The sequence below is a fragment of the Idiotropiscis lumnitzeri genome, chromosome 17 (assembly GCF_059441095.1).
Source record: "Idiotropiscis lumnitzeri isolate Australia: NSW breed Sydney's pygmy pipehorse chromosome 17, RoL_Ilum_1.0, whole genome shotgun sequence".
NCBI lineage: Eukaryota > Metazoa > Chordata > Actinopteri > Syngnathiformes > Syngnathidae > Idiotropiscis > Idiotropiscis lumnitzeri.
This window is the reverse complement of record NC_142407.1, coordinates 12,052,482-12,195,812: the sequence shown is the minus strand read 5'-3', so window position 1 is coordinate 12,195,812 and position 143,331 is coordinate 12,052,482. Positions and strand designations below refer to the sequence as shown.

Below are 143,331 nucleotides of genomic sequence, written 5' to 3'. Positions count from 1 at the left end.
TATAATGAGAAGACTTGACAAACGAGATGTGTTAAAATCAGTTGGTGTGCGTCTGCATGGAACGGTGCCAATCAGATTTGGAGTAACTGCAAAAAAATAAAATAAGATAAATAGAAAATATTAAGATTTTTTTTTTTTGTCAATTATCACTGATTCAACTGCGTCTTCATAAATTTGACACAATCCAACATGTTTTTTTTTTTTTTAAATGATGTTTTCATTTCTTGCTTTTCGACTTGAACAAATCCCAACATCGGTTTAATTAAATTCCAGTAGACAAAAACCACGAAGAAGAGTGCAGCATCATCAAAATATCTCCACTTAATTAAGCGGTCTTATTTGAAAATATTTTCACCCAAATGCATTTCCAAGACGGCAGTTATGAGTTTATATAAGGTCTGAATTTAGAACAGAACATTTCTCATCTTTGTCTGAATAATGAAGGAATTTTCACGGAAGCATGGATCTCATTAGTCAAAAACCAAAGCATTTTGCATACAATTCAAGTTGTTTTCGTTCTCGTCTGGCCTTTGAATTTTGTAATAATCAGGTTACAAAAAAGCTGCAAAAATATATGGAATCAAACGTTGCGCTAATGTGATACGAGGACAACTGGAACTAATGAGTTTTTTTTTCATTTTTTTTTTTCCCTCTCTCCTTTGTACTGAATTCTCATAATTTCATGCTGCTCTTTTGCAGCTCCATCCAAGTTTACTTTAATTGGAAATTAGTGTTAATTTCGATGGTGTGGAAGTATCCTAATGTGCATCATGTCACCAGTGGCTGGAACATGATGTGGATTAACAGAAACCATCACTGCAATTTGCTGCCGCCGTCTCCAAAATGTCATAGCTTGTAATGTTCACGGACAGAGGAGACGCTCTCATTAACACTTAACCCCAACACGGGCGTACTGTAATCGACTACTCTTTACACATTTTGCATGGAGCACCAAATTCACTGACCCACATTTCTGGAATAATCATTAACGGGGGCGGGGGCGGGGATAGGGGTGAGAAAAAACAAAACAAAAAAAAAAAACACCGGTTTTGTTGATGCCATAATCTGACACAGTAACGAAGCATTTTGGCAGGGAAAAAGATTCACGTGCCTGAGAGTGAACATAGAACCATTTTGTATTCATGCCACGGCCATCCTCAACATAAGTGTTGCACTTAAGAGATTCTGGATTGACTGCATTGCAGAGGGTCCTGAAAGAAAAGGTCCACTTTTCTGAGAAATAATTTTGTTGGTGTGCAAGGGAAGATGCTAGACAACTCATTCATTACTGGCCGAGTAAAAAAAAAAAAATAAACAAAATTGGATCTTTGACGTCTTTAGCCGTCATTGGTAAAATATGAATATTGACATTAAGAATTTCATCGTAATCATGTATGTTTTATTAAACATGACGTGATCAAATCTTCATGCATGTTGCCGTTGACTTCACTGCTTCCGCCATTTTGTTTTGATCCGCTACTTTCGCGTCGAAACAAGATCCCCTGTAACACTTGAAGTCGTGTAAATTTATGCTGAGAGAGACGGTATTAAAAGTATCGTTTTATGGTTTTTGGAATCAATATCGGGCTATGAAAAGGAAAATCCATTCAAATTGCTGTATCGTTTTTTTTTTTTTTTTTTTGCTTTTTTAAACCCAAGCCTAATTCACAGCAAAGCTGCCGGATAACTCGATGAAATGAAGTCAGTTTTGTCCTCGCATTCCAGCACTTGGCACATGTCGTAACATCGAAAGGCATTTGGCCTTTTCACATGTCACACCGTGGTCATCAGAAACGATAATTATGGCTGCATCAACGCCTTGAAACACGCACCCTTGTTATTCAGTTCCGACTCGGCCATTTTAGTCAAATTGGCGTTTTTGTACGCAGCGTTTTTATTCCGTTTGGTCTTTTGGTTTCATTCTAATCGGAATGCTGTAACTTTATGCAGAATTGAAAAATGTAAATTAGTGATTATTTTGCATGCCACTAAAGGCGCCTGTGTAGCATTAGTGCGACCGGTGCCACCATCTTTGTCATATTGTATCCACAAGAGATAAAATCCTTTAAGAATAAACAAATATCTTGGTTATTGAATGCCTCTCATTTCATGTTCTTGTGCTTTTCAGTTCGGTTCACATGGAAGAGGCTTCTGTGATGCAGGGAGCCCAGGGAATGCTGGTCCAGAACTGGCCCACTGTTTCCAGTGCTGCAGGTGAGCGAGATTTAAGGTTGATGCAAAAAGAATGTTGCAAATTTCATCTATTTTTTGCTCAAAATGATTATGCAACTTGCTCCGTGATGGATTTTTCTTTCATGCTTTCTGATTATGGAGGTGTTTTATTTATTGTGCAGTGGTGGATGTCAAATACACATATCAACAACTGCTCCATGGAGATTTGAGGACACAGATGTTTTTATTTTTTTTTATTTTATTTTTTTTAATCCAAATAGGAAATGATTTGCGCTGTGTGGGTGGTTAAGTTGAACATCTGCGGCAACACAAGCAATGTAAATAGTGCTGACCTCAAACGTGACCTCCGCTTCATTATTTACACACACTGGCTAATGACTAAGAAACAGCTTTGGTTGGCTCAAAAGAGCATTTTTGAGGCTATTTTTCATTTTTTTGGGGGGTACGCTGTGATCTGTTTCTCTCCCTCCTTCGGCCTATTACACATTGATTTTCTGTCTGACATTCAGAATTAGAGCATGGCTACAGATTCTAAAGTGAGACATTTCATCACAGTCACACGCTTGGTGAGTCTGTGGTGAAATATAGCTTGCTGGAGCTCACGAAAGCCATATTTATGTGTTAAAAAAAAAAATGCTGCATTTCTGTGTTTGTTAAATGGAAATCTGCTTCTGTTGCCCAAGCAAATTCGTAACTAATGTCTTGAAGAGTGCACAGTTTGCATATCAGGAGTGCATTGTTGCATGAGGAGACTATTTTGTTAGTGGTGGTTCAGTGCGGAGGCATATTCATGCACCGGCTTGCAGGTTGATCCTTTTTAATATGCATCAAAAGGCAACATTTTTTTTTTTTTTTTTTTTGGGGAGAAAAAGTCTGCAGCAAATTGTTATCGTGATGAATTTGTCCAACATGGTGTGATGAATTTTAATTGCAGCCTCCTAAAAACCGTGTTTTTGTAACTGGCCCAGTGGCCCAAAAGAGGAGACATTTGTCTAATGCCACGAAGGCGATGACAAAAGCTATTATCAGTAATATGAGACTGCAGTGAAGGAAAAAAACAAAAAAACAAAACAGACCTCTTAATATTGGAAGTAATTTCGGAGCGGACGAGAGCTAAGGAGAGGTACAAAAGAGAGGTGGAGGGGTGGTGGGGTGCTGGTGGGTCGGGAAAATGAGAAAGGTTAAGAGGATTGGCAAGTTCCCGCAGTAGTGTTGTTGCTAGGGAACACCATGTGACTTGTTGCCTAGCAACACTGTCTAACGGAGAGATTGCTGCAGCAGCCGCACCCTCCATCAGCAGGGAGTGGGTGAAGGCTGTTCCTATGGCAACCAGCCATACCTCTGAATGGAAGAATGAGAGACCAAAAAGGAGGAGGATGGCGCGGTGACAAGGTGGGCTAGAAGGAAAATTGGAGGAAATGCACAATATACATCTGGCCTTACATTAGATGAACTCAATTTTTATCACGTTCATCAAGAATAAGGTTTCTTGTGGTCAGAAATGTTATGCATTTAAATGTAGGACATGAGGTTCTGCTACAAGGCTTGTATCTGCCACTCATCAACATCAGGTGTCATGGCAACCACCTCAAGGACTCATACAGCATAATCCATTTTTGATGTACACGTTTCTGTGAAATATCGGGCAAGCGTGAACAGTGGCAGAATTCAAATTGTAGCTTTTCACATTCTAAGCAACACGCTGAGCAATATCTAATATATTTATACCTGCGCTCGGATTGTGGCAAGATTTGTGACAGCCACCCGTGGAAGAAGCACGGGGACGTTTCAAGACGCTTGGACGACATTCACTCGATTGAACTCAGCCCACTGGACATTTCGCCTCAGTTGGTCAAAGCATTAGAATAGAAATTGCTGCAGCAGACACGTCAGAGAGAAAATTGCTGATGTAGCCGAAGGAACGGAAGAAGGACAGTGTTGGGCGCTTCTACGAGTAAAATCTTACACAGCAGCACGTAAGAAAGGGGGTTATGACGTCAAAATCTGGAATATGTTAAGTCTCGGAAGGTAAGATAGAAGATGATGTTTGTGTATGAGTGTATATTTGTAGCGTTTAAAAAGTTTGGTGCTCCGAGGCTATTTCAGGCAAACGTTGAACAAGATCTACGAGGTTTCAAATGCTGGCGCTTCTTCCGTGGATTAATAGCCGGATTAAATGCATACCGTCAAATGTCATAATCCTCAAAAACGGAACAGCATTACGGAATTACGAGATTTACTCGACTAATGGTGAGATAAAATCATCTAATCTGGCACTGATGTATCATTAACAAGCTCATTTACATTGAGTAATTAACTGACTTGCTCATTTTTTATTTTTTTTTTAGGGCACATTGTGGAAAATAAATACAAATACGCAAACTGGAATTTTCGCTCTTTTCAATATTCATCATTTTTATTTTCATTTTTATGAAAAGTTTTCCTGGTACTCACAATTCTACTTTATTATTAGAAATTAAAATTAAAATCAAATCTAATTGACTTGTGTTGTTCAAATGTCCCCAGTCGAAACGTTTCTGTTACTGACATTCGTATTTCCTCGGGAATATCAACAAAACACGTTTGCGTGAATAGTGAGTTGCGCTGTTGAAAATTGCTGTCCACTATCGTTAGGATGCTTTTTTTTTAACAATGTTTTGACTGGTCAACAATGCCAAGTTGTCTTCTGTTGGCCGCTGGTACAAGTGCATGCATGAAATTGACTTGATGAACTCGTTAAAAATACGGACCGAGATTTGTAGCAGACCATGTGTAACAGCGTACATCCCAGCGGGGGGGGGGGGGGGGGGAGTAGTAGTTGAAACCATTTCAGCATTCCAGTAATGTCATAAATAGCCTACAAAGAAAAATCAAAAAGAATCTTTTGGCAAGGGTCTGTTTGATCTAAATAAAATCCTGCCGGAAAGTAGGTCAGAGCAGAGAGAGAACTGGTGTGGGCCTGAGAGCACCGTGTCTGCAATGACGCCCCCCCCCCCCCCCCACGTAACCCCGCCCCCATCTTCCTTACTGCTTTGCTTCTCGCTGTCTACATCTCGCTGGATCTCATTTCACATTCCCTTTCCGTTTTCATTTTGTGATTCGGTGACCTTTTAACCTCACAGACTCTCTTTTGCCATTGTTAATGTAAAAGCTCGGACTGATCATCCCAATTCTATGAAATTGGGATGAACAAACACGGGGGGCAGATGCTCCGTACCAAGAAAACGACAGTATTTTAAAATAATCCGAATTTACAATTTTTGGACGGTGAATGCTATTCATCTTGCTAACCAGTTGTTATCTTTTATTTATGAATATTGGATTACATTACATATTGAAGTACAGAGAAGGCTGCATTGCATATAAATATCCATAATTGTATTTTTGGAACAGCAGTAGCGACTTCATTTTATTTTATTTTATTTTATTTATTTATTTATTTATTTTTAATGTATTTATTTTTTGATGATTGCATTGAAAATTGATACCTCCGGTTTAAATATGTTTGCAAAATGTTTGCGTGTTTTTTAAAAAAAAATGTGTTTCTGCTCTTACTGTGATTAGACCCGAAAGATTACACGGTTATGGATAAAATTAAACCACCAAAAACATCAGAAAAGTCTCACTCCTGTTCATGCTATGTTGCGTCTTGGTCGATCTACAGAAAGTCTATAACAGCGTGTTGGTGATGTGTGCTGTTGGCGGTACAGAGGTGGAGGTGGGCATGCATCAGGGATTAGCTCTGAGCCCCCTTCGCTTTTTGCGATATTTCCGGCTGGACTGACAGATGAGGTTAGAGTGGATTCCCCGTGGACGGGGATGTTAGCAGATGACATTGTGGTCTGCAGCAAAAGCAGGGGACAGGCGGAGGCATGCACTGGAAAGGAGATCAATGACGATTGGCTGACGATTCTAGATACCAGCCAATCATCCAAATCATTTTTTTGGGGGGTTATATCACTCTAAATTGCAGCATGCAATGATTATCATTTTGAACATTCATCTGATTCTACATGTGATTTTTATAGATGGTGAGGGTGGCGGAGAGCTCTCCCCTCCAGTAGGCGCTGGTGTCAACAGCAACAGCTGGCACTTCCGATACGGAGCCGGACAAAGCTACTGCCCGCCGCAGGGCCTCAAGCCCGGCGAGATTCCTCCCGAAGCCTTCATCATCCCCGGATCCCCTGCCATCATTTCTATCCGCCATGACCCCGGCCCTGTTGACGATAAAGGGGACTTCATAAGCTTTGGCAAGAAGGAGGAAGCCAAGAAGAAGAAAAAGAAGAAGAAGGATAAGAAAGATAAAAAGGAGAAAGGGAAGGATGATGGAGGGGATGATTAAAGAGAAGCTATTAAGATGCCATCCTGGGGCCAAAAAGCCAAATCGATACAAACGAAGGAGTCTCTTTGCAGCATATGCGTTACACTACATGCTATCCTCACATTGTACGGTTGCCAATCGCTTATTTGGCCAAGTTTGCGCAAAGCAAACCTGCTCAAATAATGCTACTCTCTTCTGTGGCTCATTTGGCCGCCAACTTTGATCAGTATAAGATAATTCTCTTCAAATGTACATGCAGAAGGCTTTTTTTTTTTTGGGAGGGAGGGGGGGGGGACTGGTATAGCCTGTGAATTTCATGACCTCCCAAGTTTGTATAATAAAAAATCAAAATGGAATTTAAAAAAAAAAAAAAATGTAATTTGTATCTGACTGTTGTCAGCAAAGGATGCCCGTGCTGGCACCTCGGAAATAATCAACCCCACATTCTTCTTACTGTCTCATCTAGATTGGTATTAAGTGAAAGCCAAAATGATTTTTTTTTTTTCCCGTCAGTATTAAGTAGATATCGTAGAAATTCAGCAAATGTCGTCTTTTCTACGAAACCCCTCCCCCCCCCAAAAAAAAACTAATGAAAACATTAAAAGGAAATAACTGATACGCAGACAGTGAAATTATTTCCATAAAGGAACGAGGTGGCCGAGCCGAACAAGAACATCGACAAAATGACGCAGCAATCTGTTTCGTTAGCCGAGGTTAAAGAAGTTGCAGCAAGCCTGTTGGCAATTTTTTTTAAATTTACTACATTTAATTGTACAATTGTATATTTATGAAGAAACGTTCTCAGCCGGTGTTAGCATTACAATGTGAATTCAAAATAGCCAATCAGGAAATCAGAATTAGTTTGCTCCGTGGTTCAAGTCAGTGGAAGAAAATTTGATTTATTAATTCCATTAAATTCACGTTCAGTTTATCATTATTATTCAAGGGGTTCTTTAATATGAGTAATGTTCAGCCAGTAAAAAAAAAATAAAAAAATTAAGATAATTTGGGGCAAACTAAACATTAACTGAGGCAAAAATACAAAAAAAACAAAAATAATTAATGATAGCCAGGATGTTCATTCTGTATTGAATGGAACTCGACGAGAAGTTTCCCCACGAGTTACTCGAAGTGAAATATTTTGCAAACTTTCAAATCCAGTCCAATGTAAATGAAAATCCCATCCTTTCATTTTGGTGAGTGACTTGCTATCATTTGCAGCAGCTTTTTTGTTCGCTTGACTATTTGGTTGTTGCCTCTTGTATTCTTGTGACGCAGTGTAACATGTGCCGCTGATGCCAACCGCCACCTGACCTTTGCCCTCTTTTCACGGAATACGGCACAACTCCAATGGGGTCGCCTTAACCCAGTCGTGCGCCGTCATACTCAATCCAAAATCAGCATAATTATCGTCAACTCGGACTCCCCGACACAAACCGAGCTAAACTGTTTTTTTTTTTTTCTTCTTCTCAGTGCTGCATATAGAAACTGCAAAAAAATATTCAATATGCACCCTTGAAGCTCCAAGTCTGAGGGTCGATGGCATTCTTAATGATGAGAGTATATTCTTAAAGGCTGTAAAGCAGGAACATTGCTTGTTCGAGCCTCTTCTTCTGTCTTTGAATGTTACGTAGATGTTCTTCAAGCTCATCACCACCGCTTCGACTGCTTCAGTGCTTGTAGGACGTGCTTGCCCGCTGCTTGTTTCCTCCCTCCCTCCTCCTCGTCCCGTCGACCCGAATCGACATGGTCGGGAATAACATCTGTAGAGTCATTCCCCTTAAATGGACTGTGCAGTCGTGTCATGTTGTTGCATATTCATAAACAGAGGACACTGTGTTCCCAAATGTCAAACATTCACATATTTCCCTTATGGCGTCATCGGAGGAAGTTGTGTTGAAGATGTGTGTCTAATCCATTGCAATGCGTTACTGGAACATCTGAAAAGTTGCAAGTTGGAAGGTGCCGTAATGTTTACCATTCGCATCAACATCAAAAAGCAAAAAAAAAAATTTACAATTGCGCAATTACTGCAAATAAGCAGTAGTTTTTTTTTTATTAGCTGTTTTGCTAGTGTATAAAACATGTATAAAAAAAAAACTTTATTTTGCCCTTACTTGAGGAATCTTGGCCTGGCATGGGAGAAAAAGTGCAGTTTGAGCTGAAGGCAATGCAACTGGAAGTGTGTCATCTCCGTTACTTTTTGGGAACCATCCTATTTCCAGTCACTGTCAGCACTCCAAACCAACCATGCTCACGTTTTCCTCCCCCCCTCCTCGCCCTCGCCGGTCCGTCAGGTGTACTTCCGTGCTGTCAGATCACCAAGTGTTTGCATGTTATAAGCAAAGGAAACAGATATTATAAAAAATATTATATATGCCTATACTTTTTTTCACTGGGAAATGTGTATTGGAAACCACAAAGCTGAATACACATCCATGCACACACACAACACGAAACTGCAATTTGTGGCAAAACCTAAAAGTATCACTTTTTATTTTTTGGGGGGGAATCCTGTAAAAATAGCATTGGATCGTCTTTATATTCATGACGCGATTGTGTTACGCTATGAAATATTTATTTTATTTTATTTATTTTTTTTTTTTGCACATGGCTTTCATTGGTAAGAAAACTGACCCCTAAACTTGTGTTAACCTTTGAACTGATCAAACAAACACTGTTGTGAACTCATGTGCACACCCTCCATAACTATTCCTTGCTTAATGAAAAATAAAAAAAAAGGTTGAAAAAGTGGACCAAAAAAAAATAAAAAAAATCCAAAATAGATAAAATGTCGAAAAAAAAAAAAAAAAAATCAAGTTGATGTATTCTCTGCTCGTGTATAGTGAATATTTGTCAGTCACTGGGCGTGACAGTGGGTGGCACATGCTAGTCGACTGTGACAGTGCAGATCTGTTCCTCAACTTATTTTGTACACCTGCTTATTGTTAAGGTGATAATAGTGGTTCTAATGAGTTCATCAACCTGGTAATGTGTTTTGTTAAAAAAGTCACAAATAAAGTTTTTCTTAAATATCTCAAATTTTGCTTCGACTTGGTGCTTCCCTCACTTATTTATTGTGCATTCAACATAACCAATAGTTAATGAAAAATAAACTACGTTCAGTTTCATTCATTCATTTTCTGAACCGCTTACCCTCATGAGGGCCTATCTCAACTATTGTGTCTGCTTCACAAAAATTCAAAAGCAATTCAGATAATGGATGACTATGCTGTCAACGGGGTTTTTTTTAGCTTCAATAACACGACTTCAAAAAAGGACATGGAAGCATTCCATCGTAAAGAGAACCAAATTATTTTACTAATGTATAAACAATGTGTTTGAAATTCTTTCAGGTTTTTTTTTTGGAATGATCTATTCCAGCACAGTTTTTACAATTTATCACAGTGACATTTGGTGTCATAATCTGTTTTGTTGATTTCGTTGTTTTGACTTTAGTTCCTGCGTAGTCTGTCGTCATGCTTATCGTGTCCACCTGCGCTCGTCGTCCCATTCACGAGAGCTAACCAATCAGCTCCCTCCAACACTTTGTGTCTTGTCCAGGTGCTCCTCGATGTCTCGTTAATTGGTGTGTATTTAGTTCTCTGTTTGCTTGCTGTTCTTCTTGCTCCATGTCAGTTGTCAATGTCTCCTGTCAAGTGTCTGTCCTCAGCGTGTTTAAGTCGTGGTCATAGTTAAATTGCAACTTTCTTAGTTTTGGATTTCCCTGCATTAATTTGGATCCTCCTCCACGCAAAACCTGACATTTACACAAGACATTAAAAAAAAATGGTGGCTGTTTCCTTTTCTACAAATGTGTTTAAAATACTGTGTCCAGAAAATATCACCTCCCAGCCCTTCTAACAATAATCCAAACAATCAACTTTAAAAAGCATGGCTTTCAAATAAATGATCAGCGTGTGCATGCTGGTGGCTATTCAAGGACGCTCCTGCTCACATGGGAGGCTAATCCTCTCCTCCATTTGAACAATGGAGTTTCATGTTAATTACTGTCTGTGAGGGGGCGTCTACTCACGAGCGTGTTGTGGGCGCCATCTGTATGCAGACTTAAGAACATTCCCACACCTCATATTAGTGCTTTTTTTCTCTCTCTCTATCTACTCCTCGAGTCCATCTCTCCGACAATGCTGACATCTACTGGTAATAACAATTGCATTACTGTCTATTATTCGTACTTGACTCTTAGACATGCTGTTATTCCCGCTTTACTGAATTAATATCATATATATGGAAAAATACATATTTATCCTGACCGTGGTACAAAAAGTGCCCATTATATTTGTTGACAACAGCAAAAAGTGAAATTTCACCAGTGGTGGGCGGTCAAAAGGCCTTCTCTGCTGGCCTAACATAATCAAGAAATCACGATCATATTCTTCATATTGATATCATATTATATTCGAGTGTTGTATTTTTAAGTGAGAGTTTTTATCCAATCAAAATCCAGCTAGCTCGTGTTGCCAGGCAGATTTCACAATTCCAGGAGCACGCACAAGATACCGGTCCTCGAGGACCAGAATTGCCCACATCTGCACTAGACTTAGACGAGACTAGAGTTTGACTATTAAAACTGAATCTTACTCGGACTATCGCTGTCTTTTAAGATCTGTTCGTCAATCATTATATCATTTTATTTTGCAAAAATCGATATAGAAAAGAGAGAAACAATCAAACAAAAATTGAGCATATCCCGTACTCCTCTAATGGAGAACAAGCTATTAGGATGATTAATTGCGACCCACGTAAACAATTACAGACAGTAAACCTTTACAGCACACAGTGGTACCCGTGAAATTATGCCAGGCTAAGCATTTTCAGTGGTACAATTTTAGTGGAGGTGTTCATCTTGGGGCTAAGGAACAATCTTCCATGTACCAAGGAAGCTTTATTGTTCCCCACATCTGTAGTGATGGAATATGAGCGAGCTCTAATGACGACAACACACAAAAGCATCATATAAAACCTTGTTCGGTCTATTTTAACCATTTTAATGACGGGAGAAATAACCCCTAACAATGATTAGCTAACGGTTACTTTGTGACAAAAAACAATCGTATCGAAATGGAATGCCGTCTTGTTCGGAACATGACACCTTTTCACAATGTTCCACCGTTCTCAGTTTTTTTTTTGCAAAATGCTAATAAATAAGATTAAATTGTGATTTAAATAAAAAAATAAATAAATAAAATACAGAAACCAAACCCTAACTGCTTGTTCTGACGAAATCCTTCTCAGCTGCCTTTATTAAAATGAACAAAATATTATACATATATATATATATTTTTTTTTTATTTTATTTTATTTTATTTTTTTTTATTATTTTTATTTTTTTCCAGATTAATTGGGGTTTTTTTATCACAGTTTTTGGGGGGATTTGTGTTCTTATTTATATCTCGTTCTTGTGAAGGCATTTCCCTTTTTTTTTTTTTATAAATGGTCATTTAAACACGGTCCCTATCCCACTGATGCAAGTCACTTCCCTCCCCCTTCTCTCTCTCTCTCTCTCTCTCTCCCTCCCTCTCTCTCTCCGAAATCTCCACCCAGCTGTAGATCAGGATGGTGCGAGGTGAGCGGACTGTGATGAAAATAATCGAGAGGAAAGAGAGACGAAGACGCAAAGCCTCCGGAGACCAAGAGTGTGTTGGAGGGCAGCATACAGTCGCATCAAGACCATGACGTGAGCAAAATCAAGTACCAGTATAAAGTCAGGGTAGATGGCTTGGTCTGATCAATTTCATGTTGAGTCGGTCAGAATTGGATTGTTTGAAAACAGGATCCACGTCGCAGGAGCGGATAAATGTGAACTCCTCTGAGTAAGAATTGTTTTAAAGCTTTTAAGCTGCTTGCTGCACATCTGAGGGACTCTGGAGGACCGCGACGAGAAAGTGCAAACTTTGGACGTCAATCAGGTATGATGTTATACAGTCTTAAGAAAAGGATGCTGTTTTGCATGGAGTTGAGTTTATGACTGTGCAACGAGCTGGTGAGAACCTTTCTTTAGTTATTCGATGACAACACATACATGTCACTTGACTGAGTTCAAGTAACGGCCGCCCAAATTAATAGTCCCTCGGGATAACGACGACGTGTTGTTTCTGCAGTTTTGACATGTCTGGATGGCAGTCAGTGACGAGGATGAAGCGGAGGGTGAGGGTGAGAGGAGCCTTGTCAGGATGTATTTATGTTCAAGTTATGACGCGTGGATCAACTCTTGCAAGCGCACGTTGTGTTTACACGTTATATTTCGCAGACAAATCCCTGCTTGTTTGCAAACAGTTGCCCTCTTCGTGGCAACTGTTGTTTTCTAGTCAGCCCGTGGTTCTCAAAGGTTCTGGAATTATTGTTTTGGTCATAATAATCTGATTTTCTCAGTTAAGTTAATTAAGGTTTAGTCATACTTGCAAATTATTTTGAAACGAAAAACATGACGCTATGACTCGCGGACCCTCCGTTCCCCTTGAGAAATATCTGCCATGATGACGATAGGTGACATGAAATGCATCGAAAAAAATCTCCGTGAAAGGTTCCTCTTAAATTCTCACTGATTCTATACAATCGACATCACTGTGGGCCACTTTCCAAAAATCAACTGAATGCTGCATGCAAGCGGCCAAGCATGAAGGCGAGCGAGTTCTCCATAAGGGCTACGTGAGTGCCAGTAGTTTATTTTGCCAATAAATTATTCCGTTTGGAGTCAGACACAAAATGGAGATCTATGCATTAGTCTGCAATGCTAATATAGCTTTAAACTAGTTTCTTCAGTCACTGTTTCACTGGATTAATTTGTTCCATTATTCATTATATCGAAATCGGGAATAGGATGAGTCCTTTTTATGGCCAATCTACTTTAACGGGCCCCGGAGGGATAATTTTTCTGGGCTACATTGTACGAAAATTACAGCTAATGATAAGTCAGGTGGTCGGGATCAGAATTGTTCTACCCCAAGAAATGTTTTGTTCCCGGAGAAAATCAAATGTTATTGCTTTTAATTGTTATAGCTTTTCATTGCAAGGGTACAAATAATCGGTTACGTTTTAATGGATAAAATGTGGAAAAAAAAAAAAAAAAGATAGTTGCTGGGCATGAAATTGCCTACTCGGTAGTTCTTAATCTTGGAGCCACATTAATACATATTGCTCAGAAGCAGCTATTGAAAATTATGTCCGTTAAAATTGATTTCAGAGCACCTTTTTAAAAATAAAAGTGCAATTTATTCCATCTGGGAACTGTGCATGTCACAAGGTAACTCAATGTGCTTCACAAAATGTAATCAGAAAAATAATCACAGAAAAGTAAAGAAATAATCAAAAAAAAAATAAGCGTACTAAAATGACTAAAAGCGCAAGATATTGGGAAAAGCATTATTTTTAACTTGGATTTATTTTTTTTTTTTTAATAGCATTTATACTCGAGACTGACTTCTCTCATTCCATATGCGTGCTGCATAACAGTTAAATGCTGCTCCACCATTTTTTCTTTGAACTGTGAGCTTTCCCAATTGACCCAAATTTGCAGTTCTCTGAACCTTTCTGCTTTTTTTTAATACAATCAGAACATAATCAATTCAGTGACTTATAGACTATAGCGGATTGTTTTTTTTGTTTTTTTTTTCTTTTTTAATTGCACCAAGATTTAACGAGCTGTGTGCACAGTGTAGAGCTTTTTCTTTTGTGTTTGTGTGCTGCTCCACAAAAAAAAAGAAAAAAGGCCATTTATTTCCAAATGTCAAAGTCAATTAAATTCATTGTCGAATGTTCCGTTCATTTGTACAACTCTACCCTAAAGTTTCGCCGTCCTCGGATAACTTTGTTAACAACAGTTCTTCGGCTTTTGCGCAATCCTTCACAGGCAACTAAGCGTCTTCCTCTTGTACTTGCAGATGTATTCGGTGGCACAGAAACGACCCCTTGAATCGTGAAACGTTGGAAGCAATCAGCCGGAGGATGGGGAGACGAGCGGCTGACCTGACCACTCCCGTACCAGTTCTGGGCGTTCCAGCTTTGGTTGGAGCGCGTAGCTGGAGGACGACAGGAGACGAGTCAAGCGGCGGAGCGCCGCTGCAAAAGTGGGGTCTTCAAAGCAGCAGCGTTGGCGTGCAAACATCCCCGGGGATAAGGAGAACACCTTCCGAGCGGTGCGCTCAGCTCATGTATAAACTCCACACGCAATCCGATCATGGCGCCCGCACGCCCAACAGCTACTTCACCAAAGAGATACTTCTCCTAACGAACAGCGAAAGGGAAAACGGTGCAAAAAGTAAAAAGGAAGTGACTTTTCAAGAACTGGTAGGGGAAACCTTGGGGGATGTAACGTGCGGTCAGGATCGTAGTTACTGCCCTCCGAGAACAATCCAAGCCACCCCACATTCTGTAACCAAAGTGGGCCCGCCAACAAAACCGACTTCCCGCTACGCTAACGGTAGTGTGGTTGATTCCGAGGCCATGGGCGGCATCAGCATCGATAACGGCGAATCCACCCCAACTCATCGGGGACAGCAAAAAAGAATGCAAGCCAATTCCACCCAATCTAGGAATCGGTTGCTGTTTTCCGCTCCCAAACATCTCAGCGGATCACAAAAAATATGCAACCTGTGTGGTGGCAGACGAGTTGAGATTTTAAGCAAGAAAATTCTGACCACTCCCGCTGGCCAACTATTTCACGAAGATCTTCAGTTGGCCCGGAATGAGACCGATAGCCAACGGAGCAACCATCAACCCCCTGAGAATTCCCTTCACGGAGAAAAAGAGACAAGCCCTCAACAAGAATCTCATCCTCAAGAAGCGCCAAGACACGGAATAACACGACACCCCGCATGCCCAGTCCATTCAATTAAAGGACAGATTTTCACGCATGGACTTTCCGTCGCCTCGGCCGATTCTCAGAGCATCCTCCCGAATGCAATCGCCACGGAAACGAAAAAGGATGATAGTTCGGACACTTTCACAAACAATCAACTCCCCCAAACAGGAAGTCGTCCATCGACTCCTCTTATGGCCACAGCGACTCAATCCAACCGTCCGCACACACACACTCTCGCTAAATCCCAAAAGGTGTGTGTGTCCGTGCACGCTACACAGGAAAACACTCCATCTCATTTGTACGCAACATCCACAGGGAACACATCGGTGACCGTCCCTAATACCGTCCAAACTCTTAATCATACGCTCATGTCCACAAAAAGCATACTTAGTGACAATGTGTTCGGCCACCATGAAACCACGCGTCAGAATTCGCCACATGCGGCGCGACAAATAAAAACCAAAGATGATTCGCAAGTTGCACCGTCATACCCCGTCAGATTATCCCACCGCCCGAAATCGAGCTCGTACGGCAGCGTGCCGAATCCGACAGCGTTGGATGCATCTCGCGCAACCCTTGATTCTAAATTGGGGATGTCAGCTCCCATCACCACAACGACTAATTATGCTTTGTACAGAAACGCGGCCCTGAGGAGCTCTTCAAATATTCACCCTTCATCTCCTTTAAAAGCAAACCGGAGCAACGCCAGCGTGTCATCTAATTCCTCGCTCAAAACAAACAGCGTGCCTCACGAAAACGACAAATCAATGAATCATATTCCATTTCCCTGTGATAACGAGCCTCGGCAAACCCAAACAACTGACATCACATCGGAACTGGCTCCTGTACTTGCTGCTCCAAAAAACGGATCAAAAACGGCAAACGAATCCAAAAGCAGTCACGTGTCAAATATCATACAAAACGTTCCAAAGGGACGCAACAATTTAATCAATCTTAATCGTGGATTACAAATTGATAAAAAGTTATCGACGAATGACGTCATCAATGATGTACCGTGGAATGATTCAAAGCAACAATCGGCTCGATTACAGGACGCGACCCCTCAACAAAGCTTCTGCCCAATTAAGTCAAACAATTCTTGTGTGCGAGGTTGCGTGAGCGCCAAACAACAAACGGGTGAACATTCACAAGCAAGCGCAGTAATAGAACACGAGGGACAGTGTGTTGCATGGCCAACAGGAATAACAGCCCGGCAGATGGATTCAAACGCAGAAGAGTTTGCCTCGGGCATATCAGCCATGCATGCAAACAGTAAGACCGACTCAAACGCAGATAAACAGACGCATCCGAATGATCCCGCAGCCTCGGTCACAGCGACAGCAAAACGGGAGGCCATTATCTCAACACCGGCAAACCGAAATGTACGTTATGATCTCAAGCGCATACAGAAACTCGAGTCAAACCAATCAGCGATTCAACAATCTCTCCAAGGCCCAACGTGGTCTTTAATTGCGCCAGCGCTGTGCTGCAGTGAGGGAGAACTTTGCTCGCATTGCAATTCCGCATCCCTCCGACGCCTCAGGTCCAGTGAGGCTGAGGCAATCGTCAGCCGGGATTCCAAAGTTGCCCCAAAGCAGGACGCGCCGGACCTCATCCTGGCCCATTCCCATGCGAGTGAAGCAGACCCGTTTCTGCCGTCTTCCCCTCTGTGCTGTAAATCAGCAACCATACAGCATCGGCTTCAAAGTGTGGAGGCCAGTCTGGCGGCCAACAAAGACCGAATCACGACTCTGCTCAACATCATCCATGACCTGGAGGCGAGCCACACTCCTGCCTCTGGGTAAGGGTGTGTGTGTGTGTGTGTGTGTTGGCAAGGAAAGTAATTTGCATGGTTTATTTCTGTTCCACTGGAAAATGAACAAAGCATTCATCACTGACTGAGAATCAAACAAAATATTGATTTTACATATAAAAAAAAAAAAAAAGATTCAAATCTGCCTTGTTACAAATTAACGCAATCCACTCTAGACAGGTACTCTCAGTCTTACAAAGATTTTTGAGAATGTCCTACAGTGCTGCTCCCGTCTAATGAGTCATCATTCGCACTGGCCTGAATTCTAAAGAGGCGCTTTATTCAAATGCCCGAAAACAGATTTCTCCACTTAAAAATGAAATAAGAACATCTTGTGACTAAGGGAACGTTTGTTGACAACGTTAAAACACATTCATATATATATATATATATATATATATATATATATATATATATATATATATATTAAAAAAAATTACATTCTTTCATTCTCAAGCACAGGAAAGAATTTAAAAAGTACCTTTCTGAAATGACTAAAATCGTGAAATTGAGTTTAAAAATGTTTATAAGCACTTTATTAAAGGAAATGAGGAAAGAAATCCGTTTTTAACCAGGATTTAAAGACATTTATACTTGGGGCTGATTTCCATTCTGTTGGCAATTTATTCCATTTGGGTGCAGCATCACAGATAAATGGTGCTTCACCATGTTTGCTTTGAAACCTGAGCTCCTCTAATTGACCCGAGTTTGCCGACTTCATTCGTACTGTTTAACAAAAATATGAAACAATACCTGACAAGGAAATGACATTCACCCATAAAAAAAACAAAACACAGCAATGATTTCATTTTCGAATATTGCTTGTTCTCTTCTGTATCATTCTCATGACGTTTCTTACAAATTCAGTTCTGTCATGTTTCTTAATTTCTTAATGAGGACAAAACAAAGCTCCAAATCAGGCTTCCAGCAATGTGTCAATCATTCTCATCCTACATGATTTGTTCTGACTGTCTGAGGTCCTGTTTTAAATCACAGTTGTTTTTTTTGCATCTGGCAAAATGTGTGTTTCACGATTCATATGGCACAAATTGTTTCTAAAGTTGTCCTACATCAATCGTCTCATGTCTTTTACAGTCGTCAATGCTACAAAACAGGACAGGACCTCAAAAACTGTTCCACCTGCCAAAAGACGGCTTGTATTGTTTACAGGTTGGTGATCCTTTTTGGACTTTTAACTGACTGCGGTTGCTCTTGAATGCAACAAATTCGATTATTGTAATTACACCCTCAAAAGAGAACATTGCGTCAGGTCATTAGAATCCCCTGAGCCAGCCCTTCTGTTTGTGGAAAGGAAGTTAAGAAAATTCTTCTGATCTCTTTAAAGAGAAAAAAAAAATGCTTTGCACTTTATAAAGCAAAGGCTGAGACACCTTTATGTTGATGATGATGAAGATGAAGAGGCCGTCTATTTCTTTTGATCTACCCCGATCTTAAAATGAAGATGTTGGCTGTTGAATTGGTTTTAGCTTGTCCTTCAACCCGGAATTTGCAATTTACTTTTGTTAAAACTAGTACACGATATATATGATTTGTGACGATTTTGTGTTTGTCCATCCAGCGTGGAGTACGACTTCAGACAGCAGGAAAAGTGCTTCTCGGAAAGTCTTAATCTCCACTCCACAAGGAGAAAAGAGGCGAACCATATTTTCGCGCTGAACTTCAGTCTGCTCCGAAAAGTCGTGAAGAATGTGAAGAAGTCAAAGAAGAGAAGCAAAAAGCTCTACAAAGTTCTGTTTAAGTGGCTGCCCAGGAAAATGCAGCAGGTGTAGAACCTGAAACACAAAGACTTTGGTGATGGACATGAGACTTGTTGAACGTTCATCTTATTCACGGCGAACTGACGAGTGAAATAATCTTTTTAAACCTCTATTATGTCCAAGTTTGTCCCTGAATTTGTTTCTGACCTTTATAACTTTCTTTAAGATACAAAGAGTACGTTTTTCTTCAAAGCACATAATAATAAGTTATGTAATAGTTACATCATTTCATAATTATGGTCATGAGTGTGAACTGAAAGCAAGATGAGGTGCAAAGGTGGATATGTGGTATGTAGTATGAAAAATCCTTTTAATAAAGGGCTTGGATGAAAATATATGGTTGAATAATAACTGCTTTCATTCATCCATTTTTATTTCTTTTTTTAAATTATTCTATTTCTTTTTTCTATGATAGCTCTTAAAATCTGCATATATGCTTTAATTCTAACTATTAATAAAAGCATTTTCGTTGCAAAACAAACCTACACCGTAGCTTTAATACTCGTTGCGCACAATGGGCAAGGAGAGCGCTACTGCCAACTAGTGGAGTGGAGGTGCAATTACACTTTATTGTTGTACGGTGGGGAAAAAAAGCATGTTCCGCAGAGTCACACGTGCCCCTTTCCGTATCGCAACACAACCCTCCAGCTGGTCCTCCCCACTATTTGAGGAGCACTGATGTAACCCCTAAATATACTTGGAAAAATCTATCAGAACAGGTTTATTCTCTTCATCATAATGACGGTTCAAGTGAAGATTAGCTGACAAAAAGATGCAAGTGGCATTGAAGAAGGGAGTCGTGGCACTCAGCACCTACTAATACTGTTTGTAGTTTTCCCAACTACCGAGCAGCTCCCAAAAAAGAAACATTTATTTATTCTGATCACCATGAGCTTCTTCTAGTTTTTGTTTTGTGGAAGTTCCAAATATGACAACAATAAAAAAAAAATGTTGAAACTCTTTTTGTAATGTGCATGTCAGCATTGTTTGCTTTTTTTTTTTTTTTTTTTTTTTTTTTTTAAGGAGGTTTACCCTCTTACTCTATTTATGGGAACGCTGCTGCCGGTTTGATTCACGGACGCGACTAATGAGTCATTTTGACGTAGAGACTCACTGGCAGTGTTCCCTGGGGACGACCAAGGATGGAGGAAGGCAAAGAAGGGCAGTCGGGGTTTACTGTCACTCCTCCTCCCGGGGTCAAGCGTCCTCTTGGGGTGGGAGGGGGCGGGGGCCTTTGGAGGAGCAGTAATCCACTTGAGATGTGAGAGAGCAGCTTCTCTGGGAAGGAAAAGTGATATGACAGGCCACAAAAGAAGAGACACAATGGTGAAATTTCCAGACAGAGGAAGTCCTCGCTGTGGGCCTTTTTGGTAGAATTTAAATAATGCAATCAATATTAATTCATTAATTATATTATGGCCGGTCGAGTTTGTGTTGTTGCATCATTCAGTCGTTTGTAATAATTGGGTTATAGTAGCAAAATATTAAATTTATTGTATTGAATATGGTCATTATGCATAGATTTGTTTTTATTATTGTTTACTTTTAAGACATCAATGAAAATTCAACATTGATCTTTGTCTTAGATTTTCATTTGAGCGCAGTCATTTTATTAAAATTGATCAGTTTCATACCTTAATTAGAGAGAAAGTGAACGAGAGACTGAGAGAGAGAGGGAGATGCAGTGTGCATCCCAGTTAAAACATCACAAAAAAGTTCATTTCATTTTCAGTAGCTCATTACCTAAAAAAAACTATAAAATAATAATAATAATAAATATGTTTTAAATCAAAATATTGATATTCATCAAGTTTTCCCACATATTGTAATGCACTGAGATGGTTTTCATCAAAATCAACACATTTTAAAATCAGCACTTAACTTCCATCCCTTTTTTTCACTCTTCTCATTCACTTTTGTTTGTTTGCAAAGTTAAAGGCGCAATTGCTGATAATAGACCGCTTAGATGCTGAAGTGCAGCCAAAACATCAAGCAAGCCAGGCCAGCATCCTTGAAAGGCTGAGAATTAGCTTGTTAGTCACAAACATCACCTCAGGCACACTCACGTCTCTCTCGACGGCGTGTAAGAGGATGACTGACAGTCAACACAGCTTGGAGGCTCCTTTAATTACTGTTGTTGGCTGAGAATCAGCTCGAGTTTGCAACAACATTAATAATCATGATAAGCAACTTTAATGAAGTGTCACACACAGCAGCGTACTATACACACAAAAGAGATTTGAAATATATATGTTATGTAAAGTACTTTAATTTCAACTAATCCCAATATTTTGCCAGTCCCGCATTAATATAAATTGGACTGAGGATCTCTTGTAAGGTTTGCATTCCCGCATTGCATTGTTGGTAAATGTCCTCATTGGCGTCACAGGTGAAATGAGGCTATTGCATTTTTTTTTTGTTTGTTTGAGCTGCATTCATATATTCATGTATTGTCCCTCGTGAAAAATAAGAAAAGTCAACACATGTTGTCACACTTGGCTGAGACGTTTTCTGTTCCGCCTGACCAAGTTGGGAATGTGTTTGAGAGTTGATTCCTTTGCTTTATTTATTTATTAATTTATTTATTTAGTTTAATTTAATTTAATTTAATTTAATTTAATTTTATTTTTTTAAGTTTTCAGAAAAAATATCAAACTAAATTTTTATTATTGTATTAGGTTGGTTGTATTATTTATTTTCTTTCCTATTTTTGTTGTTCTTGTTCAAGAAGTGTATTTCGTTTATACATTGGTCTGTTGCATTTGATTGTAAAAATGCTATTTTTGTAAGATGTGCAAACGTTAAATAAATCTATTTTCTTTAAAAAAAGTACCTTTGACACTGCAGATGCCTGATAAACCCTCTCAGTTCTCACTCGTGTCCAGCAGGTGGCGTAGTCACTTGAGACGCAATGGTGTAAAACTTGGAAACAACAATAATAATTCGACATAATTGTGGGAATCATCACTTAACTCGGACAATAAGAAATATGATGTTTGGACATGATGTCTCTTTATTAAAGCATTGAAATATATTCTCTGCTAAATATGTTCATTTCATGGCTTCCGTTTGGAGAGAAGATCAACATCGCAAGCAAAACACATTTCAATCATCCATTATTCATTATTATTATACAGCTTAGTCAAGCTATAACTTGAGATGAATGTGTACAAAGCGAGTGTTGTTATGTCACGTGACAAAACTCCGGCGGTGGAGGAGGACTTCATCCTCCATGAGGACACACTGCAGGTTTGTCAAAATATTGTTTACTTCCAGTGTGCAAACAACAACAACTAAATACTAAAAAACTGAACATTCAGTGTAACAAAAAAATAATTATACATAAAGAATGACCCGTCAAAGTTACCGAAAATATAATATTCAGAAAAGGACTTTTTTTCCAAGTTGAAACAATAGTGACTGATTAATCCCAAATCATGAATAAGTAGACCGGAGATGGGCGGGAGGTTGACTGCTATTCTAGTCAACAAGCCTGAGAAAAAAATAAATAAATATGTAGCGGGGTGAGGGTCAGAAACAGAAGAAAAGTGAAGGGGAAAGCGAGCGAGAGAAAAAGCTCAAAAACTGCATTTGGCTGCCGTTTGACAGCATTTCTGATCTGGGAGGAAGTTTTCAGAATAATGTGAGGTGAGTCATCCCTTTTTTGTGGATTTGGATGAGGAAAACAATAATATGTGATATGTTTTTAAGAGAAAACAAATCATGTGTGTTGGGGAAGGGAAACATTTAAAACATGTAGGATGGAAGCCCTCGAGGACCGGAATTTGACACCTGTTTGTTAAAAGAAACCAATCTAGTTATTAAGATTCATGTTTTGGTTCATTTTTGCACAAAAAAAAAAAAAAAAAAAAAAAGAAAGAAAAATCTGATTGCTTCCCTGAGTCGTAGAAAATGAATGAATGAATGAATGAATGAATGAATGAATGAAAATTGCACGGGATTTTCCTTGGTCCAGGCCCAACCCCTTTACAAGTAAGGAGGTGTATTCATGCGCGTGTATTTGCATGCACAAAAAAAAAAAAAAAATGTAAATGAAGTTTACGTGCAATCAATCGCTCCCCTCTTGTTGCCTTTGGTTGCATGTGCGTTGATTGTAAAAGTTGTTGTTTTTGTCCTTCATCAGGGACTTGTTGGCCTCAAAGAATCCCAGCAGGGAAAAGAAAAAAAAATGCCACTGGCTGGGAAGATTTTTCCATTCTGTGACCTATGAACTTGACACACAAGCGCAAGCGACTCCAAGACTTGAGCGTCGTTTGACTGACTCAGCGGATTGAGAGCATTATGATTTTGACGGCGCTTCATTGGCTTGTTCTGGTGTCATTCATCATCCTAACCGTCGGTGGGAACGTGCTGGTGTGTTTGGCCGTGGGCCTCAGCCGCCGACTGTGGCGCATCGCCAACTGCTTTGTGGTGTCACTGGCGGTGACGGATCTCCTGATGGGCCTGCTGGTGCTGCCCTTTTCGGCCACGCTGGAGTTACGCAGTGGCAAGTGGCCCCTGGGGGGCACCATGTGTAACGTCTACGTCTCATTGGATGTCATGCTGTGTGCCGCCTCCATCCTGAGCTTGTTGGCCATCAGCGTGGACCGATACCTCGCCATCAGCGCGCCCCTCAGTTACCCGTTGAGAATCACGCCTCCGAGGGTGACCTTGGCCATCGTCGCCATCTGGGCCTCGTCGCTGGCTGTGTCGTTTGTGCCCATCCACCTCGGCTGGAACACGGCGGACTACAGGGTGCAGCACTCGGACTGGCACGTGGGGCAAGACCACAAGGAGGGACGCTATTGCCAGTTTGAGTGGAATAACAATTACATCATTTTGTACGTTTTGTGCTCATTTTACCTTCCTCTGATGATTATGTGCGCGATGTACCTTTGCATATTCAGAGTAGCACGTCAACAGGTGAGTATTTAGACTCGGAGTCGTTAATATCCAAGTTACATTCATGATTTAATGCTGGAATGTCTCGTTGAAAAAAATCAACTATAATAATAATTGTAGCTATCAGTCACAAATACAAAATGATATTCGAATCTGAATCTAAACGTAACGTCATTTGCATTGCTTTCCCAGGTGCAACGAATCCGCGCCGCCACGCCGTCTTTCGCCCGCATGGCCTCAACGGCAGCCGTCGTCAAAGAGCACAAAGCCACCATCACACTGGCCGCCGTTCTGGGCGCCTTCGTCATCTGCTGGTTCCCCTACTTCACCTTTTTCACCCGAACGGGAATCAAGGAACAGATGAACCCGCCGACGACGCTTCACTCTGTACTCCTGTGGCTGGGCTACTTTAACTCGGCCCTGAATCCCATCTTGTATCCTGCTTTGAACAGGGACTTTCGAAAGGCCTACGCGCAACTACTTTTCTGCCGGGGATCGTCACGCAGAAAAATGCAAGTGCGCAAAAGATCAATCCTCTCGAATGGACAAAGGCGTAGCCAAGTCTGACCCTAATCCATTCAATTCATTTTAAAATGATGGCGACACGAGCAGGTCAAAGTTTGCGACTTTGATCTCTTCTCTCCTCAACTCTGCCAGTGAAGGTGAATGAGTGACCAAACGAGTTGTTTTTTTACATGTGGTATTCCACTTCCTCCATTTGAGAGAGAGAGAGTATGAATGATTGAAGGGATTAACTGCAGATTTGAAATATAGTTAAAGATTTTATTATTTCTTCACCACCACAGTAAGTAACTGAATCCGCATAGAATCAGATCTCAGACATCTCTAATTGTATCTGATTACATTTTAACATAATTGCAGCGCATACTACAAAATATAACATTTCTGATACAGAATAAAGTAGAATTTATTAGTTAGTCATTTGAAAATCTCAAACGCAGATTGCACCTACACATCATCAGTTTATGGATGGTTTGTGATTATTTCCCTCGAGCGGAGACAAATAAACCAAAGAAGTACAAACATTTTATTTGTGTCCACTAGAGGGCAGTAACAGACGCTGAGTAAGATAGTGCGCCATTCGTCCCATCCATCCACAATTGAATGCTTTTGCAAAACAAACTCTTTTCAACACAACTCAGAACCAAATTTCAAAACGAGATTCTTTTTATTATTATTTTGTTCACGTTATCAATGTTAAATGGCAAACATTTACTTGCACAGTCAAAATAAATCCTGTTTTTTTCATGTTAAAAAAAATATTCAATATGAATGTTACATTTAAAAATAAATCTTTTCACCTTTTTTAGTTTGTGTCTATGCAGCGCAAATGGTAAGCTAGTGTTGAAATACATTCACACATTATGCAACCATTTACAGTCGGTGTGTTTGTGTAGGTGGTGAGGGAGAGAAAAAAAATCTTAATTTCTCTACAGCTATTTTTGTTGCAAATGGAGAGTGTAAATAATTTGTGGAGCATTTGTCAAGAATAATACAAATTCCTCCATTGACGACTATAATGGAGACTGAATGTAGCCAGCAACATTAACATTAAATACAAGCGGTTATTTAATTAATCATATTTATGAGAAGAGTAACACTATGCATGCTATTCCATTTATCCATAAATGGATTTTTTTTCTACAGCAGCTGTCTTGACACTATGCTTGAACTCAATAAAGTCGACTGTTCCTCCTAAAGACGACTGTGTCGAGAAGTTTGTTCATTTCCACGCATCCTATCCCAATGACTCATCCACGGGGGAATTTGCGACTGATATTACCCACTAAATTAATTCAATAGAATCTAAAAGCCCTGAATTAAAACAATTTATAGTGTGATGTGTCGAGAAATATTAGGACTTTTGCATCCCCCCTCGAGATTTCTCACTTGATTGGAGAGAGAGAAGAACTCTCTCCCGTCTCCACAAGCAACCTGCAGGATTATGTAACTTGTTTTGGAATCTCTCCCTGATAGAACAGACTGTGTTTGTAGTCACTTTATCAGTCGCAACTTTAGGTACACCTACACAAGCTAATGGCTTCCAATGCAAGAGAAAAGCTCTATGAAAAATGCTGTTTGGATAAATGCTCAGTTTGGTCGAACATGGTTGAACATTTGGAATTATAATTTCATCCAAAGTTCATTTGCAGGTGTGTTCCTTGAGGTGTCAAGACCTTTAAACCCGACGAATTCTGTAACAGCGACTTGATTATGGCATTTCTCGTACTATCTAGTGTGCCCACCGTCGCCACCGGGGGGCAGTATCGAACAGATAGATATCGTTTACTGAGATGTCCCCACTCCTCTCAGCTCATCAGTACGGCACTAATCTTAGTCGTCCTTCGGAGAGGAAAAATATTCTACGACTGTAGCTTTGCCTGTCTACATGTGCTGCTGCACATGTTTGTGTTCGATATATTACTTCTCGCCGTATAGATACTATTTTGCATTAGCATTAAGCTTGCCGACTTTGCTGATTGTAAAGGGATTTTGCGGAAAATTATTTGACTATTAAGTAAATGTGATCAAATATATGGAAACTACCGGATATTATGAAAACAGACCTTAAAGATCGAGTTTGACCAAACGGAGGGAGGGAGCTCAGATGTAGGAGAGGAGGAGGGAGCGTGCTGAGGTAGAGGGGGGTGGTTAAGTGCTGCTGGCACTCTCTAGTCCGAATCTGTTACATGCACCAGGGGAGAGATCATCCACAGACGTCCATTGAGCCTCCTCCGAGCCTTACGCTGCAGTGCAAATAGCCTGCAGATAAGCAAGCACCCCAGGAGAGAAAACTAGTGGCAAACTACAAGAACGTGAGTAGAACAGATTTTTTTTTTCTTTAGACCAGAATTGACTGAAATTTAGAAGTTTTTACAGGCTAATGAGCTGCTGGGGATGTTAAAGTTTCAAGTCCTTTTTTTTTTTTTTATAAATTCTTCTCCACAATTGGAGATTTTTTTTCTTCCAGTTTTTTTTCTCAACTTTGCCCACAACTTGATCATTTTTTTTGCGCACAGTGGATGGATGGAACTTCAAAAGGAAAAGCATCCCACCTGCATGAGAGTATTTTCAAGTGTTGTTGAATTTGCATAGAAACAATATTAGGTTCATTTTTCCTTGAACATGGAACGACAATAATCGCTTTCAATCCACCACTTTGGAATCTACTGTAACAACTCCGAAAGTAGATTGCTCTCAAGCGCCCAACCTGGGGTTTTATTAACTAACAAGACTCTGCCAGGACGAATCCTTTTTGAAGTGCAGCGGAAGAAACGGATCTTTTCCCGGCAATCCTCAAGCCCATCTGTTTGTGTTTCTCTCCAAAAGATGGCTGGCTGCACCGCCCGCTGCCGACAGGGGGTGCTAAAGTTGATCCAGTCTGTTCAGAGATTGCTTTCAGGAAGCCTTACAAAAGGTATTGCCACTCCTGATTCTTTTTTTTTGGCACAATGAAACACTTAAATGAAAAAAAACATTTAAAAAATATATAAAATATAATAAATTATATATATATATATATATATACATATATATATATATATATATACCATGCTCATCTTTTAGTGCAATCCTTGGTATACTAGAATATGCATGGAGGAAAACATGAATACACTGCCTATGCAAATTTATCTTCTCGCACGCAAACATGTCATGCAAACTATAAAACGGAAAGACTCATCTCCCACACACTGAGTTCATTTCATGATTTCTTTTTTTTTTTTCTCCCCCGTGGGCCCTTCTACATACTGAACATGCGGTGACGCGAACCATGAAAGTCGGCTTAGTCACCTTTAAAATGCTCCACTTGCAAATGCTGCAGCATCCATATTCATCTTCATCATTTAAACATTCACGGCTAAAAAAGAGCTGGGCTGAGGGAGACTGTCTCACTGATATACTTTCTGACCCTGGAAGCCTCATCTCCATTTTACGCTTCTGTTTCAGTGTTGTTCTGTTTCGGGCTAGGCGGAAATGAAGTTTTGGCAGTGCATTCTATTTAATATTTATTTTGCAATTTAAAAGGCAAATTTATAACTTGGTGGACTTGATGTATAATGCGCTTTAATATTTGTCACGAGACATCTATTTTTTTCTAATCAAACTAACCCTCACCGGTTTTTTGTTTTCATTTGTTTTTGTGAAACTGGAAATGGAGTACAGACACACCAAAACATATTGTTGCGCAACACCACATCCTATAGCTCCGAGGTCCCCAACCACCACAAACGTTTGGAAAAACTGAAACCTGGTTGCTTGTGTTTTGTAACAAACCCTTTTTATTATGACTATGAGCTCGGCGTGCATGTGCAAACCCCGCAATAATGAACTCCAACAACGGTGAGTCATGCAGTAGCACCGCACTCCTCAAACACGGTGAACAATACTGCGCTGAAACACCCCAGAAAAATCTTGCCATAAAAGTGGATTAGTTAGGAACACGACAGCTGACAGAGTAGTTGTACTAGATGAAACGCTCATTACATTTATTTTTGGTGATATCAAATTTGTGGTATTTACTTGCATTCCCCTGCACCTTATAATGCAACACAATGTAAAAATATTTTTGTATATATCTGAGCTGTTGCTATGCAAGCTCCTAAAGAAAGAGCAGATTGTCACAAAAACGTTTTATCCTTGCTCCGTTTTTCTTTTGGTGATAAAAGACCATTTGTCTTCTGTTTGCGCACTCCAGACAGAGTCTTGATTCTGAGCAAACACTAAACACACCACCAGGCAGAACTGAGCCTTGCAGGTTACATTGAGGGCAGCAGAACTCCCACAGGGTCGCTCATTTATAATATTAACTTTGAGGACACTAAATATAAATCACTCAAAATGAAGGCCGTTTAAAAAAAAAAAAATGGAACTCACTGGCCTTGTGTTTTTCTTGCACAAAGCCTACTGCGCCTAAGGTTATTTAAAAGCCTGCATTGTACCCTTTATCACTTTATTTGATTTTTTTTTTCTGGCTCTGGTTGTGAAGGCAGTGAACTGGAGCTGTAGTGTCTCCCAGCTTTTAATTTTTTACATCACCTCTCTGTTTGCTTTTATGTAACTGCCATCGAGATTTATTTTTATCTTTGCCTTTCTCACTCGCCCGGAGTCTTTGCGACATTCTGAATAGTCTTTGTCTTTTCTGAAATGTTTATGGTCTTATTGTTACTCACACACTCCTGCCAGAACTTAAGCGACATCTTCACGTTCCAATGTGACGTACTAATTTACAATGATTGTTTGTACTTTGTAGTTCGGCAGCGGAGTAAAATGGCGCTGCAACATACTGTGAACTGTTTGAAATATTTTTTGTTGCTTTCAGTTGTTGCATTATTACACTGGAGTTGAGTATTGCATCTTATTGAAGTGTATACACACCTCTCAGTGTAAAGCGGCACTCTGCTGCCACCGCCTGTTTGCACAGCAGAATAACGCCACTTTACTTGGACTAGTACAAGGAAAACGTTTCATTGTTTGGGTTTCAACCCAGGTCACATGTTAATGGAAATTATGATCAAAGAAGCCGATTATAGCATTATCCATGTTGTCGTGACTGTTCTGTTATATAATCCTATTCAAATTACCTCAAAATGTTTCATTTGCACACTTCTTAAGAATTCTGCAAAGTCTACTCGTCAAATACACGTATCATGGTTGTCGTTTGTAGCGATAGCAACATTTACTTAATTGTTGCAATATTAACAAACTGAGTATAAGGTGCAATCTGGTACAAGTGAACACACGAATACACACACGTTCTGGTATTTATGTGTTGTGTGGACTGTAGGAGCATTACAGTGCATTTTCACCTCCACTTTAGGGGCCACGTTTCAACGCCGCGTGGGGTGCATTACTTTGCGCTCTGATCATCATGGAGCCCAGGACTCTTTTTAAGGGACATTTTGCCTACTGCCTTGGCCGGCATGAACCGTGTAATTGTGGTTGTGGTAATCGGAATCCCTGGTGCAAATTAAAGCGCTAATAAAGTGACCATTTGATCCTCAGGGGAGCACTGCAGGTTTTATTTCCAACTCTTTATTTCTTATTAATGTCTGTTTTCTTTTTCTTTTATTGTTTTTATTTCCTTCACTTGTACAGGCCTCTTTTCAGGGACACTTGCTTTCATTTAAACTTTTGTTCGATAGATCTTTTATTTACATCATTTCACGGTATAGACGTAGCCTTTTTCTGGCTATAATACGCTGGTAAATAGAATTGAACATTTTTCAATTCTCGGGTCGTAAGAGCCTCCCCTTCAGCCTTTAAAGACTTCTCGCGTGTCATGATTTGCTTCTACTATGCAAGAGGTGATGATGACACTCGCAATTCTTCGAGGCCCCTACGTGTTTTCCTCTTGCGTGGTATTGTGGGAAGTGACGTGTCAGCTGCAGCTCCATCATCATCAGTTGCCTTGTGCCTTCTCACTCTGGCAATGGTCACTCATTGTCTTCAGCATTCGGTCATGACGGTCAGGACTTTGCACCAAGACTCTTGTCCCTCGACACAATTGCCGAAATCAATTTATTCCAGGTCCCCATACCGCAAAAGGTCCCCAAAACATGGTAAATACAAACACAGATACACACACATATCTAGGAAAAATAATAATAATAAGAGTAAAATAAAAATAGCACGTAGGATAAAATCATCAATTAGTCCCGTTTATCAGTGCCATCACTGACACTGCGTGCAGTGTTGTGTTGAGGTACAATCCAGCTTCAGCTACTTAATTTTCATGAAGAAGGGTCGGGGTGAGTGAAGCAGTGACGACGTCGAGGTCGCCCGTGTGTTGGTGCTGTGTTGCAGCTCACGAGCTGTTGAGAAGCTAATGAAAAGATAATGAAGTTACAGACTGCAGTGCAGCAACCTCGGCACATCCTTGTGCAGCGTGGAATGCAGTTGCAGATGGCAAACATCTGTCAAGGGAATTGCAAAGGTCTCTGCTAGTCTTGTGAATACAGAACTTGATTACCGCCCCCCCCCCCCAGAGCGAAAGACAGAAGCTGTAAAAGTAGGAGAAAACAATGTCATGCAAACACAATCGACGTGATTCTTATCTCGTCTGTTTTTTTTTTTATTGCTGGGGGCTTTGGGTTAACCACAGGCACCCACAAAAGCCCACAGTGGCATCGCTCTGTGTTTTGCATTCCTCAAATAAACATCTCTCAAGGCTTGAATAACTACAAGGTTCCACATTCTTTTCTCATGGTGACAATTTGCTCTTTTCAAGGCTGAAAAGGAAATTGCAATGAATACTTTACAAGAAATAGAAAAAACTAAAAAAAAAAAAAACGTGTATGCATGAATTTTTTAAAAACTCAGTTGTCGCTCACTCCCACACACGTGTAGTAAAAGGACTACCGTGGTACAGAGAGGGCTTATTTTGGTGTTTAGTCGCGCCAATATTCAAAATCTAATTCCCGCAACACATCTAACCAAATTAATTAAAAAATCTGAGCATTGTTTGTGAGAAGGCATCATTTTTCTAAAGCTCTCAAATTGGGACTCATTAAGAATCATGCAGTCAAACCTAACCAATTTTTTGCATAAATTCAAGAAAATATTCTGCTCTATTATATATGCAGGAAACGTCGGTCAGTTAGCTTCTTTAGTAGGACAAAACTGTGATTGAATCGCAACCTATCAAGGATGTAAAATGCTGAATTATAGAAAAATCAGTATCACTCAATGCATTCCTTCCATCAAAACAGTTGAAATGGGAATTAAATGATGTGGAACATGAATATTATTCCTCTAATCGTGTGAGTAATGCCGCCAAAAATAAACCAAATGGATTTGAATGAAATTAAATGAAAATGATCTGGCCGAAGGTGTCGTCCAGATCATTTTCTTGCACGGGTACGGATGTAGTAAAAAGAGTTGATGCTGACTTGCACCACCCGTGCATGAAAATATGTGTCAGCATCAGCTGTCCTTCACCTGCTGCCGTTCACTTTCCAGCGGCGTTATTTGTGAGCACTGCATCAATATAGCAGCACACCACAATAACACGAGGACGGGGGGCAGGCAACTGGAAAAAGGGGGGGGGGGTAGAGTGACAGATGAGTGGAGGGAGCCATAGAAAAGAGGGAGTGGCGCAGGAAGGCAGGAGCAAGCTCATGTGCGTCTTTGAGAATGAGCTCAGAAGTCCAAGAGAATCATCACTCTAAGGAGAAGCGACTCTCTGTGAAAACTGTGAGAGGAAATCCCCTCGGACTGACATTGTATGTGTGAGAGGAGAAACAAATCAGAGGACTGCTACAATCTGGGCTGTTTGGCCAGGCTGGTTACCACGGTGACAACATGGGCGCAGTGGTGGGAACTTTGACCATGCAAACCAAGCAGAGAAGACCGACAAGAGGTATGTCAACATGAGACATAATAGAATTGAGAGAGGGGGGGGGGGGATTTATCGAAATCACAATCTTGGTTTCGCTGCACAAGTGCAACATGTGCTTACTGAACAGAGCAACAATTTTTACACTGTGCTTAAAAGACTGGGAAAAAGAAATCACTTTACAGTATGTGGTGATAATCGATCCAATCGATTTTTCAGAGTGCTAACGGAATCTTTTTCCATGAAAAGATGAAAAAGAAATGAAGAGATGACGTTTCAACGCGATCCACCCCTTTGCTTGCACTGTAACGAGAGTCGCATCTCATGCGGCGTGGTTTTGATGGAGAGATTACGGCGTGGTGTCAAGTAGGCTGTCCTTGTAGATAAGCAGAGAGCAAAATCAGAGTCACCGACTATTTAATGATACGTTCATGGGAGTGTGTGGGGGGGGGGGCAAGCGTTGCATGTGAATTAACACCCAGCTCACATATCATAGCACTCTCCCCAGCCTCATGCATGAGAAGCCTGTTGTCATGGAGACTGGGTTGAAGGGGCATAAGTGAGTGAACAATGTCAGGAATCAGGATGAGTGATACGTTTGTAAATTAGCACACCATAACGTGGCTTACTACTGCAGAGAATGAATGGAATATATTATTTTTTTTTTTTTTTGGTGTGTTTTTATATGACTTGCAAATGGCATCAGTTACACGACAACGCTAACTGGAGCCAACCATGCGAGCTCATCGCTGGACCAGCGGGAGCAAGCAATCCAAACATGCGCTCATATTGTTTGTGTAAACAGAGCAAGCTGGTGTCGTTAACAAGTGATGCCGTTTCCTCTGGGTCCGTTATCACCACCTAACACATTTCTAATTATCTCCATCCCTTTCGTCCAAGCGCGTGCTCCTTGTGAATGTCAGACTGTTTCCATAAGAACTGGCGATTAAGATTGCTAATGGCATTTTTTTATTTATTTATTTTTTTTGTATTTTTGTATTTTGGCGAAGGAAGTTATTTTAAGACGTAATATCCTCCAGGCAGTTTGACAGGAAATAACTCATCATGCTTCTGACATCAGTGCAGGGTTTGTCACATAACCTTCAAGGCGCGATTTGTTTTCCTCACACTTCTTTGCTCTATCTCAGCCTCATCAAATCAACACCCCTGCCAATTTCAATTCTCACTGTTTTTTTTTTGTTTTGTTTTTTTTAAATCATAAGGTTGTGTGAAGTACCCTGGTAAAGAAAATACACAAATGAATCCAAATTTTTAACCACTAAAATTAATTTGAGCCTATTAATTCATTTACTGCCATTGACGGCTAAAGACGTCCAAGATCCACATTTTTTTTTTTTCACTTGACTGGTAGTGAATGAGTTGACTTTGGTCAAGTCAATGACCAGTGTGTTTATTTCACGAACATATTTCATATTTTGTTTGTATGACGTTTTGGTTTTTTTATTACCGAAAATATTCTGCTGAAGCCCAACGCTGTAATATTCTCTCATGTTTTCAGATGGATTTATGTGTGAATAATTTGACTGACGGATGTCAAGTTTTTTGTTTTTTTTTCATGGATGGTGGAGAAATGCTCTGACGTTTACGCACAGGCGAGCCTGAGCCATCTTGTCTTTATAATATTAAGCACCGTCTTTCTCAACAGTATCCCGACACTGAGTGAGAACCTTGTTACCGTTAATAAATTTCCCCCCCGGAGCAAATCAAATTCGTCAAGTACATGCAGTTTGATGCCATGTTTTTTTTTTCGGTCAAATCAGATTTAATGTGTGCTCACTGTATGTATTACAATTTCCATGCTTCTATAATTTTTGTTGCCTTTGTATGCTGGGCAGATAAAACAGATGATGAGCTCGAGATGACGACCGTGTGTCACAGGCCAGAGGCTCTCGAACAACTGGAATCCCAAACTAACTTCTGCAAGCAGGAGCTCCAGATTCTCTATCGTGGTTTCAAAAATGTAATCACGCCTTATACTTTTTAGAAATCCCGAGGCTTCATTATGTTTTTAAATCAGTTGTCTTACTTCTTTATTTTAAAGGAATGTCCAAGTGGCGTCGTCAATGAGGAGACGTTCAAACACATATACGCACAGTTTTTTCCCCACGGAGGTAATTTTTTTTTTTTGCGTCATCGTTCACGTATTTCAGAACAGGTCTCAGGTGGGTTTTGTTTGTTGTGTTGCAGATGCAAGTATGTACGCGCATTATCTTTTTAATGCTTTCGACACGACTAACAACGGCTCCATTAAGTTTAAGGTAACGGCCGCGAGAGAGAGATGCAATTGTGTGGCGTTGGAGATGAGTTATTTGGCTGTCTCATGTGCAGTGACACTTTGTCCTTTGGCTGTCAGGACTTTGTGATGGGTTTGTCGATCCTGCTGAGGGGAACCTTGAGGGAAAAATTGGAATGGACGTTTCACCTTTACGACATTAACCGAGATGGCTACATAAACAGAGAGGTGAGGATTAAATCAATCTGCAGTTTGCATAATGGCAATGCGCAACATTCTAAAGACAAAGTTTTTATTCTAGCGTTGTATGTCGTCGTCAGCTAGTTTCCACAGACGGGCACGTGACCTTATTTTTTACAATCCGTCCTCCGTCCGTGACCTGGGCACTCTTCCGTCATATTGATTCAAAGCCTACATTATTTGTCCATCATCTTTTCTTGCAGGAAATGACAGAGATTGTGAAGGCCATTTATGACATGATGGGCAAGTACACTCACCCTGCGTTGAAGGGAGATGTGCCACAGCAGCACGTGGATGCTTTTTTTCAGGTAAATTCACCAATGCATTTGCAATGGGAGGAGTTCATAGAAGATAATTTTTAGTCATCATTGCCGACACATTCCGAGAGCCGAGTGTGATGGTTGAACTTGTTTATAGTACAAGATGGGGACCCAAGAGCGAAGAGGAGTAAGGTTAGCGTTTAATGACAAAAATGTTGAACATGTGACGAGGCTCGAAGAATTCCCGAAGCTGGCAGAGAGTAGGTGAAGTTCTGGTTGAGGGTGGGAATGAGGTAGAGAAATAGTCTAGTGGATGGAATTGATGGCAGAACAAGTTTACTCACATTTATTGACCTACATGATGTTTTTTTTTTTTTGCCACAGAAAATGGACAAAAACAAAGATGGTGTGGTAACTTTAGAGGAGTTTGTAATAGCCTGCCAGGAGGTACGTGTTTTCCCAGTGGGGATTTTCTTTTCTTCCATAGTCACACACTAATTAGGCCTCATGACACGAGCGGTGTGTGCAAAATTGTGCTTTTACACATGCACACAATTTCAGTGGCACCGTCAGTGTTGAATTTCACGACTTTGCGATGGTCATTTGTTGTCTCTCTCCTCTCAGGATGAAATCATGATGAGGTCCATGCAGCTTTTTGAGAATGTGATGTAGACAATGACATATTGAAAATCAGAGGGCTACATGTGAGTTAATGTGCATGGATGCATATGTGAAGTGGATCCTGGCTCTCCTCTTGCCGTGAAGACAAACGGGCTCCCTGCAAAAAATTGGACGACAGAAATGGACTGGAATTCTCGTTGCAGAGTTGTGGGTGCCCTAAAGTAACCCCCGGGAAATGCGTGGGAGTAAAACTGTCTTGTCTTTTCCAGATGGGCCACTCAAAGATAATGACACGAGTAATTATTTATTATTTTTGCCCAAAGATGCTGTTGAACTGTCTGCTTCTCCAAAAGATTTTGATTTATCTGCAAATATTCGTCAGATGTGTTTCATTGTACTTCATATGTCTGGCTGTAATGTGCTTGTTGAATCTGCTGTCTGTCTTTTGTGTCCATATAAACTGCAGTTTAAAAGGAAACAATATTTGAATATTATGTGGGTCTTCAAGTCATGTCAATTTTTTTTTTCAACGCGCCGGTCTTAATGTCCGTCCATATAAGAATTCTATTCTTGCAATACTGTATTTTTTTTTTTTACCAATTTTGATTTTTATTATGATTCTGTGTGTGTGTAAAAAAGGTATTGTGGAACATGCAAATCATATACAGTATGCGTAGGCCTGTGATGAAACAGATGCAGTATTGGGAAGAGGATTTTATCTTCATTTGCACAATTATCATACAACAACGTGATGGCGCTAATGTTACCTGTACTTACGTATGTACGGCCAACATTGGCATGAAATCCTTCAATGGTAAAACTTCAACTATACAAATGAATGGCAGCTTTGGAATGGACCATTTTAAGCCGTCTTCATTGGCATCCAAAATGTAAACGTGACGCTAATGCAAATGTATGAGCGAGTATGGTGATTTTGCCATTAATCATGGTGGTTTTTGTTTTTGCAGACAATGCGAATTTTTGCTCCATGATGTTCAGTATTAGTGGGATGTCATAGCCTCAGGTCTTACTTTGCAATTGATTTATTTGTCTTATCATCACAAATAAATTTCTAAGCCATACAAATAAAAGATGTCCTTTATTATATAAAGATGAAGATGAAAATATCAATTCTTAAATTGTGTGTGTTTTATTTCAGATGTTTGTTTCGATGCTTTAGTTGAGGAGTAAGCACAAATATTATTAGTCTAAAAGCACAGCAGTGCCATCATGGCAGAATCTGTGAAGTTAAATATTGAATAAAAATAAAAGTCAAAAATAGTTGGCAAATGTATAACAGCTATTATAATTTCATGCATCCACTGGTGGTGTGATTCGATTTTTAAGCACATTAATATAGAAACCACTGCAAAGGCCAAGAGTGAATCTTAAATATGATTGGTCTTAAAAAATAGATTAATAAATACATAATAAATAAATACATTTCTAATAATGTGAAAATTATTTGTTATAGAAAGCATTACAATTTATCTTGTAAAATCTATAATAAATGGTAATTTATGCTTCATGCAACTATTCATTGTGAAAAATGAGAGAAACAAATTATATAGGCGTAAAACAATCAGGTAAAATTAAAATAAAACAAAATAATTGCGACTGAGAGTAAGAACAGTACCTATTTCAAATCTTTAGGTGGCGGCAATGTGCCAATCCAGTAGGCAAACCGCCGTTAAACACCAAAGAAGAAGAAGCAGTGAAGTGGAGTTACTCGTTCGTTAGCTGGTTAGTGCATACGTGTAGCGTCTCTCTGTAGCATAGATTGTCTTTTCTTTTAAGTTTCTTCTACTTTCACGTTTACCGTCCCTTTATTCTGCACAATGAACGGCCTGGACGACTCACAAATTTCTCCACAGACGTTTCTCTACGGTAAGATAGTTTTTTTTATTCTCTTCATTCCTTACTGGTTGGTAATATTGAATTTTAACGAGAATGAAACAATGAGTGGCTTTCATACGTAGTGCTGTATATTGCGAATTAATAACGCGTTCAACTAAATCGTTTGGTCAGAATGTGTTGCGTTTTCGTGTGTGTGCGCGCGCGCGTGTCACGCCGGTCCATTGCTGCGACACACGTGTTTGGCCCAAAGCATGGCGTCGACCATATTTCTACGAGCACGAGATATTAAAACGTCTCTGCTGTGGGCTGATTTTTAGCTTCTTCTCGAGTTGGCCTTACAATAATTTCGACGGTGTCATTCGTTTTGTGGCAATTAATTAAATTTAGTTGTTAAGATGGTCGCATGCTAGTAGCCTCCACGTCGGCTAACACATGTGGACGACGGTGCTTTTGTTGGTCTCTCGAATTTTCCTTTTCTTTGATGTTTTGCGATTTTGTCGTATGTAGTTCTCTCTCCGTGTTTGTTCTTCACATTCAATAACTCGGTGACGACGTTGATGATTTTTTTATACGTTTCGTAGTGCATTTAGCACTCAACATAAAGGCAGTACTCGGTCGTGTCGTGTTTTAAATCGGCTCTTCGCAGCAATTTAGTTTGTGCAACGGGTCCAAGTTAGCAAACAGTTTTTCAATTGCCTTTTCATGTTAGCGAAGATGTTTGATGGTAGGTGAATGTTAGGCCAGGCCATGTGGACGAAACGCACGTTGCTGCTGTGGCACCCCCCACGTGTTCTTGCGAAGAAGTCACGATGGCCAACAATCGAAAGAGCAAACGTGGTCGGGCCTGTAGCGCGGTGATCTTCAAGTCACAGAAATGCGACCTTTTTATAGACGTTGAGACCCGTGAAGCAAATTGATCTGTATTGTAAGATATTGTGGCGCTCACAAAGCAGTCAGAGATTTTCGCAAATTTATTACACGTTTGCAACCGGATAGGTTTACAGTCGCCCTTTCTCACAACACCGATGCTGGCTAGTCACCAGTTACCACACCATGCACAGTCAAAACCCAAAACGTTAACCCAGTATCAACTGAAAAGCATGCCGGCAAACAAAACCAAGACAAGGATCATAGTAGTACTAAAAACACAAAACATGTATTTTTCACACCATTCCTATCACAAGTGCTGCAGAGCATGTTGGGAGTGTCTCACCCTCCCAGCGACACTACAATATTTCTGAAAAACGGTAAATAAAGCGCAAACTGAACGTGCTTACTGTCGTACTGAACTGGAATTTATTTATATTTAAATACAGATTGAAATGTGTTCCTTGCTTCTCAACTCATCATATTAACTTTCTCTTCATCAGGTTGTGTGGTTGAAGCTGGGAAGGAAGTGACGTTCAATCCCGATGACGATGGCTTCGAGCACCAGCTGGATCTACGGATGGTAACCTTCAACCCATTTGCTTACAGCTACATCCCAGTTGTCTTATTTCAAGTTTGAAACTGAAGTGAATTTTGCCCCGTGCAGGCGTGTACTGACCCGACCACCAAAGATGAGCTTCATCTTGTGGAGGTGGAAGGAAAAGACTCTCAGGGTCAGAAGGTGACGGCGGCACTGGTTTCTCTGAAGCCCTCCACATTGCCAAGTGTAAGTGTCTAGCTTTTAATCAGGTTACTTGTTCTAAATTAAGGATTTCCTTCTGGTGGTTTGGGAGCCGAAAGTGTGTTACAAACCCACTATAAGAAGTTATTTATTTAAAAAAAAAAATAAAGTGTCCGTGGTATGTTTAAAAATGTTAAGTGTTTTGAAAGTATTTTTTTTTTTGCAATGCTTTTTCTCTATTAACTTCTATAATATTCGTAAAGACTGCCGATAATAGGAAGATGTATGTTGAGAACTGATACGCTAAGTAGCTAAAATGTCCTAATTTAAGAGCTTCATTTTAGTCCAAATACAACATGAGGTCTTTTTTCATAGTTTAATTTTTCCCAGGTGTGTCTCGGGGGCTTTACCATCTTACCCCCCGCAGTTTTCCGTCTGAAATCTGGTTCTGGTCCAATCCATATCAGTGGACAGCATCTCGTCAGTAAGTGTGTTTGTATACATGTTGCTTCAATAAAGGTAGTGTGTTTCGTCAAATACCACATGGATGTTATTTCTCTTACTCTTGTGAATTCCTACTGTAGTGCTTGAACCGGAACATTCGTTTGAGGAAGATGATGATGGTGAAGAGGAAGAGGAGGAGGAAGAGGAAGATGTCAAAGTTTCCAAGAAAAGACCCGCCTCATCTCCTGCTCTCAAATCTCAGGTTTGTTAATGATTACATTGACTTTGACACACGTTCCCTTATAAGGTCTCAGTCGGCTTGATTTATTTTTTTTCATGCAAAATTGTGTTTCTCGGTTAAATGTGGGTCAGCACATGGCGCCAAAATTTGATGACCTCAGGAGCGGCCCTGCCGTGTGAAAGGCGGTGCCTTCTTTGTCGCTTGCTGCTTTAATGTTCTATGCGTTCACCGTTTATTGTTGACCAAAAAGTGCTGTCTTTTACATTTAACACAGAAAAAAATGAAGATGGAAGTTGACGAGGACGACGACGATGAGTGCGTATTTAGCGACTTTATATTGCGTTACTGATTTTTTTTTTTTTTTTTTATTCTTTGAATGGAGTTTAAATCTTATTGCTAATTACATATTATGGAGGATATACAAACAAATCTTTGCATGTGCCACTTGTTTATTGAGGACTGACAATTTTTTTTGAAACTTAGGGAAGAGGAAGAGGCGGAAGAGAAAACCCCTGTTAAGGTGAGCATTGAGAATATCCAGTTGCGCTCTCTGATTTTATTTTAGTTTAGTTACTAACCGCTGCATATTCAACAGGCAAAGGCCGCTCCGAAATCCGCTCAAAATGGCAAAAAATCAAAAGCCGCCACTCCAGCCACAAAGCAGGTAACTAGTATTTTTAAGTTTCCTCAAGCGGTTAAGGGTAAAGAATTACCGTTCCCACCGGGACTTGCATTTTATTTTTGTGTGCCTGTATTTTTTCTCCAGAAGTGTAATTCATCATATACTTTTTGGTCCGCTCATCATTTTTAACACTGCTATTAGCTACGACCACCTTATTCCTGCTGTTTGTTGATAATCGTGGATTCGTGCACAGCATTCCCAAATCTACCATAAAAGTTGATTTGTGACCACTTAATCATCATCTGCTGCTTTGTAAAGGTGAAGACTCCCAAACAAAAAGCTGAAAGATCACCAAAAACCCCACCGACCCCCAAGGAAACTTTGACGCTTCCCGAGATCCAAGCGAAGATGAATGAGGCAGTGAAGAAGGTAGGCCACATCACATTCACGTTTCTTATTTATAAGATTAGTCTTCTGCGATGCCATCAGTGCAAATCATTTTTGCTTCTGTTTTTAGGGAGCAACGCTGCCCAAAGTGCAGCCCAAGTTTGAGAACTTTGTGAAGAATTCTTTCAGAGTCTCTGATGCTAAGGTAGTGTATGCTCATTTGGATTCTCTCTTTTCATTAATACAGAGTTCAAGTCAGCTTTTTGTTTTTGTTTTTTTTGTGCGTCCATCCTCAGGTTGTTGCCGAGCTGTGGAAGTGGAGACAAACCGTAACGGACCCAAAATAAAAATTTTTAGATTTTTTTTTTCTTTTTTTTTTTAAATCACACCCCTAACCCCCTCGGTGCCTCACACTCTCGATCTCTCATTCAAGGTCTTATCTAATTTCCAATGATTATTAAGCGGTTACACATTGTCGCTCCCACCTTTTGCGCTATCATACTGGGCTTGTCGAAGACGTCATCAAGGAGCTCCTTGCAAATGTTCATTTATGTAAATATCATCCTGTAGATTGACACCAGAAGCTGTGATATCAAGGAGTTGATCTTGTGGAGGAAATATGAACATGCAGTGTCCCAAATTTAAAAAAAAAAATGAAGTCTACCTTGATGTAGGCTCACAGAAATAATTGTGGTTGTTTGGAATACTAAATGTACTGTGAGATTTGTTGAGTCTGTGTTTTGTTTTTGGATTGTATCTTTAAATTGCCTTTCTTTTCTTTCCGGCCCTTTGTTAGCAACACGGTTTCATTCACACTCAAAGGAAAACACTTGATATTGGTGTGTACAGGTCACGATCTTTGACACATTAGTCATTCGATGGCTTTGCCACCATTTGTATCGAATTTTGAAAGCGATATGGCAATTGAGTGATCGCTGCCGGTTGAAATGAAAACCATTCCAAGCTCTCAATAAAGTTGGTTAGTTAATTGTGGGTTTCTGTCAACTTTGCTGTTTTTATTGAGATAATTAAAAGCATGTTTGTGGATAGGAAATGTAGTTTATGTATTGTAATTTTGGCAACCAAAATATTTTAATCAGACTTGTAGGAAATGATACAAATTTTGTCTCATGTTAATATCAAGTATCTTTCTACTAGAGCTCCAAACTATTCTGTCACATTGTTGGGAATTTATAATCCTAGAGCCTCACTTGCAAAAAAGGTTACAGGGAATATGATCGTTATTTTTAGGCTGCGTTATTTCGTCTAGTGGTATTTTTCTTTAATGTCTTGTCATGAATAATTCAGTCACTCATGTGCATTCTGGGTTATGGCCCACAATTGATGAATGACAAGGCAATGTTCCCTGAGCAACTATGTACATTCCAGGTAGAATATTCTGATTCCCACTTGATGAAATGACAAATCTAAGCATTTCTATTCAAACCGAACCTTGTCCTAAAATACAAGGGAAGACTAAAGTTGAAAAGCAAACAAGCACATTGGGGTCATTTGGAGTGATCACTTTTAAAACGTGATTTATTACTTGGGTGGTTAGCCTGGGGTGAGGTGGAAGGAATAACTGATAATAGAAAGTCTGGCAGAGGGGGGGGAAATGACAAACGAGTAGTTTCATATAATCCCAGGATGCTCAAGACAAATTGGACAGTGCAAATACATCATGGGATCTTTGAGAAGTTTAAAAAATATTCTTTGTGACCCACCCAGTTTTCTCAAATCCTGTTTTTATTGGTTGTTTTTTTTTTTACTGAAACATGAAATGTTTACCCGTAATATAACTACTAATAATTTCTACCACCAGGTGGCAGTAAAATCAAAGGTACGGACGTTGTTGCTTGATATGATGCAGTGATACTGTTCTGTTTTTGGTTGGTTAAACATTACAATGTTGCACTTCTGCAAAACTACATTGTACTTAAAAGTTCCCAGCACGGCAAAAATGTACTTTTTACACATCTCTATTATTTGTCATGTTAACGGATGTGAAGCAATTTGTGCTTTGGCATTTTTCATGCCTTTGAGTTTTTATTGATTTTTAAGTGACAAACAACAGTTGAGAGACAGTTGCATAGGTTATTTCCACTTTATATACAACAAAAATTTCATCACAAATAAAAAAAAGCACTTAAAAAAAAACAGGAGTGCAACATCCATAACTAAAAAAACAAGTATAAGCCATTAACATGCAGAGTAATTATGTCACTGTACAGCTTCACTGGCGTGCTGTTCTGACTGGGCGAAATAACATTGGCAATCATGCTGAAAGAAATCAATATTTTAAATGAATCATTTCATTCTGGCACTTGATTATAGCGGCCAACTGTGGTACTCAAATCATTTTTCTTGTTTATATAAATAAGGCATAAACGGGGGAATTTGTCATCTTGCTTCTCAGGTGCCAGATGATTGACGTCGAAGCATTCAGCCTGAAAGTTGTGAAAGGTTTTAAAATCTTTTCTGCTATACGTGTTCTTAGTCCAGTGCGTCCACATTAAATCTGACTAACGCCAAACTCTTTAAAGCACTGGTCAAAGTACACACTGTAACATGGCATCTCGCTTTAAGCATGGCCAATGGAATAACACGTTTTGACTTTGATGTAAAAAAAAAAAAACTTTAGTTCTGAAGTGACAAGAGCACGCAAGTCAACATTTGACTGCACAATCCCAAACAGTACGATGCGGATGTGGTCTCTTGAGTAGCTAACAACTTTAACGCGTCTGTTAAAATATTACAGTAACATTTAAACATTGTCCAGAATAAATCTAAAAACACAGGCACGGATTGTCTTTTTGACTCATTCCCAGATGAATTATGCTGCTTCTAAATGGTTCCTGAAGCCGTTAACTTTATTTTTCGTCCAGTTCAAACGTATTCCTTGGTGCTGCTGGGAGGTCTGGAGATGGGATACTTTGGTGTAGATTTGCCTCTTGGGCAAGAAGCTGCCAGCATGCCACCTCCGATAACAACTAAGAAGGCTCCGGCCCAGGCAATGAAGATGGCAGATCCAAATTCATACCTTCAAACGAAACACGTTTTACATCATTCGAGTCAACCAGGAGCTGAAGTAAGTACAATTATTCTGAATTGGCGTTTACTCACTTGGTATTGACTGGAGTGAAAGGGTTGTAGAAGGCTTGGATGATGTCATGAGCGTACCAAGAGCAGGCAATAATGGAGCACAAAGCTGCAAGTAACCAAAGAACGTCATCAAAATTGCGTGTGCGTGCATGCTCGTTTATCCGCGCATATAACCCCTTACCTCCAATCAGTAGGATAATGCCACCCGTCATGGCAATGCGAGACTTGCGCGTTTTGTCATCTCCACCACAGTTGGTGCACTTCATCCCCATGCAGGCTGCGCCCAAACCGGCCACTGTTACGATAATGCTCACAATCATGAGGGCGCGTGTAGCCTGGAGAGCACCTGAGTGAAAAGGACACGATCAGTCAAGTAGTTAACAGTAGACCTGAATATATGACACCTGTGGCAAAAAATGAAGGTCAGACTGTAAATTCAAAGCCCATGTGATGACCTATACAAATGTGTGGGTTTTATATACATTTTTACATTTTAGATGCAGAATAGTCTTCCATTGTTTACGCCCTATAACACATTACAGGTACAGGGGGGGGGCGTAAAGTGTTTGAGTGTGACAGTATGCGCAACTCAAAACAGGTCTGACCAGGTTTCAGGTTGCATAATGGCGGACACTCCTAATTTCACATGCTGGCTTTAGGTTAACATTTAGGCTTGTGACCTCTAGCCACAAACAAAGAGACTCTCTGTGCATTTAGGCGTGCAGTGTTCCTGAATTTAGCTCCTTGTGTTGGCATTTTTGAGCATCATTATTGACTCGCCACTTGATTTCGGAGCTGAACTTTACCCGACCGATGTTTATCAAAGGTGCGCGCACATATTTGTAAAGATTGGACAAAATACGTCTGAAACTAAGATGAACAGGTACTGCAACCGCACAAGGACGAGCAATAAAATAACTGACTCATTTTGCCCCCGTTTTTAAAACACAGTCAGGCAGATAAGAACCATAAAAAGGCAGTCAATTGAGTCAACTTGAGCGTCACTTCCTTGAACTAACTGTAACTGCAAAGTGAGGCCAATAGTCATTTTTCAAAAAGGATCTTTTTGCAACTGTGCTAAAACGTTTTCTCTGCATGAGAGGAAGTGGCTTTTTTTTTAATACAAACATTCTTAATTTTCGTCCGGGAGAAGAGTTAATAAGTGACTAAACCGGTTAGGTCGAGCAACAGGAATCTGAGTGCAGTTTTCAGTTGTAAATCCATGGGGCAGGTATAACGGTGGCTTAAGTTGTCAGTTGGTTGCTTCCCGATTACAGGTGTGGTTCATTTGCTTACTTTTGTTCCTGTTCCTCGCATGCTTACATTTAAGTCAAACGAGCGGGCTGAGAACATTTGTTTCGCTACCTCTAAGAAATGTTTCATAGAATGAGATTTTTTCCCCGCACGTAAAAGAAAAACGGTTAAAGTCGAAGGTATAAAAATCTGCGGAGTTGTACTACTTACTGTTGAGCTGTAGGATGGAGTCGTACACCTTGCATTGGATTTGGCCTGTGCTTTGGAAGGCACAGGACATCCAAAGGCCTTCGTACATGGACACCGCGGTGATTATGTTGTCCCCGACATAGGCTGACATCTTCCACTGGGGCAGAATCGTGCCCACTATCAAGCCAATCAAGCCCAAAAGCGCCAGGACGAAGCCCAACATCTGCAAACCGGAGTTGGCCATTTTCCCCCCTTTCTTTCTCTTCGACGACGACCTGACTTGAAAAATGGGTAGGCGACGTCCACCTGTTCCAATTATATCCCACACCAAATCGAAAGGCAAACAAAAGAAAAGTAATCTAATGTTATAACAAAATTTCTTAGTCGTAAAAGTGTAACTAAAATATTTTCAATGGCGGTACTTCTTTGGCCGACGATGTCACCTTGCGCACCTGTTGCTTTGCCGCACCTTGAATGGGGAGGGGACAACAGGAGCGAGCTTTTTAGGCGGTTTCTGCTGCGGGTGGGCGGGTACGCGCACGTAGTTTCGACCCGTGCGTCGCCTGCAGGAACGCCTTAAGTTTCATGACGTAAGCACTTCCGGGAAAATCTTGCGCTGTAAATGGTGTTGTTCGAGTCGAGATATCTATCAGTTTTATTATATTATTGTATGAAAGACTATTTAATTTGATAGTATTTATTTTTGGGGATTGATTATTTAAGTATGCCTACCGAATGTTCACGCGTTGTCAGGTATTAATGTACGCACTGAAGTTTTGAAATCACGCGAGACATTTTCATTTACACTCAAGCTTTATTTATAACGTGAATATTTTGGGCATTTATCTCTTATAAACGTACTTTTTCATTTCCAACAGGTACACTATGTAATTGTATTATAAATAAGTAATATGGTTATTCTTAGATTATTATTTTTATGAAATAAAATCTTATTTTTTTTTTGTTAGTTTTTTACATTTCCAAACCCATTACATAATAAAACATACATTTAAGATAGTATTCCATTTAATTAATAGAGGATTTAATTTAATATGTGTTTTTTTATTAAGTTAAATACAACACAGACAAAAAGGCATTGGTTGTCGAGATTGATACTGACTAGCCTTTTCCTGCTGGCTCCATGAGTCACACTTCAGAGGCGGGCTGTAATTTAGTTTTTCACCTGTCACAACTATGATGACCAAAAGAATTACTCACTTGAAGAGAAACAACTGAAACTATTACGAAGTGGATTAATCTCACTGTTTACTGCTGCCGGGGCCTTGTCTTTTCTGAGTCTACTGTCTTGGTGCTACTGAGTCCTGATTAGTGACAATTAACGCTCTCAAGCTTAACGTGTGCCAGATCTTTAATTTCTTATGAAGTGATTCAGCCTCTTTGACATGTAATTTAAAATATCAAAGAATTTCCAAGAGCAAATGTTTCATTGAAATCCACTCATCACCCGAATTAATCTTTGTAGCATAGCTTATGTCTATACTGGAAATAGAGCAAAAGGTTCTTACAGTCGCCTGATTTGACAAATAATAAAAAAAAATGAAATTAAATCTGAATGTAAAACAAAGTGCAAAAATTGAAAGCTTTTCCACCCATTTGTTGAGTCTCATTTTTACAAGAACACTTCAAATTTATTTATTATTATTATTATTATTATTATTATTATTATTATTATTATTATTATTATTATTATTATTATTATTATTATTATTATTATTAATAATAATAATAATAATAATAATAATAATAATAATAATTTATTATTTATTTATTTATTTTTAACTCTGACTTAGGTCATACCCGAAAGAGGAAACATGTTATGAAAGTCTCTGACAGTCTGGAACTGGTGCACAGTAATCTTCAGAATCGGATGCTGCTCAGCTTGATCATGACTATGAGTTGTAAGTTAATTATCCTAATCCGTACTACATGAGCTATCCATTTAGCATGGTAATCATCCTGACATTGTACTGTCTAATTGACTGCTGGGCTGTGAACTAGTTGTAATTGCATCTATTCATCCAACTGATATATTCTGGGTTAATCCTGGCTCTTTACAAAGACGGTTGACTTCGCAATTGATCGTAGGCTACAGATGAATATTTTGGAAGCAGAGATTTTATTTGATGTTTCCTTTCATCAACATAGCGACACATTCATTTCATGCCGCACTTTGTATGCTACACATGTTAAAGGAATATGAAATATACTATTATGACACATGATACGAAGTTGTATTGGAAAATAAAACAGATGATTTTGAGGCAGCATGGTTGGCAAGTTCTGCAGAATCTTGGCTCAGGCTCTCCTGTGTGCGTTCTGTAGCGTTTGCGCGCTGTGCCTGCATTTTCTCTGGCTACTGTGGATTCCTCCACCACCATTCCAGAATTTGTCCAAATGGAAAATTTGTGAGCTGAGTTGTTGTCGATGCTGGAACCGATAGCGAGCATCATGGCTCAACAGCTCTCTTCTAGTTCATCCCAAATGTGTCTCATAGCCTTGATGTCAAGGTTCTGTACAGGTACCGTCACACCAAACTCATCCAAGCATGTCTTTATGTACTTTACACAGGGACACAGTCGTGCTCGGATGAAAAATGGCCTTCTCCAAGCTGTCCCCACAAAGTTGGAAGGTTACACGTGCCCAGAAAGTATTTGAGGTGAGTTTTAGGGGAAATAAGGTGTTTAATTAAATTTCTGTTTGATCATTTAATGTGCAATGTTTAAGAAGTTTGTCTGCATACTTAATTGTGTCTTTATAGCCTAGATTCACTAGTAGAATTTGGGGTGAAATTTCTGGTTGAAACAAAAGAACAGAATGGCAAAAATTTACAACAGGTGACTGGTCCATTGTGAACAGCAGGTGGTGCTTAGTTCGTGAAGGTTAAATTAATTTCACCTGTAACGGTTACAGTGCAAGTCGCATATCCCTCCTATTTTCGTGAGTCGTGTACTTATGTCAGCTCTTGTTTAAGTCCTGTGAGGAAATCTCCTTGATCTCGCATCTTTTTCTTTCCATATTGGAATTCCTCCAAATTCCTGAAATGCTTTGCATCGTACAGGGCAAAGAATCCAAATTCCTTTCTCAGGCTATTCCGACATATTTATTGTCAAACTGACAAGTGTTGTCTCATTTTGCTTGCATTTGCTTAAATTGGATTCAAGCTTTTGGAGAGTTTTTCCAATGCGCTGCAGGATATGAATTATGTGGTCATCCACCCATTATTTATACTAATTATCCTGTGCCTGGTCGCAAGGGATGCAGGCTGGGTCACCCTGGACAGATCACCAGTCAATCACTAGGCTGTCATGCAGAGACACATAAGTCACTCCTAGGGTGTCACCTTCTTGCCCTCACGTTGTGTTATAACTCACCATCAATTAAATTAAATTGGATTAAAATCCATCAAATTATTATTTTTTTTACACTTTTTAATTATATTCCAGTATTTGTTGACATTGCAAATATGATTTTCACATTCGGAATACTGTATGATCTTTTTAACTTGAAAGAATGTAATATTTGATTTTACTGCCACCTTGTGGGAGTTGACGCGCATTGCAGTCATTGAGCAAACAAGATGGCTGACATCTCTGAACGTCTTCAATTTCACCCAGCTGCAACACACCTGATTCAAATAATCAGCTCATCAGCAAGCTCTGCAGAAGCATGATAAGCATGCTGCTCATTTGAATCAAGTGTGTTGCAGTCCGGAGAGATGGAAAACATGCGGGTAAGCGCCCTCCAGGACTGGAGTTCCACACCTGTGCTCTAGATGATTTGATACAAACTTTTCCTAGATTTTGATGCCACATTGAGGATCAATGTTAGAAATCCCTCCATTGTGTTCCCTTCATATGATATGTGTGCATATTTGTCTTGGGGCTGGACATAACACAAACAGCACGGCTTACAACAATACAAATATACGAGGTTTTATTGAATAATATTCCAGAATAGCACATCTCCTTTCAATTCAGGTCTAGGAGTTGTTGTAAGAAATATACACAGGTATGATGGAACATCGGGTTACTCGAGAGGGTAAATCGAGGGCTTGAGTTTGTAAATACTGAGTGCCCAGAGTTGTCAAACCACGGAGATACACATTGTAGGGGCCCCAAAAAAAACAAAAAAAAAATACATGTCTTTCTAGACATTGAGTAATTATTGCAGATCAAAGATTGCCATAGCAAATCAATTGCAGTCCATTCCCCTGTCGAATTTTCAAGTCCTCAATTTCAAACGGGGAAGTTCCATTGCATATTGCTGGTTTTCATTCCTATGGAATTGTAAAAAAAAAAAAATTTAAATAAATAAAAGAAACATTTTTTCCTTTATTTGGCTCTTTTGGAGTCCAGTGTGTGTCTGCAGATTCAGACCATCTCTCTTTGGCCAGTCAATTCCAATGTCCATTTTCCTTTATGGCTTTGAATCAGCTCTCTTCTTATTCTGAAAATGTCTGTTCTTTTCTTTCTTTTTTTTTTTTTTGGAAGACAAGAAAATAGGCTTGAGAGTCAGACACCCCGAGTCGGGTGGGGGTGTGATGGTCAGAGAGAGAAAGAGAGTTGAAGTTGTTTAAGCAAACTCTTTGGAAGACGTGCGTGACCAGAACTCTTGAGCCCGCAAAGGTCAATGTCGGTTTTGTTGGTGCACATGTGAGCTTTTGTCGTTTTCTTTTTTTTTTTTCCCCCACTCTCTGTTTTCACTTGAGTACATCTTTCACAAACATATAACTTAGTCACACCGTAGGATTCAGCTGGGATGAAGGTCACACAAGGAATGGGGGGGGTGGTCACATTGGTTAAAGATGCATCAGTGCAAACAAAAGCGATCCAAAGAGGAAAACCACTGTGTCTTGTTTGAGGACTTTACACTGGAAATTAAAAACGACTACTCAAACAAAAAAACAACAGACAACACATTGAGAGCTATAAAAAGAATAAAAAGGACTTGACTTAACACACTATTCACATCGCGTACATTTAATATGATAGAACTCTGACACAGTCACATTTTTGTTAGAAAGCACACTGCTAAATATCTTATAAAGACCACATCTCTCCATTTGTTGTCAGAAATACTTGCATTTAAAGAAAAAAAAATATGCAAACTGCAAGCGTGAGATAAAGGGCTGCTAAGCAGTATTCTCTGTAAAGATGGTTAATTTCAAGATATGAAGCCCGTGAAAATTATGAGTAGTTTTTAACTATCATCGGTCATAATCCGTGCTCATATTCTCTTTTCCCACTGGAGCGAATAGAATTTGTGACTCATCCTTACCATTTGCATAAATTAGGAAGAAAAGAAAAAATGGAGCAAAAACTTCTTGGTGGAATCCTGAAACTACAAATCAATCAAAAACAAATCAACATCCGTCTCAAATTTTCTCAATTGGATGATGAATTGACTTTACAGCCCCAATCAGTGGTTTGGAAATGTGAGTTTGCATTTCAGTTACTCTTCAACAAAGAATTATTTCCAATAGAGGGAGCTAGTTGTACACAGATGTTGCCTTCATCTGGTTCCATGTCCACGTTTTAACACGTGTTCCAAAAACGGAGGCAAACGAGACATTTTGGATAGCAGGAAAAAAATAAAGCGATTTGGGTTTGTGGAAAAATTCAAACTATGATTTGTCTTAACCACAGCGCTTTCAAAGCGATTGTTCCTCACAGCTATTTGTACAGGCAGTTTAATATTTGTTATTGTTTGTCAGCCTCGCCGGCGGTTTGTGTGTTGTCTTCCTTTTGAGCGAGTTAAGTTCATGTTTTAATGTCCAGGGTTTGCCGAGTCAATTACTCTACAAGGGTTCCTTGCGGCGGGGGCGGTTTGTTTGAAGAATCAAGCTGCATCTTATATGTATCGAGAAGACGGTCGGTCAGTTTTTCTAATTGCTCTGCAGAAAGAAGAAAGTGTTTTCCACACACCTGGCCTGTGTGTTCTTTGCAAACAAATGGATTTTGCTGTCTCTGCCAGATTCTCAAGTAATTTTTGCAACCATCACAAGTCTCTTGTTTGTGTTTCATTGAATCTATCGATCATTGTTTCCCATGCCCTTTGTTTCTCTCCTTCGCTCTGTCTTTCTTGTCTTGGCCAACTCTTCATCAATGCGCACTTTTTACAAACCTGCGTTGCACCGTTTCTTGTATTGTTTCACATTCTTACAACTTACTGGTTTCTTTTTTTTTTACTTTCAAATAAAGACATTCTTTACCACACATCCAAAAGCAGTTTTTTTTTAACATTCTTATTTCCTTTCTGTCTACATGTTGTCTTGCCGTCTTGATGACTTGCGGGGGGGCATTCTTCAGCATTTTGAGCACTTGGGGCATCAGTGAGTGCTTCATAAAGAGGGAAGGGTTATGAATGTGTGATATTTTTAAATATAAAATCATAGAATATGGCACCTTTTTCAGGTTGACAACTAAATAAAGCTTTTTGATACTCTATACTCTTACTTGGATATCATACAATCATTAAAATGATTGCTATACAGGGACTGAGCGCACTGGTGGATCTAGAGGGGCACTGCCCCCCTTGAAATATGCTTGAACCAGATAATTGACTTTGGGGTATTTTCCGATTTTTCTTTTCCGTGATTTTTTTTTTCCACCTTCCGCCCCTCACCCTTTTTATCTGTGTTTTCTGAAGAATTATTTGGGTTTGTACATTTTTTTTTTGTTGTTGTGCTGACCCCTGAGATATCTTTGCCCCCCCGGGGAATAAAACCTAGCTCCGCCAGTGACTGATCAGGGATCATTGTATTAAAATATATAATATCGTAAAATATATAACTAATTTCAACCATAAACTCCCTGTCATAAATAACTCTTCGACTTGTGTTCATTATCACTCATGCATTCCCGGCAAACATCTCGCATACCTTACTGAAGAAATTCTATATCAGGATTCCTCAAGAATCTGCGTGGTCTATCTTTGTTCGCAGCTTTCTTTAGCATTTATATGTATTTTTTTTCTGCCTCTTCTTTACAATCTATCATTCAATTCCAGTCAGTGTTCATAACAATTATAAGGCCTCCATTTCACTTTCGCTTTCTGCCAAAAGATTATACGCTATTGCTATTATTTCAAGCGATTAAGTGGAGTAATGCAAATAAGCCCTGCGCCGCAAAAAAATAAATAAATGAATAATTTTTTTGGGGTGTGTGCGTGCATGGTCATGATTGCCATTTTATGTCTCTCAGCATTGTGACGCATGTTTGCTGGTAACAATGTAGTCGCTATGTTTTTGTCCCTTTTGATCCCTTGCACGAGTGACTGTCCCGTTTAGAATTCCAGATTGACACAAGGTCATTGCATATCGTTTTAAAAATCGTCTCTATTTTTTTGTGGGCGACCCAAATATAAAAACCTGAAAAAAAGGATATTAGTGGATCACCCCCGTGTGACCCACATGTGAATAGTTCATAAAATGCTCTTCTTCTCCTACAGATAGCATTGTGTTCTTTCTGAATGACATGGTTAAGGTTAGCTGCAGTATCTCTTTCCCTCGCACAGACTCTCATCCACAAGCATAAAGTGTATCCTTTGAGTCAAAGACGTCTATACACAAAGGTTACGGCACAGTCCCACCAAGACATCCACTCAGACAGCCACATTTTTGAGGGTGATTCTTCCAAGGTGATTTGATAAAGCGAGCGGGTGGATAAGCTGCCAGACATCGTCAGAATAACAAGTGCTCCTGCTCCGAGGCTCCTCCGGCTTTGATGTTTGCCTTCAAACTCGGCTTTATGCTGACAGCAGATGCTGAGTGAAGTATACACCTCCGCTCGTTTTCAGATGGTTAGGTTCTGATCCACTCTGGATTGAAAATATGACCCAGTTGTTCACGTGTCGCCTTTTGAGCTGGCTCTCTAATGATAAGTGATCACCTGATGTGTAGAAAGGCTGGAAAGAGAATGTTACTTATTCTCTTTTAGTGACCGTTTTTTTTTTTTTTTTGAGATGTATCCAGATGTAAAATGTTTGGTCCCTGTCCTTAACCTTATTGATTTGTAGCCCCAGTATGACTCTAATTTAATTGTTGTATTTGGAAGATTAGTGAATCTGTTGTTTAAAGTCACATATTTCAATTTAGATCGTGGAATGAATTTTGGTTTCTTCAAAACAACGACAAAGAAATATTAGTGGCGATTGAGTGTCCTCACGAATAGTCTTGGTGATATTCTGTCATCACTACCTCGCAGATCCTCATCTTCCTCTGACCTGATTTGACCCGGGATTCCAGTTGACATCTTGACTCTTTGAGCTGTTTCATCTCTCGTTGAGCTTTAGTTGACCTTGATGATTAGCCTAGCCGGTTGGCAGATGGTGTGGGGAAAGCCGGCAGGGCGACACAGTCACCAACTTTAGGGATCAAGAGTGGGCTCATGGGTGAGGATTATGAAGTCGAGACTGCTTTGTAAACGTGTGAATGGCGAATATCATAATGCAATCCAGCAAATGCTGCTTAAGCGTGGGAGAAAAGACAAAACTGTCACAGTGACAATGAAGAAGATGAAGAAGCCTGTGAAAGGGGGCTGAGTTGGAGACAAACATGGAGAGAACATTCTGTGGTGACAACTCCTCTCTCCTCCTGTTGTCTGCTGATGGATTGCTCACCCTTCATCCCTCAGCATCTTCTAGTGCAACTTTTGGAATCGGGGACCATCAGGGACATTGGCCCAGCTAGCATGATGGGTGACTTTATTCCGAGTGTCACTGTTGCCCTCTGACCCCCCCGGTCTCCTGTGCTATGAGGCATCTGCCTTGGGAGCTTCTTTCCGTCCATTTTTTAAAGACGGGGAATCTGATGTTTTGGTTGTCTTCCGTGGAGGACTCACGGGCTCAGTCGTGAGCTCGTGTAGCGATGGCTCCTTGTACATGGCAACTGTAAAGCAAAGAAATGATGATTTGTTTCAATTCAAGGGTTATTTGTGATTTTTAAGAGGTAAAAGGTGTTCTCTGGTGATATATAATGTGACACACATTGATTTAGGATTCTGATCAATAATTCTACCTGCAGTTCCCTTATTAGTGACAGGGCTCATAAAAATGGAAACTGACCCTCGATAACTTTAGGCAGGAAGTGTGCGGCTCCTTTGTTCTTCTTCACCCGGTTGCCCTTCATGACATGGCCATCACGGTTGATGCCAATATACCAAGCGCGACCAGACTGGGTCTGCCGATAGAGCATTGAGGAGTATGTGACGTAGTAGTTCTCAAACACACTCTCCTTGAACTTACACTCTGGAGTGAAGTGATCCTAGAAATAAACATGAAAAGGGAGAATGGGGGGGCAGAGGTGCATTCACATTAGCAACTTTTGCAATGGAAGCAAAATGATGTGGAATTGTCTGGAGAGCACAGAAGCATCATGTGAGTCTTTGCACATGTAAAAAAGAAAGCATGTTTGAGAGCACGGACATCTTTGTCCTTGGGGGACAAAAACATGAGCATTCATGCCCTAACGTGGCAAAACAACATTAACATCTCGACTAATTATTATAAATCCCACGAGGGGAGCAAAAAAAGATGAAAAGCACAACAATCATAATACTGACAACAATGGACACACATTGTTTCTCCCAATTATAGAATTTGTATCTGGTGCCAAAGGTTCAACATTAAATAAAATTCTACAAAAGTTATAAAAACTAAAATATAGATGTCTGAAATTATTCATTTATGTGAATTTAAGTTTTTATTATATTTTCATTCTATAGCTTTGATTCCGAAACTACTACGGCAATATCCTGTCACACTCGACACGTCTTCCGATTACTCTCAGGGATCGTTCTTGACTTGAGAAATGCGCTTCTAAAGTGTTTGGTCTCAAGATCAGTTTCATGACCAGATTTTGAAGATCTTGGTCTTGTCTCAGACTGTATTCTTCATTCTTTTATTTGATCGTAAGGTCGAAAGTCTCTGTCTTGACTCGGTCTCGACTCCCACAAAGTCTTAGTCTGATTATCCTGGTCTTGGAGTCCTCTTGAGCACAACACTAGACAAGGTGTACTGATGGCATCTTGGCGGTTCTGTCAATGAAGCATACCTTGCTACATCTTTATAACCGTAATAAAAATCAAAGGAGCACAACTCGAATCCAATCCTTCTGTTCAGCCAATCGTTACAAATGAGCATTTCCCCTCCTCAGCGCCCAACTCACACCGCACTGCTCCCCCCCCAAGGGTGTGTTCTCGGACAACTGAACCTTGTATAATGTCGACTGGCGATATTAAGCAATCGAGACGGATATACGTCTTCCTTAGTCTCTATCAGTCTTGTCAGGGTCCTTCTCCTGTCAGACGGCAAAGCCAATCGGGTGAATTGATTAATCACCATCAGCATTGCATAGTGGTGAGGTTCTCCGAGACTTTGAAGAAGACGAGAGCTGGAGAACCACCACTTGGCATAAACAGACCTCATCGAAGACCCAAATGTAGATGGAGACGCTACGCAACACCTCCAGTTTCACACTTATCATAGATCATCACCTTTCTCCTTCCGTGGGAGGCATCATCCTTTAGCTGACAAGGCAATTCAGGACTTTGTGACCTTTCTCTGTCCACTCTGCTGCTTCAAGAGTTTATGCCCATTTAACGGCTGCTCCCGGAACAAAGCAAAACAAGCCCCGGCTCCTAATTCGACCAACTTTTCCACGACGACGACCACAGCTGCATGGAGCTATTTTCGGATCCCCTGGCAGGTTTGATACCCTCTGCTTTGGCGAATGCAAAGAGGAGAGATCGATAGGTGATGTGCTTCATTCATTATTAATCAGATCAGAGAGCAGAGGGCAGGAGGTGTCTAAAACAAGAAAAAAAACTAAAATGTAGGAGAGTAACTAAAAAAAAAAAAGTATAAAATAAGAACACAAATAGACTCTAAGACCCTTGATCTGACACACACAGCCCTGTGTATAAAGAAACCATCATTCTACCAATATGCCCCTCAGTTTAACCTCTGAAGTACAGGCACCGGGAATAACCCCCCGCCCCCCATGCAAATAATCCCTTTAATTACCTTTCATAATCACTTGGCTGAAAATAACCAATCTATAGAAACCACACCAGCTGCCTTTCATTCTCGTAATCTCCAAAGCAATATTTTGTCATGATTTGATGAAAAACCAAAATCCAGGCACGTCTATGCAATCATTATTCAGTCAAGTAATTTTTTTTATTTTTTTTTTTTCTCATGGCCGTATAGCACAAAGGTCCAAATCGTTGTCATGTTATTACATCTATTTTTGAAATCCCCTTGAAGTAACCTCTGGATTCAAGCAGAAAACGGAAACCAACCAGCGGGTACTTGAAAGCATGTCGACTGATTATGACCGAGGGTGTGTTCTATCAAAACAGAGACCATCCCAATATCTGAAGGGTAGACCTTATATTGGTTGAATGTGTCGGTTAAATCCAAATGTTTAATGCCATACGTTGCCTCCCTCATGTGTCCCATACCAAAATGAATTTAAATGAAATCAGACGACGGCGGTACAATGTGGCATCCGTGCTGAGAATCCACAAGATGTGACCAAACCACTTTATGATGCAGGAATGCACCCACCACCTCAACCCCACCCGTACACAACCCCCCCCTTTCTGATTACATCTCTCCTACCTCCTTCAGAAAGCTTAACTCTCCTTGCCGTCATAGACCGGCCTTGCTGTATTATACCTCCAAACAGGACGAGTAAAGAGTTAATAATCATTGAAAATCACAAATTCGTTAGCATAATTTAAAATATCTTATTTGCTCTTGGGTCCTCATGTGTGTAATTAGAACCGGTGCCTTGCAAAATGTGGACGTGCTTCTAGAATGCTCAACATGTTCTGGCGGCATATCTGACATGCAATTATTTGCATTCTCCTTTTCCGACAGCAGGGGTCACAGCGTCGTACGAGCTCCCTGTGCCGATTGACAATCCCATCAGCTCCCCGGGTGCACCGCTGAAAGCATGAGTTTGCCCGCATCACATACATACATCGCCATATTTCCATAATACAAACCCATGCGATGCAAACGTAACATTCACAGCATTTTTCTTTCTCACATTAGTGTGCATGTAAAAGATGCAAATCCAGCAGCAGTGCCTGTTGGTTGTTTTCAAGCCAGATGCTCTTTGGCGCACCATGTTACGTAAGTCAATAGGACACGGATGTGCATATTAAAGGAGGTTCAACAGCACATGACGCAGTCAATACTGTCTGGCACCACGTATGGACGGCTATAAAAAAAAAAAAAAAAAAAAAAAAAGCTTTACGGTAACATATATGAAGCATGCCGAAGATAATGTGATGATTTGTGTCCCGTGCTGTTCTGATTGGCAGATGGCACGTCGCTGAGAGGGGAGGAGAAGCTTCCATTCTCTCTCCAACCTCGTGTGACACCTGCTGCCTTTATAGTAATCACTCAGCTTTTAATTATCCACGCTAGCCAGGAAACAAGTAACGCTTGGTTGTGTCATTATTGCCAGAGGCATTTTACTTCTTAGTAAATGAGTCCAGATAACATACGCATTACTATCGTGGCCGCTGAGTAGGAGTGATCGCTTCAATCATGACTTACGACTTGCCACCACGGCTACTGTACAGTATTTGTTTCTTGTGTGTTAGTCTAGTGATCCTCAACCACTGGTTTGTGGACCGGAACCGGGCCGTGGGGCACCTTGGACTGGGTCGCGCGCAAAAAAAACAAAAAAAACAAGATGCTAAATGTTGCTAATTATGCAAATATAATGCACTCAAGCTAGCAAAATGAGTAACAAAGTGCAAACCCTACAATTAAATTGCATAAACCCAACATATTACGACGATTTTAAAGTAGTTGCAGAGTCGTTTCAAACACCTGTCTCTTTTCAGTCCGATAGAATGTTTGCGGCATTCACAATAGAAAAGGTAGTCGTCACTCTATTGGGGGATGAAGACATTTTTTACAAGAAAACATTTGTTTGCTGCCTCCCTGAGTGGCTCAATGTTGAGCTTATGGAAGAAAATGTGCCCTAATGTTGTTTTTCCCTCACTTGGGATTCTTTCAAATGTAAAAGCAAAGCACAACAGAGCATGGCCTTTGAGCAGGAATATGCAGAGAGCTGTGCCATTCTACCTTCAGTCCCTTCCTGCACCATTAAATCAGTGCGTTAGACGCACTTGAGAGGAAAAATATGGGGTCATAAAATCAAATATGCATGATATTACACCAAAAGACAGGTGTTCCGTTGTAAAGCACCTACATGCGAGTGTGCGCGTGCGTGCACGTATGTAAATGTGTGTTTCTCGGAAAGAAATGCGGGCTGCACTACAGCTATTGACTGCAGCAGAGGAAATCCCCGCTCTGTTCACAGAGGAAAAGCATAATAAGCGGCGCGGCTCAGAGGATAATAGGAGCTTGTGCGTTAGCCATATTGCACATGATTATTCTCCTCTCCAATACACAAAAACAAGCCTTGTCTGGTAACACAATTCTATGCATCTACAATGCTGTGAATATTTTGCTTCTTCTTGAGTTTTTTTTTTTTAACTTGCATTTTTTTTTTTAATAGTAAATACTCAATAAAGTTCAGAAAAAAACGGTTGCAGAAAGATGGTTGTACCGAGCCGTAGCCTAGCAAAGATCGTAAACTGAAACACAATGCGCCACAATCCGAAGAAATTCAAGAAAATTAGTTGTATAAAATAAGGTGATTTGGGTCATTTGATTGTATTTTATTTTTTAAAATGTACGGATAGGCTGAGTGTAACTGAGGTCTGTAAAGCGATAACAAGCATTGTTGAATAATATCTAATTGCAGCATTAATTGTCCATCAACAGCAGGACTTGCCCAACTATTGTATATATATATTTGACTTTTAAAAACAGACAGCTCGGCCGGGTCAATCACGGTTAATCACGTAAAAAAAAAAATAAAATGTGATCTATTCGATTAAATATGATTAATAATTCCATTCCTATTTTTGGATTATTATTTTAAATTCAGTTCAAATATTCTGTTATAATTAATATACCACTTTAAACAAAGACAATTATTAAGATGTAATAATATCACAGAGCTGAAGATAATATAATTAATTAAAAAATATTGAAATTTGAAACATGAAAACAATAAACAGTTTCAATCCTCCAAACAAGACTTAATTTGTTATGACAAAAGACCGATACGAAACATGTAACTGACAAGAGGCAGAATTAACGTTCAAATCCAAAATGACAGTTGTGTTAAAGGCCTTCCGTGTATTCTCTCTCTTAATATGATAACACAGAGATTCGCTTATCGGTAACCACTAAAAAGCTTTGGAGTGATCGGGATCGTGCGTAGCAGCGCGTCGAGCTTACCTCCCAAAATCACAAACTCGTGCAGCAATATTTTGGGCTTTCAGAGACTGATCTGCACGGCATACTTACAGAAGTATAGAGGTATCCGTCACTGTTCATGGCAAGATACAGCCCCGTCTTTGCACCCTGGATTGCCACAATCCGCAGTCCCACAGGAATTAGGTTAAACTGCGCTAAATTGGATCAAACAGTTTGGGAGAAGAGAGAAAAGAGAAAAGTCAAACAACTCTGAATTCAAACTACAAACTCATGCACGCTAAAAAAAAAATGTCTGCATTCTCTTTTCTACGTTGTCGCAGCCTTGGAGGCTGCAGTCTCTTCTACTGCACGCTACATCTCCCTTTTTGCCCAAATGCTGTGACCTCTCGGAGTTTATGTTGCAGCAAACTCTACACCGTGTCACCTTCACTAAGCTTAACACACCCTCTAAAACTGGATAATAGCGGGATGCTCTACCTCAGCAAATGGAGCTTGGAGCAGAGCTAAAAGTGGATAGTTAGACATATCGCCCGAGCTCTGCACTGCTTCAAAGCTAAGACAGTTTAAAAAAAAAAAAATACTATACGTGGAATTATTTTTTTTTTTTCTAACAAATTGTCTAAATCAACTTCTACTATACAGTGTGAATACACGCCATTGTGTGGAGGGTCAAACCTCCAAATTCAATTATAGCTGCGGGATAAATTGCATAATTTGGGGCTGAGGAGATAAAATTAGACTTCTCGAGGTTAGGATAACATTCACATCATGTCCGCGGCAGGAATTACAATGATCAACATCGTAGCTATGAAGGTAGCCTTGCCTCAGGCGTGTGATTGACCAAAATGCCATAAGAGATTGACGAAAACCGTATTCGGACACTTACAAAATAAACTGCTCTCATCTCTTGTACTGTCCACGGTGCCATCGGGCTGCATCTGTAGGTAGTATCCATGTTGGCTATACAGGCGGGACACAATGCCTTTCAGTTGTGGCTCTGCAAATGAACACAAGGGAACATCTCGATAAAATCATTTTGCAGTAATCTCACACCATTCATTCAAGGAGTTCCGTCTTTGGTTGCTGTGCAAATTACGACGAATTCCGATTATGGTGCGAGACGATTTTTCACTTTGAAAGTGAATGTGTTCTTAACCATAGAAGTGCTCATGTTCATGAGATGATTGTTGTGTGATGTGTGTTGTTTGTGCCATTCCAATCAACTAAACTCTCAATCAAATCATCCTATAAAAATGTCAGATTTCGGTGAGTGAAAATATGCGTTTCATTCTTCAGCATAAACGCTTACGTTTTAGTGAATCTCTATTTTTTTTTTTAGTTAGTTAAAGAATTGCCCAAGGTGGATTTAGCACTCATACCCAAAACCTTTGTAAGGCACACTATAACACCAGGTGCTTAATAATCCATTTTCTTTTGGCCATGGCATCAATGCAATATTTTCCTATTCCATGCATTTTTAGCTATCGCAGGAGTCATCAGAGGCTAAATTTAGAGAGCAAGTTGGAGAGTTAGGAACATAAAAGATGCAATCAGGAACCTGGGTGGTGGTGAACAGGAAGGGGCGGGGGTGAAAAGAGTGAATGTTTAATGAGCGAAAGCCCCACAGCTCATTTTAATTTAAGAAACAGACATAACCTCACCTCCTGTTTCTTGGTAATTCAAACAGTGAGGCGAACCCTGCAGGTCCACTGTGACTCATCTCTTTTTTTCCACGGCTCACTCTTACGAATCCCACCATTCCTTTTCAATGTATGTCTAAATGAGAGAGGAGAACATGGAGTCTTGTGGGTGTTCCTCTTCCGCCAAACTCCGCCTATGTCCTCATACACAGCCCGCAGGGAGCGTCCTGGTACACTGCGCAATATGTCTGTCTTCTGCTGAGTGACACAGGGAGCAAGAAAGTGGCATGCTGATGATGCAGCGATGAGATCTGGATGACTATTTCCCTCAGGAAGTGTTCCAGGGTCAAAGCGTCAGTGAAATTGTGACCTGTTCCCATCGTTGCATGCATACTGCGGCTGCCTTTTCACGTCTAATGACTTTCTCATCTGCTTATTAAAATATGTCGTCTTTTTTTAACCCCTCCCCCTCAGTTTGTGTAGCTGATCATTTTTTTTAACTTCATCTATAACCCAATCAGAGCATTTGGTTCCTATGTAAAAGAGAGATAAAGGAATATCGGGATTAAGGAGGCGCGGGATGAATAGAGAGATAGCCGAGACATGCAATGAAGCTATCAATTCATTAAGAGTGGCAGCTCTGTGCGGCACAAACAAAAGCAAACTTGGGCAGGAATTCAATCGATGGCTCATGCAGTCTTGTGTCCATGTTGGTCTCAAACACACTAATGTTTCAATTAGCGTGACTCGAAAGATCCAGTCTCGCGATACATTCGAATCCAGAATCAACATTCTGTGTGTTGACCCCACCGGTTTTACGCCACAACAATTTAGGATTTACAGCACCAAAAGGCATAATTACCGATCAGGATTCATTGCGGTGGCCACAATGCAACGTGAGATTCTATTTAGGGTATGCAATTTTAAACTAAAAAAAATGAAACGTTTCCTTGGTGAGAAGCGGAAATTCCGTCCAACTGGAACTTGGTCCCTGTTCTCAATACGGAAGTGTGCTTTGGGAAATTCACTGCCGAACACCACTCTGGGATTGTGTGTTTGGAGAGGCAGAGCACGCTCCCCCTTCCATTAATTTACGAATGCAGCCTGCACTGCACTTCTTTTTGGGGGCTCTGTGAATAGCCATACGGTTTTGGGTGTGAGTTCAAGCTTTTGTTTTTTAGTCTCGGTTTTTGTATAATAGTTTTCAGATAATCAGCGATGTCTGCTGACGCTAGATCGCAACCCTGATTATTTGCATCAGGAGTGTTGCACCGGGGCGGAAAACAGGCAGGACCTCGAGGAACAGGATTGACGACCCCCCTGCTCAAGAGCGACTTTTAATATTAAAAAAAGAGTTATTCTGAATTTAAACAATTAATTTGACTTTGGCAGCAGAATGGCGTCGTGGTTCGCAAGTCTCTATCAGAATTTGTTAAATTGCGAGTTTATTATCTTGCTCCAGATCTATGACAGGACTGATGGAGAGTATATCTTAAGACAATCCGCCTTGCATTTAAATCCCACCGCAGTGGATCTGAATTCTGCTGGACACTTGTAATGAGATAAGGGTAGTTAAAAGAACATTACGCAAGGCTTTAGTTTAATCTTTCTTGGTTGGTAAGTAGGATTCAGAAAACCTCACATAACTGGGCCCTTGTTGATTAGTGGAGAATAATCAGATGAAGAACCCCTGAAACGCGGATTGAATCATTTGATTTTGACTTTTTAACGAGGAAAAACAAGATAAATAACGGACGGATAAGTAATAGCAACGGTCTTTTGGTGGTCGACTTCTATACCGGGCCAAATTCACTTGGAGTCTTTTCTAGTCATTACTGTTGTACCTGCATGCTTCTAAAACGGACGCAGATCTAATATCTAATTTATATATTTGTCTGTATTATTGTTGTATTGCACTGGAGAGGGGAGCCCTCTAATCTCGTTGCACACTTGAGTACAATGACAATAAAGGGATTTCTATTCTATTCTATTCTAGAAACCAGAGCACGGAAAACGAGCAAGCTGCAGCTTTTCTGACACTAACAACGTAACGAATCTGTTTCGACAGATTCTAGATCAACATTTACCTTCTGCAAAGATACAACTTGCTTATTGAACTTGGGATGCACTGATAGCATTTTTATCAGACCAAATATAATTATTTACCAACTTGTTTTACCGTCTTCCTACGAAGCAGGGCTAAGCAATTGTTTCCAGTAACGACGACGCTGATTTTTATCAAAAAAAAAAAAAAAGAAATAATGTTGAACTCTAGCTTTAATGATTGGTGTCCCGCTTACTGTCATATCCCCCCCGCTACTGCTCCCGAAAGTCCCGGAGAAAGTGCACGCACTGACGGAAAGTAACATGTTGTGACAGCAGCCAACCTCCCGTTGGATTAGCAAAACACACATTTGTTTACATGAGCAGAAACTTGGTGCTTCTGTCACAGTGATGCAAATATAGACTGTGTTGCACCACATATTGGAGGGAGATGCGAGGATAGCGATCTAGAAATGAAAGTGACTATTCCGTGTTGTATTCACGGTTGCTCCGTTTGCAAGCAAGGAAACTGCAAGTATTTTTTTTTTCAGTCGCGCAATAACTGCCATTGGCATCTGTACAATAAATGATTGACTACTTTGAACACTCGCAATTTGATATTCCAATATAAAATGTACGATTTCTGTTGCGATGAGCCTTACCACAAGTCCCATGACGATAGAAATGATTGTTTGTCCATATACGTGGACATAAACGTCATCACTTTTGTGCATCTGTCTCACCGTACCAGTCCCCTTGAAAATCATTTTTTGTTTTGTGTTCCGATGTTATCTTTCAACACGTACATCTGACTTATAAAACTTGAGCTAAATATGCCCGAAGCACTTTCTTCTACCCTGAACTGTGGCTATATCCCATGCGAGGGCTCTGCGTATCATGTCGTTGTTCACTCACAGGACCCATGTGGGCTTGAGTGACAGAAAACATTAGCTGATCCAGGTCAGCGGAGTGTGGGTCACAAAAGAGACCTCCCTGTCTGTTTGTGTACATCCCCGGCGCAAGTGGTACCCACTCATCAGCCGACCCGTTTCCCTAGTGACCTTCAACAAATATGTACGGCGACAACAATCGCAGTCGACAGGTCGGAAAGCACTTGAGTTGCTGTTGCGTGTCAGCGCGGATGCATTCGAAGTCTCAACCCTGCGGAGAATATCAACAAATACAATCGGCGTCGACAGATAACTGCGGCTGTTTTTGTCGATCAAAGCGAGCATGTCTTAAACATCGGCGGTTAGGTAGCCATTTCACGGTCTACGCATGCGGGGACGCCCCTCATCAATTTGCATTCAACACCAAATAATCGTATCGAAAAGCCCACGGGAGGAATGAGGCCTCGTCCTAATAGTACCACCATTCACCAAGCAATTAGATGTGTGTCTGTATAAATGAGTTGAATGCACATTAGAAGCCAAGGCAATCACTTCATGCATCACTGCAGCCATCAAGGACGTTTAAACGCTTATCTGCAATGTAATTGCTCTGAAAAATAAGCAGTAGTTGAGGTTTATCACTAATCAGTGTTGGGTGTGTGTTGGTTATCGTTGCACTAATGTATTTATCTGGCTCAGGATGTTGCTTGCTAATACCCTGATCGCTGCGTTTCTATTGAGAGGGCTGCAGGTAATTACGAGGAGCCGCATGACTGAGCAGCCAAGGACATTTGATCGGCGACTCCGACCGAATCAAACAATAGGGGTTTTCCTTGACTTATATTTTTGACACTTACAGTTTCTCACCTCCCTGCCTGTTATGTCTCCGTTATTCACTTTTCTCTCCATACATTGTATCTGCACATTGATCAAATATGTTTGCTTTTATTTCTCGAGTTAATAATAAGAAGTTCACAAGAGCACAGTCCTCTGCCAAGACTGAATTATTTTTAAAACGTCTCCCTGGTTTGTTTCGATTGATAGTGTCAGAGAGGAACTCACAATTTGTTGGCGTTTGCAGTTATTGCCGGCGTGTACACACAGCACGGCGTGTGCTTGCGAAAGACGAGGTTGATTTAGAGCAGGCGTGGGCAAACTATGGTCCGAGGGCCACATGTGGCCCGTTAAACGTTTTAATCTGGCCCGCTGAACTTGAAACAATTAAATGAATAAACCTTGTTCATGTTTTATTTCCCCTGTAATTCGTATGTGTCCCCACTAGGGGGTGCACTCTAAGACAGATATTTTGTTGTAATGCTTTTGTTCATTTTCATTTCAAATTAAAGCATGCCGAAACACTCGATCCATCTGCCCCTGGTCCGGCCCCTTTGTCAAATTTTAGAACCCATTGTGGCCCACCAATCAAAAAGTTTGCCCACCCCTGATCTTATTCACCAACCATTTTTCCACTGCTCACCGGTTCTTACAAGTCCATAACTTTTTGGGGAATTCATCTCAATGAGGTGTATCGCGTCACCTGTGACTCCAACAATTGCCTGAACAATGTCAAGGGATATATTATAGTACTTGAGTCAGATGTTATTTTTATGTTTTTATTTGCATTCCAAAGCTATTCCTATAAGTGCACCCCAGACACGTTACATAACGGGTCATTTGAGAGCCTTTATTAGCTACCTCTCGATTCCGTCTTGCTTGTCTTCTCATCAGCTCCATCCTCACTGTCTTTTTTTTGTCGGAGGTAAGTTCAGTCTGTCCCTGTCAGGTTTAATCAAAGCGCCCACTGATTCCACTTAGCAAGTATGTGTGGGAGGTTAAGGTGCTACCTTTCAGGACAACGGGAAACAAACGAATGCGCTCTGCATACGCATCCTCAGCTGCCTCACTTTTAAATACGATTTAAGAGCTTTGTCAACAGCTTCTCCACAGCTAAATATCAAGCCCACTCTAAATTCAGAAAGCCGCACAGACAATCCGCTCATGTCCGTTTCCTTTTTTTTTTTTTTTTTTGCGCAAGTGATGAGAAGCTTCTGCAATCAACAGACGAGGAGTTAGATAAGCCATGAAATGAAAGTAAATGCGTAAATAAAACTCTTAATCTTGTGCAGATTTCCACTTTTTTTTTTTTTTAAGAAACCCCTAAAAGATTAGACTTGGAAACTTTATTGCTTTGCTGAGATCTAATCTGATCAATTTTAAAGGATGGAATAGATTATGGCATAATCTCTCATATCATTTCACGCCATTCGGTTCCAGATATTTTGATTCTTCTGATGTTGGGAGTTCATAGTTCAAACACACTGATGGTTGTTGTTGTTGTTTGTGGCACTTGTCACGGAAATCGCAATCTTGCCAGGGTAATCGTCTTGGCTCGAATCCTCGTCTCTTTGTCTTGCTCATATAACATGGCCTTTGTCTCTCCACATACTTTCCGCTAAGTTTAGTATGCACTGTAATCGCTTCCCTTCAAAACGCATTTGCCGGCAGATTTCTAGCATGTAATCGCAATTTCCAGGAGGAGCGGTGATTGTGCAAGTAGAACAACAGGCAATCGTATAAGCCATACTGCCAACTTTTGGAGAATAAAATAAAAATATAACAACAGAAACAGCTCTCTCGACAGAAAAAAAAAGGTACAAGTGAAAAGTTCATGTTGAAGGCAGCTTTCTGCAGTGACAGTTAATATCCAGCCCAGTGGTTTCCTATCTCGCATTTTCTGTACGGCAGGCTGATTCACAGCTCTTTTCACTTCCACCCACCTTCTCTTTAATCTTCTCCCCTATCTCTCTTTACTCCTCTTCCTGCATGTTTGATTACCCCCTTTATCTGTCTCTTTGCGCAGCGTTCCCATCCAGCCCCACTTAGAAACACAATTTTTCTCTCACATCGCTAAGATCTTGACTTTCCTCCTATTAGTATCTGTTTACTTTCGCCAGACTCCTCCTCCTCGTCCCTCCCCCCGGTCCCGTCCGCTTTCCCTTCTGCCTTGCTCTGACCCCTGTCACAGTCAGTAAAGTTCTGATGAGAAGCCACCCAACACTGCATCGTCTGATCAGGTGTTGTCGAGTAAGCGACTTTGCCCGGCCCTGATCTCTTGGGGTCAGTTTAATGCCATCCTCGGCTGGAGCTCTCCTTGTAACTCGGTCTACTGCTCCCCAGCCGAGGCCTAACGTTTGTGCTCAAAGCGTCCTCAGATACGTGCGCAAGTGCATTGCTCCTCCTTGCAAACAGCTGCAGCAATGCTAAAAAAGAAAAAAAAAGTTTCAACCATATTTGCACATTTTTAATTATGATGACTCAGCACTTTTCAGATATATCGTGCAGCCCTAAGATATATAAATATATGGATATATATGCGTTTGCTCAGTTGTAGAGACAACTCTCCCTCTCTTGGAAAAAAAAAGATAAGAGAGTTTGAGATTAGAGAGGAGATTAAATAATCCACAGAGCCCCCGGTTGTTTTGCGGAAATGCGGCTCTACTTATAGCCCGTGTAAGTGGGAAACTATTGTGTGTGCAAATGACATGCAGTCGAGTTGTATAAATGTAAAAGATTAATCTTTCATCAGTTTTCCCACCCACGGGATATTTGAAAGTTAAGATATCCTGTCAACATGCAATTTATCGTCTGGGTCTTTGACTTTATCATTCTTGGCTCAAACAATATCAAATAAAGTATGGTAGTCTGAACACTAATAAGAAATAATAAAGATGAAATTACTATTGATTCTGTGCTGCAGTAAGCAAATTGTAAAAGGGACTTATGTGTACAGTTAAAAAATATCGCTATATATTTTTTATTTTATAGATTCGACATACGACCACGTTAGATGAAAATCATCCTTGGTGTGTTAAAGCTGCACATGGATGGAAGCGCCAACCCACTTTCAAGACATGCAACTCTTGCAGGTAAAGCACCTCCAGTTCTCCATGTCAAATAATAATAAAAACAGGTCAATATCAGGCAAGTACACACGTTTATCGCGCTCGTCCATCTGAACAATGAATGTAAATTATGTTACAAAATTAATGGTGAGAATAAGTCATGACAATGAAAGTTGGAATTCCCTCACATTTTTTGTGTGAATGCTAAGGCATCGCTGGGATAAAATAATCAGCAGTGATTTCATATCATATCAATTCCCAGATACCATCAAATTTTACGTTGCCTGGGGCCATGAGGCAAATCCCATCGAAGGCTTCTAAGTGGACTGAAGCAATGCCAAAGCATAATTTCCACATAATTTCATTTTTGGCTGTGATATCACCTTTGATCTTCTTGGAGGAAAACGGCCAATATTTTGACCTCAATAACTGTTTGGGCTACGAAATATTAACATATGCCATGAATGAGATGCACCTTTCTTTATTCAGCTCTTGATTTGAGCAACGTTTTTTTTTTTATCGCTGTATGGAGGGCTCGGAATCAGAAACATGTATTAGCATTGGTCTTAATGCTGGATTTTGTTATTGTTTTTGTTTTTTTATTGAATATACACAAATATGTGTCGTGCACCATACTTGCAGGTCCTCCATAAGATATTGAAATGCATCCATTTTCTATAGCACTTGTCCTCATTAGAGTCGCAGGGAAACTGGAGCCTACCCCAACTGACTTAGGGCGAGGGGCGGGGTACCCAGGACCAGTCGCCAGCCAATTACAGTATTCTATTCCCCAAAATTCCATACAAGTGCATTTCCACAATGCTCCTCCTTTGAAGCTTTTGCATGTCACACCGAGCGGCATTTCTTAAACGGCATGCAAAGGAGCTGAGCAGTGTTTCATGCAATCAAAATGATAATAATAAATCGGTGTAAGGAAAAAAGAAACCGCTGATCTCCATTTTTTTGCCAGCGCAACGTCAGACATGGTGCAAATCTGGCAGCATGATGTGGACAAGCGACTGTGTGTTTGGTTATTGTCCAGGCGCAATCGCACGATGACCACAAAGCATCAATCTTGCAGTCGTGTTAGCGACGATGATTGATTTTGAAGTCAAACGCCCGTTTGAAGTTGAGCAGACATATGTTGGTTAGCGCGGTGCAGAATGATAGAAAGTCCTCATCATAATTGCTCATCATGCCTCGCATTTAAATCTGCTTCGGAAACAGCTTTTGGCTCTGCAGGCAAGCAAACACTCCAACTTTCACTGTCTTCTCCAATCAACCGTGACAGTATGTGGCCTCTTCATGGACCACATTGTTCCGCAACCTGTCGAGAACTTGCATTGGGAAATTTAGGCGTAACTTAGCGTGGCTCAGGAAAGCAGAGCAATGAACATTGGAGAATTACAAGAATAGAACTACTTGTTCGTCTTTCTCTCAAATGCGTCAATGTGTCGTTTAAAAAGCAATTATTTGGCGTAAGAACGGGGAGTGTAAAAGCAACGAAGAGAAATATGGATTCAGTGGGTCAACTTTAATGTGAATCGTTATTCAAAAAAAAATGTAGAATATGACCATTTGTTCTTCGTATTTGGTCCCATTTTTGTCTTTTCCATTGATTCGTTGCAGAGCATAATATATCATTCAGGGACTCCCGTGCTTTCAAAGTGAAAGACGATCAAAGGATCTGATTGTTACACGGCTGACATTTTTTTTTTTTTTTCCTGTTGTACGTTTGTGAACTGAATACCAAGAAAGAGTCACACATTGGGAAGTTGTACATTTTTGCAACTGAAGATCAACTGAAACCTCTAATTAGTATGACCAGTATTGCGTAATTGAGGAGCGGTTTTCAAAATTAAAACAGATGGTTTTACCCGTGCGTTGATATGACAACATTGTGTCACAGCAGAAAGTACTGATGTGTGTCTCTAGATAATGAGCTTGATAAAGCTTCCCCAGCAAAAGTATACGTTCTCTGACCAGAGGCGACGCAGTCGTCCCATAAATTCTCACGTCAAACATGCTGTTGGACAAAAGCAGGAGGACAAGCAGCTGGTGCGCATGCGCCGTATGCAAATTTTCCTGTCCTCCGGCAGTTTTGCCGCTCATTGTGTATTCAGCGGAACTTTTCACAAACGCCAAGAATGAAAATTCCCATTTTTATCACATTGTTCTCATGCAAATGTATCCTAAATCCAAGCAGATAGTTAAAAACAAAACAAAAACTGTTTTTTGTTAATCATGCAAATGAACAAATCTGCGTCTTTAATCTAAATTAAATCATTATTTTCCCAAACTTGATGAACTTAAGTCGGCTACATCAAAAACATTACACCTGCACCATCGAATGACATCTAATAATTCATGTTACTTCCCAACAGCTACCTTGTAAATATGCCACAATATAAATTTGCGGGTATATAAATCCCGAAAGCGTTCATTGATCCAATGCAGATCCGTTATTTGGTCTGGAAACAAAATAGAATTGAATTAACCGGGGGGCAAAACACTCATATTTTTTCACGATCTATATAAACCAAGTTCATGGCAAAAATGGGCAAATAAAATGCCACATAAAATGTTAATGGTATGCACAGTCGATTAGTTTTACGGTGGCAATGACTCACCTGGTCTCTTCTCGTTGCGACCTTTGCGACCCCCGCACAGTCTTACTTTAGAGATGAGAACCAGGATCTGTTTCTGGCAGAGGGACTTGTTGCTCTTCGGACAGGGCTTCCGCTTGTTGGCTACCGGTCGATTGGTTTGGTCGTCCTTGACTGCCCGTTTCTGTCTAATGAGTGAGCTAGCGAGAGCTGCCATCTTCCCACCCCCCTCTCAACTTTGGGAGGGGGGTGTCTTCCTGCCCAGCGCCCCTTTTTGCCGCTGTGGCTTTTGCTTTGCGCAAAATCTGGAGTAGGACAAAAGGTTGTAGAGAAGCCCCCAGAGGGGAACTCTAAATGGGTTAACGGGGAACAGTTTAGTGGGAGGGTTCCCTTGGAGATGGAAGAACTGGGAGAGAGAGTTGCAAGTTCACCTGCAGTCCAATGTACACTCTCCACACTGACACAAAAATATCCGAGATGAGACAGTCACATTTTGATCATATTTAGCAAGGATGGCTTCGGAAAAGGGTGAAGATGCGTTTCTTCACACGTCTTTATCACCAACCCCTCCATAGACAAGTTCAAAATCTAATGTTGACAAAATCTAGTCCTACTTTCAAGCATTACAAAAAAATGATTCCACATATAAAAAGACTTTCACTCCAGAAAAGTGCAATCATTTTGAATGCTAGGAAGCTGCTAAAGAAGCAAGAAAAATCAACGTGGTTATCACCATCCGTGCAGTCCACGGAGGAACTTTGCCTCCCATTTAAACGTGGCAGCCTCCGACAATGATGTGGGAGTCCGAGCGGTAATCCGGCGGACTTAAATCCGGAGGTAGAACAGCAGGCAGCACGCTGACGACGCTTGTGGGAACAGTGAAGAGACATGGACTCGGATAGATAGAGACTCCTCTTCTGCCTCTGGATGGCATCGCTCTGGTTCCACAGTCCTCACCGAATCCCCTCACCCCTGGCTCCCCCTCTCCCTCCTTTCCCAGCTTCCTCCTCCTCCTCATCCAAAGTCAGCGAGTGGTTTTGAGAGGATGTGTGTGTGGATTCCGGCAGCCACCATCAGTAGAGGTGACATTCATGAGTGAGAGAGAGAGAGAGGGACAGAGAGAGAGGGAGAGAGAGGGAGAGAGAGGGAGAGAGAGGGAGAGAGAGGGAGAGAGAGAGAGAGAGAGAGAGAGAGAGAGAGAGAGAGAGGGAGAGAGAGAAAGGGAGAGAGAGAGAGAGAGAGGGAGAGGGAGAGGGAGAGGGGGGGGTTCAGGGAGTGAGAAGCTACGATGTGTGAGAATGAGATTGTCTGGGGGGAAAAAAAACAGTAAGTGACCAATTCACAAATTCACAGCTTTGAAAAGGCTGCTGGTTGTCTATTTGTTAATGGAAACGGTGTGTGCGTGTGCATGGGTGTGTGTGTGTGTTTGGGGATAAATGGGGGGGGGGGGGGGGTAATTGTTGAGGTGAACGGATGGTGAAAGGAACAGATTATGTCAGTTCACCATCTCTTCTGGAAGAACATCACCATGTGCAACATTCCTTCCGCGCACACACGAATCAGTGTTTTGTAGTGGAGTCTTCCCTGCTGCTGCGTCTCTGTCAGTATTCTGCTCCCAAAGCAACAACATGTCAATTATTTCATTCATCCCAAATCCAAAATTCAATTGATAAATAAATATATTGATTTATATATTTAAGACTCCTGTTATTGCCGTCGGACCTGTTGGTGCAGATCAGCCTTAAAGAGGAGGGTGAGGGGGTGGTGGGGGTGTTCATGAAATGCGTAGGTTGGGCTAACTCCATTTTTCAAATGTTATTTACTGCCACGTCCAATATGGCGGATGTGCTGACATACCGCTTCAAATTGACCTTTCTTTTAGGATTTTAGGGATTCTGATTCTGACATTAAGGTGGTATGTCCCTTCTCACTTTCCATCGAGTAATTCCGGCAGGTCGGTCAGTCTAACCGCGTAATGTAGGAAACTAAACGTGGCCTAATGTCAGAAAACGGCGATTTCTCATCAGCGAAATTGATGTTGACGTCTCTACACTATATGACCTACGAATTTGGACGCTGACTTTGTGTAAACTGTTGCGTAATGTAGATCTTGATTTTTGCCAATCGTTATCCTGACCTCAACCCCATCATACACCTTCGGGATCAAGTACAGAACAGATTGCGAGACAAGGAAGTGCCCTCTCACCTCACGAATGTTCTGGATGAGTGGACAGAAATTCCCACCAACACAGCCCCAAAAAGTTCCCGGAAGAATAAACGCTGTTCAGGCTGCAAAGAGAGAGAGCATCTCCACATTTGATTTCATGTCTCAATTCCTGTAAGTGTGCCACGTGCTCCAGATGTTTCATCCAATAAAATCAAAATTTATTTTAAAGATCCTGATCGGCAGGAGCTGCTGCGATTTTAAACGAGCTATTTGATTAATTCTCCCTTTGCAAAACTATTTAACCGAAAGCAAATATTATATTTGGATTAATCTGATTTTAATCACCTTTGTTAAAACCAAACATTTGCTTGCTTTCTCCTAAACACAAACGGCCATTTAATACATAATCAGCTGTGCACATAAGAAAATAATTTTGCGAGATAAATGTTCGTTTTAGTTGGTTAAAGACCGTTGACGCAAAAGGCTAATTAATATCCAAACAACACCGTTATACAATACTGTGATCGAACATGGCAATGCTATGTAAATCTCCCTGGCATCTCAACTTTAAAATCCACTAAAGCACCTGATCTAAGGGCTAATCAATCTTGCTATTTTCCTTGGCACCTCTTTTGCAAGCCAATTTTCCCCGGAAACCAGGAGCAGAAGCAAAAGGCAAGGTCGACTCAAATGGTTTCGAACAATGTCACCCGTACGTCACCACTTGATTGACAGTTGACAGCGGGTCTTTGGTCTCGGTGGACGCACAAGGGCACGGCACGGCGCGGCGCGGCGGAAGCACAGATGAGATAATGCACTTTGTATTGACAAGTAAACACAAGTCAACGTTTGCTTCTCATTCCCAAAATATTCCCTCATTCTGAGATGCCCTCTCGTGTTCCGGGTTAAGAATCAATTTCCTAATGGACATGGCGGTCTTTGCCAAAGGTTAGTCTATGTGTTGCTCGCGTCGCTACTTATGGCCCAAAAAAAAAAAAAAAAGGGATGTTTCCCTTTCTGGAGATTAGGAAAATATTCCATTTATATTAAATTATGTAATCGATGAATTGATTTTTGGCGTTACGTCAGCATCCTAAACGTCAAGTCAGCGCCCCGCCATGCGACTTTAAGACTCAAAACATTCAAATTCTTATTTTGTCCTTTGTTCGTCACAATTTTTACTCTTTGCACATTCCTTAATGTCCACTACCTTTTGTGAATTTCAACAAACAAATGATTTTTAGAAGCAAATCTCCAATCTTTAAATGCAGCAATTTTGAAAAATGTGTCCATTAAATGGCCTCATTGTAAATTTTAACACTGTCGTTGTAGTGATTCGGAAGGAGCAAACACGTCCCACTAGGCCAGAAGGTGCAGCTCATCTATTATTATCAGTAACCTAGATTGGCTCCCACTGCCGGGTTCATCGTTTTGGAAAACGCATACACTCCCCTTCAAAAGTAGCGGAACAGAGAAGCCATTTTCTTCCTTTTTGCTGCCGATTAAATTGTGGTTTGAATCAAAAATCAAAAGAGGAATAGGAGACAAAAGAGCAACTATTCAGCTGAATTTTGGAACTACATTTGGATGATATTATTTGTGCGTCATTTATTTGAAAATTTAAAATGACGGAATTACTAAATGTGTAAAAAGCGAATAAGAATTTGCCTTACATGTGACATAGTGAAGAAGTTGTGTGACTTGGGAGATAAATATTTTTGTGTTTAACTAGAACAGTGGACAACAGCAAATTCAAACCAGACGTGGCTTTATATCCCGATAAAGTATTTCTGACACTGAGTTAAACATGTCTTGATTTGTTTGTATTTTAAAGTCATATTAATTTTTAATATTTTTTTAATTTTTATTAATTAATTTTATTCCTTCAATTTGTTGCTGAACCTGACTCTTAATTCATAAATGTGACTACAAATATTACTAAATGACATATATTATTATTATTATTATTATTTTTAATATTACAATTTTTATGAAAATTCGATGTACTAGAGTAAAAAGTAAGTTTACATGCATCTCTTCTTCAATATATACCACCGGGCTCTGAATTCTCACCACATGTATGATTACATTAGCAATAAAAAAAAGCGGAAGCATTTTTGACCCGCGTTGTGCCCTCAAGTGAGTCTCAGTTACAAATACACAAAATTTGGACGTGATCGGAATAAAATGTAATCCAGTTCGCCGGTTCCCCCAGGGGTTCAATAAAAATAAAATGTGTTCTTTATTGCATCGTGCTCCCGTATACTGTAGTCCCACCGTCTGAATAATGCACACAAGCAGATTAAATGGGGAAAGTTGTGCCGAAAATGATGCGGACCACAATCCCTGCATGTGAATCAACTGGAACCAGAAGCTATTAACAACGTATTCCCTTTGACAGATGGAAGTTAGAAGTGCCTTATGTTGAAATATTGTATAGTTCAAGACTGTGAAATCATCTTTTTCTATTCCGAAGAAACTCATACTGGGATTTTGTTTTCCATCCACGTTGTGCAAATCTGGGTCATGACAGCATAACCAGAAAAAAAAGTCATGAAAAGAATGATAACCAATTATACGGGCGTTTGTCGGAATGAACGTCGCCGATTTGGTTCACGGCCAATTGAAGCAGTTCCAATCACTTCCTTGAAATTCAACGCAGGTGAGGCTCGCCGTCTACATGAATAACTCGCTCACTGGAACCCGTTCAGGAGAACGGCGTGCGTAAAGTACGTTTATAAGGAACTGCATGAAGATGATGTAAAAGTTGGTCGTTGTTAAATGAGCACTTCGAGACTGCCTTCCATTCCACACACACGCACACACACCAGTTGTGCCGTTGTCAGGGGGGGGGGGGGGGGGGGTGCAGTGGCATGCAGAATCTTCATCCGCTTTGATCAAATCCATGAAAATCACACTACACCACCTGCACCCGAACTTAGACCTGCTGATAGTTGGTCTAAGGTCTAGTCTACTTTCTGTCACCAAATTGTCCGCACGTGTGCCCGTCGACATAAATAGCGCCCACAGTGTAGAGTGTCGTACCAAGGACAAGAGATGCCGCCTTAACCTCAGTGGCGTTTGTCAGGATATTTTTTTTTTATAAGCGATGCCTCATCATAATCAATTTAATTGGAATAATTGTCCGATTTAACAATTAACACTTCATTTACATTTACAATTAAACGACATGTCACTCCAGCTCACAGAGCCGGATAATGAGCATCCCGATGCTTTTGTTCTGCGATACACAATCGCCGCGGTGACGTATAAGTATGTTTACATAAGAATACAAACGCATGCACAAACACACACGCAAAGCCAGAAAGAGTTAAGCGCATCAAAACAATTGGCCTAGTTCTGTCTTTGTCTCCCTCCTCCCGTTATCGCTCTCTCTCTCTCTCCTTCAGCTCATCACGCTGTCCGCAGATGACAGGAGGCATTCTTTGCTAATCCCCCTCCATTATGCATCCATGTGGAATCTGAAGCTTGCTCCTTGCATGCAGAAATTACATTTTCAATGTCCGTGACCCATGGGTGGGTTGCTCATTAGCTCGGAGTTGTCTCCATTTCGCTCTTTAGTTTGCTCGATTCCGATCATTAAATGCTAATTAGGTTTGAAACATGAGAATTTTTTTCGGGCACATTTTTTTCCCCCTTCGTTCAAGTTACACGATAAGACTCATTCACTAATCCAAGTGACAAGATCGGTAGAAATCGGACATCATCGGCACTCAATCAAAATTGGGTAGTACGGTCCAGGTCTGAACATTTTTAGGATGGAAAAAAAATGCATCCGGATGCCAAGCGATATTTTTCAGGATTTAATAGAAAATGACATCATTATAATGTCGCTAACGAACCACCAACATTTTTTGCACGTTCTACCTCTTTTTAAGGTCTCATTTTCTCCCTCAGGTTAAAGTCTCAGCAGGTAAATCTGCAGGCTTAACTTTGCCGTTCACTAAGAAAAGTGAAGATTGCTTGATGCATGCAGATTGTAGAAAGCGCTTCGCAAAACCCAAATCATCACTCAACACTCAAATGTCTTACTGACAGAGGACAGGATAATTGCATCTTCACAAGCATGACAAAAACTTCACCTTCATGAAATTAAAAAAATAAAAATAAAATGTGTGTCATCATAACCCTCTAAGTAATGTCTTTTTGAAATGATCTTCATTTTTAATACGACAAATACCACATTTAGAATTAAAAAAGACCCCCCCATTTCCTCACCTGCTGTAAAAAAAAAATAATTCTATACACAAATTCCAAACGGAATAGAATGATTTAATTTTTATAAATGACCACAATGCACTCATACACACCAACGCACGCATGAAATATGAACATAATTTCTCTTACTCGGATGGCACAGGAGTTGCACTTACACCAGCACCGAAGCTTTACATCATAATAACTGCATCAAAACAACAGATTTATACAATATTATGAATCATAAAACAATGAATAAAAATTATTTCATTTTATTGCAGAAAGTAAAAGGTGCAAAATAACATTTTTGGCGCCTGAATAAATCAAAAGTGAGATTTTTCAAGACGTGAGTTGTAGATCTTATTGATACCGTCGTATTAAATAATTTAGCCCCATCCCCACTGAGTATCGCATCGACTCAAATGAATTTCTTTAGTTTCAATATGTGTCATTAGTGGCAATCCACCATATAAAAAAATATAGATTAAATAAAAAAAAAAAATTGATAATCACCGTTGACATTTTTGATTCTCATTGAGTTCTTCTTTGAAATGAAGTATTACACTTTTTGGTTTTTCTTATTCTGATTGCTCTGATCGCCACTCATCATGCAGTGTGTCGACGAGGGTGAACAGAGTAAAGCGGAAATGAAGGGTGGTGGAAGTGGTTGTGTATCTGAAAGCTGAGGATTCTTTTGGGAGATCACATGAGCACCTCCCATCACAGATGTTCTTCTGATTTTGCTGCATAACATCTCAAGAAAGCTCAAAGCCAACTTTTGGCACCAAAACCACTGCTAGTTTTCCTGTAACGTCACAGCTGTCTATTGATCCTGAGCCTGGTATTTCATTGTTGCATTTTTAATCACGATTCCTTTATTGCATTACTGAAGTCATTTTAGGGTTCTTACTTTGATGCGAGAGTAAAATTTTTGGGGCAGGGTTGTATATGGAATATCGACATTTTTCAGATTTATTTGCAAGAATTTCTCACTGAACTCCAAAATTATCAGAGGTTTGACTTGACCACTTATATCTGGGGTCTTCAAACCTATTCCTCAGCGGCCTGCTCTCCTGCCTGTTTTCTATCTCTCACTGTTGCGACGCACCTGATGACAGGCAGGACAGCGGTTCTCAAGGAACAGGATCGAAGATTCGGGGGCCATCAATCCTGTTCCTCGAGGGTCGGCTTGGTGGATGTTTTCCCATCTCTCCCTGTTGCAACACACCTGATGACAGGTAGGACAGCGGGTCTCAAGGAACAGGATCGAAGACCCCGTTAAAATGTTAAATCAGGGGTCGTCAATCCTGTTCCTCAAGGGTCGGCTTCCTGGATGTTTTCCCATCCCTCCCTGTTGCAACACACCTGATGACAGGTAGGACAGCGGGTCTCAAGGAACAGGATCGACGACAACGTTAAAACGTTAAATTAGGGGTCGTCAATCCTGTTCCTCGAGGGTCGGCTTTCTGGATGGTCCTCCCTGCTACAGCGCAATCGTTATCCATCATCTGCAAACCTTGGTTTGGGAACAGGATTGAAGACATGGTACGTCCCATTGAGTCAGGATCAAAAATTTCAGGAAAATATGTGAATTTTACCCAACGGCTAGTGTATATCCGAGCTAGTCCTGACCATCACAGCCGCTAGCAGACAAGTGCGCTGTTACTCTTACACTGTAAATTGTCCGTTGTCTACCAGGATCTGAATGAATTATTGCCTATGACATCAACATGGCAGATTTCTGCTTCACGTGTTCACTACAGTTGTAACATACGTACCGACAGTACCCTTGACGAAGATGACTTTGCTTGTGAGAATTTGTTTTGTTGCCAGTAAGGAGAAATTTAGCATGTGCTCTTCTGCACGGTTGAGTGAGTTTCACTCCTGACATGAGTTGATTTGCAATTGCACATCTCTTTGCAAGGTGCACAAAATATATGTATCAATGAGCTTGCATGCTTTTCTGTTCATGGGCATCATTTATTTGCAGCTGTCAGACATAACAGGTGTCCTGCTCACATTCACAGCTGCAGGACAGGACAGTTGAGGGTGGTGGGGGGTATTGGGAGGAGTTATGGATGTGTTTATGTGCTTTTCCCTCCCCTTTCAGTCAAAATGCATTGAGAGCTTTATATGAAAGCGTCCTCGCGAGGTTTAAGCCAGTGGACATTTTTAGTCTGATTACAACTGGAGACATAATGTGTTTACACCGAGATGGCGAGTTCTGGATTATGGTACGGCGGAGCGCCGTGAACAGATTAAAAAACTCAAGATCTTCAGTGACACCAACATGACCTTTACAGATGTGGAGAGCCGTAACGGCTGATGAAATCAGTGTCATCAACCTACGAAGTGGTTTTTATCAACTTCTCGCTCTCGGCTTCCTTCATTTTGCGTTTATTTGTATTAATTTATAAACATTTAGCTGTGTTTAAAGTGAAAATGAATGTGTATTTTATTGGGGAAGCTTGCATTTTTTTTTTTTTTTTTTTGATTGAGAGGAACCTCTGAAATTTTTGATCATTGACCTTTGGGAGTTTTAGGAGTGGACTTTTATTTTTTTTTTGGCCCCATTTTTTTTTCTTCTTCAATTTTGTAGTGGATGTGAGAATATAAATCGTTTGTAGTGGTGATGATGGTGAGGCTGCAGCTGATGATGATTATCATGGACATTGCTGATAATGCAATATTGTAGTTTGCCACGTTCAAGGTCTTAGCAGTTTTTCTTTCTTCTTGTTTCCAAATTGACACTGCAAATATGGCGATGCCAATTCCTCAATAATGTATCCTAAACGAGGGATATCGGTTATAATTGACGTATAGGCCACTTAAATTCGTATATTCTCAACTGTGCCTCATTGTAAAAATCAAAGCTACTATTGCAGCACGCATAGCTAAGCTGAAGCTTCCACATCCCACTGTCCCCCTTCAAGTGAGTTCTTTTTGATGTTGTATAGATCTGCTGCCGGACAGCCTTTGAACCACTGAGAAACTGCAATGGATTACTGGAACGGATATTGCAGTCAAGTCTCTCTGGGCTTGCTTGAACATACTGTGAGAAGACCATCCAGATCTAAAATGTTATCGAGGTACCAGAAAACGAACAGATCATTTGTTGGAGGAATTCAGGAATAAGTTCAGCGCAGGAAAGTTCAGGTGTGTCTTCTCTTAAATCCGGCTTTCGGTGTTTAGAAGTATGCCTGGGTGCAAATTGAACCTTTGCATGTGTGCGTGTGTGCGTGTGTGTGTGTGTGCATCTGTCTGAGGAGCTCTGCCAATCTGTGTTGTGAAACCTAAATTGGGCAAGGGAATGCATTTTGGAGGACACAAGGTGAGGTCAAAAAGGCACAATCATTGTGCCAACCAAAAATCAATGTTTATTCCAGATTTTTATTTCCCCGTTCTTTTCATGAAAACTTGACATACTCAGTTTTGCCCCTGAAGCTGATTCGTAGTATGAATGAAGCCCATTCATTACATTTTGGATTAGATTAAGTCGTGTAAATATATCAAATAGAAGTATGCGGTTTTTATTTATTTATTTTCCCATCAATCACACGCTGATTTTCACTATAGGCGGGTCGTATCGCCCGTGAATAGCGGCTTTAGAAAAAAAATTAAACAACCACTGCGGGCAAGTGACAGCTGGAAATGAGTAATCATTTTCACCAGAGCTCACGTGACGATGTGTCTGGCACATTTTCCCCTTTTTTTTATTTTTTTATTGAGCTTCTAATTTTAAGGCAAATTATCCCAGCTCGGTCACTTCACTCCACGAAAAAAGTCCTTACACTTTATATCCATACAAGGTTAAATAGGAGCAGGCCGTTCTGCTATTTCATCCCGCCAATCATCCTGCATTAATCACGCATCAAATTTGGATCTGGGTTATAGTTTGGAATTTTTTTGTGGCAGTTTTTCAATTCAATTAGTTTTAGTTAGTTTGTTAATTTGCATTTGTTTTTCTTTTTTTTTTTAATGCTTCGTTGTATTAGTTTTGGCATTAGTTTTATTTATTTTATTATTTTATTTCGTTTTATTTATTAACTACAATTCTCCGGCGACTGTTTGGCCTTCCTTATTCTGTATAGTCGGTCAATTGTACCAAAATAAATACATTAGAAATGAACCTCAAGATTATTAATTGTTTTCGTTCATTTTATATATGTTAGGCGTAGTTTCAGTTAGTTTTCCTCTTGGAAAAAAAAAAAAAACATTTTTGTTTTTATTTTATTTTTTTCGTTTTCACTAACTAACCCTGACACTAATCACCTGGTCTCGCAATTTTTAAATTGGCTCCAATAGGCCTCGCCATGTCCGCGTGAGTTTGTCCATGTATTTACAGCCGTGGCCACCGCAGGCTGGATGATTTTCTCGCCAAAACTGCTTGATTTAATCCACCAACTCTGTCCTCTCAGTTCCCTTGGAGGACAGCCTAAATCCTTGTTTACCCCCCAAAAAACTCATCTGGTTCCACATTAAGCTTGTCTCTCAACCGGAGCACCGACTGTCTGCAATTAAATTAATATGATACCTTTTGCTCTCACCATGCTGAGATATCACAACAGATGCCATTCTGTTGGTCTGATGGTGTCAGAGCGCACAGATGTGCTCCCGTGCACACATGGCGGTCCGGCCAGCCAATCTTTGATCTGATTAACATGGCAGTGTTGCGGTGTCTTCACAATTTATTATTTTTTTTATGCAATTTGAAACTTTTCCTGTGTTTTTTTTTTATTTTATTTTGTTTTGTTCGTAGTTGTCTGATAAGCCATTGGAAATTTTAAGAAGCAGAACACTTTTAATTGAACCACTTTCACATTTTGTGTAGTCCTTGAGCTCAACAATGGGAATATTTTGTATCCCTTTAATTTGTGACAATTTTGCTTCATTTATGTGAAAGGGTAATTGAAGCTGAAACTTCCTGAAATTCCGCTCTAAAAACTGCCTAACTTTGTGCCTTTGTGTTCTACAAGCTTTGAACCCGAGTATATTTATTTCCCGTTTCTGTTCAAGTCTTGGGCAAACTTTTTTTCCCTTCCGTCTATTTATGATTTCTAGTTTGTTGTTCCCAAACTTTGTTTTGCGGTTCTTTCCTCCCAACGTTTCCGTGCTTTTCCTTCACCCAATGCTTGCACTCATCTTGTTTTCCTGAATTTTGTTCCATACATTGCTAAAATGTAGAGCATACATCCCTTTTTACAGAGACTCATAATACCTTAGACCAGGTGTGGGCAAACTACGGCCCGGGGGCCACATGCGGCCCATTAAACATTTTAATCCGGCCCGCCGAATTTAAAAAAAAAAAAAAGCTAAATGAATAAACCTTATTAATGTTTTATTTTCTGAATACTGTGGTTTTCAAAGACATATATATTGTTGTAATACTTTTGTTCACTTTCATTTAAAATTACGTATTTTTTTTCTCCTATAGTGAGGTTACCAAAACACTACATCCTTCTTCTCCTGGTCCGGTCCCTCTGTCAAATTTTAGAACCCGTTATGGCCCGCCCATCAAAAAGTTTCCCCACCCCCACCTTAGACTATACCAAATATAAAAATATTCATGCTCATAATCTGGAATCAAACGCAGGAAAGGACCATACATCTATTAATGTGCAGTGATCAACAAATGAGCAGCACCCAATTGATTTCCCCTCTGGCCATCAATAAATGATTATTCTGTCTGATAATCAGATGGCCTACCCAAACATGTTTTTTTTTCTATTATGGTTAATAGAGCGGTATAAACTCTTTAATCTCATTAAATGTATTTTTTTTTTAATTCTAAAATAAATAGATTTGGGATTTTAAACGGGTGAATTCAGTTTGAAATTCCTCATTGCTGTTGAAAATGAAAATATCACCAGTGCATTAAAATTGGAAAGCGCACCCATTATGTTAACAATTTTATGACCTGTCGTAAATGTGTTATTACACTGTGGATCTGCCAGTATTAGACGCAGCGCGCATGGCCTCAAATGATCATAAATTGCCACCCAATTGAGCTAAAGTCGCCATTATCTGCTCTTATTTTACTTTGCAAACTTAAGAAGAACAGCCAGACGTCTGTTTACATGACACGTGAAAGCAAATGTTACTGTTTTGATCATTCATTTAAGCATGTCTAAATGCAACCCCGGGGTCTTAATTGTTGGTGCCATGAACTAGTCTTGGCTCCAAAAGACTGCGTCCACTTTTCTCATTGCGACTTGGGCTGGCCGAGGTTTGAGAAAGCTTGTCTAATTACTGCCCTTGTTTTTAGACTGCAGCCCATCGAGTGCCCCGTGGCTTAAAGGATCATTTGTCACGCCCTGCTAAAAGTATATTTCTTCTCTATTAAGTGCACTGTCTTTCCCTTCCCGTCTTTCCATTCATCACGAGCCTTCTATGGTTTCTTTGAACCACTTTCAGATTTATTGTTTATTTGTCATTTGTTCCAGTAATTTTGCAGCAGCTCACTTGATTTGATTTTCGGAGGTAACCAGTTAGTAGAACTGCTCAAAAAAAAAAGATTCATGTGTATTTTTTTTTTCCCGTTCGGACTCTTCCGTTAAAAATGTAGATGATGATGTGACGATGCGAAACGGTCCGCCCACTATAATACAGACGATTAAGAGGTGATATAAGGGCAAGGGTGGCGAAGCAAGACATCGCAAGCTCTTTTCATGCCGGGCACAAAAAGAGAAGTAAAAAAATAATGATAGAGAGTAAAAATGATTACTTATTACCCCCTTGACTCCTAATCCAGTTTACAATAGTCCTCTTCACCGAAGCAATTTTACTTCAAAGCTTCTGAACCGGGGCCAATTATGTCGCATCTGAGAGTTCCTTTCCAAACTGAAACAAAAAAAAAAAAAAAGTTGTCAAAGAGAATTCTAATTCATTGCAAGTTGGACTGAGAAAATATCACATTTTAACTGCTTAGTGAACTACAGAGAAAGATTCTCCAGAATTCCATATTGCTGTCCATTGTATGGAAGGAAGCTCTTCACTAGAAGCACAACTGTTGTCTACTGGAGCATACCGTACAAAAAAAAACATATGGAATCGAATAGCTTTATTATCATTGCAGATTGTCATATACGCGTGCGGCCTGGAAAAGAAATCTACATAATTGCTCCTCACACTCATGTGCACATAACATCGACACACGGCGATAATTCATAAAACCCGACTCAAATTTAATGGCAGTGAAGCACTGTCATAAACGCTCTCACACAGAGCAGTTCCAAAGAGTAAACTGCATCCAATGAGAAAGACAATAAAATATCGCATGTAATATGTTGTTCGATGACATCGTCGTGTTCATTACGAGGAGAATGGGGTCGCTGGAAATACACAGCAGAAGGCGAGCGCTCGTCTATCCATACAGAAGCAAGAAATGACATGCTGGATTTGTTTCAGAAAGTTATTTGAGTTTTGTCATTTTAATTGGTTAGTTTGTAATTTCGTTTGAAGTTTTGTTTTTTAATCTGAGTTAGTTTTCCGGGCAGCTTCGTTAGTTTTTATTAGATTTAGTTGTTTTTTTTGGAAAAACATTTTCAGTTTATTTTTTAATTAGTTTTCTTGGCAGGTTGGTTAGTTTTTTTATTAGATTTATTCATTTATTTTTAAACAGTTTTAGTTGAGTTTTAATTCATTTTCATGGCAGCTTGGTTAGTTTTTATTAGTTTTAGTTTTGTAGTTTTTTATTGGAATTAGTTTTATGATTAGTTTTTTTGTTAATTGGTGTTTTACCTGTGGCGCAAGATCAGAAGAACATCACGTTCAGTATTGTGTAGTACAAAATCAAATAAATGTAATTTTTAAACATTTTGACAATACAGGCTACAGTTTAGAATTTTAACAGTCCACGCATTTTGAATTAAAATAATTGCCGTGCTTACCACTTTCTAAAGTTAGACGTAGACTTGCATGCATGTGACCTAATAGAGCCAGAATGCCTGGTTTGCCAAATTGCTGGTGTTCATTTTTTTTTTTTTATTTCATTAGTTTTCATTCACTAAAATAACCTTGGTTACCACACATCTTTAATTGTATTATATAGATGTAAAAAAAAAAAATTGGGACAATACTGTGCCCCGAGAAGCGACAGTGACAGTGTTTGGTGTGTGTGTTGCGATGGGGTTGAGCGAGTACAGCAGAGAACATCCCAGGAAACTCCGCAGCATAATCTTCTCATTCACGGCCGATCGGTTAAGCGTGTGATGTGGTCACGGGTGTGACTTCACAGTGTGTTTGTGCACAATAGCCCCGACCGTCACCGTTTGACACCACCTCTCCACCTCATCCCCTCCATCCTTCACCTCCCATCTTTGCAATCGACCCTCACCTTCCCCTGAAGTCCCTTCACCCCAAATTACACTCCATCGCCACTTCGCCCTCATTAGCGCTTCTTTCCTCAGTATTCTCCGCTCTGTGTCGGTTCAGAGATCTGAAGATGAAAGTGACCTCATGTGGAAGGCAGAACCAAGGGAGGGTTGGGAGGTTTCTCACTGAGACTGCTGAGGTTTCTCTGCCCCTGGCCGTGGGAGGAGATTTGTGTGTGTGTGTGTGTGAATAGGTGGCTTGTGGGGTGGGAAAGGGCTAGGGGGTTGGGTGCTGTGATCCAGATTCTGCTGATTGTAGGAAATTATCCCCTCTAATTTCACCTGCAACTCTCAGAACAAAGGCTGAGGCGAGGGAGAGTTTCAGTGGGTGATCGGAGGAAGGATGATGCGCAAGAGAGATGGCGATTATGGACACTGAAGAGGGAGAGGATATAGCAAGAGAACCATGTTGAAGACGGTCATTGAGAAGAAAGGTTGTCGTGATAAAGCCCACGACTGCATGTCCACAAGGATTACACACACAAATCACAATCCTGCACCTATTTTCCCTCTTCTTTATCTTTACACCCGACTAGAGAGTCCCGTTTGCCGAGTTGGCCCAGATGTATCCTCTCACTTCCGCTCGGATCCTGGTTTCCCCTCTCCTTCTTGATAGTCTTACCCGCACACCGTGACTATCTCCCATTCACAGCAGAACCACGACAGGATTAGAGGAAGATGGTATGGGGCGGGGGGGGGCGGGGGATGGAATACAGTCAACTAGCGCCCCCTGCAGTGCGAAGGCTGCAGCAGCCTCCCAAATCTGCAGCCTCCTTGAAAAGACAACAGCAAGGACATTGGTTTTTCTCATTTGTCTGACATCATGAGGAAAAGATGGCACAGGGAGTAGATGAACCCTGGCAGCCATTTTGCGATGCCTTTAACAAACTGCGAATGCACTTAACACAAAAACATGTTCAATCTTTTTTTTTTTTTTTTTTTAGTATTTATTTCAAACATATATACTAAAAAAAAAATTGGAATGTAACTTGTGATTGATAAATTTGCTGCAGGTGCGCGTATTGCTCATGATATCTTTTGATTAGGCAGTAGTAAATTTAATTTCAAGTAACGTTCCTTTCTGCAGACAAAAATTGCTTAGCAGAACAGATGATGATGATTTTTTTTTTTTTTGGGACGACCACAGATTAGTTTTTAGATTATCTGAATTTTTTTTTTATAAACCAATGATTTTATAATGACTCAGATCATTTAAAATGAACTAGAAATGAGCACATCAAAATAAATGTATTATTAGTGTAACTTTTAAGAGATTTTATTAGGACGGTTTTTCATACAACACATTAATCCTCTCAAAGGCCGAGCATCCCTCGTGTGATTTTTAACATCCACATTCGAGTCAATCAACGTGTATTCCAGCTCATGTGAAAGGCCTTTGGCATATTTGGTTACAGTGAAGAAAGTGGGACACGACAGCACAATCCGTTGTCTCTGTTCCACATTTGAATTCCAGCGGCAGTTTCTTTATTTGCGAAGAGAAACGACAGCCGTTTTTAGTTCTTCCACAGTCCAACTCTCTTGCGTCTGAGCTTTCGTGTCGAGCAAGCCGCAATTCCATTTGGCATGTGAGGAAACATCCTGACACATATACTCACGCAGACGTTGGCTTATTACACTTTCTTGCCCCCCCCCACCCCCTCGCCATTAATGAGCTGGAGCCTGTGGGTGTGAACACTGTGAGCCAACGCAAAGTTAACTCCAAAAAGAGGAGAACATTTTAGCGCAGGCAAAGAATGAGAAGCTGAACGACACAGCGCGAGCTTGGCAGATCTACACCGTTTCACTGCAGAGGTTTTAAAGCCTCTAACATGATTTCCCTCATCCTATTAAACACATAGCTATGGCTAGTGAGACTGTTAAGTGTCGGAGCGAGCGAGCGAGGGGGGGGGGGGGGGCAGAGTGTGAAAGATAGAATGGGAAAATGAGAGGGAGAGATTAAGTGGATGTTGAATGTAGGCAACAAATCCTCATCCCGCTCTAATTTCTATCTGCGGCCGAGCCACTCTCGATTTCTCTCCATCATCTCTTGTAAATTGGAAGGGATGACCTTTTATTGTTTGGCCGGATCTAAATCCTCGCACACACACACACACACACACACACGGACAGACTCACGTATAAGAGCAAACCGTTCTCCCTTAAAAATGTCCAATCAACCTGCCATGCATTTTTTTGGAATGTGGGAGGAAACCGGAGTACAGGAAACCCGCGGGGAGAACATGCAAACTCCACACAGGAAGGCCGCAGCTGGAATCGAACCCACGACCTCTGCACTGAGAGCCCATCATGCTAACCAGTCGTCCACCGGGCCGCCTATAGATAGGTCAATAATGTGTAAAAATAACCGACCAATCGTAAAATATTTTTTTTAAATAAACTCAGTCGAAATTGTTTTTTTTTTTTTTTTTTTCAACCACCAAAAACCATTTGAAATGAATTCATAATGATACGATTCAAACATAGAGCGAGACGTTTAATTTTGGTAACCATTCAGGAGTAAAGAAAACACGTAGCCATCGCCTACAATTAAATTCGGGGACTAGAACGCACTACTACTGCAAGCTACAATCTTATGTGGCAAATAAAAAAAAAATCGTTTATGTTCAACAAAATGTCAATGACAATCTTTCCCTTCGTAAATGCAATGCTTGTTTTATCTTTCTTAAATCGGTACAGTATTGTTGTAACCGGCGATTGCACCCTTCTTTTTTTCCCCATCTTTTATAGCATGACTGAGTGTGGTCGTCAAGCAATCACACCCGTTAATCTCTCCATCTTGCTGTTTCCCTAGCAACACAAAACATTGTATAGGTACCCTTGAGGAAGATACTGACTCCCCTCCGCTCCTGATGTGTCATCACGCATGGTGACTCTTTCCACATTGTGTCTATGTGGCATTGATGACGTTCTTTTGGCCATTTCTTGAATGAGCTGAGCGCAAGACGAGTGACGCAGTACCAACCTGGACTCACACTGATGTGAAATGTCCTCCGATTTTCAGCACGGGAGATCATTTCTCAGTGACTTGAGCCATCTTCTGCGATAGGGTTGTCTGATAATGTCTGTGCCGCAGTGCCTCTAATTTATTTAACTCTCACTCTTGCAGACAGTTGCAAATCAGTTCATTTACTCGATCGACCCTTGAAAACCCGCAGATGTCTCTGGTTCGCCACCAGCACACAAGTCAAAAGTAAACGAAGAGACTGCATAGCAGAATAATGTTGCCCAATTACACTTTGCGCTTGTATTTGTTCAGTAATCATTTTGATTATAAAAAAATTCAAACATTTCATTTTTTTAGTTTTTTTTATTATGTCATAATGATACACTTTCTCTGATAATAGTACCAATAGAATTAAATAACTGATTACAATTTGCATGAACTATTGTTCAATACATTAAAGGTGGCCAAAGCCATTAATTTAATTATATAAAAAAATCATGAGCATCGTTTGATAACAAATACAAAGAAGATTGAGAATGTTCAGGTCGTTTTTGTTTTTTTAACACAATAGTCATTTATTTGCTTAAAGATGTAGTAGCAATTACGTGCAGCAGAGGGCGCTGTTTCCCTTCAACTGGAGGAAGCGCATTATCGCCTCACGAGTGCATCTTTGAACTGGATCTTGAGGCTCACCTTAAATCTCTTGTGTGCGGCAATGTTGCATAAATTAGCTTCTTTCACTTTCCTGGGTGTCGTCTTAGCGTTGCAAATTTCTCATTCAAACCCATTTGCCGGGTTCACAAAACATGCATTTTCTGTACTGTTTTTTCTTCTTTTTTTTTTTTTTTTTGCTTACTAGTGACTGAGCCTCTTGTCACAAGGGCCTTGTGCCCATGGTTACCACATCTATCTCTCATCACATCTATGATGGAGCCTGGCATTCAAACTGGGGCTGTGCTTGCAGATTTAAACATCCCAGCAAGTCTTGCACCTCATTTGAAATGACTCTGAATGTTGAACGTTTTAAACCAGCTGTTTGCGGAAGCACCATTTCGACAAAGGTTCTGGGACACCAGCCACATAAGTGAATGAAGATTTTATTTGATTTTTTTTCTAGTCAATCCACCCATGGCTGCAATAGAGAAAAAAATATCTTCGTATGACACATGAGTCTGCGCTACCAAAACGACTAGAAATACATTTTGGGGGGTTTAGTATTTATCCCCCATTCCACATTTTTTTTTTCAAATGTCCTTAGTGTTGTAGTGACCCTTCACACTTGTTCATGAAGCCATAATTTTGCACATGAGAACTTGATTCCTCACAAGTCCCTCTCTGCCATGGATACCAGATCCACACGTAACGATTTAGTGGGAATGCTGAGAATATCCGACCAAAATTGACAGCAAAGTCACAAACAAAACTGGTTGGGAACAGGCGGCGACGGCGATAAGGAATAATGCAATCTCATCAGCGCTCCATTCAAACTTCATGGGCTACAAATGATGTCACGACCTTGCCATCCCGGACCACTGCTATCAAGACTGTCGATTTCCCAGAATGCAGAAAAGAATCGAATGTACTATTTGACAAATCGAAAAAAAAATAGTGCAATTCTATTTAAAAAGGATTTAGGTGCTGGCAAGTTCTATGACTATTATTTTTTTTTCTTTTTATGTACCATCTGGCCTAAGAACATTTTTTATCTTCACAGATAAACTTTGTGTGTCCCATATTTTTATATTGTAACTGTGAGGCTAAGCGGGTCAGATAATGGATGGATGGATGGATGGATGAAATTTACCCTTGTACATTATTACCCGGCTATATTTTTTTATACACTTCCCAAACTTTGATTGCAACAACAGGCACTGATGCGTCGAAGTGGAAGGGGGGAAAAAAAGGAACAGTATTTATTTACAGTTGTTTTGCATTGGAAATGACCCTTGAAAAATAATAGTTCATCCGGCTTTCTCTTCGCATCTGCAAGACACTTTATTTTGTTCTTATTGTTGAGGACAGATGTCACATTCTGTTTTTCAATTATGATTTCTCATACGTGCTAAAAATATATATTTATTCAATGATAGAAGTTATTTTTGATCGTTCGATTTGTATTTGCTCACTTAAAAAGAAATTAACCTTTTGATTTTTTTTTTTTGGTAACATAAATATCAGTTAAAAAAATTATAGTATTAAAGTTCTAAAGTAATATTCATTTTATTGATTGAAAAAAATATTTGACCCCTGCAAGCAAAATCTGAAACTCTGTCTCTCTCTCTAGAAAAAACAATTTTAAAAAAGAAATAGATATCAGGAGATCAATGTAAGTCAGATTGACCATGGCCTTAGTTACTTTTCCCACCGCGCCGCTGATTCCAACAGTAAACATGATAGTGTGATGTTTGGGGCTGCTTTGTGACTTCAGGACCTGTACGACTTCTGCTCTTTACCGACAAATCCTGAGGGAGAATATGAGACCAGCAGTTTGTGATTTTTGAGCTGCAGTACACTTAGGCTCTACAGATGGACAATCACCAAGTCAACTTCTGAATATCCTAAAAAAACAAAATGCATTTTTTTTTAATTCTAAAAAAAAAAAAAAAAAAATGAAGTGGCCTGGTAAAAACCAGGACTTGGCTTTGATGCTGTGGCATGGCGTTTAAAAGAGCATTCATGCTCGAAAACCCCTCCAGTGTTGCTGAATCAAAGCCATTTGTTTCTGTAACAATTCTCAAAGCCCGCCTCCATAGCCAGGGATGATGACTTTGGTTTTTCACATAATGACGTCAGCAGAGTGTCACCGAGTTATGCGTCGGACCTCCTCGTCATGACAACGAGCTTGAAATATTGAAGCAGTTTTCTATGAGAGCGAGAGAGGGAAGCAGCGTTCATGGAGAGCAGTGTGTAATCTCCGCATCCTTATATGTGCATTAATGCTGCCATTATAAAGCCATGAACATCCACAACGTTGACGGTGATCCAGTATTTGAGAGAATCTGCTAACTAGCGAGAGGGAGAGAGAAGAAGAGAGGGTGAGCGAGTGAGCGAGCGAGGGAGGGAGAGAGAGAGAGAGAGAGAGAGAGAGAGAGAGCCCCCACGCAAGCGCGTAAAAAAAAGGAGCTTGGAGCTTTTTTTTTGTGGGGTGTCTATATCACATATGAAGCAAGACTGATGTGAGTTTTTTTTTAAAGGGGGCCTGTCGGTCCGATGCATGGAGACGCTATTCTGGATAATGATCGGACCAGAGAGGACGTACAGAACCCCGCGTTGACTGCAAACAACGCGCAATTTTGACGCCATTGCATTGCGCGTCCATTTGTTGTTGTTTTTTTTTTCTTTTTTTTTCCCACCAGTGCGAATTAGTCACTCGTTAGAATTCCAACATTTAAAAAAAGTGTTATCTTTAAACATATCAGCGTGTTGTCTGAGCGGAATGAGAGGAGGCGGAGGAGGAAGAGGAAGAAGGGGCTGCTGTGCTTTTTTTGGGGGGGTGGAAACGCCGGACGGAACCCGGGAAGGTGTGCTGCTGCTGATGTGCGAATGCCTGCGAGTCTCCTGAGAAATAATCACGTCCGCGCAAGAAATGGCCTAGATTCAAACACCAGAGGATCCTAAAGGGACTTGAACTCGGTTCGGAGCGCCGTCATCCTCCGAAATGCGCTGCTTTTTTCTGAAGGTAAGACATATGTTGAGCACCATCAACCCCCCCCGGTGAGACGTTTGCGGACTATCTTGGATGTTCATGTGTGCGCAATCCGCACCGCTCTGTTGGTGACTTAGCACATTGCGCACGTCTAGTCCATCTTGACGCACTGTCACCATTCGGGGGGAGCAATGGGAATTTAAGCGCGAATCACTTTGTTGTCACAATGCACGGATCGAGTCGTGCTTTTTTTTTTTCTCGTGGGAAGCTCAGCTCGGCCTTGCCTGTTGATAAAGTGTCACATCTTAACAGCAGCCAGCTACTTCGTGCATTTAGTACCCAGTCCTTGTCACTACTACTAAATGGCGATGTCTCTTCTCTTTTTTTTCTCAAGTCTTTACCATTCCATTATGTAGGCATATTATCATTATGCATTTATCCCACGTTGTTTGATAAGAACACACGAATCAATCATGTCAATCAGAACCTGTCAGAGCTCACTTGGTGATGGTGTGTTCCCTGGTGGAAAACATGATAAACTCCGAGAGTGACACAGTGAAAACACATTTTCTCACAGACACCCAAAGCCAGTGTCCTACAAGATCCAGACAGGGAATTAAATGCACAGTCGCTGATGATCCAGGGAGGGCTCCATTAATATTCAGTGGTGGTTGGCCAGGGCTTGCTTAATGGTAGACAACAAGACCTCTGTTCTGACAGGTCATTGATGAAAATGGTATAGTTCAAATTTCAGAGGATGAAGTTGCTGTTTGTTCCCCTCGATAAATGCTCGTTTAACGGAATAGGCTGTATTGTTTAACCACCTTAGTTTCAACTTACGGGCCCAGAATCAGCATTTTAATGACTACAAATTACATATAAGCGAAAAAAAAGCCCCGGAAATACAATTAGCATCTCTGTTACGAATGTATTTTTTTCCCCATGAGTTCTCAAACCAATGCGGCTAATGTTGTGGTTAGTTACCTTAATCGGTCCTTTCCCTGAAACAAATACAACACACCACCGAGAAACAAAAAAAAAAGCACAGCATGAAAATCTGTCATAGAAAATGACATCTATTTAGGAAATATGTGGGAAGTGTCTGGAAAAGGCTTGTTTGAGACGTGCCCTCCCCACAAAACAAATTCCGTGTATCCTGTCTTATTGATTGACTAACTGTGATTATATCCACAGATGAGAGCGCAACCTCGTCAGATTTCAGTGTTCGTTCCATTCCCACGGTGATGTACAGTGTATTTAAACATACAAAACAAACCACTTGAACGGCAACGACACCTACGTGAAATGTTCATCTGCATACTTGCTTTGTGCCGTCGACTTTGTCCCGCACTTCTATTGATTGGAGAAGGCCATGAATTTTAAAAACAAGGCACACATCATAGATTTGCTCGTAGATGAAATGGGCCCTTTATCTGCTCTCCGATGCTGCATTACTATGTGGTTTAATGGAAATTTTCAATTTTAGGACCAATGAGCCTTGTTATGAGATAAAAATGTAGCGGTATTAAAAAATATACTGTCTTAGCTGCTTGGCCTGCTGGCTGTTATGTGCTGAAAGCGAATGTCCATAAAGCACCTGCATGGAGCACGTGTTTCATTCATTTATCTCTTTGTTTGTTCAAATGTTTGAAGTATGAGAGGGAAAACTCAAATCATAATGCCGGAGAGGTTCTAAAAAGGATGCGGTATAACCTGCTAAGTCTTCTTAAACGATGATAAACTTTCGTTTCGGAAATGTCGGGAATGCCATTGAGCACTGACGGTATAGCACAATTAGCGCTTGCATTCTTTTTTTTTTTTTTTTTTTTTTTTTTAAATATTTTTGGGGGAATATTTTTGCTCCAATACATTTTTCTCCATTTTTAAAATATTTTTTCGTCATGCATCTAGTTAGGAAGTGTCTGGTCCTATGTGCCCCCCCCCCACCCGCCTGTAGCACTGATGAAAAATTGTTTTCCCCAGCCAGCGCTCAACTCATTCACAACCAGCTGAGTTCTTAAAATCTTTTTTTATCTTTGACGCCTTTAGCCGTCAATGGCAGTAAATAAGTTAACTTGTCCATACCTAAAGTTGTGAAACAACATTAATATTACAATTTTGTAGCAAGATTCCCCAAAGGTTACACATGCACAAGTTAACTGAAAAGTCAAAAAATTCTCACCCCCTTACGAAATAAAATGCAAATTTTGAGGTGAATCTCTAATAAGACGGTACACTAAAACCTGCATTTTTTTTGTTGTTTTTAATGTCTTGTCGAGTATTCTAATACTGTGAGATGGCTTGTTTTCTGTTTGTATGATCGTAATCCTGTTTTTATATGCGCTTCCGTACACAGCCCCCCCCCCATCATCTCTGAAGTAAATGTCACATCACTATGAGTTGTGGGCCAGTCACTCAATGGCATGACAGATACTGCATATCAAGAATCGAGAAAGTCTCCACGTGTCCTCGTATGACCGCTCGTTGGGCTCTCGGGAACCTTCTTGAAAATATTACATTCGCGTTGCGTTTACAGATTTGCAATGAATGCAGAATCAGTTCCGTGCACGTTTCCGTATTTTGGAGTCGCTCGGAGTTGATGCTGCTGATGCATCAACACCCCCCCCCCCCCCCCCCCCCCCATGGGAGAAGTTTCTGCCAGCTATTGTATGCTACATGATCTTTTTTAAAAGCAAACTATGTGCTGAATTAATGGCACAGAGTCTGTCATGGGGATTTGGACATTTACATTTCTCTGTGAAGATGTTCCGAAAAAGAAAAATAGAGGAGGTTCGAATGACCCAGTCAAATCACGACCAAGGAGGAGAAACGTAGGAGAGCTTAACCCGACTCGTTACTGTGAGTGAAGTGAAGCTGGAGAAGGACCAGAGCAAATGTCATGGTAACCATGTTGTGTAACCTGTTTTGGACAATCTCACATAACGCGACCATGAGATGAGCTTAGGAAAAAAAAAAAAAAAAAAATCTCACCAAACCTACCAAACAAAACAAAAATCGAGCTTTGCCCTCTAGTCATCAGACGTGATTCATTCAGCAGCTTTTTTTTTTTGTCTATTCAGTGAGACATTTTTTTTTTTTTTGCCAGTCATCACAAACCTGATTCAGATGTAACAATCGGTGATGTATTTCGATGACGCCGATGGTGAGTACCCACCACTTCGGCAGTCGTTAGGTAGACTACGTAGCACTCGATAGTACTTTGAATCGTCTTCCTTTGCTTCCTTTTTATAAATCAGATTCAATGGATATTACAAAAAAGTGTGATTCACTGTAAAAGTTTTACAATTGAAATACGTTTTCGGCGCCTTTCTGGCGACAGTGATCGAGAGAATTGGTCCATTTATTTTGCTCAGTCACAAGCTGATTTTATGCATTGCAACCAAGTGCATGTCAGGCAAAATTATTCAGATAGACGCAAAGGCTGACTCTACTCTGCATTAAATATAAATTAAATGGTGGAGAGGATTGGAAGAGACAGTGCCATCTGCTGGATGTGGTCTGACACTGCGAAAATAATTTCTCCCTATCGTGTGTTTGGTGTGTCACTCATTATTCACCTTCAAATTGAGCATAGAGGACTTCAGTGAAGTCTGGATAAGATATTTGTATTCCCATTATTTTTATGAATTTTTAAAATAATGCATGCTTATTTCCCGAGTAATCTTGTTTTCGGCATTTATTTGATCAATTTAAACCCCAATTAGTTGAGACTGAGGATGTGTGAATCATGATGAATGAACTGGTTCAAATAGATATTTAAGATACTGTTAACTCTGAAGTAAGTGTTGCAAAGGAATACTGTCTTCGCTTTTTGTGTAAATGTGGTCGATGAGTATCTGAGAAATGTAACACAAGATCACATTTACGCCTAGCGACCTGAAAGTGGTTAAACCACACCGTAATTGAAGTGAAACACATGGTCCCGTATCTTGTTAAAAATAAAGAAACATTCCTCCCACAGACAACCGAGCACTTTTACAATATTACCTCTGATCTGCTTAGCAAAATCAATTTCTTCTAATTAGGGGTGAAATGTGTTATAGATGATTATATTAGAGAGGCAGCGTGGGATTTGCTGAGTGTAATTCAGGGGGATTGAATGATTGGTACGTCAGCCACAGTATAAAACACGAGACGGAATCTGGTGCTCGATGGCAAAGGCAACTCCACAAACACAATTAGTGTACTTGTTAAGACTGATGATATTAAAATAGCTTACGAACAAAGTTAGGAAAATATTTCATAAAATGGCATGTGCCAACAGGCTTGAGATTGCTGGAATCGCTTTTTGTTGTAACGAGCATGATTTGGCAAAAGAATAAATAATTTAATAAAATAAATAAATAAATTAATTAAATAAATAAATAAATAGATAAATAAGTAAATAAATAAATAAAAATGCACAAGTGATTTCTATCAAACGAGCGTATTTCCCCAAGAAATGAGCCATTATTTTCGAAAATCCAGATAAAAATTGTTTCAGGTATTTTCAATGGGGTTGAGGTCTGGGGTGGAGGAGCTTTCCAGTCTGGAAGTATGCTTCTGCAATACGAGTTGAATTTATTTAAAGGTTTTTATAGTTATGGAGGCCACTGCATTTTATTGACTTCTGATAGCATTGTGAAGATCTTAGGTTTATTTATTTATTTATTTATTTATTTTTTCATACATATAAACCGTGAGCATGTTGTATTTCCGTCCGACGCCTACAACAAACGAGATGGCCCGATGCTCTCGATTTTATGAGGCAGGTGAATCTGAGAAGCATGAGAAATTTTTCGCATGTCAATGCAACCCTTAGCAGGGCCAGTGACGAATAATAAAAGCTACTTGGCAGCGCCTCATGCAGACTCATAATGTGAGGAACCCACACGGGGCTGCTTCTGAAAACGGTAGCTTGCTCACTCATTCATACGACGACGGCCTTTTTTTTTTTTTTTTTTTTGCTCTGTGTCAGAACAATACTTTGAAAATATTTGACTAAGTTTCAAATGTCTTTCTAAGATATGTTATATTTTTCGATAACCTGACCAATGATATTTAGCTATTTTTTTTTTCTACATTATTAACCATTGACGGCTGTATAAGACAAAAGTGCATTCATTTTACTAAACAAGCGACCAAAAGCCGCATTAAAATCTCATGCCGTCGTATTCAACTCCCCTCAGAGTAGTACCGTACTGTTGGAGCAAAACTCATGCCATATTTTGGTATACAAATCATCTCACAAGTCTTAGTGCTCTACTTCTACGAACTCATCAGCAATGCAGCAAGCTCATCCCATCTTTCAAGGTATGCGCTCAGTTCAACATGACAGGCCTCTTAAGGCAACATTTAAATTTCAGCAGCTACTTGTTTGTGTGCGCGTGTGTGTCTGATGGAATAGTGTTGCAAAGTATGATGCACCTTCTGAAAGGTGATGTCGGACAAAAGTGCTTCGGTATGACACAGTCAAGCAGGAGCCGGCTTGAGAACGCCATCTTTTTTGGTAATATCGTAATTATGTACATGCCAGTTTTGGTTATTTTATGAGTAATTATATTAGTATGTGCAATTTTTAGGATTTTGTTGTCGCCACAATTATTTTTTTTTCCCGAGAAAAAATGCAAAAAATACCGTGTTTCAAATTATTATGCACAACAGTTTAAAAAATAGGTTGAAAAATCTGTTATCCTCAAAGGCCCAACTGGTTCCATTGAAACATTTGCTCGATTATCAAGATGCATTTGCCTCATAGAAACATTCCTTCATATGCCTTTAGTAGAACAAACCTGTTTGCTCTCTCACACAAATTATTCAAAAGTGCAATAATTGTCTTGAGACTTCCAGTGGTTACATTGCTTTTGTATGGCATCGGACGACTCTGTTCTTTTTCATCAGCGATAAAGTAAGAGCCTTGTTCTTCCTCCTTATGCATAAAAAAACAATGTCACTTGCTAAATAATGTGATGGCTGACTAGGGCAACTCATTATCAAAGTAGTGTGATTTATATTGATCCAAACAAACAGAAGAAACTACGTGTGCCATAAAACTGAAAAAAAAAAAAAATAACAATTGTGTTACTTGACTTAAATACTTTAGACATAATAATTTAACAACACAGCGTGGATGAACAATGAATAGCTTTAGGGCAGTAATTATTAAACACAGTGCATCTAGCACACTATACAGATTAAAAAGCCCCCCTTCAGTCAAGATGCCATTTTAATTATGATTTGTTTTATTTATTTGGTGATTACAATGCAAAATCAATACATCATAGCTTGATGCTGTTGAGCATTGCTAAATAAATAACAGAGCTAGAACACAGTAATTGAATTTCTCATTACTGTCGGAGGATGAAAACATTTTATTAGGGTTCAGAAAGCATTGCGGACTGGCTTATATCGCTTGTCATGCTGCACTCATTGTCACACCACAGTTATAACTACAAGGGGAAAAAAAACAACAAATAAGCGCTCAATGCACGCCATATTTGCTGATGTGCTCATTTGCATTTGCCGGCTTAGTAAACACGAGACCAATACTGTACATTGTGTCTGCTGCTTTCTTCCCAATTAACGTTTCATTGGTCTCAGCTTAATGTTTGATTTACATTCACAATGACATTGATCTAAATGCAGCGTGCATATTCCAAAGTAAGGGGAATCAAATGAGATCAAGTTGTGCTGAATGAGACTCCGGATACATTCCAAGACTGAAATTACTCATGTGGAGAGGTGATTTGTGTTCACCATGACATCATAAAAAACGCTGACCCCGACATGCGGTGAAAAATGCGTTTGAATTTGACCACGAGCACAGTCGATCAATTGCTGATGAAATCGGCCATTTTCAATCAAGGAGCGTTGTAATTAGCTTCATGCGTTCTGAGGGCTGTCAGAGAAGTTTCAGGACTCAAACCCAAACTACGCGTTTTTCCACTTTAGAATGGGCCGCACGATCAGCTTCTACAAACAGACCCAGCTCGGTCTGCTTCATTCAGTGTGAGAAAAGGTGAGACGGACCACTTGTTGTATTTTTGACTCTTCTTGATTGCACTGTTGCTTTAAGAAAATATTTTAAGAAATGACAAGTGGGTGTGCTTTCAATCCAATATTGACCAAAGAGTGCCATCTAGAGGGCACATTAAGCACAACAACTGCTTCATGAATCATGTTGAAGCCTTATTTTCCCATTGATGATTACCGGGAAGATTGAGTACACGACACTGATCGGGGCAAAAGCGGATCTTCCATGACAGGGTGAACGCATGAAGCCACTTACATTAACGCTTCCAACATGTTTGTCCTTGATATAATATCGCTGAGCCATCATTTTTTGGGTCGTGATCCAGATTGATTTTGGCGGCCAACACGCTAAAATCTTTTATCTTTACTAATGCACACATTACATAGCACTAATTAAATATTGACATCAATCTCAGTCTTTTTTTTTATCTGAGCCAAAAGTTGAATGATGGGAAATCTCTCATTTTAAGCAATCTTTTTGGATGCAATATTATAAAAAAAATAATTGGAAAATAGTTTATTATTTTTTTTTTTATTTTTTTTTTGCTGATCATTTGAGAATGGCACTTGAGATGGACAGATTTAAAATGTCAGCCTTAAATCACATGACGCTTATCACTCCCCCTCACAATTTGTTCGAGCCAGTGGTTATGCATCTTAATTCTGTCGTGCGTGATATCTTTTATAAATGGACCATTAAATATTAAAACTTAGAAAACGGGACAAACCGGTGCATTAATTTTAAGTCCTGTATCTCAGAGATTTAGCCGGTGTTTCATTGCGCAGCTTTTTTAAATGCTACTACACCACGCTAAACATTTGATGATTCAAAAATAGTATTCTTCCTAAAAAATTGCAAAATAAACATCCCAGGTTTAGCTTAAAAAAATTATGTTATTTATTGAACTCTGTCAAGCTTATCTGAGCCGGTGGGACTTGTCCGTCTAATATCTTTTTTTTAGACAGCAGCGCACACAAGTCACCTTTGGATTTGTTACGGGTTTGGTCGCAAATGCTGTCTTCCGTTAGCCCCTGTCGTCATTTGACAGCGAAGGTGGGAGTCCGTGTTAGTCGAAACAGAGAGAGACGGGTGTCGCATTGCAGGGAGGGCCGTATTTATGGCACTCGTTCCCGATGCTCATTAAGTTTCACTCTTCTGGATCCTCGCTATTGACTTCTACACAGCCGCGTACTGCTGCGAACGCAGACTTCCGCATATCAGGCAGCTCACGTGCATACGGCAACTGCAATTGGCTGATGAATTGTCTCTGTGGGGGTGGACTCGGAACGGTTTTATTGGTCCACTGTGACGTGTTCTGACATTTCATTGGTCAGATGTGACGACTCGAAGCTCGTCTGTAATAATTCACGAATTAACCACATCGCGTTAAAGTCGTATGGTTCAACGCATGAGGAAAAAAGTAGCGGCTTAAAGTCGGGAAAATACGCAATTTTTTTTTTTTTTATGAACTTCCTTTTTTATTATTAAAGAATTATTAACATGCAAGATGCAAAAACAAATTGACAGGTGCATCTTATCTTAACATATAAATAAAAAAATTCACAGTGAGTCACTTTTGCACCTTGATGTGTGAAGGAGGAGATGGAAATATACAATCAGAAAACATACAAAGGAGGTACATTTTTAGATCTGGGAAAATGTGACTGATAAAGGGATTGAGAGTGGTTTGTTTTTTTGTTAAAACGGATTTTTGGTTAAAAAAAAAAAGTGCCTCTTCCTGTCAACTTAATTGCGACTTGGATCTGTTTGTTTTTAATAAAGTGCGGCTATCTTTAAGATCATGTACTTCCTAATGCCTTGTGGCACATGCTCGATATTATTGTTCTCACAATTAACAGATCACATTCAATCTGATGTTAACTCATTCACTTCCAGCAGAGTAAAAAAATAAATAGAAAATGCATCTTTGACGTCTTTGGCTGTCAATGGCAGTAAATGAGTTCAATGAACACCTGCTGCCAAAAATCACAAATGAGGTTCAAATGTTCTAATGCTCTCTTATACTTTCTGACAGAAGGTTTATGACATTTTCTAAGGCCCCATATACGCACAACACAAGCAGGGGTGTGTAGACTTTTTGTATTCACTTGATTTGTAAAGCGCATCAGTGTGGCGGAGGGCAGCAGAGCCGTAACTTGCCGTTCACCAAACCACTTAACCATGCGTGCCAACCTCATTCCTGCACCCACCTCCATCTAGCCTGTGTTTTTTTTTTTTTTTTTTTGTTTCCCACAGACATCTGCTCCTCCTCATCTTTTTGAAGCTGCCCTCGCCTATTTCCTTATTTAACCTCACACTCACACTGTATTTCTTTTCCTCTGACATCACAACTGTAAGTTTCTGACCTATGGTGAGGACAGACGCTCAGGTTAGATGTGTGGTCCGAGCGGCACCGTGACCCAAGACGTTATCATTTGATCGCTGATCATGATTAATATGGAGCATTATTAACCGTCCAAAAGCAGAATTTTCAAATGGTTGTCTCACTATTCTCTTACTGTGTATAGTCAGTCGTGTACAATTATTATTTTTTTTTAAATATTTAAATTTTAAATAATTATACTTTATAAAGTCACCTTTACATTTCAAGTTACCTGGTTTGCGTTCAGCCGACAACGGTTGACTTTTCACTGACACAAATGCTAATGAGGGTGTTGCTAATTTGCTCAGGTCTCCGATCCCCTCCTCACCAGCAGCACATTTTTGCACCGCGTAATCTTCAATTGGCTGTCATCACATTGACGTCAATGACATGAAAAATGCACGCTGTAGACGCTATATTTAGGTACACCTGCGCTATTTCATCAATTCCAACACAATGGCTCTTTTTTTTTTTTTTAAACAATAAAACTGAACTGCATTCCATAAAAACCTGATGGAGGGCACATGAGCTAGACAAGAAATTCAAATAAATCAGCAATAGTGTTTTTTTTAAATAATAATTTAATAATAATTTAATAATTAAATTAATATATTTTTGTATAAATAATAGTAAATAATAAATAAAAAATAGCCACAATGCCGCCAAGTGCATGCTTCTGGTTCCAGAAATTGCCTGGAGCTCCAGCATGCCGCATATGGTGCCCGACGATTGTTTTCACTTTTGTTTCCAGTTTAACCTTGGGGAGGTCTACGTTCTGCGGAGTGCTATTTAAGTTCACTTTGTAACGGCAGACTTATTTGACTTGGCTTCTCCACCCCGGGCCTCGATAGATTCACAATGTTGTGGACGCTGAGTGTTCTCCGTCCTAGTTGACCTCCAAGACCTTGGTCCAATGCAAGACGTCTGCCCTGAGTATGTCAATGTGTGTCTGTGCTCCAATCCCGAGATTAGATAAAGCGCGGTGCAATTTTGAGAGGTGATTGTCAGGGCTTTCGCTCGGTGTTGCCACATGACAGCGGTCACGCGTAAAAAGTAGGCCAAAGCGGTGTCAAGGCACATCGCTACGTACAGACTTCTCAATTTCAAATCAGCCTGAGATCCTCAGACTCTTTTTTTGACTTTTCTTTCGTCATAAAAGCTGATTGCAGTTTTGCTCTGGGGTGGGGGGGGGGGGGTTACCATTGAACACGCCTGCCCGAGGAACGTAAACTAGTTAATTCAATGTCATCCTGTAAATCTCCTTTTAAATTGCGCCCCTCTAGACATGCCGTTATACACTGCCTTTATCTCCTCACTCTGTTTCTCCATTTTTTTTTTTCCTTCCTCTACATTTTTTTTTTGTGCCATGTGTGAAAATAGATTAACATCTCCATCAGGATCATTATTCCAAATAAGGAAGAACAGTGCGACTCAAACATGGTCGTCATCACGGCTTGTTCTCAAAATGCCTCGGAGCGTGCGATGATGCTATCAGGATGGTCACTCAAACGATGAGTATTGTGACAGACGAGCAACCACAACGAGCGATTTTTAGATGGCTCTTCACTAATTGGTGTGACCTGACATTACACACACACACGCACGCACATGCAGACCCACTCATTTTGATCACCATAAACCATTCTCATTTGCATATTAATGCTAGCCCCACGCCAAAAGATAGGGATAATTATGGGTCCGACTGTGTGAGTGCGTGTGACTTGAGGCTTCTCGGAAGTGACTATTTACATAAATGATCCTGGAGTGAGTCCTGGATCTAATGAGCGCATTCTTACTGCCAACTCACCTCCAGCTTCCACTGCAAAATAGATTAGCCGCTCAGGTCCGATCGCATTTAAGTTTCACCCGCTGATACCGTCGGTCCAAATTCATGCTGTCATTGGCCAATGGGACTTTATATGGAACCAATTTCTTTTAAATATTATTCACAAATCGGGCTAAATCTAAGTAAGAACAATTCATCCACCTCACAGGTGTGAAATATCCAAATGATGATTCGACTTTTGCACAGATGTGCCTTAGGCTGCCTACAATTACATGTCACTCTCAATGAAAACAAAAAAAAAAATTTCTGACCGAGTAGTTCAGTTGATGGAAAATCGGAGTGAAAACAATAGTGTTGCGCTTCGATTATTTTCTCTGATTTCAACAGAACACAGTTGATGAGGTTGAGGTCAGGGCTCGAGCAAACTCATCCGACGATGAGTTCATGGACTTTATTCACATCACACATCACGTCTTCAGTGTTTTTCCTTGTAAAAGTGTAAATCACATTCCCCCCCCCCTACTCCTACATATCATGTTTTTAAATCCGACTCTCAGTTGCTGCAGCGACCCTTAATCACAAATTGACTCGTTGTTTTTATCACCTCAGCTTGAGAGAAAACATTCCTGTAGAACTCCAGTCTCCTCTCTGCAGGGTTCAGCAGGGATCATATTAAGAGATGTTTAAAAGCTAAATGAATCAAGTCTGCCAAATCTTTGCCCATTAGCCCGTGCAGCAACTCCCACCCCACCCGCCCCCCACCCCCCGGCCCCCCCTTGTCCTCAAGGACTTCAGTCTCCATTTAAGTAACATGCTGCGTTATTTAGAACAAAAATGATGCCAGAACTTTGTGGACGTGGGTTTTAAAGAATCTTGCTGGGCAATTGTCCAATTTATTTATTTTTTTAAATCACGTCTTTATCAATAAAGAAAAAAATCTATCTTTGTACAAAAACTAAAGAGGTCTGAAAAATGGATTTAATTTGCATTTAATAAATTGTATGAAACCTGATGTAGACAACTACAGACACGCGCACTGCAGACAAATACCACACTTCACATCTAGTTAAAACACTTCTGGCTCCGAAAAACTCTTCTGATAAAAACATACAATAATTTAAAATGACAACAGCCGGCAAAAAGCAGTAGAAGGTACCTTATTTTAGAATGCATGCAACACCGGAGACATATTTATCAAAAGTAAGGTAAAATTCAGCCAGCGCTTTCTGGCTGTCACGCTGATCTTGCACCTGGCTTAAAAGCTTCTTCAAACATGAGGCCACTTTATGAAGCCAATTTTAAAAGCACGACGACAAGTCAAGTAGGTCTGTAAAATATTAGGACTGCATGTCCTGTTACTTCACGCCGTTGGGCAAGAGAGGAACTTTAAGTTTCTCTGAGAATATAAAAACTAAAAGTAATCTCATTGTTTCTATTTTTGGAGCTCCGGGCGTATCCTGAACACAAATCGCCGTTAGCGCCAATTGTCTGGTACGAGAAGATGAGTCCTGGTGGACTTTTCAGACTTGTCACGTATAATGGATACATAAGGCTCTATTTTTGTGCCCAGCGCATTTTCTTTCTTATGATATTTTCGCAGCCGCGCACAATTGGAAATGGGCGTTTGCGCCATTGTGGGTGTGAACACAGCAGACTAGCTTCCCGGCCAATATATGCGGCTCCTCTCATTCTCTTTGAAACAGTCCGAGGACGCACATAATAGAAGCAGGAATCCAATCGCTGAAGTCCGAGCAGAAGATCAAGAGCGCATAGTATGCTTCTAAGCAACTGGAAGCAGACCTCCTCGGGAAGATGACGTAAAACTGGACAGGGCGATCAAAAAACACGTCTGTGATTTGGGCACACACACACGACTATTCATGTCCGTGTGTGAACATCTCTCTCAGAATTGATCATCAAATTCACCAAAATTGCATTACACTACCTGCGCCACAACTTAGACCTGCTTCCCCGTCCGTCTAAAGTTTAGTCTTGGAATCCGTCCATACTGGGGGTGCCCTAATATTGTATGCCAGCTCATTCCTCCCGCAGCCTATTAATTACAGTATGCCACTGGTGGGACATGAGGCAAATGACTTTCATCTCGGATAATTTATTCATAATAGACTGTGGCATTCACACATTGTTTGTGGCATCGCATAAAAGGTTGAGGTTTATCACCCAACATTTTTGACCAGTAGAGGAGAGCAACAGTGGTTTAAAAAACAAAGCAATCAAGAGTCCCGCGGCAAGCATTTTCACGCGACACCCCCATTCGGCGAAATTTTTCCAAACTACTTTGACTGTGCCATTTAAACACAGCCATAAAAATTGTCCCAGTCGCCGTGCGATATTACTCTCTCATGCCGCTGAGATGACAGCACCGCCGTTTATATAAAGCAGTACGGGAGCATCTTACATCAGCCAGGTGATTTGGGTGTCCGCTTATGCCATTTAATGCGCAAAGACGGACGTTTAGTGTCAGTTCAGTCGGCGGATGGTTGATGTGAGAAGATGTTAGGGATGTAAGGTGACGACCATTCCAAGTGGGCCCATTTGAAAGGTTGCGAATACACTCCTTTGGGGATGAAAACATGTCACGTCAAGGCCTCATCAAAATGTGGGCATCCATCATTGCTCGTCGATGGCGCGAACACGACAGCGTAAAGTCACACATCCGAGGTTATCAAAGGTTATGTTCATAAACTAGTCATTACATCTCAATGGAATTATTAAAGACGCTTTGACCTTGATTTATATTTTATTTGTTCAGTAGCATAGGCTAAGGGACAAAACGCTGCTTTTTGTACCGTGATAATTTGGAAAATCACCCAAAAAATAAATAAAAAATCAAATGCAAATGCCTACATTTTATTTTAAAATGTCAGATGTATGAACTTGATCGGCATGCTGGTCGCATCCCGTGAATCCAAAGACGAAAATATGCGGTATGTTTGAGTGTATATCCTTTTCCTCCTATTTTACTTCTTGCTAATGCATGAATGCTTTGTTCTAATGTGGGCACTATAATTCTTTTATTTTGCACAACGACTTTCAAGAAATCTCGCCATAGCTGAAAGGTTGCCAGGCAACCAACTGATACTGCAGATTTTTTTTTTCTCATTTATTTTGAGCAATCGGAGCATTGCTATTTCTTTTTTTTATTAAACATTTTATTTATTTAATTATTTTTAAATGACAAATTCATTGGTTTACTGTTAGACTGTTGTCAAGTTCCATTTAGCTCGGTGCAAACGGAATAGGTTCCTGGTTGTTTTGACATATTTTACAACTCCGGCTATGTGACACAAGATCGAGTCACTCGCGTCGCTGTTAGCTAACCGGATATTTTTGCAGACATCTTGGTTCTGGTTTTTCCTAACGAGACAGATTTGCAGTCACATCACAACATTTGAGCCTCCCGTCGTGCGGCGCGGCGTCTTTCTGCTTTTATTTCACTGCCATCCGCCGTGTGTGCGTCATGGCAGGCGGGAAAGAGTGGATATTGCGGGCTTGAGCAGGGCGGAGGTACGATGTGGCATTTAACCAAATGTGAGCGCCACATAACGCCTTTATCACAACTAAACGACTCTTGTCTCCAAAGCCAGAGTGTGATAAGCGCTGACTATTTGTCTGTAACAATGTGGGAGCAACTGCACTGACATGGGCCTGATCCACAAACGGCTGCTTTTATACGCTTTTGATTTATTGATGTTGGATTTATTTAATTTATGATTGCGACCAATCCTGGGTGGAGTCAGTTAGGATAAAATAATAAATAATAATGCCTTTATTAGTCCCACAATGGGGAAATTCGAGATTCGAACCCAGGCCTCCTGGGGAGACTGGGTCCTGAACGCGGCGCCTTAGACCACTCGGCCATCCTGGCAGCCACGAGATTCGAACCCAGGCCTCCTGGGGAGACTGGGTCCGGAACGCGGCGCCTTAGACCACTCGGCCATCCTGGCAGCCAAAGCTCACCAAATAAGGATAACCTGGAGATGGTTGGATAGATGTTTATTTTCTGTGGCATGGAATGTCTTAACTAAGAATTTAATTGCACCGCAACGGATCAGGTTATTTAACAAATCTCCAATTGGTCATAGAAAAGTGGACCGTGTGCTTTTCATCTCGTCTCATTAACACATTGAAACCTGTGAGGGTATTTTTAGTGCAGTGGAACCCGCGGCTCTTGAAGATCGTTCACGAGGATGCTGTCAGCCAACAAATCAATTAATTTAGGGGGGGGTGACTCATTTATAGCGGGAAATAGAAGTACAATAAATCTGTCAAATCTGTACATCATTCTGGCGCATTTATTCGCTTTTCATGTTAATAATTAGGTAGAAAAATGGAAAAAAATAAAAGAAATCTCATGACATGCTCCAAGTAGTGGTGGGCAAATGAAGCTTCAGATTTGCTTCATGAATCAGTTATTGTTTTACTCCTCCAGATGGCACTCTCTTCACCATTGGGTTGAAAGTACACTCAACAGTGCCATCTAGAGGAGTCCAAAAATACAGCAACTGGTTCATGAAGCAAATTTCAAGCTTCATTTTCCGTCACTAGCTCCAAGTGTGGTTATTCCTTCACTTAGCAAACCAAATGGTCCAAAATCACTTGATTACGGTACCCGTATTTCTATTTTCAAACGTTTGTGTGTCAGCCGCTTACTCACACACCTCTTGACTCCTTGCACCCTTATATTCTCTTGTAGGTGTAATTGGCCTCCTGACTGCTGCCTTGAGCTCATCAAACGATCCGACGAGGAAGACAGATGAGCCTGAGAATGCTACCAAAACCACCACGGCGCCATGTCACCCAAGGAAAACCGATAACACGTCCCCTTCCAAAAATCCTCTTTTTGCCTTCGCTCTCCTCGATGACTGCGATTCTGTGATCGTCAAGCGGATGTCTTCTTAACATGACTAAAGGAGCTTTTATTTTGGACATGTTGTTTTTTCCTCTCAATGCTGCCAGCCACCAAGGCTTTGGTGGGAAACGCCAACATACCCCTCAAAGGGACGCTAACCCCTGTCTGCTTTGGTTTTTGGGCCTCGTGCTACACCTGACCCTCTCCTCATGTCAGCGAGTTGAAAAATACCCCATCGTATCCACGGGATATGGAAAGATACGTGGCGTCAGAAAGGAGCTCAGCAACGAGATTTTGGGCCCCGTGGAACAATACTTGGGAGTACCCTACGCCACCGCACCCGTCGGCGAACGTCGCTTCCAGCCTCCTGAGGCTCCGGGCTCCTGGCAGGAGATCCGTAACGCCACCCAATTTGCGCCGGTGTGTCCCCAAAACGTGCACGGGGTGTTACCTGAGATCATGCTACCTGTGTGGTTCACTGACAATCTGGATGCTGCAGCCACCTACGTTCAGAACCAGAGCGAGGACTGCCTTTACCTCAACATCTACGTCCCGACTGAGGATGGTGAGTAAGAACAACACTTGGCGTGTCTCTGCACGGACGCAAAGATGTTCGAAGCGTAGGCCAGTTGATATGCCAGAGGGAGAGCTGCGCTGCTCTGGGTGTGATCACAGCTGACTATAGTCAAAGCGGCATCTTTCTTGACCTTAAAATGAGGCGCACTTGTAGCGCCTAGTCTTCGTCTTGACATGGTGCACAGTGCTTCTCAATTATTTTCTGTTAAGCAAGAAGAAAACAATTTTCGGTCAGTCGTCCGAATTGGCGAACATGTGCAGCAAGCCTTTGGCTGATTTGCGCCACGGTGCAGATGCAAAATAGAGCCCAATGTCACTGTTGCAAAGCATTTCTGCCTCTCAAGGTCAAATATACATTCGAGTATTTTACTTGACTAAATGTGTACATTTTCGCAAGCTGTAGTTAAGCGTCAAGTGTCAATCCATTTTTTTGGGGGGGACAGATACAAGTGGATGTGAAATGAGCCCGAGTCAGTTAAATTCCTCTTTGCATTTAAAAAAAAAAAAGTTAAGCATAAGTGTGAACGGGGTCTGTCTGTGGTCGTCAGCCCAATTGATGGCGGCTCTTTACATCAAAAGAGAAAAGACGTTTTGTAGCGACTCAGTCAGCCCTTTCAGTGCGCACGAAAAGTCGACTTTCTTCGCCGCTCTTAAATGTCACATTTGTATTAATACTCCAGCATGCCCTTGGAGAAGTGTCATTTTGATAAGTTAGTCGGGATTTTTTATTTTCAGGAGAAAAAGACATCTATTTTGCAGCCCAAATAAACCTCAGGATGTTTTCCGTAATCCCTTGTGCTATGTTATTGCCAATCACCGCGAGTCAATAAGATGAATGGCTTTTTAGATTCTTTAGCTAAGTCTGAATCTACTCAGCACTAAACTACGTCGGTTTAATTAATTCTCACATTGAATCAGAAAGAGCATTAGGAGCAGCTTTGAATGAAGGCAAAATCACTTTTAGTGCAAAATCGACCACAGAGTTTGGGAATATAAACAGATCTGGTTGCAATGTTGACGGCTTAAGTGGAAATTGAATTTTATGAGGTAGCAGGTCATCATCCAGGGGGAGCCGCCGATGAAGGTTTTTTTGTTTTTTTTTCACGTATAGCTCAGATCTTCTATCCGGTATTGACTTTTTTTGCTCAATATTTTCTGAATTGACTGGATTTTTAAAGATTTACAGAAATCTGACTGGCCGGATTTTAGAACGTGTTTTTTACTTGGGCTCCACTTTTCACGTCGTCATTGATTGCAAAGTCGTTTTCATGTGAGTTTAACAAATAATTGTTATCTGAAAGTCTATAATCCCATCTTTTGTTGTCATGGTACACAAAATTATAAAATAATTAAAAAAAAAATACTCCTTAGCCCCAGCTATGTTTTTTATTTGACTTTGTAGCTGTGATGGATTTAAAAAAATAATAATAAAATTATTTGATGACTGATATGAATTTCTGACATTGATCAGGGACCCGTGCAAAGTCTTTTAATCTCTAACTTTCATCTCAAAACCTAATTTTTCTATAAAATTACAAATACGCCTAAGACAGTTCTGTAAGGGCGAATTGGGAATTTATTTATTTATGTATTTATTTTTTATTTTACATTTCAGTCCATTTTAAAAAGAGACGATGTATTGTATTGCTACCTTATTGATGTTAGGTTGAGTTTAGCTATGTCTCGGAGGAATAGACTCTACTTCTAAATTAGAATTTTCTTTTCCGCTGAGGAGCTCTCATAAAAAAAAAAAAAAATATTTAAATTGTATTCAGTGTAATAACTGCGCTTGACTGAAGGGTTACCACATCAGTACTTTCCTCCATATTAGTTCTTAATAAGGTCAGAAGGAAGTGGTAATTAAGGCCGCTAAGATTAGTACGAGCTAGGTATAAGTGGAGAATGCAAATAGAATAGAACACCAAACACAACCTTGTTTAGGCCTCTCGGGGTAAAAGTGAAAAAAAAATAAATAAATAAAAACAGCATCGTGCGCAACCTGGTTGTCTTAATGGGCTCATTGTTTGTTTTTTAATTAATTGGCAGGTAAAAGAAAACACAATCAAAGTCCAACTTTAGATGCGGTGCTAATGAGTTTGCTCGACTAATGATAAAATGTTAAAAAAAAAAAAGAAACAACAACAAAAGATAAGTTACTGTATATATAAATATATATATATTTTTTTTATTTTATTTATTTATTTATTTATTTGTATTTATTTTATTTATTTATTTATTTATTTATTTATTTTTTTCGTGGGTTAAAAAAAAGCAAGCATATATTTTAGATTTCCGAGCGGTCACCAGTTCCGTCTTTCGGGTGGGTTGATTCTACATCGCGCTGCCCTCTCACAAGTGAGTATGGAATCACAGGACGTGTTCGTCGCCTTCAACGTGAGGCCAATGCGAAGGCCCATGTGTGTGTCGGTATAGAAATGAACTTTCGTCCTATGACCATGATTTCTTGATTGGTGTTGAGTCAATCGAAACGGAACGTATTCGGCAAAATGTTGATCGAGCTTTGGAATGGATCGCATTCGTTTGCCGTTTGCACTGTGCGCTTTTTTTACACGAATAACAATAACAGATGATACAGAATGCGCGGTGCTTTTCCCAAGAGAATCGGTGTACAAATGAGGGAGACAATTTTACATGGGGACCCTTCTGCTTGTCAGAATCTGTCACTTACAGTCAAGGGTCACCACTTCCGAAGCGGATGCAGTCCCTTGAGGATGTGTTTTATCTTGTGCGCAAAAGAGAAAATAGAGCTCGGAGGAAAATCATCCCAACACGTTTCCGTCTTTGCGTACGTAAGCGTCACGATCCCTCGATTTGTTTACTTTGCCAGCGGCAGACGTGTCTTTTGCTGTGCCGATTTGTTGCGAATCCCTTCACGCGTGGCTGACGCTGACACACGATGCTGCCTGGGAAGTGCTTGGGAGCCTCATCACGCGCCTCTCGCTGAAGATGCAACTGATGACGACATGGAACAGTTGCTCATGAATTCCGTCGAAGCGTATGCCATTCCCCCTTTTTTTAAGGTGTCTTTTTGAATTCATGAAAAAGTGAGCACGTCGAACGGCGGCATTTGGCCCCGAGTTCTTGCCAAGATATACACTCACCTGCACACACCATGAGATATGACGCCATCCAAATAAGAGCTTTTTGATATTTTTTTTTAATTCTTAGGTGTGAGCAACCTGTTCGTTAAGTTTTTTTTTTTTTTTTTTTTTTAATTTTGCAATCTGAATCATTGCATTTTTTAATTTTGCAGTCGGCGTCCACGAGTTTGCCACATCTCGCATAAATAATATATCCATCCCCTTTGTCGGCCTCGAGCAGCTGAAAATGTGTGCGGACGCGATGACGTCATATTGTTTTGCGGGCCTCAAACTAGAATCGATCGAATCAACAGAACCACTGCTGTTTGCGTCTCCATTTTGTCCATCCCAAAATGTCATTTGGAACATTTTACATCATCTTGCACGAAGCGAGAGGACGCAAGAAACAGCTTTTTTTTTTTGTCTTTTTTTTTTCTTTCTCTCGACAGCCTGCTCGAAATTTTATTAGGTCACTTGTCACTAATGCAGCACTAGTAGCGAGCGGTTTTATTTTCATGCTGCTTGCTTATTCTGTGTGGGAGCAAGTTTCAGGAATTCTAATCCAACTCACAACTTGTGTTCAAATTCATATGCTACTTGAATCAAATTGAGTTCCAAAATGGAGCCTGCGTGCTTCGCTTTCTGATAAGTTTCATTTGCAGAAAAAAAAGATGGCACACGTCCAATCATACAACCGTCAGCTATTTCATTTTTTTTTCTCAGTGATCACATTCTTTGTGCTATTCTTTGCACAAAATAAGTCTCTTTTCTTTCTGCCTCTGTCCTGATCTGGAACCAACCCCTCGTCTCGCCTCCATCTTTATGCAGATGGCGGCAGAATGGGTCACTGTTCGGAATGCAAATGAACCCGATGCCCTTCTCCGGCTGGCCTATAGCTGTATTGAGCTGCCAATAACCGCGAGCAAAGATGGGATCCCGCGTGTGAAGATGTAGTATATTTTGCGACATGCTCAGACTCTGCAAGCACACCTTAACACGGTGTGAACATCTATCTGGTTCGCTCGCTTGGATTGCAGTAACTGGGCGGAGCCAGCCGCTGTGATGTTCCTGATTATAATTGGTCACAGTCCTAATCTTTTATGACGGGCTGTTATGACTGAAGTGGGACATCAGAGCAGGAGAGCAGCTGGCCGGAAATTCATTAGAAGAAGATGAAGAAGAATGTGTAAATTTGAGAAGATTGCCCCGACGAGGGCGTAAAAGTCTTTAGAAGAGACGAGATATTTTCTGTTTGATTGCAATGGAAGCACGCGCAAAGATAATTATGAATCCATCCATTTGCTGCTCCTCTAGATCTGACAATTTCTTTTTCACTTCTAAAATATACAAGGAAGGCACAGTTTCTATTGGCTTCCAGTACAAAACAAGTACAAGTTTACTTCATTATAAAATGCCGTAGCACAGGGCAATTGATTACTAATGAAAATATGATTAATAAAATCCAACACATTATTTGTTCAACTACCAAAACTTAACTTTGAATATAACTTGAAATAACAACCATAAAATAAATCAATAGCAAGTAAAATAATGTATTCAAATAACGGCAATGAATAAATATATATATACCTGCTGTTCCTGCTGTGCCCGTCTTGGCCTCTTGGGGGCAGCGTGGTGCAATGCATGCATTTCGATACACAAATTAAGATCATAAAAGTTACAATTGCACTTGGGTGCTATTGCAGAGTTTGTGAGTGAATATTCGTTCGTTGAAGGGAACGCCTTCGAATGCTAATTCTTACTAGCCCGTCAGTGGGGTTTTCCGTTGACTGCTAGCAATAAGCTAGGCATGTTAAAAAACGGAATTTGAGCTTTTTTTTTGTTTTTGTTTTTTGGGGAGATATTCTAACGTTAGTATTTTGTTCTGTTTATTCTGTGGTCCTCGATGTATTTTTGAATTTTTTTTCAGGCACTGCTCATCGTGCCATGCATATTTTTTTTCTACATTCAGTTAGCGCCACTTTCTGAAAATAAGACTATTTCTCATTGTCCCAGAAAAAACAGATACAGTAAATTATGCAATCTGAAGGAAAACAAAAAATTTTAAGTGTTTTGTCCATAATAAAACCTATTTTTAAAATGGTATGATTCATTAAAAAAAAAAATATATATATATATATATTTTTTTTTATATATTTGCATTAACACAGCTCCAATGGTTGTGAAATTGCAAGCGAGGTGAACACTAATTTGGTAACTTAAAAGCAATATATTCTTTACTGCCACATGGAAGACGCTGTGATGAATTTCACAGAGAGATTAGAGATTCGGACACGCTTCACGTCGAGACTAAACCATTCTCTTCCTTTCTTCGATTGATATATTCGAGTGAACAGCGAGGCTTAAGATACCTTTTTTGCCACTCCTGCTAACTTTCCATAGATTCGCAACAGGCCATATAAAAAGCAAAACACACTTGTGGAGTTCATCCTTTAGAGGTCTCAGTACAAAAAGCGGAATTTTCCTCAGCTTTCAAACGGTGCGATTACAGGAGCACTTTATTTGTGTTTGTTTTGTTTTTTTTCCGCTTCTGTGACGTTCTTCCTGCAGTGTCTTTGCACAACCAGGCAGCACCGTCTCGCTGCCCTCCTATTTCCTCAAGACACACCTCAACGAGAAGGCCCGAGATCCTTCATTTTTATTGCTGCTAGCGCAGTCGTTTACAGTGCTGTGCTCTTTATTAAAACCATATTTCAAGGGTGGAATGGTCGAAGTGAGGCGGGTGCGCTAAGCTGGGGCGTCGACGAAATGGACATCCGGAGCGGTGTGTGGGCCCCACGTGCGCCAGGAGCATCTGGAAGCAGGGGGTTGCTGTGTCACACACCTTGTCAAGCAGACAGGCCAGCGCGGACATGACATAGCGCAGCTTCATCCCATTTACTGCGCAGAGGAAATGGAGAGAGACAGAAGACAGCTTGCGCCGCGGCCACTAGCTCACTGAACCGAAGAGAAACGCGACCGAATGAGAGATGGAGCAACATTAGGTCAAACCAGCGCTGGGGAAAAAGCTCAGCTAAATGCTCGGGTATTGGCCAGCGCGTTGGATGACCGCTGGCTACTACGTCATGTGACACATGTCGGCCTACCAGCAGGCCTTCCTTCTGGGCCGGACGGGGCGAGATGCTTATGACCCCAAAAAGTATGTTTCTTCTTATTATCCGTTCATGCGTTCCGTTTGTGTTCACTCATCAGTGCTCTCCTCTCAAAAGAACAATTTTGTTTAATGTGGAATTTAAAAAAAAAAAAAAAAAATCCCTTGAGCATATCTTTGTGTCATTGCTTTTTGTACTGGCCAATTATCTCGGTACGACCTTCTGTTAGCGTTTTTGATACTGAGAGACTTGAATATGTTATGATATCCTGCAACAGACAAGTGCTAAATGTTTGACATTTTAACGACGGCGAAGAGCATCGACATTCCTCAATGGAATTTAAATCTGCAGTATAAAGAGAAAACAAAAGGGGGGTGACGAATTAATCAATGCATGTGATCAGGGCTGTCACGTTCAAATATTTTTAGAATTGATTATTCAACCGATTAATCGGCTAAAATTGTATTTCACATGAAAGTGTATTGCAAAAAAGTTTTGCTTGTCTTTCGCAATCTATGACAATTTTGAATCAAGAGATAGCTTACGCGGGGCTCCACCGCTTTCAAAGCGTAAGTGGCTTTGATTTTTTGTTCTATTGCAAAACCGATGCGTGTAATTATCCTTCTCATTCTGTTTTGGGTTTTTTTTCTGAGTTTTTTTGTTCCCGTTTCTTACTAACTCTACCAGTCGATTTTCTGCTTCATGAGCCACTGTACCATTTATTATATTGTCTTTGTAAAATTTGAATTTTTGGGGGGGAGCTGTTGTATGGACAAAAAGCATGTGCAGCACTCGGAAACGTTTATTTTTTTGGAGCGGGGGGAGACGAACCGACGGACTGACTGTCGAAATGTCCATTACAATCTGGTTAAAAAAGAAAAATGTCGGACTGAGGATGACGAATGATGGACAAGCAAAATGAGCAACAACAAATCCATTTCCTTTTTCTATCCACTGCACTCGAAGGAAAACATCGGCCACTAATGATGGCGACTCGATCTGGAGCAAAAAGGCAAACAGCAAAGCTCATTTTAGACAACCACCATTTTCCGCAACTTAAAAGTATCCCTCACATTATAATTAGCCTTTTTTTAAATTCTTTTTTTTGGGGGGCTCGGATGAAGCGCTCAAGTTTTTCTGTCAGTTCCTTTTGAGTGGCGCAGGAAGCTAATCGGAAACAAATTTGCCGATCACTGGGCGGAAGTGCTCCTGGGTGCTTGTGCACATAGTCCGTTGGAGCTCATTAGATTTTGCTTGCAAACATGTTTTATATTGTATTAACCCATTCACTACCAGCTTAGTAAAAAAAATAAATGAATAAATAATAATCTTTGACGTCTTCAGCCGTCAATGGCAGTAAATGAGTTAAAAAAAAAAAAAAAAAAAAGAAGCAGCTTGCTAATTGTAGTTTGTAGTCCATTACTTCTCATCGTACATGAAACGCTCTTGAGGTCATGAACCATTTCAGTTTGGTGTTGTAGAAGGTCACGTTAGGCTTACGTAACCAACATTTCAAAAGGCTGTTCGGTGAAATCACAAAAATTTTAGCTCATAATATCTGGATCGTGTTTTTCCTTCACGCTGAACTCAGCTTGTCGAAAAAAGTTGCGGACATTTGGAGTGGATGCTCTCCTCACGTCCAACGTAGCTCTTTATAGACATTAGAAAACAAAATGAAATCAGAGTCATTGCCATTAAGGAGAGAGGTGTGGTTTTAGAGTGGCGCTAAGTAGTGAAAAATTGCTGACAAGATGGAGGACTAATGTTCCTTTCTATCCATTACCGGTCCGACTACCTGGCTGTTCTCTATTAGCGGCGCAGCTCAGGACCAACTGTGCCTTCTCTCTCTCTTGCACTAAGTACTATCTGGATCAAGCGTCTTGGTGGTGGTTTAGGGGAGGATGCAGGAAATCCATTCAGCATTGATCTTTTTTTCCATTTAGAGGGAAGATAAACATTTGATGTCAGGAAGTCGGATTCATATAGACATATGGGATGAAAATGCTGCATTGCTCCGCTCGTGTGTGGTGATTTATCGGACGCTTTTGATATTAACCGGGAATCTTTATTCCCATCTTAAGTCCGCATCTTTTCCACGCAACGTCAAACTACCTATTCTCCGTTTACCGTGTCAAACGTGTCGGGAATGTGCTGCTGGGCAGGTAGGAGCAGCACAGCAACAGATGTTTAAGGACCTCGTTAACATGCTTTGTGCAGCATGTGTGGATTTAATGAGTGCGGCTTTGTGAATTAGAGAGTCCTTTAATGGCTTCCTTGAAGACTTGACTGTACAGATAGCGAGTCCAAAACAACAGCAGACGCAGCTGTAGCCGAGGGCGGATGGAGAAGTCGATTGACACGAAGCGAGAACAAGCAAATGAATGGGATCCTTATCGGCCACGACTTCCAGGGGTTGACAGGCGAAGGTGTTGCTTGGTCACGTTGATAAACGTGCGTTATTGGCTGTGCCCTATGGAGTGTTTAACTGGCTTTACCATTACGGCTTAATGTGGGGCTCGTCTCTTTTTGACCTTGGTGACAGGCAGCTTGTTGTAGTATCGAGAGCAACCTGAAAATAAATGCCTGCAATGGCCGCATTCGCTTCATTCGTTGAGCTGTTCCTAATATCTGCGCGTAACCACTCATGTAACGTCGCTTTTTCCAGGCCACTAATTAAATATCACAAATATATTTATTTAAACTTGATGGTGACATCTGCAATTACAGTAAGCCACCTCTAGGGTGCAGCAGTGAGAAAGCACATGCTTCTTTTGCACTCATAATGTGCATCAAAAAAACTAACTAGAATAAAATAGGGCAGGAGGACATTTGATTCCTAACGTTGTCCTCGAGGTGAAATTCTGGTATTTACAGCTTGAAGATGGCGAGGCATTGTCGGAACTTCACATTGCGTCGTGTCACGACGACTCATGCTTCCATAGCATAGCACGTAAACTGTAATGGAAAAAGGAGAGAGATTTCTTTTTTCACGCTGGTAATACAGGCACCATTTTGAGTTTGTGTCAGCAAAAAAAAAAAAAAAAAAGAACAGAAACCCTCTGCTGTCGACAGTGTTATTTAGCTTCAATGATTTATGTCAAAAAGACAAAAAAAAAGAAAAGATTGTATGACTGAGATCCCCAAATTTGATTGTTAAATTAATAAATAGTTATTTTTTTTGCCATTACAAAAATATCAAGTAAAAAAGATTTCTGGGCGTTTATTGATGTCGACAAAGACTCATTACTTTTTTATAATGATCGTAATTGTGGTTGGTCAAAAAGGTTGTTTTTATTTTATTCTTAATAAAAACAAACATTCTTAAATGTCAGCGTCAAAAATTTAATTTCAAACCCGCGTGTCTTTTTTATGCTAAGTAGTTTTGTCGTTATTTGCTGACTGTAACTATTCATTAAAGTAACTTGGCTACTTTTACAATCAAGTCATACAAAATGACTTTTTAAAACAAGTCATCTGTAAAGTACTTTTTTTTCTTTCCATGCTAACTGTTTCAACACTGGTCACATGACATCAGGAACGAGCTTCGATGTGTTTGGCAGGAGAGTCTCATGCTTTGATAGCCCCGCAAAAAGCATCCTTAGGCGAACCTCAGCATCGGAGCCGAATAATCCCGCATGGACGAATAACACGGCACAGAGTTGGAGGCTAAAACTTTACAGTCTGCGGCCCAAATATGATGCATAGGACCGCATACAGTTTCATTGAAGGGGGGGCGGGAAGTCACTTATTTCCCGTCACATCGAATCCTGGTTAGTTTTTAAGCAGCGTATGACAAACTGCAAAATTGATGTGCCGGTTGTTGGCACTTGACCACAAATCGCAGAAATCAATCACTCAGAGGTGTTGCATCGTGGGAGAGCGAGAAAATATAAGGAAACTGAGGTGGGAAAATAAAATAACCACTGTAATTCTTTTTTTTTTTTTTAAATGACCAAAGTATTTCTTCCGAAGCACTCACCGTGGGAAGTCGTCCAGAGGACAGCCACAGTGGGACTTTGGTGTTTCTTAGCTTCAGGCGACAAAGCAGCCCACTGCGTAACTTTCCTCATCCAAGAGACAAAGAGAGTATGATTTATGGAAGTCAATCATCAATGACACAAATCATAGTCGATAAATGCAAAAAAAAAAAAAAAGCGAAAATCATTCCAATAAAGTCCGAGTGGGTTTCTGCACTGGTCGCTCGTTTTCTGTTTTGTTTTGCAGCTTCCAAATTTTCAACTTTGCGTGACAAAGTTGCGTTTGTCCCCAGTGTTCCCATCTGCGTCTTCACTTCCGTTCACACTGAGTTTTTACAGGAGTCGCATTGTGTTGCTGGGAAGATCAGCCCCGCTCGTCACGGAGTAATATGTGATCTACTTACGGCCTTTTTTATTTATGTGGAAACAAAATGTGTTGTCCCACTTATTTAGTCGGTTTGTGACAGCCGTGGATCGACTTGCTTTTTTTCGGAGTGAAAAGAGTGATTATTTGATTCTTCTCATTTTTCTTCACAAAAGCAACATGGTGTCAGGAACGATTAGGGGAACGATGGAGGAGAAGCAGCCCCTCGGGGGTTCATTCGCGAGGCAGTCCGTGACAACATACTAAGCAGTTGACTTCTTGGTTATTCGCCCCCCCCCCAAAAAAAAAAAAAACAACAACTGTGTAATCCAAAGTAACAAGTGTATGTGTGAGGAAAAAAAATAAAAGTTGTTTTTTTTTTGTTTTTTTTTGCAGGGTTGCTGCAATGTTTTTGAATTTCTCTTTTTTCCTTGTTTCGTAGGTCCACTCACGAAAAAACAGGATGAATCGACAATGAACAGACCAAGGGATGAAGGTATTTTTTTTTTTACACTCCTTTTTTACTAAACACATCAAATTGTCCTCCCATGTATAGAAATGCGAGAATGCATATTTTCCACTCATATATATTCTTAATTATTTTCGCCGACATCTATCATGCTTAATTTCGCCAAATGTATTTTTTTTTTTTGCCCGGTGCTATTTTATTTTTATTTATTTCCACTACACGTTAACCATTTTATTTACGCAACACTGTCCCTTTCCCAAACATTGTGAACGACTACTTAATACTGTATGATGTTGAATTCCAAAAACAGAAGCCCGGACTCGTTTGATCATGCAGCTAAATTAGTGCAGGCGGAGTGTGCATCTGTTCCCGCTCGTGTGCCCGGACATACTGTACGCGACAAAGTATTATGTACACATGAAGCTCTTTTTGTACGTGCATGCCTGCTTTTGCACTTTGCATGTGCAAGAGCAGTGCTTCGGTGCATTTGTTCTCATTTGTTCCGATATGTGTATTTGCGGCGTAAAGGGAGGAAAAGATCCAGGCAGAATTACAAAAGCAGGTGGGGAGGAAAAACTGGAAATAAGGAAAGGGAGGAAAAAAAAAACAAAAAACATGAGCAACAGCGGCAGGGAAATGAAAGGAAGAGGGAGGGGGTGGGGGGGTAAAAAAATAGTAATCATGATTAGATGACATTTATAGCGCTTTGGACGTGATAGAGATGGAGAGAAAGAAGGGAGAAGGCAGATGAGCACCGGGCCGGTCATGCTTGACATTTATGTCAACACATCGGATGGATCAGAAGGGCCTGAATTACTCCAAAAAAAAGTCTGTTATTTTTATTATATATATATATATATATATATATATATATATGTGTGTAATATGTATATGTCTAATCACGATGTTAAATTCAAGCATGTCATTATTTTTAATAGCCAAGTCGCCGCTCAATTCGACTGGCCACCGATGTGTGCGCAGCCCTAATATATCCAATTCCAAAATATTGTTAATTGGCTGTAACCGAAAGCAAGCATCCGCTGTTAGCATGTGTATTCATTCAACCGCATAGAAATGTCATTTATCAAAATATTTTGGGCCTCGGCATGGCAGCTTTATGGCAAGCGATCAGTTTCTGTTTGCCGAAGAATTTAATATCCGATGATGCCTTCATGCAGACGTGCGACTCTTCTATACGGTGCTGGTAATGCTAGCATAATTGAATTTGTTTTCAGATCCTCTGGGAAATCAGCAGGATTTTTAGAATACACCAGAGAAGAGCAGCGTGTTCGAGTGTGGGACAGAAAATTGTTAAATCTTTCTGTCGCTGTCTGCTTTAGTCACTGGTGTGATCCATAAAATGTTGCAGCTCTTCGTGTCGTGCACCTGTGTGCGCATGTGTGTGTGCGTGCACGCTCACGCGCACGGCTGCGAGTGTCGCAGGCAAGACTATGTGCAACCTGAGATTCGGGTGGTGATGCAGACGGCTGTGCAAAGACGTGAGTTGAATCTGTTACCACGGCAACAGGCATTCAGTGAGTCGGTGCAACGGAATGGCTGGTGCAGTTCTATTAGCGAGAAGCAGTTTCCATAGCGACTCGGCATCGCAGCTGCCGATGCAAGCGTTGTGCATGCGTGTGTCTGTTTGATGACGGTGTGAATGTGACTGTTCATTAGCGTATCACGCTGCGTACGACTGGCTTTTTAGCATCTCATGTTTTTTTTTCATCTTCGCTATCATGATGTTGTTTTTCCGGTGCGAAGCTTCCATCCACGTCGTTATGCCGACCCCCATCTCCCTCCCTCCCTCCCTCCCCGCCGCCCGCAACACACATGCTCGCACAAACTTGGCTTGTGTCACGCTGTCCTATTTTCATCCTCTTCCTCTCTGTCTTCTACCTCTTTATCTCGCTTCCTCTCCCGCTACCTCCGTCTCGGCCCCATCGCCGAGTGCTTTGGCTCATCGGGGTAAACAGATGCCGTGGCTGTTATTTATGTTTCCACTTGGTTTGCCTTTCCTACAAATTATCCACATGGCCTGCACGGCGCAGACACTCATTTGAAGCGGGCTGCACCGGCAGAGCTGTCAGAGCTGGGATTCCGAGAACACACCAACGACACGGTGAGAGAGGTTTCATTGGAAATGGGAGGTGGTGAGGCTGAGCGCCATGGTGACACACTGATGGACTCCAAGACACGGCAAATAGAGAGTGCATCAGAGCTGGCTGCACCACACATGAGGGGGGCGGGGGGGCGGGGGGGTTATATATTTGGAAGATGGCATCCCTGCTTGGGACAGAGGATGATCATGAAGCATGGACACTTGCACTTTCCCCCGCACGAGCAAATTGTTCCAGTTTGATTGACACGTGTCATTAATTTAAAACAGTTAATAAAGGCTTAATAAAGATGTATTTATACTTGACCTCATTAAATGTGTGCACATCCTAAATATTTTTGTTTTATTAACTCATTCATGACCAGCCGAGTAAATAAAATGGATCTTTGACGTCTTTAGCCGTCAATGGCAGTCAATGCTCAAATATTTATACTCAGAAACCTGTGGAAAACATTTGGAAAGGGGGGGGGGGTAACTTTTGCAACTTCTGTGGCTTCTTTAAAGTGCTGACTTTCCAATGCTTATTTTATTTTTTTTTGTTTTTGTGTGCCGTCCACAGATATTCGCGATCGACGTAAGAAGCCGGTGATGTTGTTCATCCACGGCGGCTCCTACATGGAAGGCTCGGGGAACATGTTTGATGGCAGCGTCCTTGCGGCGTACGGAAATGTCATTGTGGTCACCATGAACTATCGACTGGGCGTGCTTGGTAAGTGTGCTGTTACACGATATATTTGGTGCGGGACGCTTTTGTCGCTTTGACGTGAGCCATTTCACCTTGGCCTGGATTTCCGTTTGCCCGAAGTTTTTGTATAAGACTAAATATGGATTTTGAATTAGCCAGGACTTCTGAAGAGTTGAATAGTAAATTGTCATTGTTCATTTGATTGCTAAAATGGGCGTCACAATTGTCACCAAAGCATATTTGATGTTGTGCTAATTTCAACACAATTGGAGTGGAAAGTTTTGGTTTTTCTCTTATTTTTCATCACAATTGTTAATAATAATTTTGAAAAATGTTGCGTTTTGTGCAAAATTTGGGTAGCGATGATAACGCTATTATCCTTTGCGAGAATTAAAAAAAAATCATCATTTCAACAGCTTTGTTACATTTTGGAGACTTCAAATTGAATCTGAAATTTATATCAATTTATATTTATATTTATTGCATATTTATATTAATAATTTATATCTGATTTTTTTTTTTATCATCTTAATGAAAGTTCACACAATGAGGATACTTTTTTTTTGCCGCTGAATGTTTCAGACTTCCGTTCCTTTTTTTTCTACATAGACTCGATTTCCCGCAAACTCATCGAAGACGAAAATGAAACTCGAAAAATCAATTGATGTTTGTGTTAATGCATAAACAGCGAGCGTCCGCGAACCATAAAAGAATCTTTGTCGTACATTCCGCCGGTGAAAACTAAATTCAAATGACTGATTTTTGGATTAAGTGGCAAATGTTTCCTCTCAGTTTGATTTTTTTTTTTTTTTTCTGCACTCACGGACTCACGTGTTTGCATCCGCCATCATCTTTTTGCACACATTCTCTGCGCGGCTTCCCAGTTGGGTAATCAGATCTTGTTTGTTGCATGGCGCCTGTTTCAACACTTCTGAACAATGACAAACACGGGGGGGGTGAGAGTAGTTTAGGATGCCGTCCAAGAATGGCATTGCATATTAACACAGGGTAACATGATCCCGGCCATCGGGTGGGGGGGGGGGGGCCTTAGCGGCCCAGGGACAAGGACAAAGTGAGTTGGATGACTGCAACCTGCAGCTGTATCCTGCTCACTTGCTCGGTAGGATCCTTTAAGCACGCTGTCACACAAAGTCACAACCATTAGCCAGTTGAGCATGTGATCCGAACCGCAGCTTTGTAAAAGTTCTCCTAAGTCCCATTTCGGCTCGGAAGTCTTGTGCGTTTGTTCTGCGACGCAAAACCTTGTTGGTTTGAATGTGATATGTCCTGTGCGAGCAGTCGCGCCGGTGATGTTTGATATTCTGCAATATGTTTGCTGCTCCGCAAGCATTCCATTTAAGATGCCGGGAAAACACGTCTTTAAATAGGCGGGGAGTGATTCGGATTCTGCTCGAGTGATTCCGAGGAGATGACGCAGTGCCCTTTGATTCTTTTGCCATTGTTGGAATGCGCTTCGACTTTCTCCGTCACATTCTCACAGCTACGCTTCAAATAGGTTACTGTACTAAGCCGATGTATCCTTTTGTTTGTGTGTGTTTCAACAATTTCCTGATGCGCATGTGAGTTAGTGCACGTGTGTGTGTCGACGCATTTGTGTTTCAGGATTATTTAGTTTGCAGGCCATGTGTGACTATTTATGAATAACGCACCATTCGTCTAAATCTTTAACCGGGTTCCTCTCCGACACTCGGAATTTGAGTCAGAAAAACACCAGCCGGCCGTATTTCAGTCAGTTTTTATGCTCTAATCTTTGGTATTATCCTGCGCTTACATGGCGGCAAACTTGTTCATGCCATCTTCATTTCATGCGACGCCTGTACCTTTAAGAGGCTGATAGGGGATCAGGAATAAGGAAGGAAGACAGAGCAGGGAATGGAGGCGGATGAGCAAGAGAGAAGGGGGGAGATGGGGAAAGGGCTAAAAATAAACCCTCAGAAGTGCCTCAATCTGCAGCAATGCAAAGTATTCATTCAAATGGAAGGCTGCACCAGTCGGTCCAAGCGCACCGCCACGTTTGGGTTTACGTATCCTACCACACATTGAAATGGCTTCTTCTTTTTTTAAACCAAAAATTGGAACCCAGCATTTTTGCAATGAAATATTAATTACCGTGGAATAAAAATATGTTTGCGGCGCACGACCGCGATGGTTGAGATCCGTCCTCACCTTCTTCTGCCTTCCTCCTGCTCCGGGCTGAGCGAGCCTTCTGATTTGTGCTGCACAGCCATCTGTTCACACTAATTAACTAATTAACTAATTAATGAACTCTGGAGAAAAGGCCCACCATCCTGGGCTCTGGGAGTGAGCACATTTTTCACCTCAGGAAGAGGTTGATGTATTTCTTTTCCCCATGCTGCCAAATTTGAGCTCGCTGGCTGCACCTGTCCTGAGGTATACGTCGGTGAATACCGCAACTTTTACAACCACAGCTTTGAAACTAAGGCCAGGTATATGCAGGCAGTCGCAATTTGGTCCAATCCTATCCCTCAAATGCTCGACGCGTTTCTGTATTTTAAGATCGTGCTATCAGAGGCGTCTTCAATCCTGTTCCTCGAGGTCTGCTGTCCTATCTGTTTTCCATCGCTCCGCTGCAACACATCCGATTCATATGATCAGATCATCGTCAAAGTCCGAAGAAGCCAGATAACCGTCGTGATCATTTGATTAAGGTGTGTTGCAACAGGATGAGAAGGAAAACAGACAGGACAGGATTGAAGATCCTGTAAGACACCAAGAGGTATTTTCCAAAGCAGGTCTTTTCTTGATGACAACGGCAATTCCAACACCCCCTACCTCCAGCCTTCTTTCAAAATTCTGCTGTTTCTCAACTCAAATGATGCCCCCCCCCCCCCCCCCCCATCTTCACAAATCGACCTGCAATTATCCCACACTTTCGTTCCCTCGCTCAAAGAACCACAACAATTTTGTTTCGATGCAAGGATCCTCAATCCTGTTCCTCAAGAACCGGTTGTCCTTCCTGTTTTTCCTCTCCCTGCTGCAACGCACCTGATTCAAATCATCAGATAATCAGCAAGGTCTTCAGATGCGAGATCACGATCCTGATCACAGGACAGCCGGACTCGAGGAACACGATTGAAGACCCCTTGTTTTAAGGCCCTCCGATTGTAAGTGGAAGCTTGGGAAAATCAAGTCCTTAAAAACCTACGGCAAACATTCACTTTCATTTAATTATGCAAGAGAATATTTTTATTTTTTTTCTAAATCCAAAACTGTCACATTTGTGAGTTCACAGAGAAACCCGACACCGCAACACGTTGTTATGCTGTTAATATTATGATTCAAATCATACATCCAATTTCTGCTGATTTGTTTGCACAATTTGCTAGCCGTGATGAAATCTATTTGCTGGCGAAAGGAAAATCGGATATTCTTCATTAAAAGAAAATAAATAAATAAATAATAATAATAACAACAGAACTCACCAATAACCTCCGATGGGGGCTGCAAGCGTGAACTCCTAATGTAGCATTCACATCAGAATAATTGGACCACTAATGCGTGGTGATGAATGTAAAATTACATTATGAGTCATTCCTAAGCGCACGCAGTCGAGTGGATACATGTTACAGCGAACATGATTACTGAGAATATCGTGAATTCAAATTTGCAGCTGCAATTGAATTGAAATCAAATAATATGTGTCAGATATTTTTGCAGTCAGAGCGCATGAAGATTGTCACTAACCCCCCCCTCTCTCTCTCTGGAGTCCCCCTCCCAAGGGGTCACCTACCCCGGGGGTCCATCATACGCTAGGCATGCATCCAATGGCCTCCAAGTCGGCCGTCACTCGATCACATGTCGTGGAGGGGCAGCTCGTCTCAACTTTGCATTTCAGCTTTTCACAACATATACTATCAGACTAATCCTTCTTCAACAACCGTGCAAAAACTTCTGGAAATGTAAACATGGTAACAGTGGTGTGCCATTGTTGTTTTGTAGTTAAGTATTTGACTATGCCTGGCAAAAATCCGAACATGAATGCCAATCCTCTTTTTCGTGTTCGGTACTTAATATTGTGGTTTTATAAATGGAAAAAAAAATTATGCTTGTGGAGAAATGTGACTAGGTTCCATAATGGCTGCCAATGAGTGACACAACTTTTTATCTCCTTCCAGTTAAAAACAGTGTCGAGTAATCAGCCCCTTAGGCCACCGCTAGCTTTGCTCATTTAATTACCTTTTTTCACAGAACGGTTATTTTTACTCAGTAAAACAGCACATACTGTATGTGTTTGGAGAGACATTAATTAGGCCTTTATTCCCTTTAGGATTCCGAAGGAAGTTAAGTTAAGTGTAAGGGGAGGTCATACTTGTACTTTCCACTTTAGACTTTAGAGAGTGACTTTTTTTTTTTTCTTTGATTTTTTTTGTTTTGTTTTTTGTTTTCTGATTTTATGGTAAGACACACACGGTTTACATTTATTCCTGTCCGAGTGATTTTGGTGTCCAATCCTTGCTTGCCATTCCCAAACTTTAAAAAAAAAAAAAGAACTCTTTTATTTGACCATTATTTAATTCAGAATTCTGCTTTAAAAAAAATGCCCCCTATCAGTTATTCAGCCCCATGCTTTCTCTCTTCAGCCTTTATTTAAAGGTTAACAACTCTCCCCCACACTTCGCAGGCCGTTACCAAAAGCTAGTGTTGCATATATAGAAGTTCAGATGCATTAGCTGCTGCTCTCAGCACTTAAACCAGCAAGAATCTCAGCCCAGCCCAGCAAACGGGTAAATAGAAAGCAAACTTAGTGAATGAACAATCGTAGTTGTTTGCACATCAAAGTCGGACAGCAAACGTAACAATCCTCTGTCAATGTTACCCTTGCAAAGAAAATGACAGAGTAGTCGTGATTGCATGCAAGTTCACAAGCTGTTTGTGTTGTGGTTGATTCCATGTGTGTGTGTGTGTGTGTATGTGTGTGTGGTTTCTGTGCTCGATAGTGTATGTGCGTGCGTGTCTGTATGCAAAGCGCTTTGGCGAGTATCTGCCCATATCATTTAGCCTGAAGCGCTGGACAGTTGCCAGGCAACGGTGGCAGGAAGCTCAGCACTCAGCCACAGAGCAGACACTTACACATGACTGTGGTTCTGGCAAAGGGCAAAGGTCACCAATGATACCTCTTCAGGTCAGAGTTGCATTCGGGAGAAAGTTAGTTTATTGCGAGGTTGCTCTGAGGATAACGCCTTTATTCTCGGACTCCACGCTGCACGTTGATCGCGGTATAATTTACGTTTGTAATCCCGTGCGAGAAGAAGCACACCGTAATCCAGAAATTATGCAATTTGATTCCGATGATGACATCTTTAAGAACAGTACCTAATAAGATGACCACAAAGAAGTAGGACAAGCGCGAGCAAATGTGCATCAAGCAAATACAATCCGCACCGTCACAAAGAGCCGGACGACTAAAATATGCTTGTCACATAATAATTCAGTACTCCTGTTTATTTCTTATTTGTATTGCATTAATAATAATAATAATAATAATAATAATGCATAATACATAATAAAAAAGAAATAATAATAATAAATAAATAAATAAATAAATAAATAAATAAATAAATAAATAAATAAATAAATAAATAAATAATAATTGAGTCTTAACAGTCTGTAGTTGTGGAAAACAACGTGAATGTTGTCTGTCTTGACGTATCGCACCCTATCCATAAAGGCGATGTCTACCCCAGAAAAATCTTCACAAGAAAATGTTCCAGACTGGCCCACCATGAGTTAAGCCACAAAATTCGCCCGTTTTTTAGGCATGTCAGCGGTCGGCCATTTTGACACTTAGCTGTCGAAAATGACATCTCAGTTGCTCAGGGCTCAGATAACGACCAATCATGGCTCATCTTCAGTAAACAGGTGCAAACACAATATAAATCCGATATTTTTCCATTTTTAGACTAGTGAAGGAACATTTTATTGCAAATAATTTGATGTGTTTTGTTCTCCATTTGATAATGGACAGTGTAACAATATTATGAATCGCAATCGGCAGGTTAGGATAACAAAATCCCTCTCGGTTGAAAGTGCTGTTAACTGTGGCGTAAGTACGCTGAAGAGTGCGGACTCAGATATGAATGTTGCTCTGATTGCTATCGAGAGGTCAATTTGCTAGTCATCGCTACTCACCGCGTGTATAAAATTGTCAACTTTCAGACCCTTGCGAGGGCGCTGCAATTTTGTACTCTATCAACTGTTTCTTTGTAGTCGCCGCAGTCCAGACTGCTGCTCTAATTGTATGAAAAAAATAAGCTTTTTTAAAAAAAAAAAAAAAAAAACTTCGATGACACTCAATAAGAGCTGACCTCCACCAAGGCATAGCTTGCGGTTTTATTCGACGCTCTGATGACTGTCTTTCATTATATATGTATTTTACACACTAATCTGCAAAATCAAATTTTGCTCATCTTCAGTGCATCAATACGAACAATTTTTTTCCGCTGAATGCAGTCAAAATACAACCTAGCACTGACTGCAGTTGTTGTAATCATTTAGCGGGAGCCCTGCGCTTGTTTCTCTTCAACAAGCCTTTTCCAATCTCTGCTTAATGGGAGCCAATTACACCCAAACTGTGTTACTTATGTCCAGTCTACTCCGTAATTTTTTAGTGGGGTCGCCATTATTGCTGAAAATCCTGCTTGGCAAAAATTGCATGTTGGAATTGGAAACAAGGTACTGAGTGCTTTTTTTTTTTTTCTTTCTTTTTTTTTTAAACCCCATTGGCTCATTTGCAGACTTGTCGCAACACATTATGCAGAACAAGTTCTGGTGCATGAGAATCATCTGTAGATTTAAACCTGCAAGTATCGTACTTGTCTCTTGAATACAGCTTTTCTTTTCTTGGAAGGTTTAAACTTCTTCTTCCTGTGTTTGATCATTTGGCCCTTTTTCCTTTTCCAAAGAAGCTTTCCAAACTTGTTTGGTTTAATATCTCATTTCTGGACGAGCTGTTTGACTCGTGCAAAATATCGAAATAAAATTTCTCTCAGGGTCTGATGTGCAATAAAATGTTTTTTTTGTACAGCTTGGTATTAAATATCCCGCAGACCGCTACTGGTCCATGGTCCATGTCCATATGGTTGGGGACCAGTCATTTTACAGCAAGTTTTCCCCTCTGATAATAATTTGTTTGTAGTTTGCATGGGACACCTTAAACCAGGGGTGGGCACACTTTTTGATTGGTGGGCCACAATGAGTTCTAAAATTTGACAGATGGGCCGGACCAGGAGCAGATGGATGGTGTGTTTTGGTAACCTCACCTCTTTGAAGAAAAAAAATAAATAAAAATTTAAATGAAATTGAGCAAAATCATTACAAGAAAATGTCTGCGTTTGACACACCAGAGTATTTAAAAAAAAAAAAAATAAAACATTAACAAGGTTTATTCATTTAATTTTTTTCAAGTTTGGCGGGCCAAATTAAAACGTTTAACGGTCCGCATGTGGCCCCCGGGCCGTAGTTTGCCCACGCCTGCCTCAAACATTCGAGGGGGGAGGTTGTAAAAAGTCAATGCCAATGTTTGAAACGTCGACCAAATATGGAGCAAAGTCTCAGGTGCTGTTTTTTAGTAAGATCTGCATAAATACATACATCTCATCCATTTCCTGCCTGAACGTAAACTCGACTGCGTATCAGTTCAGTATTGTTGCTCTCCTGCGCAACATTGATATGAGGAAATTGCTCAGGTTGGAGCGATTTTATTTGTCTAAAATCCCAGCGGACAAAAACATGAGTTGTAGCGTCGGTTTACAACACAGCCAAGGCCCATCATTATTTCATAGCGTTCCTCTGAATTTCCGCCCCACTGTTTGTACACAATCTTCTTCGCTGTGTCATTCTCCCCCCATTTATTTTCCCGTGTTTGTTTTAATTTTCTTTGCAGGCTTTTTGAGCACAGGGGACCAGTCTGCCAAGGGGAACTACGGTTTGTTGGATCAGATCCAGGCACTGCGCTGGCTCAATGAAAATATCGGCCACTTTGGAGGAGATCCGGAGAGAATCACCATCTTTGGCTCGGGAGCTGGTGCCACCTGCGTGAACCTTCTTATCCTCTCTCACCACTCTGAAGGTAAGATTGGAGCCGGAACGTTAAAGAAAACACACAGTCGGAGCTGACTTAAAAGGCTTTTTTGTTTTCGTGTTCAAACCTGAAAAAAATTTAAATTGAGGTTCTGTGTCAAGAAAGAAAGACGCGGGTTTGGTCACCTAGACACGGTTTAATACGTTGAGGGATGCAGTAGCTCGGTATACTGCAGTAATCCTTCCTTTTTTGCGGTCAATGGGGACCGGAACCCCACAGCGAAAAGTGAAAAACCGCAAAGTAGAGGTTGATTTTAATTGTTATTTTTAATTTTTATTCGGGGAGGCTTTACGCTTGGATGACTTTGTTGAACGCAATCCTCACCTCAGGGCACAAGCCCGATAATCATTCCAAACACGGCTATTCCATGTAGCTGTAAGATCACAGAGCTGCAATGACTGTGCTTGTCCCAAACAATAAGTCCTCTCTGGACGAGACATTACAAAAGGCATATTCGGTTTCAGACTCCACTTTTCATATACTGTGTATATATTTTATTTTTTTTTTTTGCAGTGGTGTGCAGCCCTTCACTGACAGCATCTGAGTGGTTGACTGTACAGGACTCTGCCTTTAATATTAGTTTCTGAATGGCAGAAATGGAAATCACACACCAGATGTTTGAGTCCTAAATCCACCCAGGTGGTGATTAATCTGAAAATTTGAATGGAACAAGCACCCTTTACTTATTATTTTACCCTGAAATCTGATTATGTTAATAACAAACTGTTACCCTTTGCCATGGCAAGGTGACATTGAAGATTATTATTTGATTTATTTATTTATTTATTTTTGTTTGCATGAATGGGTGAACACATCACTGATAATCCTGACTCGGAAAACATTGACAGATGGCTGTGATGTTGTTCGGTATTGAATTAAAAACAATTTACATTTGCATCAAATCCATTTGCCGTATGCGGAGTGGAATCAATATGCACACACATCCCAGAAACTTTTTTTTATTCGATTACAGCGACACCGTCTAATGAGATCCTAAAAATGTCGCGTTTTATAAAGATGTTCAAATTTAGTTTGCTTGACACTGTCACTGAATTCAAACAATATGTTTAGGAATTAAATGGTGAAAAGCTGCTCAGTTATGTAATGTAGTGACTGAGAAGGGCCACACATTCAGGTTCAAAACTTTCATCACATTCAACACGAGAAGATGTCAAGCTGAAGCACCTGTCCAACTCTGGCGAGCATTTATAACTGTGTTATTACATGGTTATTACAATGATTTTGTGTTGAATCACATTAAGGTGTGCGAATGCCAGTGTAAATGTAAAACCGGCCAATGTATTTCACGTTTATGGTTGAAACTAAAGCCTCTTTCCCTCACTTGGAGAGTGGGCTGTAATTCTGAGTGACTGCAGACAAAGTTGGAGCAGTTTTTAAAGGCACTGCGTGCGCAGTAGAGAGATGAACCGAGCTGAGAGGCTGCTTAATTGATTTCACAGGGAAAGGAGCGGGGGTGGGGCACATGCAGAATTTGCTGCCTGAATGTGTGTGGGGTTAATTATTAATGACAGAATCTGCAGATAAAAAAGAAAAAGAGGGGCAGCAAGCCGCTTTACATAACTGCGGCATTGCAACAGTGCAAAGTATGTTCCTTTCTCTTCCTCGTCTCTTCTGCAGTCTAAAATCTGACTTTATGCAACACAGTGCACGCTGGTCACCATTTACCTTTGCCGTCGTTGCTTCTTGTTTTCCAACCTTAATGTGCATGAGTATTCGCTGCTCGTTGCAGAGATGTTTCTTCGTCTTCCTTCCAATGCAGTGCTCTATAAATGCTCATCCGCCAAACTATGCATTATTTAGGCTCACTGTAAGGCAGTGAATGCATCTTCCGCTGCAAGCAAAAGTGTGTCAGGATAAAAAAAATTTGTAAAAAAAAAGAGTGAGAGAGAGAGAGGAAAAACATGCCCTTAATTATGTTTCTTCTTCAATATTCAACATGTAGGTTTGTTTCAGAGGGCCATCGCTCAGAGTGGCTCCGCCATTTCCAGCTGGTCAGTCAACTACCGACCGGTCATGTACACCAAAATTCTCGCAAAGAAGGTTGGTTGCACTCTGGGGGATATGGCCGAGTTGGTGAATTGCCTGAGGAGGAAGAGTTTTCGGGAGCTGGTGGACCAAGACATCCAGCCCGCACGCTACCACATTGCCTTCGGACCTGTTGTCGATGGCGACGTGGTGCCTGATGACCCCGAGATTCTCATGCAGCAGGTTAGTGTGGTCGGATTTGTCTTTGCAACTTTGGTTCACGCTTGATGCACGATATCCAGATTGTATTTTCTTTGAATAGTGCATGCTACTGGGATCATGAAATCTGCCTGGCAACAGGAGCTATCTGAATTCTGATTGGATAAAAACCCTAACCTAAAAATTCAACACTAGGATATAATATGACATCTATGTGAAGAATATGATCACGATTTCTTGATTATGTTAAGCGAGCAGAGAAGGCCTTGATGGTCTTGACCGTCCGTCACTGGCATTCAGCGTACGTTGTCGTTTTGATCATGTTCAAAGTGTGAATGGTGTGTTGTGGATTTTCACATCAGGGTGAGTTCCTGAACTACGACATACTGCTGGGCGTAAATCAAGGAGAAGGCCTGAAGTTTGTGGATGACAGCGAAGGCGAAGATGGCATATCCGGGCCCTCGTTTGACTACACCATCTCCAACTTTGTCGACAATCTTTACGGATACCCTGATGGTTAGATGTCCTACTTCTCTAAGTCATACCGTAATTTGCGTAGACAGTTTTAGGGACATGGCAAAAATTAAGAAAACATTTTTGGCCATTTTTTTTTTCCGACCGTATACGTGAAAGTAATTTTAACGAGTAAATGTCACAATTCCCTCACTAACCTAAACATAACAGTTTGACACCTGCGGCCACTGTCTCGCTCTTGAGACCTGGCATTTATTAAAATATTAAATATTTGTTCTGCCGAGCTGTTGGAACAAACCCGACAAGAGAGGTTGCTTTCCGTTTGCGTAGCTCTTATAGACACAAATGTTTGCACACATTCGATTTCAGAGTTTGTGAAACCTTGCTTCACTCGCTGATGGCGCGGTGGCACTCTTTCTGTCCGAATGGTTGTCTGACCTAAAATTGACTGACGACCGGAACTAGATGGACGCGGTTAACTTCTGCTTATGCTTGCACGCCAATTAATAATCCGGCCTTTACAAATGTATTTTAACCAAATGGTACATTATATGAAGTTTAGTTAAGCGTCATTGATGCACACACACACACACGAGTGTAACAATTCATATCCATGGCACATGCTGAGCTAAAAATGCAATATTTCTGCCCTAATTATAGCTCAGGTGGTTAGGTAATTAGATCATATTGTCATAAAACAGACTGATGGAAAAACATCATTGTTTCGACTAATTACAATATTGTGCCGTGCCTGCGGTTTCTTTTATTTGTTGCGTTCCTAATTCATGATTGGCTTGATCTTAACGTGACAATTTTCAGTTCAATTATATGTTTCCTACAAATAAATGTCAGTGCATACCTTCATCCACGATCCCCCACATGTTCAATAAACATAATTGTTTTGTTTCCTCCCTCCCAGGTAAAGATATCCTGCGTGAGACCATAAAGTTCATGTACACAGACTGGGCTGACCGGGACAACAGTGACATGCGTCGGAAGACCCTCTTGGCTCTTTTCACAGACCACCAGTGGGTGGCTCCCGCTGTGGCCACCGCCAAATTGCACGCCGAGTTCCAGTCTCCCGTCTTCTTCTACACTTTCCATCACCACTGTCAGACCGAGGCCAGGCCTGAGTGGGCTGACGCGGCCCACGGAGATGAGATCCCGTATGTGTTCGGCATTCCCATGGTCGGAGCCACCGATTTATTCCCATGTAACTTCTCCAAGAACGACGTGATGCTCAGTGCTGTGGTCATGACGTACTGGACCAACTTTGCTAAGACGGGGTAAGTGTGGTGCAAAATGTATAAAAGAACTCGAAAGTCGAATTCATGTGAAGTTATGAAGAATGCAACGAAACTAAGGTCCAACATGATCTGTTCCAATGCGGTGGACCTTGAATTTATTTGAATTAAAGAATCCCCTTATGTAATCTCAAAGCCAGAACGTCGCCTCTGGCCGCCAATTTAATGAAAGCTCATTGGCCCGTAGAAATGGCGTGTTATGTTTGAAAATGTGAAGAACTAAAATATATGTCTCGTTCAAGTCACCTTTTTCTTTACTGTTAATAAAGACAATATAATTCTCATTTACGTTTCGGTTTGAGTTAAATGTCAAAAGCAGGTGAGCCATTCGAGCCTCATCCTCGCGTCTCCTCCGAGCGACGTCATTTGGTGGCTATTTTTACATTTTTTTAATTGGCTTAATGATGTCACTTCTGTGTGACAAACATTAACAGTCAAACAAAAACAGACGTGTTTTGAACACCAAAATGAATACATTTGAAATTAACCCCAGGTGGCTCGTATTTTAAATTAATTAAGACATAAACGATTTTTGCTATAATTATAATTTTTAGTTTCAGTTCGTTTTGCAAACGGAAAATGTAGTTTCTGTTAGTTTGTGCCACCCCAAATTTCTTTTTTTAGTTTTTTATTTTGTTCACTAAACTATCCTGATGACAAATATCGTTGTAACATTTCCATAGAACACCGACTTAAATTAAAAAACTCGCGGATCCTGCAGTGTTTAAAATCATTCACAATAAATCAACTAGTCAGAGGCGAGTCATTTCGGCTTTTGTTCACATTATTAGGCTAGTTGTAATTTTTTTCTCCCCACGCCAAATATTTGCAAGTGGCGCCGGTATATATTAAAAGTCACGATCAATTTCCTTCATTTTGTTTTCCAGTGATCCTAACTTACCAGTTCCTCAGGACACCACGTTCATCCACACCAAGCCAAACCGTTTTGAGGAAGTGACCTGGACCAAGTTCAGCTCCAAAGACAAGCAGTACTTGCATATCGGCCTCAAGCCGCGTGTCAGAGACAACTACCGGGCCAACAAGGTAGCTTTCTGGCTGGAGCTGGTGCCGCACCTCCACAGCCTCCACAAACAAATAATCAGCTCCATCACCACCCGACTGCCGCCCGGAGGGAACCCGAACCGCGGTAATGTCAACCACAACACCGGTACCCGCTCCACTAGGCACCCTGTAATCTCCACCTATCCACCCGAGCCGGACGGCTCAGAGAGGCCCCGCAACACTCCCTTCCCCCCTGAGACCAGGGACTATTCCACGGAGCTCAGTGTGACGGTGGCCGTGGGCGCTTCTCTCCTTTTCCTCAACGTGTTGGCCTTTGCTGCACTTTACTACAAACGCGACAAGCGCCACGAACTCATGCAGAGGCGTCACCGCCGCCTGTCCCCGCAGCGCGGCGCAACCATGGGCATGGGCATGGGCATGGGCGTCGGCCTGGGAGTCGTCGGGTCCCCGCCGCACAACGACCTGGCCCTGAGCCAGGAAGAGGAGCTGATGTCACTGCAGATGAAACAGCAAAGAGTGGAGCTGGAACACGGCACCCCCCTCCCGTCCCGCGGCATCCATGGCGACCTGGAACCGTTGCGGCCGCCGGTGTGCCCGCCCGACTACACGCTGGCGCTGCGGCGGGCGCCGGAGGATGTGCCGCTTATGACGGCCAACGCCATCACCATGATCCCCAGCACCATCAGCAGTATGCAGCCCCTCCACCCTTTCAACACGTACCCTCCCGTCCCCGCCCCCTCCACCACACCCGTCCCCAGCCACAGCAACAATGCCTTGCCGCACCAACACTCCACTACTCGCGTATAGGACCCGGCACAACCTCTGCTGGCCCCCGCTGTGGGCGGGGCTCGCACCGTACATCGTCACCCTCATCACCGCCTCCTCTTCTTTACGAGCTATTTTTCCATGAAGCCCTTCAATAAAGCTGCAGTTTGTAAGATTTTAAGCGGTGACAAATACCTCTCGAATCGTTCTCACTGGTCAAGGGTTGGGTTGACTGCGATACCTGAGAGACAAGCAATTGCTTCTAACATTGTGCATCTAAATCTTATTCTTCCGCTTGCTTTACTCACTCGTAATAGCCGCCACCAGCGAGCACCCAAGGACTGAAGCTTCTTCGAAATAGAACGATTTGGTATAGGTGCATAAACAGATTGTGCCTTTTAACACGGCAACAACTTTGCTAATTAAAACAGAACCGACCCAAGAAAAAAAAAATTGATATATTTAGTGTATTTTCTGAACTATAGAGCGCCCCCTAGTGGTGAAAGAAAAATCCACAGAAAAGCCGCACCAAAATCGAGAAAAAAAGTAGCAACTTATAGTCCGGAAAATACGGTAGTAGGAATCGAATCAGTTTGCTCCGCGTCAACCCTGCGCCGCTCACAGCCTATTGAAGTCATATTTGTCAGCTCGCCATTAACAGAGAAATGACGAGCGCGTCGCCGTTTGTATTCTTCTGCTAATTCCAAACATAGCTAATAGCTAAACCATTTGCCGTCACATTCTAATTGAATGAAAGAACACAATTTTCCGTCAGCTCCCAAAACTAAAAGATGCAGAAAGGTGAGATGGATGGAATGGCTACAAGGTTAAAGCACTTACTAAGCATCTCATCAGATTACTCTGATGTCACCCCCTTGTACCGCTCACCGCGCATATTGAACAGCATTATAATTCTCGACTCATTACATTCTTTGGAAATTCAGCTCCGCATTGACGTTGTAAATTGTAGCTCCTGGTTTTTTTTGTTTTTTTGGGGGGGGATTCAGCTGTGCTGAAAAATCATCATAATAGCATAGCCCAAGGCACAATTTCACCCAAAACACATTAGTTTTTCATCAATGTCATTTTTTTCCTCCAATTAGAAAAGTAATGATGTGACAAAGTTGTCATGGTATTGCTGTGAGATCAGAACACTTACCTGACGTCCAATCAGATTCCTCGGAGGTCTTCGTCTCCTCCCCTTAGCGACAAATACGCCCAATTTTTATGGAATGTGGGGCTTGTAATATTATACGAAAGGATGAGTTAACGGCAAGTCCTTAAATGACTTCCTTCTTTGCCTGGATGACAAAAAAAGCTCAATTTAGTGGCAAGAATCATCTGGAAACGAGCACTGACTTAAATGTAATCAGTGACACGCAGTGCATCATGTCGGCTTGGTTAAGGCAAGTCTTCATGGCTTTAGGAAAGGTCAAAAGAATTCACATTCGCTTTACCCGAGACGACGATATACGCCCAAACGCTGTCGGTCACAAGTCAGCGGTTTCTTGAAATTTACAAATTGCAGCTTTAAGGCCCAATCTGGAAGTGGGACTTGGGTCATGTGTGTTTAACAAGACGCGCCAACAGCTGGTACTGTGTTCTGTGTTTTAGTGTGAAACCCTCGACAGGGCTCAGACAAAAAAAAATTTTTTTTTTATTGCAACAGGTTTAAAATGTCATTTTGGCATTTCCAGATCGGTGCTTCAACTTTTGGGTCGCACAGGAAGCAAGCGAATCATCTTCAGTCGGTGGGTTGCCCATTATACTCATCGCATCTCATCCGCTCATGTCCGTTTGTTTATTTGTTTTTGTTCTCATGATGTGTGTCTCTACACACACACACACACACACACACACACACACACACACCTCCAACCCATTTCACTCTTTCCATTTCTTTGCTGCCTCATCGCATCTGCCCCCTTCTTTCATTTCATTAATCCATTAACATAATGGCTCTTTCCTCTTTCATGCGATCCCATCAAGACTCGTTTTTCCCTTTTGGAGTCTTTTATATATGAAAAAAAAAAAAACACCCAAATGTAAATGATGTATTATTAATAAATTGTAAGGATATGAATGGGGGAAGATATTCTGATATCTCATTTTTACCAGCATTCTTGGTGCCAAGTACTGTGATAAAGTTCCTCTTGCTGGCATCCAGTGGACTGCCCGCAGAGGTCCACGCTGACTCGATCGTAACTGAAGGAATTACCGTCATAAAAGTGCCAACCTTTTCATTTTGGTTTTTGACAAACACACGCAAACAAAACAAGTGTTCCACTGTGGCTGGTCTCTTCTTTTTTTCGAGTTCAATGTATCCTAATTTAAGAAAAGAACATGGAGTTTTCCGAAGCCAACATTGCATGATGCTGTTTTCTCCTTAAGAGTGTGGACAGGAACATTTTTATTTTTTTATGAGTTTGTCTACATGACTTCTTCAGAGATTTTACTTTGACAAATCTTAAAGTATTAAGAGATGAATATTGTGTAAAACTATAACAGAGAGTTAATATTTCCTCTTTATTATTTTTTTTTTTTCAAAAATCCTAACCCGGAGATTGTGCCCCATGACCACAAAGACTGATCCCTCAAGCCTCTTCTTTTTTTTTTTTTTTCTTCATTTTAGTCTTTCTCTTATCTTTTGCCAATGGTGATGTTTGCACAGTCGCCGTCTCTGAATGATATGCGAAGAAAAAGAAAACACTTTATGTTACAGGAAGTTAAAAAAAAAAAAAAGAATCTCGCCATGGCTGTAGTCTACATTAGGTTTGTGTACGTGACCAACATTAGCCACATGCTTTGCGTGTTTGAAGACTGCCTAACACCGATCTTCCCACCTCTTTTGTTGCGTTCCTCAACCAAGCGGGAGAATGAGATCTATTTATGATGGTGAGAACCTTGCAACGTGCATTTCACATCACTTGCACAACTCGATATGGACATTTGTGAAGAAAACCCAGCGACATTGAGACTGGACTGAATCGTGATTCAGTGACGCGATGGCAAATGAGCTCGTCACAGCAGTCAATGCACAGAGGATGCATTTTTAACAACCTGGTTTAAAAAAAAAAAACAACAAAAAAAATCTTTAATGTTTGGCATTACTCATCGTATAAAATCGAAGGGGAGTGGGATTCTCTCACTGTAAATGTTTTGCATCCTGTGTGCTGAGAATAACAACACACAGAAGCCCAGGACTGGCATTCCTTACAGGACTTGAAAGGACAAAAAAAAAAAAGAAGATACAAATACCAACACACGGACAAAACTGTACATTTTTTAACTGTAAGAGGACAAACTGGGATTTGTAAATATTATTTGTCGTTTGGTTTTGATTGACTGGCCGAAATTTCTGTTTGTGACAACAGGTGCAAAGTTTAGATGATTTACTTGGTTTTAGCCATTGTGTATGTTTAATTTGTCTTTTCTTCTAGAGCTCCTGAGCAAATTCCCAAAGGAAAAAAATTTAGAAAAATAAATAAATTAAAAAAAAAAAAAAAAAAGACAAAAGTTCAGGTAAGCATAAATAGGAGCTCAGGTACGCTTTCATATTATTGTCCTAATTAAACTGCATATGACGGTCTGAGGAATTGCATCGAATTATCCCATCGGTTGTGAAGGCAGCTTTTTGAATAAAATAAGTCCTTTCATTGGTTGTAAAGCCGAAGAACAGATGAAGGAAATTTATCAGAAAAGAGATAAGGCAGATAATTGAAATGTGCTTTCAAACAAACCATCGAATTACCTTGTGATGCTCTTGGGTTGAATTGTTAATGTCTCACAATGTCTTGAATTTTCATATGATCCAACCTGTCATTGGCGAGGTTGTAATTCATTGATGCCCTTTTTGGTTGTATTGCAAGATCGTTTCATGGTGATCGGTTCGCTTATCGTTTGCAATTTTGCCTGCACAATGTTTCGGGGTTGGCTTAAAAGATGTTGAGAAGTTTGTCAGGAGTTTGTGTTGGCCGTTCTTCTAATATGACAAAAGGGAGGTTTGGAAAAGCCAATGGGAAATGGAAGCACACTCACCAAGTTTACATGTTTACACAAAACAGTTTTTATGTTGGCATTGGGTAATGAGAATGGAAGGTAAAGCGTTTGAACATGTGGCAGTTTATCCTTAGTAGCCTTCGAAATTTGTTGCTAGACTGTTTAAAAAAAAAAAAAAAAAAGAAGGCTTGCACCTGTTTGTCTTGTTAATTTAGTCTGATTCGGTAAAATGCTTGAAGCTCCAGATTCTGTGAGAGAGCATCATGTCCACACAGGGGTTAAAATCATTAAAGTTAATATTTCTATTTGCAAATAGAGGCTATTACACACTGTATGTTGTGTATCTAAACTGGAAAACATTAAAAACAAACATTGTTAAACAAATTCTTTGCCATTATCCTTTTTGTGACGTTTTCTTTTTTTTTTTCTTTTTTTTTTTACAAATGTTGAGAGCATGAATTGACCAAAATAATGTTCAGATCCCAAATATTATCTCTTTTTATCATTCTGCTAAGCACATTTGTACACCAAAATGTCAAGGAAATTCATTACACTGGGGAACTATTTTTTGTTGAGTTAAGTCTGACAGCTATTTTCAACACAATTTTTGGTGCAGAATCCAAAACTAATCTCATTTTATTGGAAATATATACAAATTTAAATTACACAAGGATTTGTAGAATTATTTTCCTAATTCCATCTGTGTCTTGGTCTGCTTTTTTTTTTTACCTAAATTTGACATAATTTAACTCTGAAAGAACCCTCTTGAAATATTGCTGCAATAAAAACTTTAATTAATCCCCCACGGGGAAGAATGACTCCTAATTTATGGATGATGTACACTGCATTCATTTCCTTTGTCTAAACTTCAGCACATTCATCATAAATAGATTATATTGTTCAGATGACTGATGCAGAGTTTATTGGCATCATTTTTCTCTTGCGCTGAACCCAATTACTTGTGAAGATAATAATGGTTTCCCTGTAAGCAACGCTCCGGAAGTACTGCTCGTTCATCACTAGATGGCAATGTACACCTATAATTCAAGGACAGAACAATATATGAAATGCTGACCATCGTAAACAAATTGATTTAAATTTGAATAAATAATGGGTAGGTGTGGCAGCATGAATCTGTCGCACGTTTTGGTTTGAATCGCGACCTCCCTCTGAGTAAAGTTTTTTTTTTTCTGTTTGTTTTTGGTACTTACATCTTATTTCCACGAGTGAGCGATGATTGGTCATTATCTGAGCCCTGAAAAACTGTGACGTCATTTTCAGTTGACAGAAGTGACAAAATGGCCGCCCCTGAAATGGCTAAAAATTGGTTGATTTTAATGCTTGACTCGTATTCCACAAACGCAATAATTATCAGAATGCCACGTTTATACGAGTGAAGACGCAAAGAATGTTTTACTGCAAATAATGTTTTGCTACTGTGATAATGACTCTCTGAGAAATGATAACATCAACTAAGTTTTGAAGACATATTCACATGATGTACTGTATGTGGAGATGATTGAATTCTATATCATATTTCAAATCCTGTTGGATTCCAGCATTCCATTTTACTGTGATGTTATATACAAATAATTCACCAACACCACAGCAGGAATTCTGCACTCTCCAACAGGGATGTGCAAAATTCCACATCCTCAAAATGCTGGCATCTGAAAAATGTCTGTTCAGATAACTGCATCACTGGGCTTGCCGACATTAGTTATGATTGCCGTAACTTCAGATTAGATTCGGCAAGATGGTTGATGGTTGGATGAATAACAATGCTCAGTCACTCCAAATGATTTATTAGGGCGGTGAAGGATTGTTGCTCCCACTCATCCAACTAACAATTTCCATTGGTATGCAGGATGGAGGAGAGGGCAGCAAAGGACAGTAACTACATTAGATTTGATTTCTATTACTGGTGCAATACATTTCGAATTTGATCCACAGTTCCCTGTAGTTTCGATTTAAAAAAAAATGTTTCTCCCGCCCATTTTCTGAGACTTAAAAATGCTATTATAATCAACCTGCAGTAGTTCATATTTCCCACTTGGTGGCAATGCAGGTTCATTTGTTGCGTGTTCCTGTAGTTCGTTGTGGGAAATACCGTACAGTGCAAAGTATCTCTAAAATGTATGTTATAATATATGGATGGATGGTCATGGTGAACTGCAATTTCTGAGACATTCATTTATAATTGTTTTGCGGTTGTATTTTACTGAAAAAGTATTGTTTGTCTTAAAATCAAGAACATCGTGAGTCTAACATTCAAAATAATCTGGATTATTAGGTGACGAATGAATGAATGTTTGAGTCTACCACTTTACTCGATTAGATCCCAAGTGATCATGTGGGGTTTTTTTTCGGCAGGTAACTCCAAAATCTGTGTCGAAGCGCACATCAACCCAGCAGGGGGCCTCATACAACACATTTTATTTTGGCCTGAGCAGCAGTCCGCGTTACTTCTGCACCAAAGATTGCTGATTGGTCCGAATAATCACATGATTTCTAGTAATACCCAATCCGTATTGAGCGGATTCGGGCTGTTGCTATGGCATTTTTGAGACAGCTGCTAGCAGTTAGCTTCACTCTCCATTTCATCCTTTTTTTCTCTCTCTTACTGAGCACTTTCGCGCCGACACACTGACAATGTTACGATTCAAGGTTAGGGAAAATGAGATCGGAGGCGACGGGTGGTCGGTCCCTTTACACATAATCTAAATACCACCCCTTAACTCCCCTCTCATTGGTTCAGGAAGCACTCGCAGCCCTCCCCATCTGTAGAGTCTGTCCGAAGAAAATGGCCAGATCCATGAATACTCCATCACCTAAAACACGAGAGCGAAAATTATTCATGAAATGATATTAAATGTCAGACTCCCTCCACGTTTAGTATGTGTTGTGTGCCCC

The 143,331-nt window shown here is 40.6% G+C and overlaps 8 protein-coding genes across 14 annotated transcripts in view; 6 read left to right on the top strand and 2 right to left on the bottom strand.

The window, feature by feature from the left end:
• Positions 1-7,662, top strand: part of LOC148320299 (protocadherin alpha-C2-like) — a 13,464-nt gene extending 5,802 nt beyond the window's left edge. The window contains exons 3-4 of the mRNA XM_088279926.1: positions 2,129-2,214; positions 6,222-7,662. Of these exons, the coding sequence (XP_088136052.1) occupies positions 2,129-2,214; positions 6,222-6,535 (400 nt within the window). The 3' untranslated portion in view covers positions 6,536-7,662. The remainder of the gene's footprint in view (positions 1-2,128; positions 2,215-6,221) is intronic.
• A 6,770-nt stretch (positions 7,663-14,432) lies between these two features.
• On the top strand, positions 14,433-19,730 carry LOC148320298 (uncharacterized). The gene is made up of 3 exons (XM_088279899.1): positions 14,433-17,136; positions 18,244-18,318; positions 18,728-19,730. The coding sequence occupies exons 1-3, from the start codon at positions 14,480-14,482 to the stop codon at positions 18,936-18,938; spliced, it is 2,943 nt and encodes a 980-aa protein (XP_088136025.1). The 5' UTR covers positions 14,433-14,479; the 3' UTR covers positions 18,939-19,730.
• Positions 19,731-22,474: 2,744 nt separating this feature from the next.
• Positions 22,475-25,396, top strand: hrh2b (histamine receptor H2b). The gene is made up of 3 exons (XM_088279966.1): positions 22,475-22,574; positions 23,071-23,849; positions 24,021-25,396. The coding sequence occupies exons 2-3, from the start codon at positions 23,229-23,231 to the stop codon at positions 24,393-24,395; spliced, it is 996 nt and encodes a 331-aa protein (XP_088136092.1). The 5' UTR covers positions 22,475-22,574; positions 23,071-23,228; the 3' UTR covers positions 24,396-25,396.
• Positions 25,397-26,514: 1,118 nt separating this feature from the next.
• Positions 26,515-36,690, top strand: kcnip1b (Kv channel interacting protein 1 b). 2 transcript variants are annotated; one of them, XM_088279756.1, is made up of 9 exons: positions 26,515-26,665; positions 27,180-27,267; positions 34,041-34,165; positions 34,247-34,316; positions 34,393-34,463; positions 34,559-34,666; positions 34,882-34,986; positions 35,323-35,385; positions 35,563-36,690. In XM_088279756.1, the coding sequence occupies exons 2-9, from the start codon at positions 27,180-27,182 to the stop codon at positions 35,608-35,610; spliced, it is 678 nt and encodes a 225-aa protein (XP_088135882.1). In that variant the 5' UTR covers positions 26,515-26,665; the 3' UTR covers positions 35,611-36,690. The 2 variants fall into 2 exon arrangements, with proteins under 2 accessions (XP_088135882.1, XP_088135883.1); XM_088279757.1 differs by lacking the exons at positions 26,515-26,665; positions 27,180-27,267 and adding an exon at positions 31,926-32,208.
• Positions 36,691-37,244: 554 nt separating this feature from the next.
• Positions 37,245-41,450, top strand: npm1a (nucleophosmin 1a). The gene is made up of 11 exons (XM_088280369.1): positions 37,245-37,446; positions 38,787-38,866; positions 38,951-39,070; positions 39,416-39,509; positions 39,610-39,731; positions 39,985-40,025; positions 40,194-40,230; positions 40,306-40,374; positions 40,651-40,761; positions 40,850-40,924; positions 41,016-41,450. The coding sequence occupies exons 1-11, from the start codon at positions 37,398-37,400 to the stop codon at positions 41,064-41,066; spliced, it is 849 nt and encodes a 282-aa protein (XP_088136495.1). The 5' UTR covers positions 37,245-37,397; the 3' UTR covers positions 41,067-41,450.
• Positions 41,451-43,568: 2,118 nt separating this feature from the next.
• On the bottom strand, positions 43,569-45,713 carry LOC148320294 (claudin-7-B-like). Of its 2 annotated transcripts, XM_088279792.1 has the most exons (4): positions 45,286-45,694; positions 44,003-44,167; positions 43,843-43,927; positions 43,569-43,759 (listed from the first exon to the last, which is right to left on the bottom strand). In XM_088279792.1, the coding sequence occupies exons 1-4, from the start codon at positions 45,506-45,508 to the stop codon at positions 43,606-43,608; spliced, it is 627 nt and encodes a 208-aa protein (XP_088135918.1). In that variant the 5' UTR covers positions 45,509-45,694; the 3' UTR covers positions 43,569-43,605. The 2 variants fall into 2 exon arrangements, with proteins under 2 accessions (XP_088135918.1, XP_088135917.1); XM_088279791.1 differs by having other exon boundaries at positions 43,843-44,167; positions 45,286-45,713.
• An 8,105-nt stretch (positions 45,714-53,818) lies between these two features.
• fgf11b (fibroblast growth factor 11b) lies at positions 53,819-71,656 on the bottom strand. Of its 2 annotated transcripts, none has more exons than XM_088279789.1 (5): positions 70,704-71,656; positions 60,485-60,595; positions 59,689-59,792; positions 54,349-54,547; positions 53,819-54,172 (listed from the first exon to the last, which is right to left on the bottom strand). In XM_088279789.1, exons 1-5 carry the CDS (start codon positions 70,894-70,896, stop codon positions 54,036-54,038), a joined length of 744 nt encoding a protein of 247 aa, XP_088135915.1. In that variant the 5' UTR covers positions 70,897-71,656; the 3' UTR covers positions 53,819-54,035. The 2 variants fall into 2 exon arrangements, with proteins under 2 accessions (XP_088135915.1, XP_088135916.1); XM_088279790.1 differs by having other exon boundaries at positions 54,349-54,463.
• On the top strand, positions 68,023-139,674 carry nlgn2b (neuroligin 2b). 4 transcript variants are annotated; one of them, XM_088279786.1, is made up of 9 exons: positions 68,023-68,097; positions 107,967-108,687; positions 119,696-119,749; positions 122,401-122,550; positions 130,451-130,636; positions 132,612-132,877; positions 133,216-133,369; positions 134,247-134,613; positions 135,519-139,674. In XM_088279786.1, exons 2-9 carry the CDS (start codon positions 108,174-108,176, stop codon positions 136,459-136,461), a joined length of 2,634 nt encoding a protein of 877 aa, XP_088135912.1. In that variant the 5' UTR covers positions 68,023-68,097; positions 107,967-108,173; the 3' UTR covers positions 136,462-139,674. The 4 variants fall into 4 exon arrangements, with proteins under 4 accessions (XP_088135912.1, XP_088135913.1, XP_088135911.1 ...); XM_088279787.1 differs by lacking the exon at positions 68,023-68,097 and adding an exon at positions 80,139-80,220; XM_088279785.1 differs by lacking the exon at positions 68,023-68,097 and adding an exon at positions 91,283-92,080.
• Positions 139,675-143,331: the final 3,657 nt, after the last annotated feature.

What these genes read in the sequence shown, in the direction of transcription:
- hrh2b (XM_088279966.1), top strand. Translation starts at nt 23,229, where the DNA reads ATGATTTTGACGGCGCTTCATTGGCTTGTTCTGGTGTCATTCATCATC. An exon ending in TCAGAGTAGCACGTCAACAG is followed by an intron (nt 23,850 to 24,020) that starts GTGAGTATTTAG and finishes TTGCTTTCCCAG; the next exon opens with GTGCAACGAATCCGCGCCGC.
- LOC148320298 (XM_088279899.1), top strand. Translation starts at nt 14,480, where the DNA reads ATGGGGAGACGAGCGGCTGACCTGACCACTCCCGTACCAGTTCTGGGC. An exon ending in AGCCACACTCCTGCCTCTGG is followed by an intron (nt 17,137 to 18,243) that starts GTAAGGGTGTGT and finishes TGTCTTTTACAG; the next exon opens with TCGTCAATGCTACAAAACAG. An exon ending in ACGGCTTGTATTGTTTACAG is followed by an intron (nt 18,319 to 18,727) that starts GTTGGTGATCCT and finishes TTGTCCATCCAG; the next exon opens with CGTGGAGTACGACTTCAGAC.
- npm1a (XM_088280369.1), top strand. Translation starts at nt 37,398, where the DNA reads ATGAACGGCCTGGACGACTCACAAATTTCTCCACAGACGTTTCTCTAC. An exon ending in TCCACAGACGTTTCTCTACG is followed by an intron (nt 37,447 to 38,786) that starts GTAAGATAGTTT and finishes TCTCTTCATCAG; the next exon opens with GTTGTGTGGTTGAAGCTGGG. An exon ending in AGCCCTCCACATTGCCAAGT is followed by an intron (nt 39,071 to 39,415) that starts GTAAGTGTCTAG and finishes AATTTTTCCCAG; the next exon opens with GTGTGTCTCGGGGGCTTTAC.
- kcnip1b (XM_088279756.1), top strand. Translation starts at nt 27,180, where the DNA reads ATGGCTGGCTGCACCGCCCGCTGCCGACAGGGGGTGCTAAAGTTGATC. An exon ending in TTCAGGAAGCCTTACAAAAG is followed by an intron (nt 27,268 to 34,040) that starts GTATTGCCACTC and finishes TATGCTGGGCAG; the next exon opens with ATAAAACAGATGATGAGCTC. An exon ending in TTGTAATAGCCTGCCAGGAG is followed by an intron (nt 35,386 to 35,562) that starts GTACGTGTTTTC and finishes CTCTCCTCTCAG; the next exon opens with GATGAAATCATGATGAGGTC.
- LOC148320294 (XM_088279791.1), bottom strand. Translation starts at nt 45,508, where the DNA reads ATGGCCAACTCCGGTTTGCAGATGTTGGGCTTCGTCCTGGCGCTTTTG. An exon ending in CTCCATCCTACAGCTCAACA is followed by an intron (nt 44,168 to 45,285) that starts GTAAGTAGTACA and finishes CTTTTCACTCAG; the next exon opens with GTGCTCTCCAGGCTACACGC. An exon ending in TTCACTCCAGTCAATACCAA is followed by an intron (nt 43,760 to 43,842) that starts GTGAGTAAACGC and finishes TTTCGTTTGAAG; the next exon opens with GTATGAATTTGGATCTGCCA.
- fgf11b (XM_088279789.1), bottom strand. Translation starts at nt 70,896, where the DNA reads ATGGCAGCTCTCGCTAGCTCACTCATTAGACAGAAACGGGCAGTCAAG. An exon ending in AGATGAGAGCAGTTTATTTT is followed by an intron (nt 59,793 to 60,484) that starts GTAAGTGTCCGA and finishes GATCCAATTTAG; the next exon opens with CGCAGTTTAACCTAATTCCT. An exon ending in ACGGATACCTCTATACTTCT is followed by an intron (nt 54,548 to 59,688) that starts GTAAGTATGCCG and finishes GTTTATTTCTAG; the next exon opens with GATCACTTCACTCCAGAGTG.
- nlgn2b (XM_088279786.1), top strand. Translation starts at nt 108,174, where the DNA reads ATGACTAAAGGAGCTTTTATTTTGGACATGTTGTTTTTTCCTCTCAAT. An exon ending in CTATCGACTGGGCGTGCTTG is followed by an intron (nt 122,551 to 130,450) that starts GTAAGTGTGCTG and finishes TTTTCTTTGCAG; the next exon opens with GCTTTTTGAGCACAGGGGAC. An exon ending in CCTCTCTCACCACTCTGAAG is followed by an intron (nt 130,637 to 132,611) that starts GTAAGATTGGAG and finishes TTCAACATGTAG; the next exon opens with GTTTGTTTCAGAGGGCCATC.